Consider the following 106,907-nt stretch of genomic DNA (forward strand, 5'->3'; position numbering starts at 1 on the left):
CACAACTGCATGTTGGCAACAAGATGCATCGTGCGTGTTCTCCCTGTTTTGTGCTTCTCCATCTCGTTGGCGGTATTCCAGAAATAGACGTTGGAGTGGTTAGAGATCCATGATGCAGAGCCTAGTAACCCCCAGATTGTCAATCAAAGACAGTGCACGCTTTCTGGAAGCTCTCGAAGCAGACATCTGAATGAGACTGAGGTACTTCAGCAGGATTCCCCGGCATCAGCTCACCCCTGATGCATGAGCAACATGTACTTACTATCTTATGCCCAAATTTTGGGAATAATGAACTGATGATAAGAGCAGGGGCAAGATTCAGATGGAAATAAGTCTGGACAGGTTAGCCAGGCTCACCATGAAGAGCCTTGAATGCCTGACTCAGCAGCAAGGACCATCTCGTGAGAAAGAATTGGAGATCCACGGAGGATTTTCCAAAGCAGAACAGGCATGGGTGTGAGAACACACTCTCTGGGGACAGTATGGTGGACATGTGTGGATCTGCTCTGCTATTTAGATCTTAGGCTATTTGCAAATTATGCTTTCTGTTAGTGTTTTCAGGCAAGAGCTGCTGAGTGAAGACCCCAGTTTTCCTTTTAAGGAACATGGACAAAAATATGGAAGCAAAAGAGTAAGACATGCAATATTTGTTTAATTTATGAAATATGAAGAAAAAGGGAAGATGAAAGTACATCATCTGAAAAGCTGGAGGATGTGAGAATTCAAACAGCAGACATACAGACAGACAGATAGCAGGATGGTGGAGTAAGAGTTCCTGCTGTCATGACCCCAGATCGTCGAAGTAGACAACCAGAGTCAGAGATGGCCATTCCCAGTCTCTGTAGTGGCCCCAGGTCCACACCGATGATCTCCAACCTGGTTCAGATTACCAGGAATGACAGGTCCTGACTCATTCGAACCAGTTTTTAATAGCTAACCACACAGTCCATGACACTGAAGTGGCTGTTCAGAGAGCCAGCTTCTTACCTGGGACGTGGCTCATTGTCTGATCAGACTCAGGGGAGTCTCCACAGGTAGATAGTGATCCTGTTTTGAGGGACCTCAGTGCCATCATGGGACTAGGCACTGTGTCAGATCCAAGGTGACTTTGGATGATGCTCAGGATCTAGTGTAGACTATGGCTGTTCCATCCCACTTCAGCCCCATCTCACTAAGGTGTCTGCAGACTAGGTGCAGGTTACAGAGAGAAATGTGTTCTTTACCAGGAACAACACGTGGACCCTGAGTCGACAGACTAGCATCATGGAGAACACCACCAGTGCTCCAGATGGTGGTTTCCATCCTGAACAAAACCTTCAACATCACCATGTTGTTTACCACCTTAGAGATGTCATGGGATTCTTTCCCTTCCTTTATTTATAGGCTTAAACATAACTTTGCCTCCTTAAATAATACACGCTTCTTTTTTGCACTTATGTATATAATGGAATAACTCTACACACCTGGTTCTCAAAATTTCCCTTGTTTTTTTTTTTTTTTTTCAGTTTAGTTCCAAAGTGATTTATATGATTGCTTGGTATTTTAATTTGTGCTTTTTTTGGCCATAAAATAGTCCATTACATACACGTAACACAAACATTCATTAATTGTAATTCTATTTGTATGGCTTTGTCTACACAGAGCAATAGCCTTGTCAATATTCTCCTGCAGGAGTCACCATGCATATGTGCCCAGTTTCCTCTAGGGTGTGGAGTTATGGGCCAGAGCTGTGTCCCTTCCTTCCACCAGGGGATTCTGATCTACTCCTCAAATTGCTTGTAGCAACTTACACTTCTACCAGTAATGTACCGGCAGTCTAAGTGCATAGTATTTTCTCCAACTTTGGATTTTGCCCCTGTGTTCTCTTGCCTCTCCTGTGCATGCAGGAGGATTTTGGCATCACAATTTCTCTGAAACTGTGGCATCACACTGAGGTGGGAAGTACCAGGACCTTTAAAATAGAAGGAAGCACACGTGCACGTCGTGCTCACCAGTGAGGTGTGCCTGCAGCTGGATCCCACTCACTTGTGAAAGGTGCTGTATCCATGACTCCCACCTGGGCACACGGTGCATTCATGCGGCTCCTTGATGTTGGCCATGACGGGAGTGTTTACACCAAAGAAATGGGCAAATGCCACGAGTCGCAACATTTTAAAAAAACCACTTATATCTTGGAGTCAGTGTAGTAGCTCACCACCAGGCTTCACTTCAAACACCCCTGAGCTCCCTCAAACTGATGGTATTTCTGGAAAACTCTACCAGGTGTCATCAGATGAGGAGAGAAGACCTCCACGATTCCAGAGAGGGTTTAGGGCAAGGGTTTGGATTCATGTGTTCCAAAGTGGACCTGATTTTCACCCATCTATTTACTTATGAAAACAGATCTTGTGTTTTGGGCTGAAGGGATGGAGGTGCACATCAGGGAATGAGAAAATGGCGAGTAAAGGGAAATGTATCCCATGAAAGTGGACCAGAGCTGCTGCTGTAGGAAGGTATGAACCCAACCCTGCCGTGTGGGACGAACCCTCAAGTCACAGGGATGAGGAAAGACGGGGGGCAGTCAAGGATGTCCAACAATGGCAGGAGGGAAAGCACCACAGTTCATGGGGGACGAGTCCTGGACTGAGAACAGCCCAGACATTTCCTGGCATCTAAACCATGTTTCCCCTGGATGTTCTCAGCAGGCAGATCAGCCAGCATGAGCTGCAGGCTTTCTTCCAGACCCCCTTGGGCAGATTAGATTGATGTCCAAAGGTCTGCCAGAGGGAATGGTGGGTTGGCTCCCCCTTGTGTTTAGCTCCTGGCTGCACCTGGGGTCCTTGCCTGGCTGTGCTGAGCCTCGAGTAGCAGAATCCCGAGGACCACCAGGATCAAGGCAGCCACGCCCATTCGGATCAGATTCTCCACCGTGTAATCCCTGCAATCTGAGGCTAAGAATGAGGACAGAGAGGGTGCAGAGGTCAGTGTGGACCCAAATGAGCCCGGATGCCGGATGTCGACCCAGGACACCCGCCTCCCCCTGACAGGACACCCCCTCCATCCCAGCCCCATCACTGAGACATTCTTCTACTTACCACTGCTGGGGTCTGAATTGTTTTGGGGTGGGCTCACGGTGTCAGCTGTTCCTGCAGGGAAGATGGAAGCAGATGGAAGGACCTGGAGACCCCCGTCCAGCCTGCCCTCTGCTCTGTGTTCTATATCCCTCAACCTGTCACTATGTAGTTTTTGTACAGTTCCTGAACTAACCCTTCTCTGCACTAGCAGGGGTTCCTCTGCTCTCCTCACTGGATTCCTTCAGCCTCCTTGTTTTCCTTGATTTCAGACTTGACTTCTGAGTCATTCTGGGTAGATTCTGACTGTGCCCCAGGAGCTCAGGATTGCAGAGAAAAATGGGCTCCCCACACAGAAATCATCATGTCCTTGTATGTTCTCTGTTCAGTCTGGGACACAAACCTCCTGTGCTCATGTCCCTGCAGACGAGAGTTCCCACTCATTCAGTAGCTGAGGACCCAGCGTCCATGGACGAGGGGATGTGTCAGGAGCACAGAGGGGCCAATGTCTGGGGCAGGGTCCCCTTCGCTCCATATCAACCAGCTCCCATTCTTCAGGGTCTGCATTTTAATCTGTACCTAGAGTATTCATCCTTGGATATGTTCATTAATTCATTCTTCATATAGTTAGAAATACCTGCAGTGGTAGATACATAGAGAGATGATAGATGATAGCTAGATAAATAGATAGAGAGATAGATCGATCGATCTGTATACACATATCTACATCTAACACATTAATATGTATCTCCTAAAGATGTTCAGTCATTGGGTCATATGAACATCATTATTCCTTGCTTGCAGTGTGGATCTAGACAGGAAGACCAGTTACAAACATGTGAAAAGCTATGGGATGAAGATTATGGGCATGAGGATGAATGGCTTCAGATAGATATACATGGATTACACATATATGTGCTTTACACTCATAGATTATATGTATGGATTTTTATAACCATGTCTATTTGTATAATAGCAGATATAATATAAATACATAATCAAGTGTATATGTATGGATATCTATCTACATCTTCCTGTGTAGAGAGAGAGACAGACGCAGAGAGAGGTACAGTCTGTCTGTTCCTCAACAGGAGGGCACTCGAGTCTGTGGCGTGTGGGGGTGGGCAGGGGACAGGAGGGTCTGGACTCAGGCTTTGGGGAATTGGAGGCAGGTCAGGGACACGTGCCCAGGAGGAGTCTCCATCCTCATCTCACTGTTTGGGGACAAACTCTAGAAATCAGGTGAGGTTTCAAGTAGGGATAGTTAATCGTTTTATTTGCACTGAAAAGACAACCTCTGTCCCCACTATATCACAGGCCAGACCTGAGGAAGTCCCTACGTGTGGATTTCAAACCTCCAGGAAAGGAGAGAGTCGGTGGAATTTACTATGGAGGGAACACACAAACTAGGAAATCGTTAACATCTCAACCTAGTTTTCAGATGAAAAGAAAATAGTAAAAAAAAGGAAAAACAAAATATGGACCAATCCTAATTATCAAGATTCATACAAATGGTCAAAGTAATATTAGCTTATACAATTCAGAAAATACTAGTGAACAGTAAACGTTATGCAGTTGGGTTAACACCCAAATGTTTGAAACCAGGAAGCCTTTGTAAAGAGCCTCATGTGGCTAAAAATCAAAGAGAAAACATAGTTGTTCAGGAGACGTACATCTTTCAGGAAAAGATCACATTTTTAATGAAACCCTAATAAAGCAGGAAAATGGATTGAAACGGATAGGTCAGCGGTGCTTTCAATATAAAAATAGATTTTTAATGAACTTGCTTTAAAATAAATTTGGGGTATAAATCAAGCTGTTTCCCTGACGTGAATCTTGTGACCATTTTCTCCGTCCTTTGAAGTGAGAAACACAGGTGTGCATTTTGGAAACGAGAAAGTGAAATTTCCATGTGTAATTTCGAGCAGCGCATTGAGAAATAGTTGAAAGGAAAAGAGTGTAGTGAGTTCACAGCACATAAAAATATGCCCACACCCATAGCTCTCTCAGGCGTAGGGAACTATTATTCGGACAACTGACATATATGGTATTAAAGTAGCTAAGAAGTTCATAGAACAGGCTGCAAACTGACACCACTTCTACGGAAAACGTTGAAAGGCTGTGAAGTTCATGCAAGTGATGAATCGCTGACTTCTACGCAGGAAATAAGTAAATAAATGGGACTCGTTGAAAATGTGCTAAGACTCGGTAGTGCCCAGAAGTTCTTCCCCACAAGGAATGTGTGAATCGGATGTGACCCGATGCACACAGAAGGATGACTTGTTTCTGAGGCTGCATCCCTGTCACCTGAGTTCCCTTTGTCACCATATCTGCAGGTGCTGCTCTAGAAGGTGTGAGAAGCAGGCGCAGGGACCTGGACAAGCGTCCACACCCAATGCCCAGGGGACAGCAGCTGCACGTGGGCACACGGTGCAGCGTCCCTGGGGACTCCCGTGAGCCGGGCACGGCCCCTCCTCAGTCTCAGGTGTGCACTGAGGGGCATGGAGGCCCCCAGGTGAGCACAGGGGGCAGCAGAGTGGCGCCTGCAGGCGGGGAGGCTTCTCTCTAGGAGAGTGTCCCGTGGGGCTGACACCACGGCTCCGATTCTGATATGGAGGGGACAGGTGAGTGGGAGGCCTCTGTCTACTCACGATCGTCCTCACTCCCCCACCCCTCATGCAGCCCCCTACTCCTTACCTCTGCTGGGACTGCAGCATAGGGCAGCCCCGGTGGGTCTTTCCAGTCTCCCCTGGGATGGACCCTCCTCCGTGGAGCCCCCGTGACGCCCACATTTGCTACCGTGTCAGGCTTTCCTGAAACGTGCATCTTGAGCTGACAGAGCTCATAAAGGTCAGGTTCAGGGGCCCCTCACCTGAGACCAGGAGCTCCAGGGGGTCACTGGGCTGGGACAACAGGTAGGGGGAGGCGCTGGATGAGCCGTAGCACCTGTAGGTCCCCCCGTGGGCTGAGGTCACAGGACTCATGGAGAATTCAGCCTGGTGCTGCCCAGCTCGGCGCTTTGATCTAAGACGCAGGGGGGGATCGGCTGCCCCCTCCTTGGACAGAAGGAAAGTGTCCTCAGAGCTCCATGACTGACACAGCAGGGTCACATTCTCTCCTGAGGTCACCGTGGGTCCCGGCTGCACTGAGAGGGAGGGTGTGTAGGGGAGCTGTCCTAGAGAGAGGAAGGGCAGGTGAGGGGCTGTCCAGCCCTTGCTCTGAACTGAGACTGTCTGTCCTCTGAGTCTCTCCCTTCCCCGTCCCCTGTCTCTCTCCCTCCCTGGGGACCCCACACCCCTGGTCCCACCACCACCACCTGGGCCCCCCTGGCAGGACCTGTGCAGAGTCTGGGGTCCTGACTGACCCCGTCGCATCTCACCTGCGACCAGGATGTCCAGGGGGTCACTGGGGGCCGACCACTCGGAGGAGAGCTTGCGTCCACCATAGCATGCGTACCGGCCCCCGTGGGAGGGTCTCACAGGGCCCAGGTAGAAGTCTGCCCCAGAGAGCCCAGCCTGGGGCTGTCGGCCAAGAAGCTGGGGAGGGTCCCGTGCGCCCTCCTTGGACAGAGCGAATCTGTCGTAGCCGACATCAGAGCGACACTGGAGGGTCAGGCTCTGTCCAGAGGTCACGACAGGGCCCTGCTGGGTCAGGAGGGAGGGCTTCCCCAATGCACCTGGGAGAGACCAGCCGTGGATTGCAGGGGCTGATGCTCTCCAAACCTCCCTTCTCCCATCCTGACCCCCGTCTCACTGTCCATCACCCTCTGTGACTCTGACCTGTGAGCTCCTGTTGTCCCCTCACCCCACCCTCTCATCTGGGGCTCCCCTGGGAGCGGAGCCCCCATAACCTGTCTGGTGCCTCAAAACAGGGATGGGGCAACAATCAGACTCCCTCACCTGAGACCAGCAGCTCCAGGGGGTCACTGGGGTCCGACCACACCTGAGGGTTGTTGTTGTAATAACCATAGCATCTGAACGTCCACCTGGGGCTGGGGGTCACGGGGCCCACAGGGAACAGGGCCTGGGACCCCCCACTGGGGGCTCGCTGGGAGTCCAGGGTCCAGGAGGTCTGGTGTTCTCCTTCCCTCATCAGGACGAACCTGTCGAGTCCCAACCGTGAGCCACACTGGAAGGTCACGTTCCCTCCTGAGGTCACGACAGGGCTGGGCAGGGCTGAGAGGCTGGGTTTGCCATGCGATCCTAGGAGAGGAGGAGGGGACGGTGTTAAATGGGGCTCAGATCCCCCACATTATCCCCAGGGCTGGGCTGTGAGAGGGAGACACCCTGAGAGCAGACCCCCTTCCTGAGGGCACAGCCTGGGGCTGGGACCCTGAGTGGGCTCGCACCTGTCACCACCAGCTCCAGGGAGTCACTGAGCTCTGACCAGCCAGTGGAACTGCGATAGTTACAGAGATACCGTCCTGCCTCTACATGTGTCATGTGTTTGATGGAGAGCTTGGCCTTGTCCTTGGGCTCCAGCGGCTTCTGACCGTCCCAGGTCACTGAGTTTCCCTCTTTGTGCAGGCGGTACTCCTGGGCCTCTAGGCTCCCCTGACACCAGATGGTCACAGGGGTCCCCCGGGGGATCACAGAGCCTGGCTCAGCCCAGATGGTGGGTTTGGGGAGGGTCCCTGGAAGGAAACAGAGGCTGGGACACAAGACCTTCCCCACCCCCAGGTCCCAGCTCTGCCCCAAACCCCCAGACATCCCCCTCTGTCAGCCCAGAACTGCTGTTCTCCATCCCCTCTGCCTGGTGGGTGACCCCTGTCCCCAGTGAGGAGGTGGGACTGGGACCCCTGGGGACAGACTCACCTGCCTGCACTCGGGTCCTGGGGCCCACACTCAGCCCTGGAAGAGAGTTCCTGTGAGAGGTTTGCCCCGAATCCTGAGCAGAACCCCTCCTCCCGTGAGCCTCCTGAGTCTGGGGTCTCAGACAGACCAGGGCCTGGCTGTGGGGCGGGTCCCTCCCAGAATAGGGCATCCTCTCCCCTCCTCAGATCTCACCGAGACAGAGCAGGGCCGTCAGGGTGGGGGTCATGGCGTCTGCTCTCTCTGGTTTCGGCTGTGCAGACGGAGGGAGCAAGGCGCCCACAGGACGACAGACACACAGGGTGTGGCCACGCGGAGGCCGTTCCTGTCCGTCACGGGGTTGTCACGTCAGCAGCCCCACAGGAAGGAGAACAGCCCCTCCCCAGGACCTAGCCTGGCTCTGGTGTCCATGATGGTGCAGCAAGTGGACCCCGAGGCTTCCTGAGATGCCCCATCCAGGTGAGGAGACCAGGCATGTCCTTCCCTCCCAGAGCCTCCCCCATGGGTCTCCTTCATCCTCAGCACATCCCTGGGGTCCTCACCGTGGACGGGGTCCCCAGGCCCAGAGATGCTGCAGGGGGTGGGGGTTCCTGCTGTGCGGGGGAGCTCATGTCAACACAGACCCACATGTGCCGTCTCTGCTCGGCTCAGGTCGAGGTCATGGTGGCAATGGCCCCATAGGAGAAATACAGGCAAATAGGGAAGGAAACACAACCCCTCTCCTGGCCCCAGATATGGGCTCTCTTTCTATCACAACCTGCATGAACTTCTCTATTTTGCTCTGGCATTGTCCACCGCCCCCTTTCCTGGGAACATCCCCCGTGAGTCTCTCCTGGCTCCTCGGTGCCCCTTGTTCCTGGGGCAGAGCCGTCCTCCCTGTTTTGGGTCCTGCCTGTAACCTGTAGGGGACATGGTAGATCAAAGTCCTGATTTGTTGGGGGAAAACTGATCTTTATCAAAACATTTTTCTACCACCCATTACCTATGTGAATTGAGCAGTAATGTTTGTTGTAATCAGATATTTCCCCCCATTTTTATTTTTTACTTTTTTGGAGAGAGAGAGAATGTGCACGGGTGGGGAAGGGGGTAGGGCAGAGGGAGAGAGTTCAGCCCTGGAAGAGAGTTCCTGTGAGAGGTTTGCCCCGAATCCTGAGCAGAACCCCTCCTCCCATGAGCCTCCTGAGTCTGGGGTCTCTGACAGACCAGGGCCTGGCTGTGGGGCGGGTCCCTCCCAGAAATAGGGCGTCCTCTCCCCTCCTCAGATCTCACCGAGACAGAGCAGGGCCGTCAGGGTGGGGGTCATGGCTCTATGCTCAGCCCAGCATGAGCTGGATGTGGAGCTTGATGTCTCAACCCCAAGATCATGACCTGAGCTGAAAGCAAGAGTCCGACGCTCAACCTACTGAGCCACCCAGGCACCCCATTTCCCCCCTCTTAAAAGTTATTTTACATCTAAGTCTATGTGGGAGACTAAAGTATAATGTTCCTTTCCATCTAGGACAGAACTGGACGGTATGAAATGCAGAACCTCATGCATATGTCCTTAGCGGATGATGCTCAAGGTCAGAGAGACTGATTTCCCGTAAATGCCTGATTTTACAGAAAAGGGAAACCCATCCCTTGACCAAGGGGCATCCACCGAGAGCTCCTCCCCAGACTCAAGCTGGAAAGTCGCTGCTTGGTCTCTAGCTGAACTCCCTACCCCTTGTCCTCCTCCCCAGACTCCCAGCCTGCCCCAAACCCTCAACAGACTCCAGTAGATTGCGTGCTACAGTTTTCACATCCTGAAGTACAGTTCCTCCACTATTCCCAAACACACTCCGTTTTTGGTAATTCGGGCTTGCCTCGGTTTACCTCTTTTATTTAGGTTGACACCATAAAAGTCTGTGGGACTTGTAGTGATGTCCCATATTTCATTACTGATGCTGGTGTCTTTTCTCTATTTCTTGTCGAGTGTTGCTAGGACTTTACACATTCTGGGAATACTCGATAATAAATGTTCGTGGCTTTATTAATGTTAGGGGACTGGATGCTTATGTTCTTCCCCCCAATTCATATGCTGAGGCCTTCACCCCCTGCCTGGCTGTATTTGGAAGTGGGGCGTCTAAGGAAGTAATTAGGATTGAATGAGGTTGTAAGGGTGGCCCTCAGAAGAAGAGACACCAGGGAGGGGCGCCTGGGTGGCTCAGTTGGTTAAGCGACTGCCTTCGGCTCAGGTCATGATCCTGGAGTCCCAGGATCGAGTCCCGCATTGGGCTCCCTGCTCGGCAGGGAGTCTGCTTCTCCCTCTCCCGCTCCCCGCTCTTGTGCTCTCTCTCTCACTCTCTCTCAAATAAATAAAATCTTAAAAAAAAAAAAAAGAAGAAGAGACACCAGGGAGCTCATGCGTGTCTCTCTCCACGCGCTCACACCAAGGAAAGGCTGTCTGCAACCCCGGGGTGGGGGGAACCCCCGCCAGACACCAGCCCTGTTGGCACCTCATGGAGACTTCTGTAGTCTGTGATGTTCGTCAGAGATGCCGGAGCAGAGGATTGCAGACTTTGCTGCCCGAACCAATACCTAAGACACGGGAGAGGCGGGAGGAGTTTGCAGATGCCAAATGGAAGATGCTGTGGGTGGGTGGGAAGATTCTACAGGAATGGGAAGGCAGGCTTCTTTGTCTGCAAAAGGTGTGCTGTTTTTCAAGGAAAGGGAAGGACGATGACCCCAAAGGCAATTCAGAGATCGTCAGGGCTGGCCCCTTGGTTTCAGAGTTTGGGCTACTGGCTCGGTTTCCCCTGGGCAGGCTCTGCTCGAAGCCTTGGGAGTGGGACCCTCACAGAGAGAAGGGCCCTGCAGCCCTGCTGAGCCATGGAGGTGGCGCCCCAGAGGGCCTGGCATGCAGGGAGTCGAGCCCAAGAGGATTATTCCGGAGCCTTAAGATCTGTGCAAGTTGCCTTGCTCGATTTTGAACGTGGTCACCTCTGTCTTCTTTCTATCGTTCCCTCTGGGGATGGGCACGTCACTCATCCGGGTCACGGGCTCACCACACCTGCACAGGAATTCTGCCTTGGAAGGTGTTTACCCCGAACCTTGCCCACGTCTGACTTACAGGATAATTTAGATGTGACTCTGGATTTTAGATTGATCGTTGATGCTGGAATGAATGTAGATTTGGGGCGGCGGGGAGGACTGTAGGGATGGGATGAGTGTACTTTGTGTAGGAAAAGGACATGAATCTCGGGGCTCAGGGCGGAATGATGTGGACTGTTTACGCACCCCCCCCCCCCCGCTGAATTCATGTTGAAGCCTTAACCCCCCAGTGTGTTTGGAGATGGGGCCTCTAAGGAGTAATGATCATGAGATCATTGGGTGGTGCCCTGATCAAATAGGGCACTGACCCTATAAGAGACAGCAGAGATCTCTCTGCCCTGCTCACACGCCCACACGGAGGAAAAGCCACGTGAGCAGCCATCCATCAGCTGTGGGGAGAGCCCTCCAAGGACACCAACCTGTCGGCACCTTGGGCTTGGGCTTGGGCCTCCAGAACTGTGAAGAAATAAGTTTCTGTTGTTTAAGCGCCGCCCCCCCCCGCCCCCCGCAGTCCATGGTATCTTGTTATGGCAGCCCAAGCTCACACAGTTGATTTTTATCTCTTTCATTCTTTATGATCAATATATGTTATCATTTTCACCCAGTGCCGTGGGATGAATTTTGCTGTTCTTTTTCTGACTCCTGTAGATGCTGCCTCGACTGCTGATTTTCAGGCTCTCTTCTCTTTGTAATAATTTCATTCATAATTTTCCCATTTGATCTTGGCATCTGGCATTTACATGACCATGTAAATAAAAATCTGTGTTGATGTAGAATATTTGCATTGTCATTTAAGTAAAAAAAAAAGTCTTATCTTCATTTGTGGTTTGCTTCTCTTACCTGCCGGTTTTTTGTTGTTGTTGTTAGAAATGGAGCTGATATTTATCTTTATCTGCAGAATTAAGTAATTTCTTTTTTTTTTTTAAAGATTTTATTTATTTATTTGAGAGAGAGAGAATGAGAGACAGAGAGCATGAGAGGGAGGAGGGTCAGAGGGAGAAGCAGACTCCCTGCCGAGCAGGGAGCCCAATGCGGGACTCGATCCAGGGACTCCAGGATCATGACCTGAGCAGAAGGCAGTTGCTTAACCAACTGAGCCACCCAGGCGCCCTGCAGAATTAAGTGATTTCTAAAGCTCCAGGATATCCTGCTTGCTTACAAAAGGTCCCCAGGCCTGGGGGCATTAGCTGAGTGTCCACGGGGCTGGGGGGCAGCCCCAGGGCCTCCTGGGGTCTCTGCAATCCCCCTTCCATGGGGTGTGAGGTCTGGGTCTTTCCCGGGCTAGTGGACGGCCAGAGCAGCATACATACTGGGCTCTGCTGGGGGCTCCGTTGACTGGGAGGAAGGGGGTGCACTCGTCCGCTGTTCAACTGGGCATAGGTCATATCCTGGGGGTCTTCAGATGCTGTGGCCTGGAGGACGGGAGGGTGGGAGTAAAGTGTGTGATGGGTGGGGGAGCCAGGGTGCCGGGAGCAGCAAGGACCCACCTGTCTGTCCTGTCCCCCTTTCTGTCCTTTGTGTCCAGCAATCCCTCCGATGTGGGGAAGGAAGAGGGGCCACCCCCCCTTGAGGTCTGTGTGGTTCCCCCCCGGGGCAGAGTCACCCCCTTGGCAAACTCACTGTCAGGGCTCTGCTGGGGGCGCCAGGGAGGGCGAAACTCCTCCACTTTGTCCCTCTTCACTTACGTGTCTACCCAGAAGCCAGGGTCGCTCTTAAAACCTAAATCGGATCCTGTGGATCCCTGGCTCGGACATGTTTTCACTCGTATTTCTGTCACCCGGTCTAAGACAGAGCCTTGCCAAACATAGATTCCCAATAAGATTTGTCAACTCACTGAATGAATAAATGGGCTAAAGCGGGGGAAACTCGGAGTCGTTAGGATTTGGTTCATCCACTTCATTCGGTACCCATGTACACACAATAAGTGCATGCATAAATATGCACATAGACAGACAGATGGACAGACAAGACGCTTGCCAGGGGGCCAAGAAGAGGACAGATCAGCGCCCTGCCCTGGAGGAATTCATGGCCATGGGGTTGGGAACCGCCCACAAACAAGGAAACACTGATTTGGGGTGGTGGTAAGTGCAGTGGAGAGGCCAGGGGAGAGCCTGCTTCTGTTAAAACAGCTCCTCCACCCTGAGTGTCCCCACAGCTGGCCGGGCACTCTTTCCTCGGGGGGTGGGGGGCTGTCCTGCACGTCATGGGATGGGCGGCAGCACCTCTGGCCCCTCGAGACCATTGGCAACCCCCTCCCAGCTGTGACGAACAATGTGTCTCTGGACGGTTTGGGGAAGCACTGAACATCGAGGGAGAGACAGCTCTTCTGGGGAGACTGGAGACTTGGCACATGGCATGGGACATTGGAATGCCCAGTGGACGGACAAGAAGAAACAGCTCACAGGTGCTTGGGTATCTGAGGCTGGTGCTCAGGCACCAGGCTAGAAATAATTGTGGAATTATGAGCATAGAGATGGTCCAGCTGTACCTGGGATTAAAGAAACATGACAAATAAAATACAGAGTTGTCTCATGGTGAGGTCAACACGATGGCTGGGTGAGCTTCCTGCGGGACTAGGAGCCGAATGACAATCATTACACCTAAGGCACGTTATTGTGTAGTTCCATTGCATCTAAATCCACACAACCAGAGGGAAGAGAGTAAGTGGAGAAAAGGCCAGGCTGAGGGTCTCTGTTCATGGCCAGACCATTCTATAGGGTGCCTTTGTGTGAATAAGAAAAGGCACACTGCTCAGACGCCACCAGTAGGGTCTTAAACCCCACAGTCTTTATTGTGCAGTGCACAAACTGTACAACTGTCCCTGGCAGCACCACCATTACGAGACCTGGACAACCAACAGTTCAAAGATCCCAAATAAGGGGACCAAGAAGGAGGAGCCCATGTGGGTATCAGAATAACCCAAGAAGGTGTCCCAGCAGCCTACATGTATCACCTTTCAAGAGGAAGGGTGAGGTCAGATGCCGCTGAGCTGAGGAATAGGAAGATGGAGAAGCAGCCCATACATTTAACTAATTAACAAGGCTGTGCTGGGTGCCCTGGACAGGAGCAGGGGCTCATCTGACTGTCCATCTGTATGTCTTCCTCAGGCTGGGACTCTCTCACCTCAGCATCTGGAGAACGAGAACATTCTATATCACGCCCAAATGCCAAAACCCTGCAGTCCCACATGCCCCTTCCACCCTCAGATGGGGAGACTGAGGCCCAGCAAGGGGCAGGGATGTGCCTGGGATCACATAGATGTGGCAGTTTTCATGAGAAGCCCAGAACCCGGCCCAAGCACTCCTCCTGGTCTCCCACCAGGACCCTCCTTTTTACTCTGATTCTCCTCCTGGACAGGAGCCATGGAGCTGGAGCTGAGGGGAGGAAAAAGAGGGGCATTAGGCAGCCGTGAAGGAACTATAGGCAGAGGTGGTAGGTTGGGGAAGGGTCTTTGGGGAGAAATTGCCTTTTCTGCAGGGTTCTGGTGTCAACTTCAGGATGTTAGTCACCTGCACGAAGTGAGAAATTAGCTTCTAAACGACCCCAGAACCTGGCCCCCAGGGCCACGTTAGGATCTCAGAGGATCTGAGGCCCGACAAGGTGATACACCCATCCTCCTTGATTTGGAATGCAGGGCAAACGACTAAACTCTAACACACAAAACGTGCATGGATGATTTAAATATATATTTTTAAATAAAACTGGAAGAATGTCTTTAAAAATCTATGTCCATTATTAAATCTCTTCATTCTGAATGATTTTATAATTATTATTTTTTTTACAGAAAATATTTATAAGAACTGTATTTGATTCCTGCATCACCTTGACCTACATTTCTGCTCTGGTAACATTTTACCAAAGAGAGATAGAGATGCAAGTGGATTTGGAGATATAGGCACGAGTGTTGCAGGGGAGGGGAGAAAGAAAGGGGAGGTCCGTTACAAATGCATCTATATGCACACCCATAAACGTATGCATGCACATAGACAGAAACAGAGATAGACTGACAGACAGATAATAGGTAGATAGGTAGGTAGGTCTTTTTCTGATATAATGCCCCCTCTGTCCTCAATACACCAGTGTGTGCCTCCCACAAGCACGAACTCTCGTCTACATGACCCCAGAACTCCCAATCAGGAGATCTTCACTGATGCAACACTTGGACCAAACCCACACTCCCGGTTCCTGTCTTACCAACTGCCAAACAGCGTCTTTTATTTTCTTTCTGGTTCTACCCAGTGTCTACTTATGGATACCCTGGAAAGGGTGTTGACAAGGCTGTGATCACCTCCCTCGATATCAGGAGCCCAGGATATCCACCTGTCCTATCCCTGGTGCTGGGTACTCCGAATGCCCGGTCAAGTAGGTGTCTGCCGTGGTGAGGTTTCCCGTGGTGAGGTCCTCAATCCTCCCTTAGAATTTGATTGTTTCCCGTGGTGAGGTCCTCAATCCTCCCTTAGAATCTGATTGGTATTTGGAGACAGATATTTGAGTATTCGTCCAATACCATGACCGTCCTCAAGTACACCATAGTTATTGTTACGATGCACGGACGACCCTCCCTGAGTCATCCACCATCATGGCAGCTAACTCATAACAGTCTCCAATCTCTTCATTGCTCATCATTCTGCATTGATTCGTTGGCATTCTACTCTAAAGCATGCCCTTTCCCCCGGTGCATTAGTTAATTTACTCTATAAACTAACGGATTTCTGCTTTAGTCAATGCATTGTAATTCCATACTTGGATGCTCAGCTCATTCTACATCTTTCCAAAGGGAGTTCCTTTCAGCTGGCTCCTTGTTATTCTGACTTGTCTCCATCATTCTTGGTGAGTTTTTGCACTTTCTGGCACATTAAGATGCTCCAGCATCCTATATTAGTTCACCTGTCCCAATCTGGAATAAAGAATTTCTCTGATGAACCCTAATTCCTTGTACTAGAGGATAGGAGTTAAAAACCAAGATCTGGATGATTGTCGTGCCGTCACCGTGTCTAGATTTTATTGATGGATGTACCTGGGACACGTGTGTTTGTACATCTATGCACAGACACACCTACGACTGTGTCATGTCCATCGATGTATATGTATACATTTTAATGAGGTCACCCTGGCACTTCCAATTCCAGTAGAACAGCTCAGAGTTTATTCTAGCCAACTGCCTTTGCACATTTATAGATCCCTTTAGACCTTGAGTAACTTGGCTCCCTTTATGCCCCCATATTTACATATTGGCTCAAAGCAACTAATCTCCCAACCACCGCCACATCCTCCCGCACTCACCACTGTGCCTACTCCCCACTGCTCTGGGCTGCAGGGGGATAACGACCCCTCCCATGACCCCCCCTCCACGTCACGGGCACGGCTCCTCAGGCGTTGGGTACACCCCTGCTACCCACCCTCATAACTGTACTTTGTGGGGATTCCAGCCTGTCCCAAGAAGGCTGTGATGGAAAGAGCTTCCGAGAAATTTTTTATTGTTTAATTTGGAGGGTTTTCAAAAACTGAGCATTTCTTTCTGTTTGGTGCCATATTTTGGTGGTGCTCTAAGAAGCCACTTCCTATCTTCAGAGTTAGGTCTCACTTCTCAGGTAGACCAGAGCTCCCATCTTCTACTTACCTGACATGAAGCTTTTTTTCTGGTGCTGGTGTTGGATAAGGAGGAAGAGGAGAAGGAAGAGCAGGACGAGGAAGATCACAGGGACCTGGATCAAAATTCTCTGGTACTTGTGACCTTGGACACAAGTGATATCATGAATGAACCAATGATGTCAGTTAACTGAGCACCTACTGTGTGTAGACCCATGCTGGGGTCTGTGCATTCATCACCTGTAATCCCCGTAATAATCACGCACCAGGGGAATGCCACCCCCCCTTCACCCATTTCACAGATAAGGAAACCAAGGCTCAGAGAGATCAATCAGGTGCCCCAGGTCACCGGGCCAGGAAGTGGGTGGCAGGGCTGGGATTTGAACCCAGGACTGTGGGTTCCCTGTGCTCTCCTCACACTACCCACCCTAGTGGACACCTGCTTCAGGCTCTGGGCTCCTACCTTGATTGGAACGGCCCGTTCTGTTGTCCCCATGTGCCCTGCCCTCCTGTAGCTGGAGCTAAATGCACCTCCTATTGTCAGAGGTTTTGGGGTGCCCAGAACTATCCCTGTGTGGGACGGACTCCGTGCCTTCCCCACTCCCCAAGTCCAGCCACGACCCGTTCTGTGCCCTGCAGACCCCACACTTGCACGTGGGGTCTGACTGCACTTTTCAGCGAGCACATCAGGGAAGGGGCCGTGAGGATCCTGTGCACTCGGTGGGTCCGTCCCACGGAGGGCTCTCATTTCCAGGATCTCACCTAAACCTCTCAGCAAACCCATGAGGGAGACCATGGGAGACATGCTTCATAGGCAGTGAAAGGACTCGTCTGAGGTCCCACAGCCCAGAAGTGGCAGATCTGGGATTTACATCCCACGGAGTCCGACCGTCAAAGCCTTGCTTATTTCTGTTTGATTCTGATTTCTTTCCACCAGGGCTGTCTGGATACAGCCAGGCTGATCCCTGCAGGATGGACAGAGGAGCCCTGGGGATGTCACCAACGTCACTGCTCTGCCCTTCCCTGCATCCTACAGCCCTCACTGCCCACCTTCCCATTCTGCAGACCTAAGGCAGCATCCCTGTAGGGTCAGAACGGACATGTCCTTGAGATCTGAGCCAGGATTCTCCCCCACCACAAATGGAGAAACCGAGACCCCGATCGATGGAAAGGGACCCACCTCAAATCACAGACACTGCCCCTCAATGGACCCCACCAGGTACATCGTAAACCCAGGACAGGGAGGTGAGGCCATGGGGCTGCCGTGCTCCTCACTTCAGCCTGGCTACTCTTCCCTCAGTATCCCCCTCTGCCATGACTACCCCATCCCTCATCTGCTAGCCTCAGAGCCCCTGGAGCTTTCCCCCTGGCATCTCTGCTGGACTCTCAGCCCCCAGGGACACAAGATTGTTTCTAAGTATCTCGGGGGGAGTTAGATCCCCTGAGAGGCTCTCAGACTCCCGGGGATGGTCTGTACTCTGAGTTAAGAGGTCCCAGGAATGCATCAGTTGTGGAGTTGGGACCTGTGTGTGGGGGGGGCTGAAGCCCCCAGAGGGTCCTGGGAAAGAGACAAGAGGAGGGTGGAGGGCTGGAGCTTCCCATAGAGACCCCCTCTAGGCTCAGACCCTTCTGGTATATCTGCCCTGGGGCCCTGAAGACCCTTCTGCATATACCTGGAGCTTTGAGTGATGGGCGTGTGGGAAGGGGCAAGCCTGGGGGGACAGTGTGGTCCTCCATTCCTTGGAGGGGTGGATGCCCCTCTGGATGACCCTCCCTGGAGCACCCTCATTCCCATCCTATATTGTGGGTCTTCCAGACAGGGTCAGGAGTTGACCACAGGACCACAGAGGGGACAGGGCTGGGTTCCTCACCTGAGACCACCAGCTCCAGGGGGTCACTGGGGTGCGACCATATCTGGGGGGTGTTGTTGTAATAACCATAGCATCTGCACGTCCACCTGGGGCTGGGGTTCACGGGGCCCACAGGGAACAGGGCCTGGGACCCCCCACTGGGGGCTCGCTGGGAGACCAGTGTGCAGGACGGCTGGCGTTCTCCTTCCTTCATCAGAACAAACCTGTCAAATCCGAACCATGAGCCACACTGGAGGGTCACATTCTCTCCTGAGGTCACGACAGGGCTGGGTAGGGCTAAGAGCTGGGGTTTGTCCTGTCATCCTAGGAGAGGAGGAGGGGACGGTGTTAAATGGGGCTCAGATCCCCCACATTATCCCCAGGGCTGGGCTGTGAGAGGGAGACACCCTGAGAGCAGACCCCCTTCCTGAGGGCACAGCCTGGGGCTGGGACCCTGAGTGGGCTCGCACCTGTCACCACCAGCTCCAGGGGGTCACTGTACTCGGACCAGCCAGTGGGACTGCGATAGTTACAGAGATATCGTCCTGCATCTACATCTGTCATGTATTTGATGGAGAACTTAGCCTTGTCCTTGGGCTCCAGTGGCTTCTGACTGTCCCAGGTCACCGAGTTTCCCTCTTTTTGCAGGTGGTACTCCTGGGCCTCCAGGCTCCCCTGACACCAGATGGTCACAGGGGTCCCCCGGGGGATCACAGAGCCTGGCTCAGCCCAGATGGTGGGTTTGGGGAGGGTCCCTGGAAGGAAACGGAGGCTGGGACACAAGACCTTCCCCACCCCCAGGTCCCAGCTCTGCCCCAAACCCCCAGACGTCCCCCTCTGTCAGCCTGGAATGCTGTTCTCCATCCCCTCTGCCTGGAGGGTGACCCCTGTCCCCAGTGAGGAGGTGGGACTGGGACCCCTGGGGACAGACTCACCTGCCTGCACTCGGGTCCTGGGGCCCACACTCAGCCCTGGAAGAGAGTTCCTGTGAGAGGTTTGCCCCGAATCCTGAGCAGAACCCCTCCTCCCGTGAGCCTCCTGAGTCTGGGGTCTCTGACAGACCAGGGCCTGGCTGTGGGGCGGGTCCCTCCCAGAATAGGGCGTCCCCTCCCCTCCTCAGATCTCACCGAGACAGAGCAGGGCCGTCAGGGTGGGGGTCATGGCGTCTCCTCTCTCTGGTTCCAGCTGTGCAGACGGAGGGAGCAAGGCACCCACAGGACGGACAGACACACAGGGTGTGGCCACGCGGAGGCCGTTCCTGTCCGTCACGGGGTTGTCACGTCAGCAGCCCCACAGGAAGGGAACAGCCCCTCCCCAGGACCTAGCCTGGCTCTGGTGTCCATGATGGTGCAGCAAGTGGACCCCGAGGCTTCCTGAGATGCCCCATCCAGGTGAGGAGACCAGGCATGTCCTTCCCTCCCAGAGCCTCCTCCCTGGGTCTCCTTCATCCTCAGCACATCCCTGGGGTCCTCACTGTGGATGGGGTCCCCAAGCCCTGGAAATGCCACAGTGGACATGGGTTCCTGCCACTATTTGGAGCTTATGTCAGGACAGACACACGTGTGACAAATCTGCTCAGCCCAGGTTGAAATCACAGTGGCAATGAGCCCAGGGGGGAAAACAGGCAAATACGGAAGGGAGCACAGCCCTTCTCCTGGCTCCAGAGCATGGCCTTTCTTTCTATCACAACCTCTATGGTCTTCTCTATTTTCCTGTGATACCGTCCACACCCCCTCCCCCTTCCTGGGAACATCCCTGTGTGTCTCTCCTGGCTCCTCGGTGCCCCTTGTTCCTCGGACGGAGCTGTCTTCCCCACCTTGGGGTTCTGCCTGTAAGCTGTAGGGGACATTTATTTCAGCTAGAGCTCTGATTGTGAAGGGAAAGTTAACTTTTATCTAAATATTCATCTATTATCCATTGCCTTGTGGCCCAGGGTGGTAACATCCTGTCTTCAAGCCTGTTTCCTTATTTAGGTCTTGTTGTCCTGAACCTCACTCCTCAGGGTAGTTGTGGGATTCAGTGGTTCCCAGTTCATGGGAGGGGATCCATCACTGTTAGTTTCCAGAGCAGGTTAAGAGGGGTTTGGTACATGGGAGGATTATGGGGTCAGACTCAACTTATGTGGATGTTTGTTGCATCCAGTCAAGACCCCTCACATGCCCCTCATACCAAGAGGTGCTACTTGCCACATTTCTGAGATGTGTAGAAACAGTCATATGCAGGAACCGAGAAATGAAAGTTCCCCAAATAGTCATGGAACCACAAGAAAGAACAGAGAACAAAGCTGAGCAGCTGCCAATTCCCAGGACCGTCAGTGGGTCATCGAGTAGAGGCTTCCACCCATGTGGACACAGAGAGGGACCCCAGGGTCCTCACAGGGAGGCAGGGGACAGGGCTGCAGGTGAAGGCTGGAAACTGCGGTGCTCCCCAATGTGTGTTTGTGGACAAGCACAGGGGTTTTTCCACTCCCTGACTCAGGCCACCTCCCCTATGTGTGTGTAAAACAGATTCACGGCAGCTTTTCTCTTCCGTGAGTGACTGTGAGCTTGAGGCTGCACTGGACCCGTCCCTGCTTAACACAACCCTGAACAGATGCGACATTTGAGAGAGTGGACACCGCAGAGCAGAAGCTGCAATTATCTCTTGCGGTCAGCCCGACTCCCAGAACAGCCCCGGGAGAAACCCTTCTTGTACGAACAAGTGTGTGGGAGGAGAGTGTCCACTAAGAATGGACATCAGAGAGTGATCCTAACAATGGTAAACAGTGCTGTGGATAATAAGCTACTGATGAATAGGAATTATCCTATACAAGGAAGTAGAATGGATAAAAAAATATGAGAATAAAATTAAGCATATTTAACTATCTGAAAAAATAAAAGGAGGGGCGCCTGGGTGGCTCAGTCGGTTAAGCGACTGCCTTCCGCTCAGGTCATGATCCTGGAGTCCCGGGATCGAGTCCCGCATCGGGCTCCCTGCTCAGCGGGGAGTCTGCTTCTCCCTCTGACCCTCCTCCCTCTCATGCTCTCTGTCTCTCATTCTCTCTCTCTCTCAAATAAATAAATAAAATCTTAAAAAAAAATAAAAATAAAAAAATAAAAGGAGATAATGAATTTTTGATGCAAGAATATGGATTATGTTATGGAAGAATAGGCAATTCTTGAAACAATTAAGAAATTTTAGAGATGAAAAATCCAATAAAATCAATACATTCAAAAAATTCTTTCCATGAAGGACAAGACAAAGCTGAAGAGCCATTTATAAAACTGGAATGCAGTATTGAGGGGTTTTCCAGAAGGCAGCATAGAGAGACCAGCCGTGGAAATTCGAGATGCTTGGGGAACAGAATGAGGATGTGTTGTAAGTGCCAGAAGGACAGAAACGAGGATGATGTCTGCAACATTGTAATTGAACATTTTATAGAGACCGGGAAACACCCACCAAGTGTTAAGGTGCATATATTTAGAAATGACATGTGTATCCTGACCCTTCGTTGTAAATGAAGGAAATGGAGATGCATTTGAGACAGTAAGAGGAATTTTGCCAAGTCACCCCTCTGCCCGGGGTGGGGGGCATAGTTGGGGGAGGGCTGAACTAGCCCAAATGGAATGGGAGAACAGTGAGGGGTGCCCGGCCTCCCCAGCTCTGTGGGTCTGCTGGAGACACCCAGAGTATTGAAGCAGGACCTCCAGACAGGGGGAGCAGGAGATGGGGAAAGAGGCAGATAAGAATATCCAAGGGATTAAACAGATGTGGTTCCCATTGACTGCATTCAGGACCCCAGCAGGAAGCCTGTCTCTGAGCTGTTGGGAGATCTGAACCCCCAACACCCCCAGCCCCAGCCCAAGGGTGCTCTCCACTCCCCAAGTGTGAAAACCCACACCTCATTCCATGCTGTGGCCAGGTTCAGAAAACAAACTGGGGTCTGTGAGCAACAGAGAAACCACAGACTTGTAGCAAAACAAAGAGAGATTCCAGCAGCCAGCCTGGTGGGTTTCAAGGACCAGAAAGGAAGTACAAGTTTACGAATTTTGTGCATCCTTGCAAAGTTGGAAAAAGTATCACACATAAGCAGGACCAATGAAAAAACATCTCCCACATGAAGGCAGCTACTAAAGATTTGTGGAGTGACCGCCACTTCAAATGCTAAAACAGCCACGGGAAACTCCAAGGATCACGAGGAATCAAGGAATCAAGGACACATGTCATCAGCAAAAATGAGGACAGCCGTCCCGTAACTGAACTCAGACTTGGAATTTCGCCATGTAGCTGACCAAGATTTCAAAATAGCTGCACTGACGAAACTCATCGAGTTACGAGAAAAGAAGAACAATACGTGAACCAAAAGAGAAATTTAACAAAGGGATAGAAATCGTACAAAAGAGTCAAATGGAAATTGTGGACTCGAGGAATTCAGTTAATGAGTAAAATTAATAGAAGGCACGGGACAGCATCTACCGCAGAACAGAATGATTAGAGTTCCAGAAAAAGGAGAGATAGAGAGAGAAGGAGTGGAAAGCTTATGTAAAGAAATGATAACCGAGAACTCCCTAAGCCCAGGGAGATACTTGGACATCCAAATTCAAGACTAATTAACACACTGAAAGGAAAAGATGCTGGTAAGAATGATCTGTCTGGGAAATTGTTCTGGAGTTATGAAGGACAGATAAAAACTTTGGTCTCTTTATTTATTTATTTATTTATTTATTTATTTATTTATTTGGTAGTGTCTTCATCTGATTTTGGGGTATCATTATCAGGATAACATGTAGAGTCTTCCTCTGACTTTGACATCAGGATAACACTGGCCTGGAAGAACAAGTTTGAGAATGTACCCCCCCTCCACCCCACTTCCACTTTTTGGGCAGAGTTTGAGAATGATTGGCATTCATTCCTCTTTGGATGTTCAATAGAATTTGCCAGTGAAGCCATCTGGTGTCCTGGGATTTTCTGTGTTGACGGGTCTTTGATGACCCGTTGAGTCTCCTTGCTTATTATCGGTTTGTTCAGATTTTCTATTTCTTCCTAATTTAGTCGTGGTAGGTTCTGTGTTGCTGGGAGTTGATCGGTTTCCTCCAGGTTGTGTCATCTGTGGGCATGGAGTTGTTGGTAGTAGTTCCTTATGATTCTACGTATTTCTATGGTGTCAGTTGTAATGCCTCTTTCTGTCCCGATTTTATTCAAGTTTTCTCTCGTTTTTCTTCTTAGGTGGTCTAGCTAAACATTTGTCAATTTGGCTTATCTTTTCAAACAACAAACTCTTAGATTCATTGATCTTTTCTTTTTTTTTCAGGGGTGTGTGTCTCTATTTCATTTCTTTCCACTCCCCTTCTTTCCTTCTGCTAACTTTGGGATTAGTGTACTCTTTTTGTTCTTGTCCCTCAAGGTGTAAAGTTAGGCTGTGTAGTTGAGATCTTTCTGATTTCTTTTTTTTTAAATTTTATTTATTTGTGTGACAGAGAGAGAGATAACGAGAGCAAGAACACAAGCAGGGGGAGTGGGAGAGGGAGAAGCAGGCTCCCCGTGGAGCAGGGAGCCCGATGCGGGGCTCAATCCCAGGACCCCTGGGACCATGACCTGAGCCGAAGGCAGATGCTTAACGACTGAGCCACCCAGGCACCTGAGATCTTTCCAATTTCTTAACAGATGCATTCACGACTACAAATTTCCCTCTCTGAAATGCTTCTGCAGCAGGCTATACACAGGTTTTGGTATGTGTCTTTCCATTTTCGTTTGTTTAGAGATATTTTTTGTTTCTGTTACGATTTTTTTTCTTTGATCCGTTTGCTGTTTACGAGTGTTTTGTTTAGTGCCTGTAGCTGCTGGAAGGAACGCAGCCCTGCTGACCGCTTCATGCAGCCAATGGGACCGCGTCAGACTCCTCGGCCAGAGAGCCACACGGGCGTGAATGTGCACTGTTTCCAGCGTGGAGTTTGTGGCCGCTTCTTCCAGGAGCACCAGGAACTGGAAAAGCAGAAAGCGGGGTACAAAGCTCTATAATGGGCTAACTTCCTTCTGAGAAAGGAGTTAAGTAACACGATGTGTCTGCTGACTTATCTTTCCACAGATCGCTTGTTTGCTCTGAAAACCAGAATCTGACAAAAATCGTCACCTACAGTGTGGGAGTGGGGGGGTGAAGGGGACAGAGGAGGTGGCTCCTCCCTGAACGCACCATTTCAGGGGTTTTTAGCGTTTGAAACCGACGAATGTTCTACACACTGCAAAACACACTTAAACCGTAAGACACCGGAAAAGCGCACCCCAATGCTAATATACACAAATAAAAATTAAGATAAGCTTACATCCCATCAACACCAGAGCCACAGGGTAAGTCGGGAAAATATTACATTAATTTCTTAGGAACAGGGGTTTGAAAGATCAGAGATACAAGCGTGACGTAAGCAGCCGGGGCGGAGCTCTGCATCCCACCACCTGCAGCGCCTGGGACATGAAGCCCAGGCCTCCAGAATGTGGCCAGGCAGGGCTTCGGGCACTGGTGCTCCCAGGTTTGGGATGACACGTCGGGCTGAGGTCAGGGTGCTGGAAGGAAAGGTCAGTGCCGGAATCCGTTTCCAGAAGACTGGGAATCAACTGAGAACGGTGTCAGACACCAGGGGTCTGAGGTTCCTCGTCTGCTACGACAAAGCAGGTTTATTAGGCTTATTCAGTTCTGGAGGTCGGAGGCCTGCCGTGGTCTCCGGGGCTCGCAGGAGGGTGTCTGCAGGGCCGACTCCTTCCTGGACGCAGGGCTCCTTCCTCCGTCTTCGGTGGCCAGTGGACCTTCTGTGGGGGTCACTGTGCTGCCAGCCCCCAAACCACCCTCCGTCAACAGGAACTCCCTGAGATAGCTTCTCTCCCCTGTAGCAGGTTCCAGACGATTCCCAGGTGACTCCCAACCAGACACCTGCTCTGGCCTTGCTCCCGTCTGACCTGCCCCATCCCAGAGTCAGAGGCTCCGGTCCCTGCACGGTTGGCTTAGGCCCCCGGCACGGAGTGGCAGGGCCTGCAGGGAGAGTCCTCCCCGGGGACCCACAGGCCTGGATGGAGGCTGACTGAGGCCAACGTGGACCCCGCTGGAGTCTCCACCCGCTGTGCCCCTGCCTTTCCCACTCACCGAGGCCCAGGAAGTGTGTGGGATTGCAGGACATGGCCAGCCTCTGGCGGACTGCACTATCCTCATCCTGGGGTGGCAGGACAGGGCCCTGCGGGTCAGGAAGTGAGCAGGAAGGGCTCCGAGGGCTCCTGTCTGTGGTCTCACAGGAAGGGAGTGGGGGGCACAGGCCCAGCTCTACCTTCCTCTGTTGGATCACAGAGCCTTGATTTCTGGAAGGAGTTCCAGTGAAATACTACATAACCAGTCTGAACCCATGTCCAGATGGAACCCCCCTAGAATCAACTGGTGATTATAGAGCCAGACAGAGAGATGATAGGGAGGTAGAGATAGAGATAGATGATACATGATCAAGTGCATGGATAGTACATGCGTACATCCATACGTGTACATAGACATAAATACAGACATGCTGGGCTGCAGATGATGAATGGGTAGACGCAGAGAGAGAGATGATGGGACTGTGGATAATGGCAGGTGCATTCTTAGGGGGATAAGTAGATACATAACTGGATACAAACGTAGGCACACAAGAGATGATAGATACACACACATAGTTACGCATAGATTCGAGACAGCCAAGTAGAAAGATACATAGTTACAGAGACAGCCACAGACAGATGGTGTGGAGCACAGAAAGGGGAAGTTTCTGGCTAGCTCCTGGTCCTACTAGGCTGACTGTTCTCAAGCTACACATTCCCCAAATGCAAAGGGCAATCATGAAATTCTCTGACAACTTCATGTTATTCTGGGCGGGGGGTGCAGAGACAGGCAGGTCGCACGTTGGAAGAACGCTCAGGCCAGGTCTCCCTCACGCTCTCTAGGGCAGGTGGCGCTCTGCTCAGGTATGATGCTCTTGTCTCTGCACCCCTCTGCATCCTGTGACTCTGGGCCTTGCTCTGCACACTCACCCCTCCCTCCCAGACGGTCAGGTCAGGTTCTCTTGCTAGGGGGCGCTGACGGGGCTGTGGGGGCAGGAGGAGGAGGAAGGACAGGAGGACTTTCATGCTGTCAAACATCCCATTCTGGGGCACCTGGATGGCTCAGTCGGTAGGACATGTGACTCTTGATGTTGGGGTCGTAGTTCACGCCCCACCTTGGCTGTGGAGATTACTTAAAAATAAGATATTTAAAAAAAAAATCCCGGTTCTAATGGAAAGCCCTGAAGTCTACAGATGCAAATCCACTAAGGAAACAATAATGTTTGTGCAAACATTGGTGGGCAAGGCTTCCTGCGCTGTTGGGGCTGCGATGGGGGCTGGTTCTTGTCTGGACCCCCGTGGGGCTCCCTGGTCCATTTATGGCACAGAACACAGGACTGTGACTAAGGGAGGTGGTCCGGAGCCCCATCCCTGATGACGACATGCAGTCATAGCATCGTCTCCTCCCTGTCTGTCCCCCTCACTCCCAGGCCTCTAGCAACTTGGGGCTTTTGCATGTCCTTGATTCTCAAAAGCTTCTCCTATAACTCGGCCGGCCTTTACATTTCAGCGAATCTTATGTTCCTTTCACAGTTTCTACTAGGGCCCAGTTCCTGGGGGGACTGAAAACATCCACTGGATTCTGATATGTCCCATGCACCACCTGCTCACCCTGGGAAGGAAGGCTGAGGACCTGGAAGCGTCCTGGGGCTTCTAAGACCCATACTGACCTCCCGGGAGAAGGAGGCAGGGAAGGGAAAGGCCTGGGCCTTTTAGGATCAGAGCTCAGGGGAGTGGCTAGCTGAGCCATGGACACCAGCTGGGCTCCCAGGCAGAGCTGGAATCCTGGGGTAGGGACTGCCTTGGGGTCCTGGAGTCAGCAAGGCGAGGTCTGATAGGGACAGAGGAGGGGTCTGTGCTGTGCTCTTGGACATGGGGCTCTTCCTAGACCTGGCACACAAGCCCAGAGCAGACCCAGCCCCTGTAGCCACTGTTCTTCCAGGACAAGAGAATCAAGCTCTCTATGCCTGCCGTCCCTCCGGGCATCAAGGCCCATGTGCTCTATGATTCTTGGCCTGAAACCACATGTCTGATGCCCAGACCTCCGTGTTCCCAGCCTCGAAGAAACAGAAGGTCCAGACCCATGGGCTCTGCCATGGACACAACCCAGGAAGCAGCCCTGTGGATTCAGAGGCCTTGTGGCCCCCGCGGAGAGGGTCCCCCACCTACTGCAGGGAACCTGGGGCTCGGGGTCAGGGATGCTCTCCCCAGAAAAGCACTTCTCTTTCTACATGAAAGCAACCATCCTCGATTCCCAAAGAAGCAGGAGGAAAAGGTGGCAATGCTCTGTTGAAACTCATCCCTAGAGAAAGACCCCAACACTGCAAAATGGGTGTTGCCATTGACCGCCTCCCAATCAGTGACTCTTGCTTAGGTGATGTTGCCCAGGCAGGAAGGTGGAACCAGAGGGAGCAGGAGGATACTGAGCAGCTGAGCGGGACCTTGGGGAGAGGGCGGGGGCTCATCAGGACGTGCTGAAAACCACGAGAGGGTGCCGTGGAAGCCCACGCGTGCAAGCATGCCTTTGGTGGATTTCAGTGAAAAAGCAGTTGAAGGAGGGCCTCTAGATGATTGCTCGTGCTGGGAGAGGAAAAAATGCTCAAAAACCGTGGGAGCAATTATAACAATACCACAGGGGTTGCTCTATTTCACCGAAGATAGGTTAGAAGTCACTCGTTAGGAAATTCAAACCTGGAGAAGTTACAGAGTCCACACATAAGTGAACGTACCATCGTGGGTGTGTGTTAGGGGATGTGCGTGTGTGCATGAGTGTGTGTGTGTAACAGCAGGATGTAATGCCGTTCAGCTGAAGAAATAAAATGTCTTTGGGGTGCCTGGGTGGCTCAGTCGTTAAGCATCTGCCTTCGGCTCAGGTCATGGTCCCAGGGTCCTGGGATGGAGCCCCGCATCGGGCTCCCTGCTCGGCGGGAAGACTGCTTCTCCCTCTCTCACTCCCCCTGCTTGTGTTCCCTCTCTCGCTGTGTCTCTCTGTCAAATAAATAAATAAAATATAAAAAAAAAAAAAAAAAGAAAGAAAATGTCTTTGTCCATCAGTGACCTGGTCTCACTCAGGAGCTGCCCTGTCTTAAGCAGGACACACACACACACACACACACACACACACATTTACACGCACACACACAGTCCCTCCCAATCGTTGCAAACACTCCTGCATCTTTTGCTGGTCTCCATGCTCTTTCCCAGGATGGTGTCCCAGGTGGAGGGAGCAGCCGCCTCTCAGCCTCCTGCTGGTCCCTGGGGATGTGGGGTTTGCTCACCAGGTTGCTGGAGGCCCAGCTGATGTCTGTGCCCCCAGGCTACAGGGCCCAGCCCTTCTCTGCTCCCTGGGGCCTGGGGGGACCCTTCTGGTCATCTTGATGTCCCCTTTGTCCCAGGGGTTCAGTGGAAGTGCCAGGACACCCGCTCCTGCCCCCGCTGCCTGGCCCAGGTGGGATCTCTCCTCCCACCATGACGGGCCCACTGGGGCCTCCTGGCATTGTCTCCCTGGGCACACCGGAGGGGAACTGGGCGGAGTCCCAGGGCAAGGTGGACCCGCCCTCTCTGCCTGGCCACACTAAGCCACCAGGCATGCTAAACGTGGCTCATCCTCCAGGTGGCGCTTGGAGGCCGTGGAGCCTCAGGGACATCCGTCCCGTGGGAATGTCCCTGCACCCATGGCCTGAATCTTGACCCCTGTGTCCGTGTTGGAGGGTCAGGAAGGAAAGACTAGTTCACAACGTCTGCTTTTCTGCCCTCTCCCCCCTCCTCTTCCCACCAAGTCCCCAAGATGGAAGAGGTGTGAGCTTTATTTTGCTTTCATTTTTCAATTTCCCCGAAACTGTCAGCTCCCCAGTGACATCATTGCCTGGACTCACAGGACTCCTTTTCACTGGAGCAGGTACCCGACCTGGTCAGCCATTCCTGCTCTGGAAGGGGCAGAAGACTCCGGAGTCCTCTCTCGCCCAATGCCAGGCTCTCCACTCTTCCCTTGCTGAGAGCCTGGCTCAGGTCAGAGGCAAACAAGACAGACGTTAGGGGGAGATACACCATTCTGACTGTGATGGTTATTTAGGGGTCAGCCCGACTGAACTAAGAGATGTCCCCAGAGCCGGGAAAACATTACTTCTTGGTGAGTCGGTGAGCAGGTTTCTGAAAGATTAGCATCTGATTCAGTCACTGAGTGAAGAGGTCCACCTTCCCCATTTGGGTGGGCATCCTCCATCCTCCGAGGGCCCGGATAGAACAGACAGGGGAAGGAGGCCCAATTCCCCCTCTCTCTCTTCTTGAGCTGAGACAACTATCCTCTCTGGCCCTGGAAATCGTAGCGCCTGGTTCTTGGGCCTGAGGACTGGGGCTGAATTATACCAGCAGCCTCCTGGGCTCCAGATGGCAGAGAGCTGGTGGTGGGACTTCTGGCTTCCATAACCTGAGAGAGAGCTGATTCCTAGAATAAATATATATTTAAATATATATAAAAGTACATTTATATATTATGTATACATATTATATATAAATGTATTTATATATTATATATACATATTATGTATGCCTTATGTCTATATACATATTATATATAAATGTATTTTATATATATTTATATACAATCTTTATAACAGAATCTTTTGGTTCTGTTTATCTGGAGAACCCTGACTAATATACTAACTGTTGAAAAATAATAAAGAGAGAGAGAGAATGTGTCCCTGCATGAAAAAGAGAAATTCAGTACAGGACGTAATGAAGAAAAACAAAGATGCAGAGTAGAGGGTAACAACCAGAGGAAGAACTTTGAGTACGAATAGAAATTAACCTTGAGTACGAATGGGAAATCAAAGCTCAGTACAAACTGAAATTGTGTTTAAAAACCAGGCACCCACCCTCTCTGAGCCGTGACAGACCCTCCCAGCTGGTGAGATGCAGCCTGTCCTGAGGTCCCCGAGTGGAGCTGACAGTCTGCAGTCTACAGCCCCTGTCACTTAGGGCTGGCCGACCTCGGGCAAGTTAATTAATGATCAGTCCCTAGTTTCTTCAAGAGCAAGAGGAGTGGAGAAAAGAATAGGACATGCTCTGGAGGGTTCATATGAATATTAAACTGTGTCAGGGTTGGGGCACCTGGCTGGCTTAGTCTGTGGAGCATGTGACTCTTTTTTTTTTTTTAATTTATTTGACAGAGAGAGAGAGAGACAGCGAGAGAGGGAACACAAGCAGGGGGAGTGGGAGAGGGAGAAGCAGGCTTCCCGCGGAACAGGGAGCCCGATGCGGGCCTTGATCCCAGGACCCCGGGATCATGACCTGAGCCGAAGGCAGATGCTTAATGACTGAGCCACCCAGGCGCCCCGCATGTGACTCTCGATCTCGGGGTCTGAGCCCCATGCTGGGTGTTGAGATGACTTAAAAATAAAATCTTTTAAAAAAGTGTTAATAATGGGCGCCTGGGTGGCTCAGATGGTTAAGCGTCTGCCTTCAGCTCAGGTCATGATCCTGGGGTCCTGGGATCAAGTCCCGCATTGGGCTCCCTGCTCCTTGGGGAGCCTGCTTCTCCCTCTGCCTATCTCTCTCTCTCTGTCTCTCATGAATAAATAAATAAAATCTTTAAAAAAAAAAGTGTTAATACTTGCAAAGAAGTAAAATAGCAATTGCACCATAATAAGTCAGCTGAGTTTAGGTTGAATTTTTCAAAAATATTCTTTTAATATGTAATAAAACTTTTAATACAAGGCCTATAGCAAGCATGCGGGTTTCTTACCTTCCTTATAGCAAAAAAAAAAAAAAATAATAATAATAATAATAATAATAAAAGACATAAAAATCTATCAGAATGAGACACTCAGGCCCCCCTAGCAGTTGTCAGGGTAAGGTTCCATTTTAATGTGAGTGGGGTCCTCGAGGCTGACCCCACAAGCCAGGTAGAGATACAACACGTCCCACCCCACAGGGGGCTCGAGGCTCTCCTGGCAGGCGTCTTGGGCACCCCACAGCCTCTGGTGGCATAGCTGGTCCCGATGTGGGGACGTAGTTGTGCAGATCCCACGTGTTTGCTGTGGAGGCAGCATGCAGCTGCCTCATCTACAGAACTTGTAGCAATCAGCAACAGTGCTAAGCAATCGAGTGGGCAATTGTGGACAGAAGCCTAATCTGTGTGCGGAGACATTAAGAAGTAACAGGGGCCCTGAGGAAGGGAGGAGAGGATCCCGTTCAAATAACAGAGCCATGAGGCCCGCCCACGTGGTCAGGTCCTGGGGGGTCAGGGAGAGAGGCATGGAATTTGGACACCGTGTGATGTGAAATAGAAGATGGAGAACGGATCCAGGGAAATATGGCGACCTGCTTTCTGCACACCACAAGGCAGGGGGCTCTCAGGAAACAGCCCCCAAGATACCCACACCCCGTCCCCATCAGAATATGTGTGATTAGGGGAGCATAACAGCTCATGTGTGATGGAAGTTAACCTCCCGCACGAGCAAACAGGTGAACGTGATCCCAACTCAGCAGTAGGGTGATTTAAAAATCCTGTGTATTCGTAGGAACTGTGAGGGACAGTCAGGGCACAGAGCAACCACACTATTGAAAGATTGTTAGAGTTCTCAGGAGGAGGGGCACACCGCACCACGCAGGGCTCCAGGGGCAGTCAGCGGGGCGGGGGTGGGGGGGGTGCGGTGGGGCAAGCGGAGCTTTTGGTGTGGTTTCTACAGGAAGAATGAGCAAGCCAGGGCGAGCAGGCTCAGGACTGGCTGGACTCCACAATTTCAGTGGGCTCTCTAGTGGAAAAGATGACCCTGTTGTCTGTTCCGTGGCTCTGGGGTGATGAGGGCACATGGAGAGAGCGGCCCAGAGTGTGAGAGCCTCGTAAGGGAGGTGGTTGGGGGTGTGGGCTCTTGATCAGCTGGTGAGTGTTTGAAAAGTGCACCCCCAGGAAGAGGATTTTGCTCAGGAGAGGGGGTCAGTGAGGAAGGTTGGAAGTCAACGCAGTGACTAAGGTCGTGTCCAGCACATGCATCTAGGACAGATGTCAAGTTTATAGACGCCTGAAAGGTGGCTAATACGAGGGGTGGAGCAGGTTCTGCTCCACAGAGTCATTCTGGGCGCACAGAAATTAGACCGTCAAAACATCCAGCATTTTACAGACCAGTGGGAGGCAGCCCGTTCGCATGTTGCCTTACACGTTACCTTACCTCACGTGGCAAACGGTGTCTTATTGGTGTCAGCGAGTTAAGGATTTGGAGAGGGGAGATGATCCTGGATTGTCCGGCGGTCCCAGTGTAAGCACGAGGGTCTTTATAAGAGGGAGGCAAGGGGCGCCTGGGTGGCTCAGTCGTTAAGCGTCTGCCTTCAGCTCAGGTCATGGTCCCAGGGTCCTGGGATCGAGCCCCGCATCAGGCTCCCTACTCAGCGGGAAGCCTGCTTCTCCCTCTCCCTCTCCCCCTGCCTGTGTTCCCTCTCTCGCTGTGTGTCTCTCTGTCAAATAAATAAATAAAATCTTAAAAAAAAAAAAAAAAGAGGGAGTCAAGAGAGTCAGAGGAAGGGGAAGGAGGCGTCACAGAAGCAGGAATCCTAACCAGAGCAGGTTTTAAAGATGCCACAGGGCTCCCTGAGGATGGAGGAAGGGCCACGGACCGAGGGATGCAGGAGCCTCTAGAAGCTGGAAAAGGTCACCAAATGGATTCTCCGCTCGAGCCTCCAGAAGAAACGCGGCTCTACGGACACCTTGCTTTTAGGCCCGGAGAAACTGATTTCAGACTTCGGACAAGCAGAACCGTAAGATAACAAACTGTGTTGTCGGAAGCCACGGAGGGTGTGGTGATTCGTTACAGCAGCCGTGAGAAACCGATACCCTCACTTTACATGGAGGAGTTGCTGCAACCCCGTTAGGAAGAACGACGCCCAAGCCCAAACTTGAAGGGCGTTAGCTGGGTGAGGGAGTGAAGGTCAGAGGAAGGACAAGCTCTTGGAGCTGGATGGTGCTGTTGTGTTTGGAGAATGCATGGCGTCCAGTGTGGATGAGCCCGGAGTAGGGATGGGAAATGCGAGGCTGCCGTGTTCCGCGGCGTGGACTGAAAGCCTCAGGGTCCCTGAGGCTTTGCCTCAGTGCTCTGTGCAGTCACAGCCTCACCAACTCCCTCGTATGGTCCATATATCTGTCCATTAGTGCGTGTGCATGTGCGTATTCATTTGTATAGTTTGTGTGCACGTGTGTGCGTGGGTATATTTGTGGACATGTGCATGTATGTGTGTGCATTTGTGGACGGGTGTGTGTGTGGAGGGTAGGGTCGTACCATCTGCTCGTTTACTCGGGCACACGTCTCCTCAGCATTGCCCTCATTCCTCCCTGGGACACTCAGTTCAGAAAACACCAATGCATTCTTTGTCTTGTTTCCTGCTCTGAGCTTTGAGCAGAGACTGGGACCAAGCTCCCCGTGCAGGGCTACTGCAGGGCGGGCCTGTGAAAACTTTTACTGATGAACAAAGAGAAGCATAATCCAGAAAACGGCGTCTCAGCTATCAGCTGCCCACGTATAGTCCAGGTTCAAGGTCAACTTTGGAACTCTGGAAGGCCTTTAGAGTCAGCTGAGTGGACAATTAAATCAGAGCCTCTGGGGGCAGTTAGGGATACACGGGACACATCTGGAGTCACCTGTGTGACTGGGAGACCATAGCTGGGTCTCTGGAAACAGCCAAGTGACTATAGCGGAGTCTCTGGAAACTGCCAGGAGTCTGGAGTCTGTAGCTGGGTGTTTGGAAATAAGGGCTACACGTTCTCTCCAAGGACCTAGTGGATTTTAGGAGGGACCGCATGGTTCATGCATCTCCTAGATGTTGACTAGGGGTCTCCTGACGCCAGTTCTTGCCTCCAGGAAATCTGACTGCATGGCTTTCCAGAAAGGGACGATTCCATCCGGAAGCCCTCCAAATGGCCACTTCATGCATCTGCGGGAATGGCTTCCTGTGTGTCTAGGAGTGGAGGCCAGCTGGGCCTGGAGTCAGTGTCTGGCAAGGGCCGCATATGTGCTGGACTCAGCCGTGGGCTCCATGGACCGCGGGGACGCGGCTTGGGCCGTCCTCTGTGTGAGGATCCGGTGGTCCAGCTCAGCATATGTCACGTCCGGGGGGCCTCCTGCAGTAGGGGTCTGAGAGAGAGAGACCCAGGTGAGTCAGGGTGGCTGAAGAGAGGGTAGGGGACTGTGGGAAGGGGAGGCTAGCAGCCAGCCTGCAGGTGACCCCCGTGATCCCACCTGCTGGAGTCACCACTGTGTGTAGTTCCCTCCCACTTAGGATCAGGGCTGGCCTGGGTGACCAGTAGACTATGGCAGAGTGAGGGCATAACGTGGCTTCTGGCCCTCCCTCTCTGTGGCCTCCCTCTGGGGGAGGCCAGCTGCCATGGAGAAGCCCAGGAGGAACTGAGCGTCCTGCCAACAGTCGTGGCGGGGGGTGGAGCGCCATCCTAGAAGTGGTCCACATCTTCACAGCCACCTCCAGAAAGACCCTGAGCCAGAACCACCCCGCTAATCTGCTTCCAAACTGCCGAGCAAAGAAACGGAGATCATTTCATCAAGCTGCATCTGTTAATGCAGCAATTGGTAATGGGTACAAGGACTTACTGGGGTGTGAAGCATTTCCCCGTCCTTTTCAGGAAGTCTGTCGACTGTGGCCAGATCTGGAGGGGAGAAGACAAGGGGTCAGGTCTCTGAGGTGGGTCTTGGAAGGCAAGTTTGCCTGAAAACTCACAGCCTCAGGTTTTAAACTTGCACGGCATCGGGAACATCCTAGAATGTTCCCAAACGTTCCCCCCTCCCTGGCCTGTCCCTCCTTTTACCTGGTGTCCTCTCTAGGATGTCAACGGCCGGGCTAACCCTGAGGGGAAAGAACAGTGAGCACTGGGGGCCCCCCTGAAGGCAGAGGACTGGGAGGGGGCCCGGGGTCAGTCTCAGGAACCTCACCTCTCCTGGGGCCTCTGCTCTTCACCTTTGCTGCTGGGGGGCACTGAGGACAGTCAGGGGTGTGAATTAAGAAGAGAGTCCTTGGGGCGCCTGGGTGGCTCAGATGGTTAAGCGTCTGCCTTCGGCTTAGGTCATGGTCCCAGGGTCCTGGGGTCGAGCCCCGCATCGGGCTCCCTGCTCCGCAGGAAGCCTGCTTCTCCCTCCTCCACTCCCCCTGCTTGTGTTCCCTCTCTCGCTGTGTCTCTCTCTGTCATATTAAAAAAAAAAAAAAAGAGAGAGCCCTTCTTCCCAGCACCCCCACCCTCTCCCTGAGACCTACTGTGTTTTTTCTGGTGCTGATAATAGAGGAAGATGAGGACCAGGAGGAGGACACAAAGGAACAAGGCCACAGAGATCCCAATGAGGATAGAAACATGCCCTGTTGACAGGCCTGGGGGAACAGGGAAGATGGAAGCAGATTACCAGGGATGTGCATTTATTGGTCACCAACTGCATACCGTGTGTATGCTGGGTGCTGGGCATGCACACACCTAGGTATAAAAACTCTGCAATGCATAGTAGTCCTGTGACATGGGAAGCATTATTACAAGACCAGGGTCCTGAGTGCCGAAGTCCTCTGTCCACAGGGCATCAGCAGAGCTGGAATAGGACCAACCCCAAAGCCCATTCTTTCCCCTTCCCCAAGAAGCACACCCTGCTCCTCTGTCCCCCTCACTCACCGGGACTGTTACTGTCCTCCCAGTGCATCTGTGGGTCTCCTGGGAAGGAGGAATTGAGCGCACGGTCAGAGGCCTGAGCTGGACAGAGAAGGAACCCTGAGCCCGACTCCCCCCGCCCGGCAAAGGGGGCTCCTCCAGAACAGACCCGTGGAACTTTCTGTGAGGATGGAGATGCCCTATCATGCTGTCCAGTATGATAACCTCACTGGATGATTTCCATTGAAATGCAAGTTAAATAAATTTAAAAGTCAGATCCTCAGCTGCACTGGCCATGTTTCCTGAGCTCAGGGGCCACGCCTGGCTAATGACAGCATGCGGGATGGCCAGACACACAGCGAGCCCTTCCTGCAGGAGGCTCTGTGGGTCAGTGCTGCCCTCCGCCCTCCCCTTGCTCAGCTCCTTCTGCATTCCCACCCCACGCGCAAAATCCCCATCGCTGATGTCTTCTGTTTCTCACAGCAGCCCCCCAGTGGGGGCGAATCTCCCTTCTGTGAGCGCAGAAGCCAAGACTCCACGTCCTCCTGTCGCCTCCTGAAGCCTCACGGCTGAAGCCAGTCATTCCAGCACGGCTTGGCCCTGGGTTCTGCGCACGTACTGCGCGTCCATTTCACAGGTGGTCAAACCGAGTCCTGCCGGGCTCCTCCGCACGCAAGGTGGAGCCCCCACGTCGCCTCGTCCGGACAGTGCCCCCTCCCTCCCGCCGCCCCGGAGGCTGAGTCCTCAATGTCCTTTAAGAAAGGCAGAAAACGGGCAGCTGGGTGGCTCAGTTGGTTAAGCGACTGCCTTCGGCTCAGGTCATGATCCTGGAGTCCCTGGATCGAGTCCCGCATCGGGCTCCCTGCTTGGCAGGGAGCCTGCTTCTCCCTCTGACCCTCCCCACTCTCATGTGCTCTCTCTCTCATTCTCTCTCTGTCAAATAAATAAATAAAATCTTAAAAAAGAACAAAACAGGGACGCCTGGGTGGCTCAGTCGGTTAAGCGGCTGCCTTCGGCCCAGGTCATGATCCCAGGGTCCTGGGATTGAGTCCCACATCGGGCTCCTTGCTCAGCGGGGAACCTGCTTCTCCCTCTCTCTCCCTCTGCTTGTGCTCTCTCTGTCAAATAAATAAAATCTTTAAAAAAAAAAAAAAAAGAACAAAACAGAACAAAAAAAAAACATTAAAAAAAAAAAAAGAAAGGCAGAAAACTTCACCTACAGAACTTCCTTCCCTCAACACCTTGTCTTTGGTCCATGACGCAGGACCCCACCGCTGTAATATATAATAAATATAAATATACGTTTTTAAGTTCTGTGTTTTAACTTATATACGTATAATTTAATTCACGTAAATAATTTTAATGATATATCACTTAAGATTACTTGTAATGCATAAGCTAGATATCTCAATTGTATCTCAATTATACATATTTACTATTATAAGGTATGTATTTACATATATGAATTATAGCAATACATGACACATAATACAATGTATCACATTATATACTATACAATATTGTATGCTATATCCATATGTAATAATATATTAATATATTTTATTATGTTAATTATAGTACTGTGTATTTAATATACGATGTAAATATACATTCTAAAATATTTATAGATCTGAAATTTTGTAAGTTAATGTTGATATATATAAATGCATTCTATTTAAACATATACAAATATATATAAACATTTCTATTCCTCATTCTAATTAATTTTCCCGTTAACGTTTGGGAGCTCAGGGACCCTTTCTCCCCATTCCCCGTGTGCATCCAGCGCTCAGTGGGTGGGTGTCTGGTGCATACAAAGAAAGGGTGAGAAGAAAGGGTCAGTATTAGTAAGACCAGCACTTTTTCAGGCCGTGGCATTCAGCAGGCAGTGACCCGACCGCCGTGCCCTGTGCAAACCAACTCCTGCGTCCCCTGCGCCCCAGGGTCAGGACATCTGTCGCCCCTTTTGCGCGCGAGGAAACTGGGGCGCGCACAGTTTTGGTCCGCGGGCACAGAGCTCTGAGGCAGGACTGGAATCTCTACCCTGATGCCGGCAGGAAGGCTGTGGGGTTTCTGCTCTGAACTTCAGTCTTCGCAACAAGAGATGGGGGAGGGGGTGAGAGGCAGGGGGCATGCCTGTGCGCCCCCCACCCAGCGGGGTCAGGATTCTCTGAGAGGGGCTGTCTTCCTCTAAGTGACCTAATGCCACCGTTGGGACATAACCATCAATAGCCCCGTTCTCTCCCGTAGTTTGGAAGACTGTCAGTCTCTCTGTCCCTCTGGACCTCTGTCCCTTGCAGAGCTGCCACGAGTAGGACCCTGCCCACAAGGGGGTGGCCACAGCCTGAGTTCTGCCCCTCCCTCCCCCTGGCTGGTTCCACCCTTCAGAGCCTTGTGCCTTTGGGCATGAAACTTGCATCGCTTTGCACATTAAAGGAGTGGGGGGCTCTCCGAAGGTCAGAGGAGTGCCTCCCACATCCAGCCGCTGCTAGCTTTGACCGTTTTCACAGCACCTGGTACAGAGGTAGATCAACCAGTGAGTGTCCTTGCGCTCTGCATGTGGCAGCCCCTCACTGTGGTTTTACCAGTCCCTGATCCAAGCCAGAGCCCCCCAGCTCCCCAGCACAGAGCGCCCCCAGCAATGCCCCCAGGCTGAGGTCTGTTACTCACCAGCTGAGGAGTAGGTGTGTGTGGGGGAGTGGGGTGTCTCTGTGACCAGGACAGAAGCACTGATGCTCGGGCGAGTCCCCCAGGGTCTGTCCCACTCAGCCTGGTGCATCTGTGCGTTGAGCACCCATGGGAACCCTGAGCACCCACGGGAACCCTGAGCATCCATCAGAAGACCGCATCCGGCCATCACCCCGTCCCAGAGAAACCTGAGGGCAGAGCAGAGGCATCCTCACCTGTCACCTCCAGCTGCAGTGACTCACTGCGTTTAGACCAGGTGACACCATTATGATAGAGGCAACGATAGAGCCCAGCAGCGTCTTCACTCGCCGCGGGGATGAGGAATCTGGCCTGCGTCTCGTGCTGTGGGTTCTGTGCATCTGGGTGTAGGGCATGTCCCTCCTTCTCCAGGCGGAATGTCTCAGCCTCAGTGGGTCCCTGGCACACGATGGTCACGGGCTGCCCCTGGGGGATCACAGAGCCCGGCTCCGCCCAGATGGAGGGTCTGGGCAGGACCCCTAGGAGGGAAGCGGAGGGGGCGCTCAGAGGCCACTTGTGAGAAAGTCACCATACCACACGATTCATCCCTGTTAGATGCTCAATTCATTTTTAGGCAGACTTGCAGAGCTATGCAATGGTCACCACCCCTTTGGAACATTTCCGTCCTCCTCCCCCAAGGGACCCCCCCACCCCTGCCAGGCCCATTCTAGGTGGGTGTGAATTCTCCTCACTGCAGTTTTTCTCCCCCTTGACATAGGACCCCGGGACTCGGCCACATCTTGGGCTTTCCTCAGGGTGACAGGGAGATGTCAGAGCAGGCTGGGCGCCCAGACATGTCTGCTGCGGAGTGTGGCCTCTCTCGCTGCCCATGGCCACTTTCTGGGGGGACAGAGGGGGCTGGGACAGAAACAGTCGATGAGGGTGACGTGTCATTTGTGGGGACAAGGGAAACAGGAGTCTGGAGTTGTAGGAATGACTGTGGCCTGGCTAGCCCCGGCTGGGGGCGGGGGGCAGTCTGCAAAGCCCCAGGGGAAGTCCAGCGGGGGGTGTGGTGGACCACCAGCTCATCTGGTCCCACAGACCTCAGTGGATGAGGTTTCCTGTCTCCAAAGCAAGTCCTCTGTGGGTCACCCGTCTCTGGGTTTGCTCTGTACTTTCTACCTGCATCTCAGCCTCATCTCTATTTCCTTGTTGTTAAGGTTCTTGAAAACCCCCATCTGCCTCAGCTAGGCTGGTGGCGGAGGAAGAGAGGGTCTGTATCCCTGAAACAGGAAGACGACATCAGTTACAAAATCCCTCATGGAGGCAGGAGCTAGGAGAGATTATGTGCTCATTTGCCTGCTCTCTCTTTCCTTCCTTCCTTCCTTCTTTCCTCCCTCTCTCCCTCCTCCTTTCTTTTCTTCTTTCTCTCTTTCTTTCTTTCCTCCTTCCTTCCTCCTTCCCTCCTTCCTTCCTCATTTCTACTATATCTTAGTACTATCTATCCACGTACAGATGCCCTCCACGTGCCACTGGTCTTACAAACCTGAGAAACACCCCCATGATCCCTGCCCTCTCGAGGCTGAAAGTATGGAGGGAGGACAGATACTGATCAAACACTTGTCCGAGTCCACAGGTACAAACTGTGATGCGTGCCCTTGGGGTGAGTGTGGGAATCTAGGGGTCCTCGGGGAGGCTGGAGGGAAGAGGCATCTGAGCTGAGAGCAGAGGGTCCGGGGTGAATCACCCACGCTGAGCAGAGAGGGGTGGCCAGGGCATCTGACACAGAGAAGTCAGCATGTGAGGAGGTCCGGAGTTGAGGGGGAAATGGTGTGTTTGAGAAAGAAGGAGGGCTGAGGTATCTGGAGGTGAGTGAGCCGGACAGCGTGAGGACAGGACAGATCCAGACCAAAGAGCGGTGCGTGGATCTCATGCGATCTGAACAGAAATGGTGAAAGGGCTCTAAAAAGCTACTATTTTGCCCGGAAAAAATATGAAAAATAAATTTCAAAAATGTAAGTGAAATTTTAAAACTATCATTTAAAATTATATCACTAGGTGATGTGTATTGAGCGTAAAGAAGTTGGGATCAAGGATGGCGTCTGGAACTCTGCCCTTGGCAACTGTCATGTTCTCTGCCCAGGGGGTGCTGGGGGCGGGGTCTGGGCTTGTGTGGGAGAGCCTTGGGTTCAGCCTAATCCTGTGGGGTTTCCATTGTCTGGGGGGCTGTTGGGAGCGCAGGTGGAGAATGGAGAGAGACCTGGGAGGGTCATACATTTGGGATGGTTTGCAATTCGGGGTAAATTTCAGGGGCTCCTCCCAGGCCCTCCCAGGGTCAGCACCACTCTGGGGTACAGAGGGGATGGGGGGAGACTCACCTTTCTGTGCTTGGAGCACTTGGCCCAGGCAGAGCGCTGGAAGAGAAGATCTGGTAAGAGAGATGCCCATCCCTGGTTTCCTCAGGGGCTGCTCCAGTCCTTCTTGCTCTGAAATAGTCTCGAGACAAGCCCCCGGCCCCCTCTTCCGAATAGATGCTTCTCCCCCGCCAACCCCTCTGGAGTCTGAAATCGTCCCCATACCCAGGAGCCCATTTTTAGGACGGAACTTGCACGGTCTGACTAGGTCTGGGGCAAGAGCTGAGGGTTCTGATCCACATCGCTCTCCGAGCGTCCCGAAGTCTTCTGGACTGGGGTCAGGACTGGGAAGGGAAGCAGGCCCCCTCCCCAAGTCTCCTGCCCACCCCCTCTGTCCCTCAAACCCTTTGTCTCCATTCCAGGACTCACCAAGGGCCAGGAAGGCGGCCAAATGGGGAGACATGCCCAGACCCTTGCAGCCTGCACACCCCTGCAGCCGACGGGTGAAAAGACAGAGCCTGCAACTGACAAGGGACAGGATGTGTCAGCTGGGGCACATCATGGGGTTTCGACATCCGCAGTCTCCCACAAAGGGGAAGAATGTGCTCTTGTCCTTCCCACTCTTCTCACTAATGAGAGTGAGGAAGTTGCCTTCCAAAACATGCTTGGATGAGGCTGAACTCACGCCCAGATGAACGCCTGAGGTAAGAACCTGATTGTCAACCTCTGGGATAAGGCAGGACATGGATCTGTGCAACAAACTGACTTGGTAACACAAAGTAACCATCTGTTCTTGGGCAAGACGTCATGCCACTTCACGCCAACATTTCCTCATATTTAAAATGGGAAGCCTAAAATCCTCCTCCAAGTCTTTATTTTTTTAAATTTTTTAAAAAAGATTTAATTTATTTATCGGGGCGGGGGGCAGGCAGGAGGAGAAGCAGACTCCCCACTGAACAAAGAGCCCAGTGCGGGACTCGATCCCAGGACCCTGGGATATGCCCTGAGCCGAAGGCAGGTGCTTAATGACCGAGCCACCCAGGCGAACCTCCTCCAAGTCTTTAATATTATGATATTCATTAAATTCTGTCAGGTGTTGGAAACTTTAAAAACATCCTGCTAGCATGAGTTCTCTTCCCATTTTCCCCCCAGTGCCGTTGGAACCAGGGAAAGGTAGGGTGCCCCTGAGCACATGCAAAATCCTAAAGGGGTGGGATGGTCAGGAGGCAGACCTCAGGCTTGGGGCCAGGTGGGGCTTGCAGTCGCGTGCTGAAATAAAGAGCAGAATCAGGGTGGGGAACACACTTATGCACCACGGAGCCCAGCAGGACAGGGGTCCCACCAAAGATTCTCGTGTCCACTGCCCTGACGGCAGGAAGAGCCACTTCTCCAAGGTGTGGCCGCAGTAGACACTGATGGTGGCCAAACATCAGTCACGGCTCCCTAGTTCCCTTACTAACAGGAACCTAGAGCTGTTAGAGTGGCTGTGTTCGAAGCTTGGGGCTGGGGGTGGGTGTGGACTGAAGTCTGGGTTAAGGCAATCTAGCAATCCCGTTTGCAGTAATTGGTCCAGAGTGGGGCACGTGACCAGGTCTGGCCAATGAGGCTGAAAGCAGGATATACTGCTGTATCTGGGACTCCTATTTCTCCCTTAATATTGGAGGGTCTCATGGGACCTCTGCCCTCTTTACTCCTGTCCTTCCCTGGGAAGTGTAGCATGATGATGTGATAGATGGAGCTGCAGCAGCCACCTCACAGCCATGAGGCAACAGGCTTGAACACAACAGCAGAAACAGCTGGGGTGGACAGACACGAGGTCTAGGATCCGTAGAAGGTCCCTGTGTTGCTAAACCAACCCTAGGACCACCTCTCCCTGGAATTCTTTTTTTTTTTTTTAAGATTTTTTTTTTTAATTTTTATTTATTTGAGACAGAGAGAATGAGAGAGAGAGAGAGAGCACATGAGAGGGGGGAGGGTCAGAGGCAGAAGCAGGCTCCCTGCCGAGCAGGGAGCCCGATGCGGGACTCGATCCAGGGACTCCAGGATCATGACCTGAGCCGAAGGCAGTCGCTTAACCAACTGAGCCACCCAGGCGCCCCTCTCCCTGGAATTCTTAATAAGTAAACAATAAATAACCCTAGATTTTCCTGTCAAAACGTCAGACTAAGTCTATGGACTTGCACTCCATCTTAAATACAATTAATTATGTCTAAAAACCTAAAACTGCTTACTACAAGATCTTAAGAATCTTCTTCAGTGCCTTAAAGAAATGAAAAGTATGTGAAGGCTATGTAGCCAGAAATTAAAGGAAGTTGGGATTCCCCAGAGTCAAGCTGGATGCTGAACCCAGCTCTCATTTTGACGGTGACGAGTTAAGTCTTATCTCCGTGGCCTTGCAGACCATGGGGCTAAGGGCTAAAGCCCAGAGGTCTCCCTGGTCAAGGTGTCTGGGGACACTCTCCCTTTGTTAAGCCAGAGTCCAGAAGCTTCCATTTTATCGTAAGAGTGAACTGAAATTATTCACCCATTTCTGAGGGCTGCCAAGAATACGTGTTTTTAAACAGGAAGCCAAACATAGTTGCTCCTGAAAAATGACTAACACCAGCCAGTCTTCTGAATCTGCAACTTCCTGATCTTACTCTCTGTGTGTGTTCACCCTGTGATCTCTCTGCCTCTCGGTCTGTCTTTCTCTCGCCCTCCCACTTCCTTCCCCCTCAGTATCTCTACCTCTTCTTTCTCTGCTTCTCGTTTCTGGTGGCTGTGTGTCCCCGTGCCTCACAGCATCGCTCCTTGTCCCTGTCCATCAGGTCCCCGCACCCCCAAACTGTGCTAATAGAAGGGGCTGACTCCCAACACACCCAAGGCCCAGATTGCTGATCTCCCCGGTGACTCCAGGTCCCCGTAGACACCATCCCAGCTTTGTAGGGGGATCAGGGGGCACCCAGCCCAGGAGCCTTCATTGCCTGCTTTTTGTGGCCTCGGGCTTGCTCACTGGCCATGTGGCCTCGTCCCCTGTTCTGCTTCTCAGCCCTTGTCCACTTGGGTGATGCCTCCCATGCATGAAATTCTCCACCCCCCCTCTTTTCGTGTAGTCTTTATTAGTGATTTTTCATCAGCTTTATTTAGGCATAATTTACATACAACACACCCCATCCATGAATACGTGCAATTCAATGAGCTCTGGCCACTGTGAAATCGCCATCCTCGTGAAGATTTCCATCGTAGCCAAAAGATTCCTCGTGTCCCCTTTGCCCTCCCAGCAACCACTGATCTCTCTTTTCTTTCTTTCTTTTTTTTTTTTTTTTACTTTTTGGAAAACATTTATTTGTTCGGTAACATTTTTTAAACAAACCTCTTACCCCGGAATAATGTTAGATTCACAGAGAACTTGCAGAGACCCAGAGAGTTCCGCTATGCCCTTCATCCAGTCTCCCCAACATCCATACTTTATGTAACTGCACTACATCTGTCAAAACCAAGCAATTAACATTGATACAGTAATTAAATAAACTGTGGGGGACTGTGGTCCCCATCTGTTGGTGATAAATAGCTTTTCCTTGCCTGAAATGTCTTTTTCTCACCTCTGGTGCTGAAGGGCATTCTCCTGTTCTGGAATTGTAGGTTGGCTAGGTTGGCAGCCCTTCTCTTCCAACACTCGTAGAGACTGCATCCCGGTGCTACTGATGCTGGTCAATTCACTTTTCTTTTCTTTTCTTTTTTCTTTCTTTCTTTCTTTCTTTCTTTCTTTCTTTCTTTCTTTCTTTCTTTCTTTCTTTCTTTCTTTCTTCTTTCTTTCTTTCCTTCGTTCCTTCGTTCATTCCTTCCTTTCTTTTTCTGTGGTTTTATTTTCTTATACTTTATTTTTTTAATTTAAAATCAATTTAATTAACATAGTGTATTATTAGTTTCAGAGGTAGAATGTAGTGATTCATCAGTTGTATATAACACCCAGTGTCCATTCTATCACGTGCCCTCCTTAATGCCTGTCCCCTAGTTACCCCATCCCCCATCCACTTCTCCTCCAGTGACCCTCAGTTTGTTCTTTATTGTCAAGAGTCTCTATGCTTTGCCTCACTCTCTATTCTTATCTTATTCTATTTTCCTTTCTTTTTCCTGTGTTCATCTGGTTTTTTTTCTTAAATTCCACACATGAATGAAATCATATGGTATTTGTCTTTCTCTGACTTATTTCGCTCAGTATAATACCCTCTAGTTCCATCCACATCATTGCAAAATGGCAAGATTTCATTCTTTCTGATGGCTGAGTACTATTCCATTGTATATATGGACCACATCTTCTTTTTTTTTTTTTTGAAGATTTTATTTATTTGACAGAGAGAGACACAGCGAGAGAGGGAACACAAGCAGGGGGAGTGGGAGAGGGAGAAGCAGGCTTCCCGCTGAGCAGGGAGCCCGATGCGGGGCTCGATCCCAGGACCCTGGGATCATGACCTGAGCCGAAGGCAGACGCTTAACAACTGAGCCACCCAGGCGCCCCTGGACCACATCTTCTTTATCCATTTGTCTGCTGAAGGGCATCTCGGCTCCTTCCACAGTTTGGCTATTGCGGACATTGCGGCTATGAACATTGGGATGCAGGTGCCCCTTTGAATCACTACATTTGTATCCTTTGGATAAATACCTAGTGACGTCGGTCATTTTGTTGTGAATGAACCCTAAATCCTATTGTTGCTCTTTTGCAGTCAAATGCAAAAAAAAACTGAGCTATACCCCCATATTGTTGCTCTTTTGAAAGTAAAGTGCCCTTTTCTCTTTCACTGCTTTTGAGAGTCTGTCTTTGTGTTTCAGCACTTTTACTATGATGTGTCTCAGGGTGCGTGTATGTTTACTCTTACTGAGGTACAACGGACAAAAGTGCACACACTGAATGCACAGCTTGATGAATCTCCACGAATGGAGCGGTCTCATGTCACCACCACCCTGATCAGAAACAGAGCTTTGCATGGATTCAATTTGCTTGTTTGGGTTCTTTACACAGATGTGAATATACAGTCCCTTTGTGTGTATCTGGCTCCTTTTACTCAACCAGATGTTGGTAAGATTTACTCATAATGACATGTGAAATTGTAGACCATCAATTCTTGTTGCTCTAGAATATTCTGTTGTGTGAATAACCACGATGTATTTATCCATTAAGCATTAAGGGGGAATTTATTTAGTTTCTCATCTAGGATGGATTATATTGCTCTGAATATATTAATACATGTCTATTGATGAGCATATAGGTGCATGTCAGTTTGTATAAACCTAGGAGTGTTAATTGCTGTGTTTTGGGCTGTGCAGGCATTCGCCTTTAGCAGGTACGGCCAACATTTTTGAAGGTGATTGTATCAATTTATACTTGGTGCATTTGAGTGCCCTGGTTACTGTTACTCACCAGCTGTTGAGGTTTTTACATCTTCTATGAGATCTTCCTGTGGTTTTGGCTTGCACTTCTTTGATGACTGATGCTGCCGGGAACATTTTCATATGGTTTTGGTCATTTGGATATTTATTTGTGTGAAATGTCCATGTGAGTCCTTTTCTCATTTCCTCATTTAAAAAAAACTGGGTTGGGGGCACCTGGGTGGCTCAGTCGGTTAAGCGACTGCCTTCGGCTCAGGTCATGATCCTGGAGTCCCGGGATCGAGTCCCGCATCGGGCTCCCTGCTCGGCAGGGAGTCTGCTTCTCCCTCTGACCCTCCCCCCTCTCATGCTCTCTCTCTATCATTCTTTCTCTCTCAATAAATAAATAAAAATCTTAAAAAATAATAAAATAAAAAAATAAAAAAATTGGGTTGACTCTCTTTCTCGAGTAAACGGTAAGAAGCTTTCTATTTTTCTTGTTACGCACACTAGTGCTTTGTCAGATATGTTCATTGTGAATACCTATGCCCGCTCTAATTAAGGCTTCACCCTCTTATTGGCGTGTTTTGAAGAATGCAATTTCTTGCAAACATGGTTGCAAGGGAGACCGTCTCCCAACGACAGTACTCCTCTGTAGAGGAAAAAAGGCACACTTTCCTGGTGAGCAACCAGATACCTCTGCCTCGTGTGGGAAGTAACTCAAAGAAGAAATACGTGTGAGTCTGTACAACCAAGGAATGGGTTATTATAACCCCTCCAACCTATGCACCATCTGGGGTGACTGACTCCTTAAGATGTAAGAGGTATGGGCCACATTGGGGTTCTGAGTAACATCACGGAGGCACAAAAATCAACATGCATCTTAGCTAACCTGAAGAGAGTTGTCACAACCAACTAGAAGAGAGAGAGAGGTAGCCATGTGAACGGGGGTCAGTTTCCCGTTCCCTCGGTTCTTGACTTTGGGCTTGGAGGGCTCCACGTGGCCCATTCATTTCCCTTTCTGTCTGAAGATGAGGAGCAGGACCCAGGACTGGGTGACCTCTGGGTATGTGTCCCACCAGAAATCGCCAGCTGTGGCCATTTTTCTGTACTCCCAGCCATGAAGACGTGATGAGCAGAGCGTGGCGGTCAGAGACCATTGTGTGGTTTTCTTACCCAGTGTTTCACAGAAAGGTCATCCACAAGACCCAGTTCCTCTTTCCCTTGACTGGCAGGATGGGAGAGAGCTTTTCTCATCCACACCCATGCCCTCCTTGAACATTATCTCAGACTCAAACATGAAATCCAGATTGGGAACCCTGGCCCTGGGGTTTGGGGAAGGATTCCGAGCACTGACTTGGGTGTTAGACGTAAGTGTCTCACATAGAGTCCAGTACCTCAGGGCGCCTGGGTGGCTCAGTTGGTTAAGCATCTGCCTTAGGCTCAGGTCATGATCCTGGGGTCCTGGGATCGAGTCCCGCATGGGGCTCCCTGCTCAGCGGGGAGCCTGCTTCTCCCTCTCCCTCTGCTGCTCCCCCTGCTTGTGCTATTTCTCTCATTCTCTCCCTCTCTCTCAAATAAATAAAGAAAATCTTAAAAAAAAAAAAAAGAACCTCATGCAAGTCACCTCCCCAAGGAACTGTCATTGATGTGATTTGGTGAATTTCCTTTTTTCCCCAACCAATACCGATTTATTGGGTACCTATTAAGGGCCTACACCTGTGCCAAAAATTTGAGATACACAAACCGATGGAGCTCATGGTCTGTTGAGGAAGACACCTATTGAACTGTTCAAAAAAGTCTGTCATTGCCATGGTGACATGTAACCAGTAGTAACCTTAGATTTTTTTTAAAAAACAAATCAACCTCAAAAATAAGAGTAGTTCATGGCAATGGAATGTCTCTTGCTCACTCAGGTATGGGTGTCTCAGGTTGGCACTTGGAGCTCCTCCATGGGGCAACTTATGCTCCCAGGATTCTTCTACCGTTTGGCTCCAGCACCTTCCAAGACCTTGGAGTACTCTGTCACCAGAGAGGAGCAGGAGAGAGAGAGTAAAAATGGTGCATCCATTTCCTTTAAAAAAATAATAGGAGAGTCTGGTCAGAGGGCAGAGCTTCTGTGAGAGAGTCAGGAAACAATTTTGCCAGCTCAGATAAATTGCAGCAATTCCAGAAAAGCCAGGGATGGGAGGACTAGGAGGAAAACAGTGGGGACTGAATGTGTAGGGCTTTCTAACAGGCCATCTAAAGATTTGGGATTTTGTCTTTAAGATTACGGGTAAGGTGTGAAACAGAAGTCTGGCATAATCAGAGTTTTGTCTGAAATAGTCACTGTGAACCATTCATGGAGATAGAACCTGGGGAGGCAGTAAAAATCACAGCGAACATTTTCTTTCATGCCAGATGCTCTTGTGAGTCTTGAATATGGATAGTTGACTTAATCATCACCATGACTCAGGGAAGGAGTTTCCATTATTAGACCCATTTTATAGATGAGAACACTGAGGCTTGGAGGGTTAATTAATTTGATTAGTGTATCTAAAATCTGTATACACCCCCCAAAATAAATAATCCAGTCAAGAAATGGGCAAAAGACATGAGCAGACATTTCTCCAAAGAAGATACCCAAATGGCCAATAGGCACATGTAAAAGTGCTCAACATCACTCGGCATCAGGGAAATACAAATCAAACAATGAGATATCACTTCACACCAGTCAGAGTGGCTAAAATTAACAACACTGGAAACAACAGCTGTTGGCGAGGATGTGGAGAAAGGGGAACCCTTGGGCACCTGGGTGGCTCAGTTGGTTAAGAAAGGGGAACCCTCTAACACTGTTGGTTGAAATGCAAGCTGATGCAGCCACTCCAGAAAACAGTATGGAGGTTGCCCAAGAAATTAAAAATAGAGCTACCCTATGACCCAGCAATTGCACTACTAGGTATTTACCCCAAAGATACAGATGTAGTGAAAAGAAGGGCCATATACACCCCAATGTTCATAGCAGCAATGTCCACAATAGCCAAACTGTGGAAAGAGCCCAGATGTCCATTGACAGATGAATGGATAAAGAAGATGTGGTATAAATATACAGTGGAATATTACTCAGCCATCAGAAAGAACGAAATCTTACATTTGCAATGACGTGGATGGAACTAGAGGGTATTATGTTCAGCAAAATAAGTCAGTCAGAGGAAGACAATTATCTATGATTTCATTCATATGTGGAATTTAAGAAACAAAACAGTTGCACATAGGGGAAGGGGGAAAAAAGAGAGAGAGGGAAGGAAATCGTAAGAGACTCAATGACAGAACAAACTGAGGGACGATGGAGGGATGTGGGTGGGGGATGGGCTGGATGGGGAATGGGCATTAAGGAGGGCACTTGTGATGAGCCCTGGGTGTTGTATGTAAGTGGTGAATCACTGAATTCTGCTCCTGAAACCAATATTGCCCTGTATGTTAACTAACTGGAGTTTAAATAAAAGCTTGAAATTAAAGAAAAAAAAGAAAAAAAAGAATTTTATTAGCGTGTTCTTCGAGTAAGAGGTAGACCTGGATTCCAACCCTGTGCAGACTCTATGTTCTCACCTAGCATTGCTATGCTATGTTTAACAGTAATGTAATAAATTATATATTACATTTATTAAAGGAAACAAAAGCTGTGTGGATAGACCAGTTAGGAAGCTCTCGACCTCCAAAAGAGAGATGAATTGCTCGGATTTATTTAAATGCATGGACTTAAGACAGGGAGGTAGTCCCCAAAGAAAGGCTGATGGAAGCCTTGGTTTCCAGAAATGTCTGACTAGGTTGTTTTGAACTAAATTTTCCACTGTAAAGAAAAATAAATAAAACAAAACAAAATAAAATAAAAACATGTGTTTGCAGGCCTTGGAGAGCTTCTAAGCAGGGAGAATTGATGATTCCAAGATGTGAAAGGGAAGGAAGCCAAGAGAGGGGGAGTTATTGTTTGGGGGTAGTTTTACATGGACGGTTTGCTGATTCTGAAAAGAAAAAGCAGTACGTGCGAGGCTGAAACGCTGAAGGAACATTTGGCAGTCTAATTAAACAACATCTCAAATGGGAACGTCAAGCAGAGGGCCCACCGTGGTTGATGGATGCTGTAAACATCCCAGGCTCTGGGTTGGGACCTGAGGGGATGAAGGTTGACAGGATGTTAGTGAGACCTCAGCAGGGCAGAAACCCAGTTTCAAACCAAGGCACCTGCTCCCCAGCCCATCTCCCTGCCAGAAGCAAAACTAAATCTTTCCTGGGGAACTTTCACCATAGAGTGGCAAACCTGCACATCATTTCTGGCATGTATAATCAAAAACAAGAACGTATCGTGAGGTCAAGATGAGGCCAGAAAACTCAGAGGAAAGAGATGTAATACATACAGACCACACTGGATTTTGAGTAACTGTAATTTACGGTGTCAAACAAACAAATGGCAAGCACTAGAGAATACAAATGCAAATAAGTGAAAATTCTAGAATTTTGAAACCTGTAGCTACTGAAATTGTGAACTCAGCCGATGAGGTTAACAGCAAACTGGACTCCGTGGGAAAAGAGAAATAGTGAGCTGAAATGTGGTCAGAAGATAGGACCCAGGTGGAGGCATGGAGAAGTTGAAGAATAAAGATTCAGGAAAGGACATGGGACAAGTATGGTGAGACAGTCTAACATTTGGCCAGAGTCAAGGGTGCACCCCCAGGTTCCAGAGCCAGGAGGAGGCTGTCAGGTGAGATCCTGGTCTGGCTCCTTTGACAGGGAAGGTCCAAGCCAGGTGCCACCAGCTCCTAGAACCAGCTCCAGACTGGAAGCGTGAGGATAACGTCTAGGGATTCACACAGGGGTGTCCTAGGGGCAGGGCTGAGGCAGCTCACCTGAGAATGTGGGCTTCGTCTCCCCACGCACTGTGTTTTTATGAAATCCAGAATCCTCCACTCCTCAACCCAGCAATCCCATTGCTGGGCATGCATCCTAAGGAAATGAAAACAGGGCATCAAAGAGATATCTGCACCCCCATGTTCACTGAAGCATTATCTACAACAGCCGAGACACGGAGACAACCTAAGTGTCCGTCAACTGATGAATGGATGAATACGATGTGGTAAATACATACTATGGATAAATATTCATCCACGGAAGGAAGGAAATCCTGCCATACCTTACACTTATACAATGTTATATGTCAAATATAACATATATATGGCAGTTAAAGCCAATGTAGGAGTCTGATCCCACAGAGTAAAACATGCTGATAATAAAATACAATTTTCCCCTCAGTCAGATGTGCAGGAATCTGCACCCTTGGTCTCTCTCTTGGTTTACTGTTCTTGTTGCATCTCCTTCTGCTCCCCCTCTGGCCAATTCTGCTCCCGCCACACGGACATCTTTGCCATGCCTAGAACGCCTCAAGCATGCATCTGCCCCAGGACCTTTGCACTTGCCACTGTCTCTGCCTGGAATGTTCTTCCTCCAGAGATGCACACGGCTCACCCCTTTTCCTCTTGTGGTCTTTCTCCAATGTTCCCTTCTCATTTATACCTTTTCAGACCATCCTATCTAAAATTGCAACAACCCCCACCCTGATTTCATATCATCTGTTGCCACTTTCCTCTCATCTTTGGCATGTATTATTAACCTGTTTTAAATTTTACATGACTATTATTTCCTGTCTGTCTCCCCTAAAATGTATCCTTATATTAATTTCTAGTGTTTTTTTTACTGCATTGTTTTCTTTTTCTTTCTTTCTTTCTTTCTTTCTTTCTTTCTTTCTTTCTTTCTTTCTTTCTTTCTTTCTTTCTTTCCTGCTGTGTCCCTGCACCTAGAAGAGTACCTAGCATATAGTAGACATTCAACAAGTACTTTTGAACGATGATGAATAAATAGACGATAGGAAGGATGAGGAAGCATTTAGTGCGTGTTGAATACGATTCCAGAGACCACATTTCAGTGTTTGAGTCCTGGCTCTGCAACTTTGAGCGGATCAGTTAATCTCTTCGTGCTGCTGCTGATCCCACAGCAGCTGTGTCATTTTGCATTCCCGCCAACACCACACAAGTGTTCCAACTCCTCCTCATCTCCGCCAACACTTGCTATTCTCTGTTTTTTTTTTTTTTTTAGTAGCCATCCTAATGAGTGTGAAGCAGTTTTTATCCCCTTTTTAAGTCTGTTTCAAAATATCAAAATGTTGGATGAGAGTCCTCCCCGATGAGTTCATCTTGCTGTCTTTTGATGGTGTTAGGTGGTGCGATGATTTGGAGGTGGGTTTCTTCTCCAGGTTGCTCCTGTGACTGGATCCCCACCGACACAGGGAGATAGGCATATGGGGACTTTGTGTCTCCCATGTTTCAAAGAGGTGCTAGAATCCAAGGAATGGACTGGGTTCTTCATCAGCGTGAGACCACCCCCCTGGGGCCGCATGGAATTAACATGTATCTTGTCCTCCCTCTTGTGGCTGCAGTGAAGAAATTCCCTTCGAAGTCAAAGAAATGAATTTTTTTCATTCAGTGAGTATTTGCTGATCCTGTACTGGGATCCTTTACTGAGACTCTTGAGATCCACCAGACGAACAGACAAGGACCCCTGCCCTCAGGGAGCTTGTATTTTTGCAGAGGGAGACAGACCATGCACCACGGACAGTAGTAATTTCGTGGTCTACCAGAAGGTGAAGAGTGATTTGGAAAATGAGAAAGTGGAGGGGAGGTCCAAGGTATCTAGAGTGCCTGGGGGGCAGCGGCGGGCCTCAGTGTTACTACGGAGGCCAGGGAAGGCATGAGGACATGGCATGTGAGCGACAGTTGGAGCGGGAGGTGAAGCTGGTCAGCTGGGGGACCACAGCTCCAAGCGAGCGGAGGGGCCAGCTGGAGCAAAGCCTGCAGTGGACGCGTGTGGGGCTCATGCAAAGATGGCCAGGGGGAGCAGTGTGGCTGGTGTCGAGGGAAGGGTGGGGAGAGGAAAGCACAGGGGTTAACCCAGAGAGGTAATGCTGAGTCACTGCAGTTAACCCAAGTGAAGTGGGAATGACATTTATGGCGCCAAATGGAGCGCGCTTGCATCAGGGATTCCCTCTCGGATCTCTGCTGCAAAGCTGAGCCCTTCTCCCAGCAGGGGACGTGTCATCCCTCCAGCCTGCAAAGGTCCTCTGCTGTTCCCCTTTCTCTTGCTAGGAGGCAGGACTCCACCCTCCTGCTCCAGACCTGTATCTGGCTGACGCCTGGATGCCTGTCTCAGAAGCCTCCTCACATTCAAAGTGTCCAGGGGGTTGTACTAAAAATGGAGTTTGTGGGATGGTGACCCCAGAGTTGTGCAGTGCACAAGCTTCCCAGCTGTACAGGAAGCCTCGATGTCTTCCCTCCACAGTCCCATCAAGTTCTGTGTTGGCTATGCCATTTCTCTGGGTGATAGAGTGTCTTAATCTCTCTCCTCCCAACGGCCTGTAAGCTCTTTGAGGACAAGATAGAGTCAGAATTCCATCCATGTCCCTGGTACCCAGGAAAGGGACTGAAATACTTGAGGCCTCAACAGCACTCTACATAATAAAATGAGCAAATTGGGCAATTACGATTGGATTTCTGCAACAGGCCAGATATCATGGCAGTGTTCTAGGAATTGGCCATAATTATGCAGAGTCACCGAAGGATGTGAATTCGCTGGAACGAGCTAGGAAATCATGGCATTGTCTTAGGGACCAGCTGGGTAATTGCACACGGAGCTCCCAGAGCCAGCTGGGTAATTACAGTAGAGTCCCTGGAATCCACTGGATAATTACCACGGAGTCACGGAATCAGCAGTAATAATAGAAGAGTCCCAAGTACAGACATCAGGGAAGGTCTGGAGACATCTTTGAGTGTCACAACTTGGGAGAGAGGAATCTCCTGGAACCTAGCAGGTGGAGGCCAGGGATGCTGCTAATAAGCGAAGCATCCTGAGATGCGCAGGGTGGCTCCCCACAGCAGAGAATCACCCAGTCCGGTCTTCGTTTGGGCTGCTGTAACAAGAATACCACATACGGGAGAATTTAAACCACAAACATTTATTTCTCACAGTTCTAGGGACTGGGAAGCCTGAAATCAGGGTGCCCGTGGGGTTGGGTTCTAGTGAGACACCTCTTCCTGATTTCTTCACATGGTGCAGGGAAAACAGCCCCTCACCAGACACCGAATTGCTGGCGCCTTGATCTTGGACTTCCAGCCTCCAGAACTGAGGAATACATGTCCGCTGTTCATAAGCCACCTGGTGTATGGTATTTTGTTCTAGCAACCCGACAGACTACGACAGTGGCCAGTGAATGACAGTCCTGTGAACACACTGAGCCCTTATGGCAGGTTAGTGACCCCACCCATTCCAAGTCCTGGTTTACAAGCAACAGAAAATGACTGGCTGGTTTTGGCAGAGAAGGAATATATTGCCGTGATGTTGGGTAGCTCATGGAATCTCAGGTAGAACTAAAGAGTCAAGCCCCCCAAAATGGGCAGGAAACAAAGGGGCAAAGCATCCTGGCCTTAACTCCCTCGAGAGCAAGCTATCACCGCGTTGAGACTCCATGGTGGGTCGAGCCCAGAACCCATGCCCCTTACCTACCTGTGAGGCTGTGATTTATAATAAGAAATATGTATTTGGTCTTCACCCAGTTCCTGACACAGAGGTCCTAAAACCCTCCAAATGTCCTATGGGAGAACAATAAAAACGTCTTTTGTTATGTGAATAAGTGACTTTGGGAAAACCCCGAAGATGGTTGGAGGTAGAGTCAATCACCAGTGGCCAGTGAGTTCATCAAGCACAGCCACATAATGAAGCCTCCCTTAAAAGACCAAAAGGACAGGGCTTGGGGAGTTTCTGGGTTGGCCAACACCTGGAGATGCAGGGAGAGGGCATGCAAGCTCCATGCACTTTCCTGGTACCTGGCCGCGAGCATCTCTTCCATCTGGCTGTTGCTGAGTTGTATCCTTGTATAACAAACTGGTGATCGGGTAAGTAAAATGCTGTTCTGAGCTCTGTGAACTGCTCTTGCAAATTAGTCAAATCCAAGGAGGGGGGCTTGGGAACCTCTGATCTATATAGCAGACGCCCAGGTGACGATGAGGACTTGGATTGGCCTCTGGGGGGAGGGGCAGTCCTGTGGGACGGAGTCGTCACCTGCGGGATCTGACCGGGCCTCCCGGTAGATGATGTCAGAATTGAGTTGAACTGTAGGACGTCAGCTGGTGTCGGAGAGTTGCTTGGTGGTGTGGAAAAGAATCTCAGAGGGTGGGGACAGCAAGCACCCGGGCTTCCCCGGAGGGAGGCAGAACACACTTCCCACTAGGACTGGGATTGACAGACACTTCTTTCCATGTAGGAAACGGTCCCTATGCAGAGAGCCAAAAATGGCAAATGTGCTCTGCATCACGGTGCATACCAATCAAGGTGATTCCTTAAATAAAACCTCTCTTCCCACACACTTTCTGCCATGTGCCCAAAGCTTTCCGTGACTGAAAGACATTGAGAAACCTGCGAGTGAGACAATTCGTATAGGTGGGGCGTTTTCCTCCGACATTTTGCCATGAGAAATGTTCAAACATACAGAAGAGTTGAAAGCATTTTTACGTGAATACCCGCATACGCAGCACCTAGCTTCAGCCGCTAACAAATTCCTCCACCTAGCTGTCCACCAGCCCGTCTTGGGTGTCTTGGGTGGATTTCAAAGGAAGTTGTGGACATTGGTACACTTCAGCCTGGACACTTACGCAAGCGCCTCCTTACCTAGAGTGCAAGCTTTGCCTGGAGTTCCTTTCTTTTTCTTTTGTGTTAAGGTTTGCATACAATGAAATGAAATGCACAGATCTTGAATATACTAGCGCTGAATTTTGACATATTAGATACCCAAACCCTATCAAGATATAGAATATAGCCATTGTCCCGGGAAAACGGGGTTTGCCAGGGGCTGGGGGAGAAGGGACCGGAGCTGGTGTTTCAAGGGGACAGTTTCAGTTTTAGAAGGTGAAAAAGTTCTGTGGTTGGATGGAAGTGGTGGTCGTTCCACAATGAGTGCATTTGATGCCACGAACACTTAAAATGGTTAAAATGGTAAATTTTATGGTACGTACATTTTACCACAATTTAAAAATTAAAAATTAAAAACAGCCTTATGCAAACCAAGAAACAGACTTTGAACTACACAGAACAAACGGATGGTGACCAGAGGGGAGGTGGGTGGGGGTGTGGGGGAAACAGGTGATGGGGAGGAAGGAGGGCATCAGTCGTGATGAGCACCGGGAGCTGGGTGGAAGTGTTGAGTCACTGTGTTGTCCACCTGAAACAAGTATAATAACGCTGTATGTTAACTAACTGGAATTTAAATAAAACCTTTTAAAAATCTAGCCTTATGAAGTGGGGATTATTTTTTGTTTGTTTTGTTTCTATTTCAAATTCTTATTTAAATTCTAGTTAGTTAATATACGGTGCAATATTGGTTTCTGGAATAGAATTCAGTGATTCATCCCTTACACACAACACCCGGTGCTCATCCCAACAAGTGCCCTCCTTAATGCCCATCCCCCATCCAGCCCATCCCCCCGCCCACCTCCCTCCATCAGCCCTCAGTTTGTCTCTATTGTTAAGAGTCTCTTATGGTTTGTTTCCCTCTCTGTTTTTGTTTTTTTTTTTTAAGATTTTATTTATTTATTTGAGAGAGAGAGAATGAGAGAGAGCGCACATAAGAGAGGGGAGGGTCAGAGGGAGAAGCAGACTCCCTGCCGAGCAGGGAGCCCGATGCGGGACTTGATCCAGGGACTCCAGGATCATGACCTGAGCCGAAGGCAGTTGCTTAACCAACTGAGCCACCCAGGCGCCCTCCCTCTCTGTTTTTTTCCCCCTCTTCCTTTATGTTCAGCTGTTTTGTTTCTTAAATTCCACATGAGTGACATCATATGGTGTTTGTCTTTCTCGGACTGAATTATTTTGCTTAGTGTAACACCCTCTAGGTCCATCTACATTGTTGCAAATGGCAAGACTTCGTCCTTTTTGATGGCTGAGTAATATTCCATTGTATATATACATAACATTTTCTTTATCTGGAAGTGGGGATCATTAGCCTCATTTTGCTGCTAAGGAAAAAAAATCAAGGTCAGATCAGGGGTGTGTTTTCCATGGAGTCACAGATCTACACGGGGAGGGAGTCAGGATTCGAACTCATGTCTGTGTCCTCCAGGCTCATCCAACTTTCCTTCTCCATCCTCTTTGGCCAACATCCTAGGTAGTTGTAACAATAACAGCAGGATGATAGTGGTCGTGGTGTTTGTGGCCGTGAAAATAAAAATGATAAAGAAAATGCATTCTAGGGCGCCTGGGTGGCTCAGTTGGTTAAGCGACTGCCTTCGGCTCAGGTCATGATCCTGGAGTCCCAGGATCGAGTCCCGCATCGGGCTCCCTGCTCGGCAGGGAGTCTGCTTCTCCCTCTGACCCTCCCCCCTCTCATGTGCTCTCTCTCATTCTCTCTCTCAAATAAATAAATAAAATATTTTTTAAAAAAAAGAAAAAGAAAAAAAGAAAATGCATTCTACCCACACAATGGACAGTAAGTTGTAAACAGGAAGAAGGACTGAAACCTGTTTCGCTGTGGGTGCACCTCAAAACAGGATGCTAAAAATGGTTACTTTACGTTTTGTGAATTTCACCTCGTTAAGAAAAATAAGAGCTATCGTCTCCGGAAGTCCCTGGACTTATGAGGTGAGAACGGTCATCTGCATTTTTGGCAGTGGGTATTCTTAGTCCCGGGGTCACAAAGCTGGTAAGCGGCAGATCTGAGACCTGAGACCTGGCTGTCTGTCTGTCTGTCTCCCTTTAAAACTTGCCCCGTGGGGGCAGAGGAGGGCTGTGTGGCGAATTCAAAGTTTCCGCTTCCTCCACCAAACCAGCTCTGACTCCATTTCTCTGCTCAGTCCCATGAGCAAGGTTTCCTGCCTGGCAGGACTGTGTTGCAGCCCCTGCCCCACAAAAGACAGCAAATTCAAAGCAGGGAGAGCAAAAGAAAGGAAAAAGAGGGGAGAGAGAGAGAGAGAGAGAGAGAGTCCTCGAGTGCTTCTCTGCCTGCAAGCGCAGTTGAGGCGTACCTGCCCGGTGTCGCTCGGAAGGGATTGCAGGAGTCGTGGGTTATGCTGCCTTTTCTTGAGCTGGTGGCCAATCCCTGTCCCTCCCTGCCTGTCATGCTATAAAGAAAATGGTTTCATTTGGGCACACCTCCTGGAGCTCGGCGCATCCGCAGCGTCTGGGCCTGCACACCTGTCCTCGTGCCGGAGGCTGGAAGTCCAAGATCAAGGCGTTGCTACCGCTGATGTGTCTCCTTGGCTTGTAGACTGCAGTTGTCAGACTGCCATTCGTAACAAGAAATATGCATGCGGTCTTCACCTAAAGCCCCTGCTATTTCCCGAGGGACAAGAGCCACGAAGGTAATCGTTGCTGTGAAGAAGTGACGTCTGGATGGCTCCGCAGGGCAGAGGAGGGAGCTGGAGATGGGTTCCATTCCCCCAACAGACCCTGGGCACCCCTCCCACTTGCTTGTCCCTGGGTCACGTCCTTTTATAATAAACTGGTATAATGTTCCTCGGAGTTGTGTGAGCCACTCTAACAAATCAGTTGAACCAGGGGAGGGGGGTGCAGGAACCCAGGTCTACAGCCTGTGGGTAGATTGGAATCTGAGCTGTGGGTGGGGGGCGTCTTGTGGGACTGAGCCCCTAACCTGTGGGATCTGATGCTATGTCCACGTAGATAGTGTCGGAATTGACTTGACTTGGAAGATACCCAGCTGGTTGGTGGTGTGGGGGGAAACACATCAGAACTGCTGTCAGGGGGCGCCTGGGTGGCTCAGTCCGTTAAGCATCTGCCTTCGGCTCAGGTCATGATCCCGGGGTCCTGGGATCGAGCCCCGCATCGGGCTCCCTGCTCAGCGGGAAGCCTGCTTCTCCCTCTCCCACTCCCCTTGCTTCTCCCTCTCTCACTCCCTCTGCTTGTGTTCCCTCTCTCGCTGTCAAATAAATAAATAAAATCTTAAAAAAAAAAAAAGAACTGCTGTCAGAATCCGAGCCACCTCCTCCCCGTGTCCTCACGCGGTCTTCCCTCTGTTCCCTTTCTGTGTCTTAATCTCCTCTTCTTAGAAGGGCATCAGTCACATCGGATTAGGACCCACCATGTGACCTCATTTAATGGAATTACCTCTTCAAAGACCCCGTCTCCAAATGCAGTCACTTCTGAGGCACTGGGGGGTTAGGACTGCAGACAAGAAGGTAGGGGGGACCCAGAGCAGCCTGGCACATGGTGTGTACTACCTCTCACCGTGAGGAATAAACCCAGCGTGTGCGACTCCAGGTGCGTTTTTGGTGGTCAGTGAGCAGCAGGAATAATTTGACTCTGAGGAAGGGAAGCAGAAATTCTTAGTGGGCAGAAGAAAAGGGGCGGAGGCTTCCCAAGGACTCAAAGAGGAGACTGGACAAAGTGAGGCCATGCCCCCCTCCCCACGCTTGTCAGCTCAGGCCTCCCCCAGGAGACAGGGAATGACTTTGGAAACCGGATGGATGTTTTAGTATTGAGTTCGGCTGGACTATTGACCCCCTGAAATTGGGACAGTTGGAAAACCCCAAAATGGCAAGAAAATCTGGAAGATCTGCTCCAGATATAGCCCTGGGGGAGGAAGAGGAGACTCAGACAGATGGTGTGTGAAGGCAGGGTGAGAAAGAATAAAGCTGTTTCCTGTTCACACCAGTGAGCCCAGACTTTTTTTTTTTTTTTTACTATCCTATCATTTTTTTTTTTTAATTTGGATTTTTTTTTAAGTAAAATTTTTATTTTAGATTAGTTTTAAGTTTACAGAAAAGTCGCAAGCCTGGTACAGAGAGTTCCCATATACCCTTCACCCGGTTTCCCCTGCAGTTACGTCTTGAATGGCTACAGTATGTTTGTCTCAGCTGATGAACCAATGTCAAGGTATTATTGTTAACAAACATCCACATTGTATCAGGATCTCCTTAGTTTTTTACCAAGTGTCCTTCTGAGCCCCTATCCCATCCAGGGGAACACATTATATTTGTCACCATGTCACTTCATGCTCCTCTGGGCTCTGACAGTTTCTCAGACTTTTCTAGTTCTTGATGAACTTGACAGTTTTGAGGAGCACCGGGTGGGTATTTTGTAGAATGTGCCTCAACTGAGGATTGACAGATGTTTTTCCCATAATTAGACGAGGGTCATGGGGAAGAAAACCACAGGGATAAGTACCGTTTTCAACACACCATATGGTGGGCATAATCAACATGCTAATGCTGGTCCTAATCCCTGGGAGGCAGTGTTGGTGAGGTTTCTCCATTACAAAGTTAGTCTCTTCCCCCAATTTTCATGCTATTCCATTTAGAAGGAAGCCATCATGCTCAGCCCAACCCAAAAAGTAGGGAGTTCTGTGCTCCATTTCCTTGAGGGTAGAATATCAACATAAATTATTTGGAACTCTTCTGCATGGGGCACTTGTCTATTTTCTCCCACTCATCACATTTATGACTTTATCCAATCACTTATTTATATCATTTTGGATCTATCGATATTTATTTCATGTTTGGGTTATAATCCAATACTACTTGATCTCTTCTGTCGCTCTAGTTATAGTCCTGCTCTTCTCAATATTTTGTAATGCAAATTTTCAAACATAAAAAAGTTGAAAAAACATTCCAGTGGGGGAAAAAACCCAAAGAATCCAATTATAAGATGGGCAAAGACGCTGAACAGACATCTTTCCAAAGAAGACATACAGACAGCCAATGGCTTCATGAAAAGACACACAACCTCACTCATCATAAGAGAAATGCAAATCAAAATCACAGTGAGATATCACCTCACACCTGTCAGAATGGCTCCTATCAAAACAGCCAAGAGACAACAAGTGTTGTTGGTGGGGATGTGGAGAAAAAGGAATCCCCCTGCACTGTTTGTGGGAATGCAAACTGGTGTAGCCACTGAGGAGAACAGTATGGAGGCTCCTCAAAAAATGAAACAGAAATGCCCATAATCCAGCAAATCCACCTTAGGTATTTATTGGAGGAGCACAAAACCACTAACTCAGAGAAATCCTGCCATTTGTGACAACATGGATGGACCTTGAGGGCATTATGGTAAATGAGATAAGTCAGATAGAAAAAGATAAATACTGTATGATCTTACTCATGTATAGAATCAAAACAAAACAAAAAAACCCCAAACACATAGATACAGAGAACAGATTGGGGGTTCCCCGGGGTGGGGGAGGGAGGAAAGGGGTGAAAGCTGCAGTTATAAGATGTATAAGTGCTGGGAATCTAAGTACAGCATGTGACTAGAATTAACTACCATATTGTATAGTTGAAAGTTGTTGAGAGAGATTTCGCCACACACACATACAAAATGTGACTACGTGAGGTCACGGATATGTTAATTGACCTTACCGTTTTGTAATATAGGCATGTATCAAATCGTTACGCTATATACCTTAAACCTACTCAGTGTTCTCTATCAATTATATCCCGGTACAGCTGGACAAAATGAGGAATATTACAGTGAATACCCAGATATTTGCCACCTAGATTCTACCATTAATATTTTATTACATATCTGTCCCTCCATCGATCCATCTTATTTTCTTTTTTGATCCATTTCAAAGGGAACTGAAGACCCACTACACTCCCCCACCCCGCCCAATTCCCCAATACTCGAGCATGCATAGGATTAGCTAGAGTTCTTATTTTCTTTCGAGGTAAAATTTGCAGTGAGATGCACAAATCTTAAGTGTAGCACAAATGCAGATCCCTGTGAAACCCAAACCCTAATCAAAATACAGAATGATGCCCTCACTCCAGCACCTTCCCAGTCAGCCCTGTCCCCGCCTTCCCAGCGGTAACCCTTGCTCTGATTACTGTTGATACCATAAATTAGCTTTTTTGTCTGTTCTAGAACACCATCCAAATGGACTCATACAATATATACTCAACCACTTTGTTAAGCTGGTGAGTATCCCTGAGTTTGAGCCCTGAGGAGTACATGCTGAACTCTTTAGCCAGGACCTGCTCTGGTCTTCCATCAAGAGAGGTAGGTCAGGAGGCCTTCCTGGAAGAGGTGTCATTGCTGCCTCTCTCTGGCTTCCTTCCTGCCTCTCCGGGCTGCTCCTCCGCAGCCTCTTTGTGGGTCCCTTCCTCCGCTTGCTGGTGCTGCTGAGCATCTGGCTAGACCAGAGCTTATGAATCAGCCAGCTCCAACCCACAGACAGGTTTTATTTGGCCCACACAGTATATTTTTTTTTTTTGTATTTGAATTCGTTTTAACATTTAAGAGCTGAGGGATTTTGCTTTTAAAAATATCCAGATTTCTGTCTTCTCCTGGAAATTTGAAACATCTGGCAATGCTGCGTCCCTCTTCCCATATGGCAATCATTGGCTGAAACTAGAGAGGAAAAACCACGTTCTCTGAGCCCTACTCCACTGGGGGGTTCTCAGGCACTCCAGCCCTGAATTAACAGCTATAGAGCTTGAGATGGCATTGCAGTGGTATTCAGCCAAAAACCCTAGAAATGCTCAGGGACTACCCTGGGAAAACCATTTATCTTTCCCATGAGAAACAGACTCAGAGCAAGGGCAGGAGAAGGTCAAAGAGAACAAATTTCTATCAGACAGCATCTCAGCTCTCCCATGGACTGGGATGGATGCCTTGGGCTTAATCAGGGAAGGCCAGAAGCAATGTCCTAAAGAATGCAGACCTTCTGGGACCCAAACTGTATGTGAGGGAGACAGAGATGGACACAAGAAAAGGAGCCAGAGGGAGAAAGGGAGATTCAGTCACCAAACCTTTTTCTGAAGGGGAGTGAAAGGGAGTGGTGTGTGCCTGTCTGTGTGTATATGTCTGTCTGTTCATGCATGCACACATGCTGTGAGGAGGGGTGCAGGAGTAAAACACTGAGTGCCCCCCCCTCCACTGCCCCGGGAAGCCAATATAGTCTACTTCTACTTAGTAAGAATTACTCCTTTTCTAACACCAACCCAGATTGTTCTCTGGCATTCAAGATTAGTGTTTTTCAGATTGCAGGTTAAGACCCATTACCCAGTCATGAAAAACTTAGGTTGTGACCAGATTTTTATTTCCGAAATAGAATAAGCATAGAAGATGAGAGCATTGTGCTTATTGGAGGTCAGTTTTGTTCATGAAACGTTTCACTTCAGATGTGTGTGTGCATGTGTGTGTGCACCAGATCACATTGTAAAATGTATTTCTCAGTGTGGTTGAAGTCCCACACCCTCAAATATCCATATTGGGGAGGGTGGACATAAGGCCAGATGGTGGGAGACTTGAAAGCAGGACTAAGAGGGTTTGTTTGACCTGATCCCATGGCTCTTTTTTTTTTTTTTAAAGATTTTATTTCTTTATTTGACAGAGAGAGAGACACAGAAAGGGAACACAAGCAGGGGGAGTGGGAGAGGGAGAAGCAGGCTTCCCGTAGAGCAGGGAGCCCGATGCGGGGCTCGATCCCAGGACCCCGGGACCATGACCTGAGCCGAAGGCAGACGCTTAACGACTGAGCCACCCAGGTGCCCCTGATCCCATGGCTCTTGAGTCACTGAGTCACAACGACCACCTCACCCCACCCACAGATACATGAGCCCAGCTACACACATTATGGAATTTGGAATTCTTCTCCCCCTTAGCAAGTCCTGCTCGTTCTGCAAACATTGGCTGCAGACATGATGTGGAAGATTATCCAACAAGGGCTTTTAGGACAGGCTAATCTCACCTCTTTCCCCTCATTTTACAGATAGGGAAGCAGAGACTCTGAGATGGGAAGTCACTTGCCTGGGGTCACTTAGCACAACTCATGGCTTCTCATCTCAGGAAATTTGTCATCTCCAGGCCCCATGCATCCCATCTAGTTGGGGACAGTGGAGGACATGACTCCAGCCACTGGAGTTGGAATTGGAGATGGGCTGGAGAAGACTAGGGTAGAGAGGATGAGAGAGAGAAGGAGAGAGAGAGAGGGAGTGTGTGTGTGTGTGTGTGTGTGTGTGGTGAGGACAGCTATCCTCACTCTTCCGTGTCTCCATCCAGATACTCCCTCCAGTATCACACCACCATCATCATCACTCTCATTCCTATCAGCACCACCATCATCACCATAACCATCATCACCACCATCACCACCATCACCATCACCATCATCACCATCGCCATCACCACCACCATCATCACCATCACCACCATCATCACCACCACCATCATCACCACCACCATAACCACCATCATCACCATCACCATCACCACCATCATCACCACCACCATCATCACCACCATCATCACCATCATCACAACCATCATCACCATCATCACCATTATCACCACCATCACCACCACCACCATCACCATCATCATCCTCATCATCACCACCATCACCACCATCACTACCATCACCATCACCATCATCATCCTCACCATCATCCTCACCATCACCACCAACATCATCTCCATCATCATCACCATCACCACCATCATCACCACCCCATCATCACCACCATCATCACCATCACCACCATCACCATCATCTCCATCATCATCATCATCATCATCACCATCATCACAACCATCATCACCACCATCACCACCACCACCATCACCATCATCATCACCACCATCATCACCATCACCACCATCACCATCATCTCCATCATCATCACCGCCCCATCATCACCACCATCATCACCATCACCACCATCACCATCATCTCCATCATCATCATCATCATCACCATCATGACCATCCCCATCATGACCATTACCACCACTATCATTATTTTTCTTCTAGCAATGGGTTGGGCAACTACCTATCCTCAGCCCTTTCTTACCAATCTGGGGCACAATATTGGGATGAGAAAGGTGGAGTACTAACCTCCCCTTTTTCCTCCTGCCCATCTCAGTCCTTCCAGAGGAGGCCAGGGTGTGGGGACCCCAGGTGGCAAAGTCTAGCCTAGCTCCACAAGGGTGGGAAGGATCCCTGGGTCGGATTCCTGGGAACCTTAGTTTTAGCTCCCACAGTGACTGCCCGGGTGGTGATGTCAAAGTATCTGGGTCCCCTCCAAGGGTCTCTACTTCCCCACATATCAGGTGGCATCATTGGGTTCCTGTGAGACTCATTATAGGCCGCGGCTGGAAAAATACTCTGTAAACTGTAAAGTGAATGGCAAGGGGAAGGGGGACCCTTATGTACACTGAAGTAATCCTTAAAAAGTTTGGAGAGGTTCTTAAAAACATGGCAGGCATTCTTATAAAGATGGTAGGGGTCCCTAGATAGATGAGCGGGGTTCTTCTTGGGGCAGGAAGGGTCCTTAAGCAGATGTGAGGGGTCCTTAACACTGGCATACAGGCGTACATTCTGGAATGGTCTGCACACCTAGGAAGGTTTGTGTATAGAAGCTGTGTTCTTATGCAGATTTTAAAAGGTGGGGCTTTTACCCAAATGACAGCCTTTACAGAGGAGAGTACCCTTACACACAGAAGTGAGGGGTTTTTTTATTGATGCAACTGACCGTTATTTGTAAGATGCTGTGCAAATACTTAGTGACTTTTGCACAGACATAAAGGATCTTCCTAGAGATAAAGGGATCCTTTGCTGCTGTGGGGTGATAGCACAATATGAGCGGCCTCATTTGGACAGGGATGTCGCTGGACAGCGTGGGACCTGCGCCGGCCGCAGGTGGGAGCCGGCACTGAGGGGCGGAGCGCTGGGGCCCCGCTCACGGCGCCGCAGTCCCCCCGGCAGCCACCAGGGGCAGCACCGTCCCCGTCTGGCCCGCGCCTCCCTCCTCCTCCCCCAGTCTCCGCCCCCCACCCTCTCCCTCCCCCTGCTCCTCTCCCCTGAGCCCCGCCAGACCCCGCTCCGCCCGCGCCCCGCTCCACTGCCGAGGCTCCCGCAGCCCCGGCGTCGGCCCCGCTGCGCCCTCCCCGGGGGCTATGGGGGCGCCCCCGGGCTACCGACCCTCGGCTTGGGTGCATCTGCTCCACCAGCTGCCCCGCGCCGACTTCCAGCTCCGCCCGGTACCCAGCGGGTTCGCGCCCCAAGAGCAAGAATACCAGCAGGTGGGAGCGGGTGCGGGGTCCTGGGGGCGGGGGCGGAGGTGGGGGAGGCAGAGCTTAGGGGTCGTGAGGGAGAAGGGGGCTGGGTGACAGATTCCTGTGTTCTCCGGGGGTGGGGGCCGGGCCCGGACTTTGGGGTATCTGAAAGAGGAGGAGCAGCGGGCTCCCATACCTGGAGGTTCCCCTGGGACAGGGGCTGGGAGACCAGAGCCCTGGTTCCTTAAATAAAGGAGAGTCAGGGGCCTGGACCCCTTAGTCCCAGAGGAGGGAAGGGACCGGGGAACCTTGGATTCCAGGGTCTCTGAGAACTGCCCGGGAAGCTAGCCTCCAGGGTCACCAGGGCGATAGGTCCACTCTCCGTGTCCTAAAAGATGCCCCCTCCCCTGATAGAATCAGGGCCGTCCAGTTAAGGTGAGACAGGAACTGATAATGGTGGAGAGGAAGAAGGCTGGGGTGCCCTGGTTTAGGACGGGATTGAGTCCCGAAATGGGGAAGGGGCATGAGGGATTTAGGGCCAGGGCTGGGTAAACGAGGTGGAGGTGCTGTAAGAGGAAGCTTCCAGCCAGTCCCCAGTCCCAAGACAGAAGGGGTGGTCAGGGTGCTCGGGGTGGGGGGAATGAGATTCCATTTGGGGACCAGAGGATGACAGAAATGGGTCCGGAGGGTGGGGCTGGGGTGGGAACCTTACAGAAGCGGGGGTCCCTGGGGAAGGGGGCCCAGCCCGGGTCAGCTCCAACAGGGGTGAAGGAACTGTCCCCTGACCCAGTTTAATTCAAGTCCTTGACTTTGAGATTAATGAGGAGCGAGGCTTGGCTGAGCCGCGGAAGGGTGGGGGAGTGTGTGCGTTGGGGGGGGGGGGGTGCCTGGGAATCCTGTGGAGCCCTTGGATGTGTCCTGGGCCCTGCCTATAGGGTCTAGGCCCCTGGGATCTGTGCTAAGGAGCTCCTGGGATAAAGGGCTGGGGATTGGAGAGCTTAGGAGGTGTGTGTGTGTGTGTAGGGGGGGTCCCAGAAAAGCAGAGAGGGGGATGTGTGCTGTATTCTGAGCTATTTGGGTCATGGCTGTGCCAGCCGGGAGCAGCTCCTCCCTGCCTACTCCACGCCGCCCTCTCCCCACCAAACAGGGACGGCCATCCCCTCGCCCACAGCCTCTCGTGTCCACAGTCACGACCTCCAGTGCTGGCCGCTGACGCCTGCTCAGGGCAGAGGAAACCTCCCCACACAGCCATGCACCCGTTGCTGGCCCCAGTCACTGCCCGAGGCACTGGGAGAGGCTCACTCCGCCCCTCCCAACAGGCCGGGTGACAGCACTGGGACGGGCGCGAAGTCACACGGCCCAGGAGGGGACACTGTCCCCCAGGAAGATGACCGCTCTGGGCACAACTGGAAAAAGTCAGGCATGGGGTGACACCGGGCTGGGAGACACACTCACACCCCCCCCACACTCACGTGTATACACACCCACAGTCACATCCATGCACAAACACGGACACACATTCCCCTCCTCACACACTCACACACCCCCCACACTCACACATATATACACACACTCACACAATTACACAATTCCTGCTCTCACTCACTCACACATTCACTCACCCCAAGCTCACTTGCATACACACTCTCAACACTCACATTCTTACTCTCACGTACTCAGACACAAATTCACACATATATACACATATATTCACTCATATATGACATACACATGTTCACATTCAAGCACACTCACAACTTTCTCACACACACACACACACACACCACGAGAGACCACTCAGACTCAAAGAATCATGCCCAGAAACACACAAATGCTAACAGATCACTTTCACACCTGCAGACCTAGGTGCTCCCACAGAGACACTCATTCTCTCTCTCTCTCTCTCTCTCTCTCTCTCTCACACACACACACACACACACACACACTCCACACCCCACTGCAAGGCAAAGGCAGAGACACACGGTGGTTTCCAGGAAAGAGCGTTAGTGAGTCTGGAGGGGTGATTCCGTTCCTGATGTTGCCCCTTACCTGCTGGGTGGCCCAAGGTAACCCCCTGCCCCATTCTGGGCACCCCCTGTAAAGCCCTGCCTGGTGGAGAGCCCCGTTGTCCTGCGAGGCTTTTCCAACTGCACATACCTGTTCTCTCCCTGCCTCTGTCCTCCCAGCCTTTGGTTCTGCCACCATCTGTCTCTGTGTCTCCTTTCTCTGCATCTCTGCTTTTCCACTCTTCTCTCTCTATCTCTCTGTGCCTCCCTGTCTCCAAGTCTCCATCCCCGAGTCTTGCACACACACCCTGTCATGGAGGCTGTCACGCCCCCCACCCCGTGAGTCCCTGGGTAACAGACTCACGCTGCAGTGGGTGTGCAGAGCTCAGCAGCAGGGGAGTGAGTGAGCAGTGAGAGGGGAGGACCGGCAAGGAGGAGGAAGAGGAAGCCTTCACACCCATCTCCAGGAACAGGCACCCCTGTCCACCCCCTGATCCCACCCAGTTCCGGATGCAGGTCTCAGAAGGTCCTGGGAGACGCTCTATTCCAACTGCCTGGTTAGGATGAGGAGGAGACAGTCTCAGAGAGGGAAGGCCCCAGCCGAGGGCCACACCCAGAGCAGAACTGGAACCCAAGATTTGGGCCTCTCAGTAGGAAGCTCCCTCCAGTGACCCAGCCAGCCCCAAACCGCCGAGCCCCAGCGGCCAGCCTGGGAGGGGCTGGGGACCCCATCTTTCCCCACAAACCTGAAACCCACAGGCTGGGCTTGGCCCCCCATTCTAGCCAGGCCTGCCTTCCACCTCCACCGAAGTCCCGGATCCAGGACCTCCAGCCACGCAGGGAGGGAGCAGCGAGCTCCTCTGAGGCCTCATGTCTCCCCCTTCCCCAGGCCCTGTTGCTGGTGGTGGCCTTGGCAGGCCTGGGCTTGGGCCTGAGCCTCATTTTCATTGCTGTCTACCTCATCCGCTTTTGCTGCTGCCGGCCCCCAGAGCCCCCCGGAGCCAAGAGCCCCCCACCCGGGGGAGGCTGTGTCACCTGGAGCTGCATTGCTGCCCTTCTCGTCGGCTGGTAATGGGGCCCCAGGGTGGGTGGGGAGTGGGGACAGGGCTCCCCACCATCTCGGTCAGCCTTCCTGGGGGTGTCCTAGAAGCCCACCTCAGCCTTGCAGCAGGGAGGACTGCTCCCATTTCATGGATGGACAAACTGACTTTCAAGAGGAGTGACTTCCCAAGGGCAGCCAGGCCTGCAGGAGCGGGTAGGGGTTAAGAGTGGCTTTGTCCCCGAAGAGCTGTGTGGCTAGGGGAATGATGTAATCTCCCCAGGATTCAGTTTCCACATCTCTGAAACGGACGTTACATACAGTAACACCCACCTCCTAGTTACGGCAGGATTAAATGAGAGAACGTACAGTGCCTGGATCACAGTCGCACTCGGTGAACAGTAACGGGTGATGTCATACATTAAATCATTCATTCATTCATTCACTCATTCCACAACTATTTCTTGCGGATCTGCTATGTGCCAGGAGATGCTGAACGGGCCAGACGAGGTTCTTGCCCTCGTGGAGCTGATGTTCTCGTCAAGGAGACAGACAGCCCAGTAATATTTACAGTCCAGGAGGCCAGACCTGAGCTGGTCTAACTCCTTCCCACAGTAACCCTGGGCAAGTGTCAGGGAGAGGGAGAGAGAAAGCGACTTTTCAAGGCCCCTTCGCCCAAGTGGCGGAGTGGAGACCCGCAAGCCCCTCTCAGGGCCCGGGTCGTGGTGGTGGGGTTCTTCTGCGGCCCGTCCCCCTACCCCGGGGGGGGGGGGGCGGGAGAGAGGGGAGGAGCACTTGAGGACACACCCTTACACCGTTTACCAAGAGCCAGCTCTAAGCACAGCCCTCCCGGCAGGCCACCCCCACAGATCGGGCCGCCTGGATCCGAGAGAGACCCGCCCCGGATCCGGGGGAGTGGCGGGCTGGGCCCTACCCACTGCCTCACAGCGGGGAGCCGCACAGCGTGTTTGGGGGTGTCTGTGGGGCAGGAGGCCTGGGCGTCCTGTCTCCAAACTGCTTCCTCTTCGGGCTCTCCGGACTGGGGGTGGACGGGGGTGGTGGACAAAGACCCCGTGGGGGAGACACAGGCCGGCCCCCAGCGGCCTGGGAACAAGAGCAGCTTTGTCCCACTGTGAACAATGGGCGGGGGCGCCGGGGCGGGCGTGGGATCCCACGGCTGGGGGTGGGGCCCGTGGCCCGGGCTGGGAACTGTGAGGGCGTCCGGCTCTCTCCGCCGGGTCGGAGGGACACACTGGGGGGGGGGGGAGGGGCCCGCATTCAGACCCCACAATGGAGCTCTGTGTGCCGGCCGCGGAGGGGCGGGGGCGCAGGCTTCTGGCCCATCGGCCCACATTCCCTTGCTTCGCTCTCAGCTGGCCAGACGCTTGGGTCCCGGGCGCGGGGGGAGGCGGGGAGCTCCAGGCTCGGGGCCCCCCGCCCCGGGAGATGATGACTGGGGGGCCAGCACTCCTGGGAAGCCCCAGGAGGCGGGGAGGGGATGGCGGCGCCCTGAAGGGACAGGTGCTTGAGGAAAGGAGGGAGGGCTGGGTGTGGGGCCGGCAATCCTGGGGGGAGGGCTTCTCCTGGGGCTGGGCGTGACAGGGGTTCCGCTCCAGTGAGGTGCGGGTTAAATCTGCTCCCCCCCCGCCCCGCCCCTCCACCCACCCTTAGCATCACAATGACGTCCCGGGGTGGGGGAGGGGGCTTCCCGTTACCTTGGCAACCGGTGGGGGCCATGCTGGAGACGTTCCTTTCCCACGACGGGCTGGACCGCTGGGGTGGGGGGTGGGAGACGGAATCGGGTGTGTGAGGAGGTGGGGGGACGCGGCCCCAGGGTCCCGGGACGGACTGTGATTTCCCGTCCCTCCCCTTCTCAGCGCCGGCATTGGCATCGGTTTCTATGGCAACAGCGAGACCAGCGATGGGGTGTCCCAGCTCAGCTCAGCATTGCTGCATGCCAACCATACGCTCAGCGCCATAGACCACCTGGTGAGGGGCCAGGCACCGGCCAGACCCCAGACCCCAGACCCACACCCAGACTGGTTCCCCATACCCGGACAAAGGGCCACCTCCCAGAGAAACGGGACCGAAACTCAGAGCCAAGACCCCACGCCTGAGATTTGGGACCCCAGCCTCAGACTCAGACCTCAGACCGTACACCCCACCTCCAGCCCTGACTGCAACCGGGACCTTGCACATGGCCCCCTCAGACCCTCAACCCAGATCTGAAACATGGGGCTCAAATCTAGACCCCAATTCACTTAGTCTCAGCCCTGAACCCCTGCCCTCAGGTCAGATCCAGGCCCTCAGACCTGATCTGTGGCCTAAACGAAAGCTCAGGGACCTCAGTGCTGAGACCCAGGACTCTGCCAAGAGGTCTCACTCCCATCCCTAGGCCCAGGGTCCCAGACCCAGAGCTGAGACCCAGGCTGACCTCAGACCTCAAATGTCATGTCCATTGCAGACCCTGGACCATGGAATTGAGACTCAGGACCCCAGACCCAGGCAGGCAGGTGCCAACTTCAGACTCAAAAACTCAGGCATAATTCTAGTTTTGGTGCCTTAATCTTACCTGGGACCCAAGCCACTGACCACCCAGAGCTCCTGATGGGAGGCCACAGACCTGTACCTCATTCCACAGATGTCCTAGCCCCCAGATCTCAGACACCTGCCACTCCTACTTCACCCCACACCCTTGGACCCAACCCCGGCCTCCCCAGACAATGCCCTCCTCTGACCCCAGATTGCCCCCTGCACGCAGGTGTTGGAGACGGTGGAGAGGCTAGGTGAGGCCGTGAGGACAGAGCTGACCACTCTGGAGGAGGTGCTGGTGCAGCGCCCGGAGCTGGTGGCTGCTGCCCGGGGGGCTCGGGGGCAGGCGGAGGCGGTGGCCCAGCAGCTCCAGGCGCTGGCCTTCTGGCGGGGAGTGCCCTTGAGTCCCCTGCAGGTGGCCGAAGACGTGTCCTTTGTGGAGGAGTACAGGTGGGTGACTGCTCGTCCTTACCCCGGGTGGCAGGGGTTCTCACCCTGGGTGACTGTGCCTCCTGGGGACATTGGGCAACGTCTGGGGACATGTTTGGTTGTCGTAACTGGGGGAGGGGGAGCTACTCGCACCTGGTAGGTGGGGGACCAGAGATGCATCCTGCAATGCACAGGACGGCCCCTGCAGCAAAGGATGACCTGTCCCGAGTGTCACAGTGCCCGGGCTGAGTAACCCTGCCACGGAGGTGGACCCCACGGCCTGCTCACATCTTCGCATTCATCCACTCACTCACTCACTCACCCCTCAGTCATCCATCTGACACGTGCATCCACTCAACAGATCCTGATTTAGCACCTTCTGGTGACAGAGAGGGGTGCCCCAGTGGTTAGGAACATGAGCTCTAAGGCCAGATGGCCACTCCGTGACCCTGTGACAAGTTACCAGTTCCGTGCCTTGGTGTCCCGATCTGTAAAGTGGGAACGATGGGTAGTGCTCCCCTCATTGGATTGTTGAGGATCAGATGAGTGCTTATCCGTATGTGCTTACAACAGTGATGGGCACACACTATACAGATGTGTGGAAAATGTAAGTTTTTATGAGACAGGGCAATGAACAAAACAGACGGCAACTCCTGCCCATCTTCCAGTAAGGGGCCCAAGAAGGAGCAAACACTTGTGAGGTGGTGGGTGGTAAGAGCTTTGGAGAAAAGTGAAGCAAGGGAGGGGGATGGGCTGGGGACAGTGACTGGCAGTTTGCACGTGCAGTGGGCGTGTGTGGGCGTCGGGGGCGGGGGTCTGGGGAGGCCGCACCGAGAAGGTGATATGTGAGGGAGGAACAGGTTATGCGGATATCTGGGGCAGGCACCCTTGCCAAGAGCCAATATGATGAAGTCCTCATTGCTTCGGCTGAGGAATTATGTCTCCTGTTTATCTGACACCTTCTGAGGGCCCTGCCCAGGCACCGGGGCAGAGGCAGGACTCCGTCTCTTGCCTCCTGGCTTCTGTGCTCCTGGGTGGAGGCCCATCAGGGCTGAAGCAGTCCATGATAAGGACACCCCCGCGGGGCCTCAGACAGGCCTGGGTCCCAGGGAGTCCGGGTTCTGCACTGTGGCTAAGCCACGTGCCAGGCTTCAGCCCCCCTCTAGGGGCCCCAGGTAGTCGTGCAGGCAGACTCACCCCGAACAAGGAAACGTCTCTGGATGTACCAATATGAGTGCCTGGGCCTCGGGAGTCCTCCCCCAGCTAAGGTGGCCAGTTTCCTGCAAGGTTACTGGGGCCCCTGGAGGGAGAGCTTCCTGGCCAAGTTCCTGGAGGCCCAGAGCAGGTGCTCACAGCGGCTTAGGGCAGAAGGGTCGGCTGCTCCTGACGGAAGCGAGAGAGTGAAGCTGGGGTGTGCGGCGGGGACGCTGGGAGCAAAAGCCTGCAGGTCTCCCGGAGCCACGCGGCCCAGCTCCCCCTTGGGAAAGGAGGGTCCTCTTGCCACTCCGGCGCCCCAGCCTCACAGGGCTGTGTGGGGACCACGGCCAGTGCTGCTATTTATGGAGCATTCACGCCATGCCAGCCCTCCGAGCAGAGTGAATCAATCATTAATACTTAACTAGCATGTGAAGTTCCCTGCACGTTCAAGCTCCTATTTCAGGGTGTCCGTGTGCCCGGTACCCTTCTAAGTTTGTGCTCCTTAGCCTCACAACACCCTCTCGGAGCAGGTGCTGCTGATCTCCCCCACGTTACAGGCGGGGAAACCAAGGCACAGGAGGCAAAGCTCCTGAGACAAGGTTGCGTGCAGGTAGGAAGTGGAGAGCCTGGCCGAGCCCCACGTTGTGCAGTAGGACACTCGGCCCACGCCCGGGAACCACCCGCTTCACTCGGCAGGGTGCCGTGGCGGGTGGGGCTCCAGGGGGCCAAGCGCTCATGCCCGGTGACAGGGCCTGTGCACCGTCCAGCCGGGGTGGGGTTCCAGGCGCCCAGACCCTGGCACCTGAGCTCTGACCGGCTGCAGTGGCCCGCCTCCCAGTGCACCCATTTCACGAGGAGCTGGCTGTGGCCTGGGGACCAGGGCATGAGCGTGGGGGTGCCGTCCCCCTCTGCCACCCTGGCCTGGGAGCCTGGGTACGGAGGGCTGGATTTGCTGCTCAGTGTCACCCTGTCCCTTCTCCAGGTGGCTGGCCTATGTCCTTCTACTGCTCCTGGAGCTGCTGGTCTGCCTCTTCACCCTCCTGGGCCTAGCAAAGCAGAGCAAGTGGCTGGTGATCGTGTGAGTCTGGGTGCCCTCGGGGCAGGCTCACGGCCCAGCACAAGGGGACCTCTTTCCATCCCACAGCACTCTTGCAACAGGGACCACTGTCCTTGCCCGGTTCATGCTCTCATTCCCTTGTCCCATAGACTTCCATGGAGGTCCTGGGCTGGGTCAGCACATACAGAGACACCAGGCCTAGCGCAGGACGGGCTGGGCAGACCCGGAAACACAGGCCCTGAGGCGTGGGAAGGACTCCAAAATCCTAGGGGAAAAAAAAATTATATATATATATATATAATGATTGCCCTGAGGATGGGGTGATTACTGACTTCTACTGAGGGCTGTGCACACACAACCCCGTGAAGGAGGGGCCCGTCAGGCACCTGACTTGCAGAGGCAGAAGGTGACCACATCTGAGGCTGCGTGACCGTTACGTGGCTCACGGGAATCTCAAGACCACACCCTTATTTAACGGCTCATTCTGTGTGGCCAGCCCTCTTCTGGAACCCTCACACTGACCCTGTGAGGGTATGCTTTCCTTTTCCCCATTTAACCCAGGGGCAGATGGGGGCTCAGAGAGGTTGGGCCACTTGCCCCGGGCCACACAGCCAGGAAGTGCTGGAGCTGGTTTTCGACTCAGGCCAGCCCATCCCAGTTAGAGGGGCCCTTGAATCCTCCCTGCCTCTGGGGGCCCTGCTGGTGCTCCCCAGTCTCCATACCCACCCTGGGTGAGAAGTCCTGCTGTCCCATGCAGGCTCCCCCTGAGGTTTAGAGATGGTGACCACCCTCCAGTGCTGACCCTTGCCCCTAGACCCCATCCCCAGAGAAAAACCAGGCTGCAGTTCTAGCCCTGGCAGTGCCCATGCCTTGGAGGAGGAGTGTGGGCAGAGCAGGAGGTGACCAAGCTGTGCTCAAACCTGAGAGGCATGCCTGGGAACTACTGGGCTCCTGCGGATTCAAAGCGAGGAAGCAGAGCCCGGAAGTGGGCAGTAGCTCTCCCAGAATCCCAGAGCAAGGCGGGGGCATCGCTGGGCTGGCATCTGGGCTGCTGGCTTGCCAGCCCAGGGCCCTTCTCAGCATCCTCCCCCTCACTCCCAGGCAGGGACCAGATGTTCAGTTCAATGTCAACAATCACAGGTCTACGACCTGCAGCCCCATCCTCCCCCTGTCCCCCCTAATTCTGATCCTCCAGGCTCCAGAGGTTGGTGGGGAAGGGGGAGGGGCTGTGATGGGATTTGGGGCGGGGGAAGGGAAAAGGTGAGGCAGGTAAATGAAAAACCCCAGAACCCCAAACCAATCCCCTCCCCTTTTATAGGATGACAGTGATGAGTCTCCTGGTTCTTGTCCTGAGCTGGGGCTCCATGGGCCTGGAGGCAGCTACAGCTGTGGTGAGTAATGGAGGCTGGGCCCCTGGGCCCTGGGGCAGGTCCTAAGGGGAAGGACTTGGGGCCAGGAACACAGGTTCTGAGGTCTAGAAGCTAGAGACCTGGACACTAGGGAGGAGGGGCCTGGGGGTCTGGACTCCTGGGTCTGAGGGCCTGGACTCCTGGGTCAGGGGGAGGAGGGGGCTGGGGGCCTGGACTCCTGGGTCTGGGGGAGGAGGGGACTGGGGTCTGGACTCCTGGGTCTGAGGGAGGAGGGGTTGGGGGTCTGGACTTCTGGGCCTGAGGGAGGAGGGACTGGGGTCTGACTCCTGGGTCTGAGGGAGGAGGGGCTGGGGGCCTGGACTCCGGGGCCTGAGGGAGGAGGGGCTGGGGGTCTGGACTCCGGGGCCTGAGGGAGGAGGGGCTGGGGGTCTGGACTCCTGGGCCTGAGGGAGGAGGGGCTGGGGGTCTGGACTCCTGGGTCTGAGGGCCTGGACTCCTGGGTCAGGGGGAGGAGGGGGCTGGGGGCCTGGGCTCCTGGGTCTGGGGGAGGAGGGGGCTGGGGGTCTGGACTCCTGGGTCTGAGGGAGGAGGGGCTGGAGGTCTGGACTCCTGGGTCTGGGGGAGGAGGGGCTGGGGGTCTGGACTCCTGGGTCTGGGGGAGGAGGGCCTGTGGGATCGGACTCCTGGGTCTGAGGAAGGAGGGGCTGGGAGCCTGGACTCCTGACTCCCCAGGGATGATCAGGAAAGGGGTTGGGGGGCAGGTGAGCCAGACACTGAGTTCTGTGGGTGTGTGGAATTAGAGCAGTTTCTGCTCTGAGCCCCTCTTCCTAATGCCTCTCTCAGGGCCTCAGTGACTTCTGCTCCAGTCCTGACACCTACATCCTGAACCTGACCCAGGAGGAGACTGGGCTCAGCTCAGGTGACCCCACCAACCCCCTGCAGGCCCTGCATCCTCAGGCCTCTCTGCCCAGTCCTGCCTGGGGTCTGGTGGTGGGGGGCGGTGCTCGGTCTCAGAAGCTCTCAGCACCTCTCCTGGTGGCACGGGAAAGAGACAGGGATACAGATGCTGGATTCAGGAGAGAGCAGTTGGGAGACAGGGTTGGGCGTCCCTCCCCCAGAATGGGAAGATTTGGCCACTTGGGAGAAATGCTGCACAATTTAGTCAAGGGCAGGAGGGCAGGACGGTAGCCTGTCCCTGAATGTCGGGTCGCTGGGACCACAGGAGGCCCCCGGGCTGGGGAGGGGCCCCTGGCCCTGAGGGTGGGGAGGCAGCGCCCTGCTCCTTCCCACCTCCCCGCGGGGAGGCTCCGGGGACCCAGGCTCATGGGCTCCCCCTCTTTCCCTCCCATTTCAGACATCCTGAACTATTACTTCCTCTGCAATCAGGCGGTCTCCAACCCCTTTCAACAGGTTAGGGGTGCAGGCAAGGGAGCCGGGTGGAGGAGGGCGGGCTGGGGCCTGGACTGTGGGTCCTTGGGGAGGCTGCGGGCGCCGGAGGCCCTCAGTCCTGTGTCCCCGGGGAAGAGAGTGGTCTGGGGGCGGCCACTACCCGGTCCTCCTCCCCCTGTCTTCCCGCAGAGGCTGACTCTGTCGCAGCGAGCTCTGGCCAACATCCACTCCCAGCTGCAGGGCCTCGAGCGGGAAGCTGTCCCCCAGTTCCCTTCTGCGCAGGTCGGCCGCCCGGCGCTCCCCCCACAGCCCCGAGTCCAAGGGGAAGGGCGGCCTGTGGGCGGGGCCCGCGGCCTGTGGGCGGGGCCCGCCGAGAGGGGCGGAGCCCGGGCCAGCCCGGCCCCGCAGGAGCAGGTGGGATAACGCTCGCTCCCGCGCAGAAGCCTCTGCTGTCCTTGGAGGAGACGCTGAATGTGACAGAAGGAGACTTCCACCAGTTGGTGGCGCTGCTGCACTGTCGCGGGCTGCACAAGGTGCGCCCTGTCCCCCGTCCAGATTCTTCCAGGGAGCCCGAAAAATCCTTACGTTCCTCCCTTACCTATCCACCCACCCCATCCGTGCATCTGTCGTCCGCCTCCCCTCCCTCCACCGCCACCCCTCCCCGTCCCCCTCCCCGTCTCTCCCCTGGAGCCCCTGCAGCCTCGGGAATGCCGGAGCTAGACAGCGTGGGCTCCTGTCCTAGCTCCCGACCCAGACAAGTCACTAAGTACTCCGTGCCTCAGCGTCCTCCGTTATAAATGAACCGGGATCGCAGGGGGCAGTAGCTGTAAGGTCCACACTGAAGCAGCAGGCTGGGCAGGGCCGCCCGGAGAAAGCATGCCCGGCGTCCCGCAGACTCGTCCAACCTTGGCTCTGCTGCGGCTGTGTGGCCACCGGCAGGGGAGAGCCCCGAGTCCCCGTCCCTGTCACCCGTGAAATGACGGAGAGGATACCTGCTTTGCCGGGCGGGACCACAGTCTGTTAGGGTGACTCACCTGCGCCTGGCTTTACTAGGTGCAGCACAGGCGGGATGCACCTGCGCCCTTGTTAGCCATGCTGCTTTCATGACCCCTTCTTACAGAGGACGTGCAGAGGGCCGGGTCTCCCCACTGGCCCGGCACACCCCCTCTCCCTCTGTGAGCCTCCACCGCCAGGCAGTCACTCAGGGTCATCCCTTTGCTTCCTCACCCCACCCCCATCCCAAGGGCCCCCTGCCGCTCAGGCCTAGTCTTCTGCCCTGGAGGAGCGCACATGCCTCCTCCCCCCTCTTGTCTGTCCCCCCACGGGCTCTCCAACAGGGCTGCCAGATTTAGCAAACAACAAATACCTCTTCGCTGTAGGTAGGTCTCCCGCCATATTGGGGACATGTCTGTACTAAATATTTTTTTGTTGCTGGGCTTCTGAAATTCAAATCTATGCGGGCATCCTTAGTGATCGCATCCCTTCCATGGCTGCCACTGTCCCCAGAGCTTCTCAGATTGGCACTCTAGGAAGGGGGCAGTGGTGGTGGGGGGGGCAAGGAATCAATACTCAGAATTGCTGAATACCTGACCTGCAGAACCCTAGAAGGCAACCCTGCTCTTTTATTCAATGGCAAACTGAGGCCCACAAATTTCTCTGTGGTCCAGGCCAACACTGCGCTGGATCGCACTTCCCAAGGTTCCCTGTGGACAGAGGGGAGGGAGGGAGGGGGGAAGGTGAGTCAGAGTCTCACCCTCTACTCTGTGCACCCCATGACTCCAGGCCTCAGTTTCCCCTCTCTGGGCTTTAGGGTCCCCACATGTTACAATCAGGATTGAGGGACATCAGGGATAAAGTGGCAGGAGGGGGCCTCTGGAGCCTGACAGATCTGGCTCTAATCCCACCTCTGCCCTTTCCAGGCTTTGTGACTCTGGGCAAGTGGCTTGCCCTCTCTGGGTTTCAACTTTCTGCCACGGCAAAAGGCAGCAGTGTGAGGGGGCCCGATCTCTGCCTTGTAGGACCAGGAGGGGGATGAAAGGACATTGTCTAGGTGCCTGATGCAGTAAAAAGAGAACGCCCCATTGCGCTGACGGGCCCCTCGCTCGGGCTTCACTGGCTCAGTACCAGACACCGCTGCCCCCCGCCCAGGGGCTCAAGCCAGAAACCTAGGATCATCCCTTTTGCCGTCTGTCCTTACCTTCCACAACCACTCCCCAGGAAAGCTCTGCCGGCCCTTCCTCCGAAGCCCATCTGGACTCTGAGTGTGGCTCCCTCCACCATTGCTGCTACCCTGGTCACCCTCCTCCCCTCCCGCCCAGTGGCCGCAGAGCATTTTTCCTGCCCTCCTGCTGCCCCCCCATCTGTCCTCCCACAACAGCTAGCAGCTGGGTGAGCCTCTATCACACAATCCGATCAAGTTCTTTCTCCACTAAAGCCTCCAGTGACTCCCCTGCATGTGGATTAAAGCCTAGCTCCTGGCCTCATCTGCGAGGGCCCGGGCTGGTCCCAGCCTCAGCCCCTTGCACCCCGTCCCTGCTCGGGCCACAGCAGCCCCCAGACGGCTCCTGGGCCTCGAGCCCACTGTTCCTTCATGCTGTCGGGGCCCGGTCCTGCCCTCTGGTCCCCTCTCGGCTTACGGTCATCTGAAATGACCTTCTGGAGCCTCGTAACTCACGTAGCCCTGGGAGTGGGAGCCACACCTGCACAGAGCAGGCCCTTGGCTAATCTGTGGGATGAATGATGGCCGGGCATTCAGGAAATGGCTCAGCTCATTTCCAGGGATGCCGGGAGGGGCTGCCAGCATTTACTGAGCGTGCATTATGCGCAAGGTATAATTCCAAGTCAGGGGTTCTTCCAAGCATTATTCTAAGTGTTGTTGTAAGCCAGAGATTTTGCCCCCGGGGGGCATTTGGCAATGGTTGTCACAGCCAGGGTGGGGGTGCTCGTGGCACGTAGTGGGCAGAGCCCAGGGATGCTGCTCAACATCCTACAGTGCACGGGACGCCCCACGACGGAGAATCATCGGGCTCATGGTGTCGGAACCCCTGCACTGGACCAAGGCTGAGCCGGTGTGGTGGCTGGAGGTGGGGTGGAGGGGAGGCCAAGATTTGGGTTTACACCTGCACGTGTAATGATGACTGTGCCTGGAGCACCTCCTGTGTGCTCATACGGAGGCACGGAGATGTTGAGTGACTTGTCCAGCATGGCACAGCCGGCTGTGTGGGGTTGAGGGGGCGTGCCCGCTGACACACCGCCCCCCCCGCCCCCCCCGCCCCCCCAGGATTACGGCGCTGCCCTGCGGGGCTTGTGTGAGGATGCCCTGGAAGGCCTGCTCTTCCTGCTGCTCTTCTCCCTCCTGTCTGCGGGGGCCCTAGCCACCACCCTCTGCAGCCTGCCGCGTGCCTGGGCCCTCTTCCCGCCCAGGTCAGGAGGGGAGGGCGGCGTGGTCCTGGGGGGAGGCGGTGCGGGCTGGACCCCTGGGCCGCTGTTGGGGCAGCAGCCTCCTGACAGGTCCCCCATCCGGCTTCTCTGCCACTCCCATCGCCCCCCAGTGACGACTATGACGACGCAGATGATGATGACCCTTTCAACCCTCAGGTACCGTACTCGCTGGTCTGAGGGAGGAGGCCAGGGGCCTGTGATACAAAGCCAGATCCCCTCCATACCCCCTCCCCGATCTCCCCAATCTCCCCTGCAGGAATCCAAGCGCTTCGTGCAGTGGCAGTCATCTATCTGAGCCCCTCCTCCGTGCCAGACTGGAGCCTGAGCCCCCACCCCGGTGAGCTTCCAGAGCGGCACCCTGGCTCCCCCCGCGGCCAGCCCCTGCTCGCCTCTCCCTCGCTCCGGGCAGGGGGGTGGCCCTGCCACCTGCATCCGGCGCCCTGTGTCTGCCTCTCTCTGCAGTTCCTTCCCTGGCTGCCAGAGAAGACCCCACTAACCCAGCCTGACTGGGCTCTCACCTCTAACAGCACCTCTGGACACGGACACCCCCACGGGCTGCCTCCCTGCCCTGCCTCCTCTCCCACGCGCCCTTGCCTGGGGAGCCAGCCAGGGGGCAGGCCGGGCCCTGGGGCTGGCAGGGAGGGGCGGCCAGCTAGCCCCGCAACCCCTCACCCCTGGCCACCAGGCCCATCCTCGAAGGGACACGAGTGTCCTCGTCCCTGCCAGGCCCCAGGGGGCTTAGGGCCGTCATCTCAAGTTGCGGCACTAACTCGGGAATGGGTTGATTTGAAATAAAAGGGAAAACTTTATTTTACAAGCAGCTGGGTCCTTATTTGTCTCCTCCCTGCTCTGGCCTCCTGGTTGGGGCCAGGGAGACCCCTCCACTGCCGCCTCCTGGCTGCCAGGCATTTCCAAGGACATTGGGTTTTTGTTTTGTTGTTTTTAAAATAATAATGACTTTTTTGCCTGATTCTAAAAGTAGGACACATGTCCTGACCTAGGAAGAGATCAGACAAGCCAGGAATAGATCTCAGTGTGTGTTTGTGTGTGTGTGACACAGAAGACAGACGTCAAGTCAGAGTGAAAGGCCGTGTGGTTTTAAAGCTCTGCGGACACCATTGGTCTCTGCCTGGAAGAAGACGTTCTACAGACGAGACAGGTGAAGATCTACCGTAGACAAAGGAAGGAGCACACGTATCGCACAGAGTAAGTAGGAGACTCTTGTGTGGGGTGTACCTTGGCCGGGAAGGGAGCACTTCCAGCAAGATACCCCAAAGCTGGCAAGGAGAAGGTAATTTATTTGACAAATTGTGGAACTAAGAACAATAACGTAAAGCCAGAAGGCAAATTGGTAGTCTAGGGAAAAACTGTTTTCACACCTATGGCTGAGGAATGTGTTTTTATTACTACATAAACATAATCGACAAAGCTTCCATACACTAAGAAAAGGACCACTTAACTTGAAAATAAGCGATTATGACACACATTTGATGAAGCGCAAACCCCAACAGCAGGGAACAGACAATGGGGTGTTCAAAGCCTGACAACTAGGAAGTGCAATCTGAAACGAGGAGGAATGCTTTCCTTCCCCGCCCCCCGCGCCACGACACAGTGAGAACAGTGCTGGAACCGCCGCTGGCCAGGCTGGGCTCTGGAGGACGCTGGGGCGCGCAGCTCCCGATGCTGTGATGACAGTCTGCTCATGTGTGACCCTCTGGCCAGGCTGTTATACTCTGGGGAAGATGAAGCAGAGGCATCGGAATCTCAGGATGTCTATCAAGGGCTGTGGACAGGCTGAACTCTGAGCTGAAGGCCACGGAGAGAGGCCGAGTCCCATAAATCACCGCACTGCAGGGCTCTCCGGAACACAACAGCTCTTGGGTTCGGGATTTTAGGGACTGCCTAGGAAAGGAGAGGTGAGCTGGGGGTGACAGACGGTGGCAGCACAGTGGACAAATGCAGGGGAGGCCGCGATTAAGGGCCCTGCCTGCCACTCACCACCAGATGGCCGTGGGCAGTCATGTGACCTGTGGGAGCTCCGCCGATTCACCCCCTGGCGGGGGCACGTAAGACAGCTCCCCAGGCCCTCCTCTGAGATTCTCCTAGACCACAAGTCTCCCTCAACTCGCCGGGCAGCAAAAACAGACTACTCCCCCCACCTGGTGTGAATGCTCACGCTCCCCCCTCCAGAAACACTGATGGGGTCACTTCCAAGCGCCACCGGAGTAGTGCAGGTACTGTGCACGAGGGTTTCGGGTCAGGCTTGGTGGCCTGCAGTGCCAGATGTCAGGCCCTCGAGGGGGGCCTGCCACTGGGGAGCTGCTCTTGGGCTTCCTAATCGTCTCTGTCTTCGGCACTGCAAGTAATGTTCAAGGAAGTTTTCTGTGTGGAATGGCCTGAAGCTGGGATGGAAAAATCGACCGCGGTTTCCAGTGAGGGGCTCTGGGGGCCAAGTGTTGACTCAATTTCTCCTTTCGACTAGCTGGGCTGCCGGACCCTGGGCCACCGGACCCTGGGCCGGCCCGCAGCTATTCTGGCTGTGCTGATCTCAAACACTGCCCTCTAGCAACCCTGAGTCCTCGTCTACAAGCTGAAGCTGCTGTGTTGGGATATTCCAAAAGCACCCTGAGATTCAGGCTACCTGATTTCCCGCCAACAGGCCCGGCAGTGATCTTTTTTAAATGAAAGGACAGAAAAAGATCCACTGTGCTAACTAACAAAATGATACTCAGTCATCAATACAAAAGTTTCTAACAGTTTTAGAAGTTTTTAATGTGGAAGAAAATCGCTTCTGAAATACTATTCTACCACCTACAATGACTGCACAGAGCGGTTCCTGAGCTGGGCGGGACCATGTCATCTGTCAGGAGCCTGGATGGAAACACATGGCACACTGCTGCCCACCAGGTCCACATTCCCTAGCCTGGCCCCAGTGCACTTCCAGTGGCTGCCACCTGCCCAGACCTATCCCTTCAGCCCGGGACCCTCACCTGCCCACCTGTACGCACCTATCCGCTCGGCCCCGGACCCCCACCTGCTCTCCTGTACGCACCTATCCGCTCGGCCCCGGACCCCCACCTGCCCTCCTGTACGCACCTATCCGCTCGGCCCCGGACCCCCACCTGCCCTCCTGTACGCACCTATCCGCTCGGCCCCGGACCCCCACCTGCCCTCCTGTACGCACCTATCCGCTCGGCCCCGGACCCCCACCTGCCCTCCTGTACGCACCTATCCGCTCGGCCCCGGACCCCCACCTGCCCTCCTGTACGCACCTATCCGCTCGGCCCCGGACCCCCACCTGCCCTCCTGTACGCACCTATCCGCTCGGCCCCGGACCCCCACCTGCCCTCCTGTACGCACCTATCCGCTCGGCCCCGGACCCCCACCTGCCCTCCTGTACGCACCTATCCCTTCAGCCCGGGACCCCCACCTGCCCTCCTGTACGCACCTATCCGCTCGGCCCCGGACCCCCACCTGCCCTCCTGTACGCACCTATCCGCTCGGCCCCGGACCCCCACCTGCCCTCCTGTACGCACCTATCCGCTCGGCCCCGGACCCCCACCTGCCCTCCTGTACGCACCTATCCGCTCGGCCCCGGACGCCCACCTGCCCTCCTGTACGCACCTATCCGCTCGGCCCCGGACCCCCACCTGCCCTCCTGTACGCACCTATCCGCTCGGCCCCGGACCCCCACCTGCCCTCCTGTACGCACCTATCCGCTCGGCCCCGGACCCCCACCTGCCCTCCTGTACGCACCTATCCGCTCGGCCCCGGACCCCCACCTGCCCTCCTGTACGCACCTATCCGCTCGGCCCCGGACCCCCACCTGCCCTCCTGTACGCATCTATCCGCTCGGCCCCGGACCCCCACCTGCCCTCCTGTACGCACCTATCCGCTCGGCCCCGGACCCCCACCTGCCCTCCTGTACGCACCTATCCCTTCAGCCCGGGACCCCCACCTGCCCTCCTGTACGCACCTATCCGCTCGGCCCCGGACCCCCACCTGCCCTCCTGTACGCACCTATCCGCTCGGCCCCGGACCCCCACCTGCCCTCCTGTACGCACCTATCCGCTCGGCCCCGGACCCCCACCTGCCCTCCTGTACGCACCTATCCGCTCGGCCCCGGACCCCCACCTGCCCTCCTGTACGCACCTATCCGCTCGGCCCCGGACCCCCACCTGCCCTCCTGTACGCACCTATCCGCTCGGCCCCGGACCCCCACCTGCCCTCCTGTACGCACCTATCCGCTCGGCCCCGGACCCCCACCTGCCCTCCTGTACGCACCTATCCGCTCGGCCCCGGACCCCCACCTGCCCACCTGTACACACCTATCCGCTCAACTCCGGACCCCGCAACGTCCACTCCACCGCAGCCATCTGCCCCAGCCATGGTCCCCCCGTAGTCCCCAGCTCCCCAGGCTCTGCCGGTCGCCCGCCTCCGTGTGTTTGCAGGCGCCGCGTCCTCTGCCACGGGCGCCTCTGCAATTTTATGTACCAGGGAAGCTCCCCTTGCCGGCTGGAGGCTGCGCTCACCCCCTTTCTCCGACTTCACCATGCTCTGCCCTGGGCTTCCACATCGCTGCACAGAGAGAGTCTTACAACCCTCCTCGCGTCAGCCGGTAGCCGGAAGCAACAATGGCTACCACTCACTGAGCCAAAATAGGGCTGCGCGCTCGGGCACAGGGCCGGCGGACTCCGCCGCGTGTCCCCTCGGGGCCACCGTCCCCACCCTGTCTTCCGGCTTGCCTTAAAAGCCCACGCGTCCTTGCGCAAGCGGAGGGCGGGCCCCAGTCAAGCCCGCGGCACCCATTGGCGGTGCGGGGCCGAGGGAGGTGGGGCGAGGTCTCCGCGTGACGTCAGGACGCCACGGTCAGAACGTCGAAGCCCAAGAAAGACAAGAACCAGCCGGTCGCGAGCAGTTCCGCGGCCGTGTCGCTGTCTCCTTGGGCCGCTGCTGACGAGTCCAGGGGGCGGACGGCCGAGGTGGGTGTGGGGGGCGGCGGGCGGGCGGGCGGGGACGGCATCTCCTTCCGGCCCTACGCCCAGCGGGTGCCGAGGCCTGGTGGGCCGTCGCAGCAACGGACGCCGCGCGCGAGCGACGGCTGGGTGTGGCGGGCACGGGCGGCCACTGCGCCTGCGCGCCCTCGCGCCTGCGCCGTCGGCCGGGCTCCCCGCCCCCGCTCTCGGAATCCCCGGGTCCCGAGCGCCCCTGCTCAGCCCCCATTGACCGGGCCGTTCCACCGGGAGGATGGCGTTGCCCCGGCGACGCGCGGCCCCGGAGCCGCGTTCTCCCCGCTGGAGCCGTGGTGTCCACGCGCGGCGCGGCCGGGCGGTGACTCCGGAGCGGGTCGCCGGCGTCCGGACGGGCTCTGCTTCCACCTGGCGCCACTGCCCTCTCGGGGCTCCCGGGACGGCCAGGTGCCCCTCGCGCCGGTGCCCGTGAGGCACGCCCGCTGTCCCCCCGCGCTGTCCCCCGCTCGTCCCCTCCTGCCTCTCCCCGCCCCTTCCCGAGCTCGCGTGTCCGGGGCGTCTTCCAGGCTCGCGTTCCTGTCCGTCCCCTCGCTTGCCTTGGGACCGTCGGGGTCTCCGGCGGGGACGCGCCTCGGAGCCCACCCAGGCTTCTCAGCCCCCCAGGTGTACGCCCCAAGGCAGCCCTCGCTCCTGGCAGGCCCCCCGCCCCACTCGGCGTTTCCGGCAGGTGGTTTGGACGGGGTGAGGCATCTCCAGCGCTCCGTCTCCGGAGCCCCCAGCGCGCGGGGCTTGTTTCTAACCGCAGTGTCCTGAGAGCTTCCCGAGAGCGCGCGTCTTCCCTTCCCGGCTCCCCGTGCGCCCTCGGGGCTTCTCCTCGTTTCGCGGAGTGACTTCTGGAGTTGTTTTCCTTTGGAGTTCTCTCTAGATTCTCTCTTTACCAGCTTTGCTCTGCTTCCTCTCCGGAGCTGTTTTTCCTTCTGGAATGCTTTGTAGCCCTTGCTTGAGGTCCCTCCACCCCCTCCCGCCCTCCGTGCCGGGGTTTCCCTCGGGCCTTCCCTCTTCTCTTAGGGGTTTCAGGTCCTTCTCTTCCCCTTTGGGAGATTCCGTCAGCCTTCCCCGTTTTCAGATCCTTCCTGTTGCACCCAGAGCACTGCAGGGAGGAGAAGGCCTTCCCCTCACACAGAGGCCCTTTTCTTTTATTCCGCCAGTGAGTCCTCTTTCACGGACACTCCTTTTCTGCCTGGCTTCTCATGAGCTCATCTCCTTCTCTCCCCACTTTGTGACTTTTTCTTGCTCCTCTTCGAGTCTCCCTAACTCCTTTTTTTTCTCATAGACAGTGAGAAAGCAGTCTGGCTCCTGAGGTCCACCCCTTATGCCCCAAGGTCCAGATGGCGGCCAACGTGGGTGATCAACGTAGCACAGATTGGTTAGTGTGGCTAGAGGGACAGAGGCCGGAGGGGAGGGCAAGAGGAAGCAGGACCCACTGTTGTCCTCTGGGACGGGAGGTCCCTTAGCGCTCCTTGTGGGTGGAGTGCGGATGAGCTCCTCCTCTGGCCACAAGGACAGAGGGAAGCATTTGGTTGTAATGTGGACAGTCAGGTTTTCCTTCATCTCTGAGCATCTTGTTTTCACGGTACAGTGCTTATTTCTCAAAATTGGGATGACTCATTCCATGAACTGTGATTAAGGCACAGCCTCCAGCACTTTATACTCTCATTTATCAATTTGTTAATATCTTGTTTTTTTCCAAAACAGAGTGATGATAACCTGCTGGCTGGGGAGGGGGGGGGGTGTCAGAATTGACTCATAAACCATTTAGACCTAGTAGGTACCAGGGGCTATGTTAACTTCTTTGGATCCTGGTATTTTCATTTGGTATTTAGCAACTGCTGTGTATCAGGTACTTGGAAAAGTGCCTTAGGTCTCTATCTCTAGTTGGATTTTTCCTCACAGGAAGGCGTGAGACAGAAAACCATTGTCAGCATATTATAGATCAAAATATATCCTAGACTTAAAAATTTAGACTCCAGTAGGTAGTAGGAGGGAGTTTAGGATTCAAGTCCTGGTATGTGCCTGTCTGCATTTTGCCCACTGTGTACAGGGGGAGAAAAGACTGACTCGACGTCCCTTCTTTGCAGGTCTTCTCAGTACAGCATGGTGGCCGGGGCAGGCAGAGAGAACGGCATGGAGGCTCCTATGCGTGAGAACCCAGAGTGGGAGAAGGCCCGCCAGGCTCTGGCCAGCATCAGCAAAGCAGGAGCCGCCGGCAGCTCTGCCAAGGCCAGCAGCAATGGGCCTGTTGCCAGTGCCCAAGTGAGCAGGCACCCAGGACCTGGGTGCCCTGAGTGGGGGTTGCTGGGGAGGGAGACGCTTGGTGTTCTCTGGTATCACAAGGACAGGGTGCCCTGAAGATCTTCTGGGAGCCTCAGACGGGGGGGTCTTGTCCCTGGGAATGGTCCTTGTCCCTGGGAATCCAGCCTGAAGAGGGGATGTGCCCTGGGTCCCTGAGGTGCCCCGAGTCCACGGGTAGAGGCTGTGACTCTTGGAGAGAGGTGGACCCAGTTGTGTCCTCAGCAGTTAGCCACCAGTAATTAGACACATTTGGGGGCCACAGGGTATGTGGGCTCCTGCTACCAGTGCTGACGGCACACGTGTCTCTGCAGTACGTGGCTCAGCGGGGGCCACGGCACCGTGCTGACGGCTCACGTGTCTCTCTGCAGTACGTGGCTCAGGCGGGGGCCACGGCACAGTGCTGACGGCACACGTGTCTCTGCAGTACGTGGCTCAGGCGGGGGCCATGGCACCGTGCTCACGGCACACGTGTCTCTCACCACAGTACGTGGCTCAGCGGGGGCCACGGCACCGTGCTCACAGCACACGTGTCTCTGCAGTATGTGGCTCAGCGGGGGCCACGGCGCTGTGCTGATGGCTCACGTGTCTCTGCAGTACGTGGCTCAGCGGGGGCCACGGCACCGTGTTGACGGCACACGTGTCTCTCACCACAGTACGTGGCTCAGCGGGGCCACGGCACCGTGCGCACGGCACACGTGTCTGTGGTATGTGGCTCAGCGGGGGCCACGGCGCCGTGCTCACGGCACACGTGTCTCCCCCCCCGCAGTACGTGGCTCAGCGGGGCCACGGCACCGTGCTCATGGCACACGTGTCTCTGTGGTACGCCGTGCTCACGGCACACGTGTCTGCGGTACTTGGCTCAGCGGGGCCACGGCACCGTGCACACGGCACACGTGTCTGCGGTACGTGGCTCAGTGGGGGCCATGGCGCCGTGCTCACGGCACACGTGTCTGCGGTACGTGGCTCAGTGGGGGCCATGGCGCCGTGCTCACGGCACACGTGTCTCTCCCCACAGTACGTGGCTCAGCGGGGCCACGGCACCGTGCTCACGGCACACGTGTCTCTGCAGTATGTGGCTCAGCGGGGGCCACGGCACCGTGCTGACGGCACACGTGTCTCTCACCACAGTACGTGGCTCAGCGGGGCCACGGCACCGTGCGCACGGCACACGTGTCTGCGGTACATGGCTCAGCGGGGGCCACGGCGCCGTGCTCACGGCACACACGTCTCCCCCCGCAGTACGTGGCTCAGCGGGGCCACGGCACCGTGCTCACGGCACACGTGTCTCTGCAGTATGTGGCTCAGCGGGGGCCACGGCACCGTGCTGACGGCACACGTGTCTCTCACCACAGTACGTGGCTCAGCGGGGCCACGGCACCGTGCGCACGGCACACGTGTCTGCGGTACATGGCTCAGCGGGGGCCACGGCGCCGTGCTCACGGCACACACGTCTCCCCCCGCAGTACGTGGCTCAGGCGGAGGCCTCGGCCCTGCAGCAGCAGCAGTATTACCAGTGGTACCAGCAGTACAGCTACGCCTACCCGTACAGCTACTACTACCCCATGGTGAGCGCCCGGCCCTGCCGGGACCGGTGGGAGGCGGGTGCTGGGAGTGGGAGCCGGCGGGCGGGTTCCAGCGGCCCGGGGAGGGCTTGAAGACGGCAGTGCAGCTTCCGAAACTGGCCACTAGCACGCTGCCCCCGTGGTCCAGCCGAGAGCCCTTCCCAGGTCCAGGTCCTGCCTTCTCTGCCGCTGGTCACTCCTCTCCCCTGCGACGTCCCCCTCTGCTGTGGCTCCCTTCCCCACTCCCCTGTCTCTCTGCGCCCCCACCTTGCAGAGGGTTCCCAGGTCATGCCTCAGGGAGCCCTTTTCTCTGACCGACGGGACTAGTTAGAGCCGTATTCTGCCGCACCCCGGTTTGCTTTCACGGAGCTTACTGCCTGAGCCGCTCTGTATCTGTCCGCAACTGTGCACGTTTTGAGCGTAGACTTCAGTAGCGCGTGGATTTTCATGTTTTATTTTTGGTTCTGTTGTGGCGTTTAGGAAAGTTGGTGCTCAGTATGACTATTTGTTAAATAGAGAATGGAATTGAAAGAGGTTTTCATTGCATTTTAGTTGTTTTTAACGCAACAGAATTTGGCGCGTTTACACAGTGGAGAGTAATAGAAAGGGGTGGGGGGAAGTGGAGCATCACAGGTTATGTACGGCTCCTGAGCAGGCAGGAGAAGGGGGAGGGGATTGGGCCTCCACCGACCCTCGTTTCTGTGCCTTTGGCAGAGCATGTACCAGAGCTACGGTTCTCCCTCCCAGTATGGCATGGCCAGCTCGTACGGCTCCGCCACACCCCAGCAGCCATCGGCACCCCAGCACCAGGGGGCTCTGAACCAGGTAACGCCCCCAGCCAGCTCTGTGGCACGTTCAAGAGGGGGAATGTAGTGTTTGTGAGTGGGCGGGCAGTGGGGATGCCTGCATTTTTTAAGCTGCCCACTCCCTGGTTTCTCTCCTGCCGAGTGACTCTTGATCTGATAACGAGGAGGGCGAAGCATGGCTTTTGAAACCAGGATGGGTTTAGGACTTGGGCAAGGCCTGGGGGCTCGGTGTTGGGGTGACAGTGGGAGCAGTTTGCAGCATGGCAGCTGTCTTCTGAGTTTTCCCCCAGCACATGCACACATACATGCACCATCACACACGCAGTTTGGCCTTGCACTTAGCGTGCTGTGTGGAGGAGTGTGGAGCTGGTGCAGGGAAGGTGGATAGATCTGGGCTGGGATCCCAGCTTCCCATCAAGTGGTGTCATTACAAGTCACGTGATCTCTCTGCATCTCAGCCAGTCCTGTCAAGTGGGAAGGATCATCACTTCACAGGGCCCCTGAGAACGTGTGTAATCACGTGTGGGTCTCGATTGGCACGCACGATGTGCTCAGACAGTAACCCCGGCTGGGTGCACTGTTGGGGCCGCACTCCCTAGGAGGTGGACGGCAGGGTTTAATGCCCACTGCTGCCGCCCGGCAGCTGGGGGCCATGGGAGAGCAGCTCAGGGTCTGAGCCGGAGTCCTCTGAGCTGTGAAGAGTGTGGGCAGTAACTCTCCGTTCCTCAGGGAGTCGCTCTGAGCGCCCAGGGCAATGAGACGTGGGAGGGTCTCGGTGCGGGGTTGGGAGCTAAGTGATGCCATGATCGTGAGGACAGTGTGAGAGCCAGCACAGGGAGCTCTACTCCTGTCCTCAGCGCCTGCTTCCTCCACCAGCCCCCAGTCCCTGGCATGGAAGAAAGTATGTCCTACCAGGCCCCCCCTCAGCAGCTGCCGGCAGCCCAGCCCCCTCAGCCCTCCAACGCCCCGCATGGGGCTCATACTCTGAACAGCGGCCCCCAGCCTGGAACAGCCCCAGCCACACAGCACAGCCAAGCAGGGCCTGCCTCGGGCCAGGCCTATGGGCCACACACCTACTCCGAGCCTGCCAAGCCCAAGAAGGGCCAACAGCTGTGGAACCGGATGAAGCGTAAGTTGGCGGTAGACTTGGGAAGAAGAGAGGGCGTGGGGGCTGGACCTTACAGAGCCAAGCGTGGGGTGCTTCTGGATATCGTGGTCATCCCTAGGCTTAGGGTGCACCTGCCCTGGAGCCCTTTGCTGGAGCTTGGCGTCTCCCATTCCTGGGGATAGGGCAGCCTGAGGTGGGCCAGGGTAAGGTCTAACCCCAGCTTTTGCGGCTCTCACAGCAGCCCCTGGGACTGGTGGTCTCAAGTTCAACATCCAGAAACGGCCCTTTGCTGTCACCAGCCAGAGCTTCAGCTCCCCCTCAGAGGGCCAGCACAGCAGCTTCGGCCCCCAGCCCAACCCCGAGAAAGCCCAGAACCACAGGTGATGGCCGTCCCGTTGCTCTTGTCCCAGCTCCCTTGCCTGTGCAGTCAGCCTGCACCCCGAGCCTCAGTCTGCTCCTCCAGAATGGGGAGGGGTCCCTCCCTCAGGGTTGCCGTGGACACGAAATGAGGGGGATAAAAGAAGACGCTCGAGTTGTGTCCGGCGCGTGTCTGCTCTGTGAGCAGTAGCGATGACGGGCTTTTCTGCCGGCTGAGTCCCACATCTGCCCTCTCTAGGGGGAGCCTGTCCGGGAAGCCTGACGATTGGCCGCAGGACATGAAGGAGTATGTGGAGCGCTGCTTCACTGCCTGCGAGTCGGAGGAGGACAAGGACCGGACGGAGAAGCTGCTCAAGGAGCTGCTGCAGGCCCGGCTGCAGGACGGTTCGGCCTACACCATTGACTGGAGCCGGGAACCCCTGCCAGGGTTAGTCCAGGCTGGGGATGGGGAGGAGGGCGATTCTGGGTGCTGAAGTGGAGACCTACAGACTTAGGTACCTGAAGCCCCGAGAATGAGCAGGAAGGTTAGCTCCGGCGGGGGGAAAGGCCAGGAGGGTAGAGCAGAGGTCCAGGCGCTGCCTGGGGGTGCAGTCCTGGGGTGGGGTGCAGGCCGTGAAGGCTGGCGAGTGCACAGTATTCAGCTGCGAAGAGCACTCTCTAGACAGAGAAAACGTTGGGTTTGCCTCCCATTTTTGCAGTGTATTAGCTGAGTCGCCTGGGTAAGTTCCTTTCCTGCCTGAGGCTGTGTGTTCCTGGGGCGGCTGGCAGATGTTGGGGATGGTGGGGGCGCTGGGTTGGTGATGCCCTGCCCTGCTATATCCTCAGGCTGACTCGGGAGCCTGTGGCTGAGAGCCCCAAGAAGAAGCGGTGGGAGGCCCCTAGCAGCCTTCATCCTCCCAGGGGGGCAGGCTCAGCGACAAGGGGCGGGGGTGCCCAGTCCCAGCGAGGGACACCAGGGGCTGGGGGTGCTGGCCGAGCCCGGGGCAGCAGCTTCGCCAAGTTTGGCAACCGCAATGTCTTCATGAAGGACAACAGCTCTTCCTCCAGCACGGACTCCCGCTCCCGTTCCTCCTCCCGGTCCCCCACTCGCCACTTCCGCCGCAGGTACAGGGACTGGGGGCTTGGGGTGGGGGGAGGGCGTGGGGGGAGGGGCCGCTTCAGGCCTTACCTCCCTGCTGCTTCTGTGCAGTGACTCCCACTCGGATTCAGACAGTTCTTACTCAGGGAATGAGTGTCACCCTGTGGGTCGCAGGAACCCCCCCGCGAAGGGCCGAGGAGGTCGGGGGGCCCACATGGACCGGGGCCGAGGCAGGGCACAGCGTGGGAAGAGGTGAGACTCTGGGCGGGTGGCCAGGGGGGTGGGGCTGAGATCGGGGCTCTTGGGGAGCGGTGGGAGGGGCAGGCTGTGACATCTGCCTTGTTCACCCCTGACCTCCTTTTTCAGGCATGATCTCGGTCCCACCAAGCGCAGCCGCAAAAAGATGGCCGCACTAGAGTGCGAGGACCCTGAGCGTGAGCTGAAGAAGCAGAAGCGGGCGGCCCGCTTCCAGCACGGACATTCCCGCCGCCTGCGCCTCGAGCCCCTGGTGCTGCAGATGGGCAGCCTGGAGAGCAGTGGTGCTGACCCAGACTGGCAGGAACTTCAGATCGTGGGCACCTGCCCTGACATCACCAAGCACTACCTGCGTCTCACCTGCGCCCCCGACCCATCCACTGTGCGCCCTGTGGCAGTAAGTGCCTGGAATGGGCAGGTCCTCCCTGCAGGGCAGCTGCTAGCACGAGGCCGTGGCAACCACACGGGAAGGATGGCAGAGACTGCACCCGAGGCTGTGGTGTGGTGGCAGGGGCCTGGGAGCTCTGTGAGAGGTGACTTGAGGACAGAACTTGTGTTTTGAAGACTAAGTCCGGGTCGTGTGGCCTCATCGGGAGACTTGCTCTGAGCCTCCATCTCCTCAGGAAGCGGCCTTCCCAGGCCAGCTTGTCTGAGGCGGGGACGATCAGGCTCCCGTGTCCTTTGCTGAGGCCAGCAGCAGCGTGGTTCATGTTCCGTCCCAGGGGACACACTGACGTGGGCAGCTGAGGTCGGGAGTGGTTACTCTTGCCAAATGTGTCGGGTTCTTTTTAAAGTCGGTAGTTAAGTTATGAAACGAGTCTGATGTTGCCGCCTTCATGTTAGAATGCTGAGTTGGGGGAGGTGTAGTGGGTTTTAGCGATGGCTTCACTCACTCTGCTGAAATTTTTCTGAGCCATCGTTTGGTTTCCTTCCCAGGTTTTGAAAAAGTCTCTGTGCATGGTCAAGTCCCACTGGAAAGAGAAGCAAGACTACGCCTTTGCCTGCGAGCAGATGAAGTCGATTCGGCAGGACCTGACGGTGAGGGGGCTGCTGGGAGGGCCTGTGGTGGGAGAGCCCCGCCCTGCGGTGGCCTCACTGCTCTCCTGCCGTTCCAGGTGCAAGGTGTGCGGACGGAGTTCACGGTGGAGGTGTACGAGACGCACGCCCGCATCGCCTTGGAGAAGGTGAGTGCGGTGCTGAGGCCCTTCCGGGTTCTTCCTGGGCTCCCCGTCCCGGCCTCACGGTCTCTCTCTCCGTGCCCCGGGCTCCAGGGCGACCATGAGGAGTTCAACCAGTGCCAGACGCAGCTCAAGTCGCTGTACGCCGAGAACCTGCCAGGCAACGTGGGCGAGTTCACTGCTTACCGCGTCCTCTACTACATCTTCACCAAGAACTCAGGAGGTGAGGGAGGTGCCTGCGGGACGGGGTGGCCCCAGGCCCCCGGGGTTGGGCGGTACTGATCCTCTTCTGTCTCGGGCTGCAGACATCACCACGGAGCTGGCGTACCTGACTCGGGAACTGAAGGCAGACCCCTGTGTGGCTCACGCCTTGGCACTGAGGGCGGCCTGGGCTCTGGGCAACTACCACCGCTTCTTCCGGCTCTACTGTCATGCACCCTGCATGTCTGGGTACCTGGTGGACAAGTTTGCAGACCGGGAGCGCAAAGCTGCCCTCAAGGCGATGATCAAAACGTATGTGAAGCTGGGTTCTCCCCTGCCCCCTCTGCTCTGCCGGCCCCGCCGCTGCCTTCCTTCCCCACTTCCCTCCTCCCTCTGCACACTCGTGGGCTGTCCGGCTTCCAGCTCCCGTGCCCTGGACACTGGTCCTCTGTCCCCATGTCTTCTTTCTACACGTACCCTGCTCCCCAGCCCCTCCCGCTTCCCTTCCCACTGTTGGCCCTCTGTCTCCCTAGGCCTGCCTCTGCATCTCCCTTCTTCCCCAATCTGTCTCACTGCTCCAGGGTTCTCTCTCCACCCCCGAGTCTCTCTTTCTCCTGCTCGCGTCACCCTGGACCCTGGTTTGTTTTCTTGCTCTGGGCTCTTGGTTTCCTCCCTCGGTCTCTGTTCACCTTTCACGGCTCTCCTGACACTGAGTCCCACTCGGTAGAGACAAACTAGGAAAGATGGCTGTGCTCTTGGTAGCTTCTGATCGAACGGGACCAAGACCCCATTCCAACTCGAGCTGCTTTAAGAGGATAGAAAACACGTAGGGAGGCAGGTGTGATGTGGGCACAAGCCAGATCAGGGACTGTGTGTAAAAAGAGTAAGCTCTCTGTACGTTAGTTGTTCCCTGTGTTGCGCGCGCGTGCATGGTGGGCAACTTGTGGTTCTGCCGGGGGTGAGATGCCCCGGGTGACGTAAGGAGGGGTCGGGTGACCTCTTTTGTTGGCACAAGTAGGGGCTGCTGCTGGTGTCCAGTGGGTAGAGGCTAGGGATGCTGCTCAGCCTCCTGCAGGGCCCAGGACGCCCCACAACAGAGAAGCGGCCCCGGTGTCAGTCTTGCCAAGGTTGAGAACCCTCAGTCAGAGGTTGGTAGGTCCAAGGGGCCACATCAGTTAGCTTAGGAGCCACAGGAATGGTGTCGGACTGGGGAGGGACCGTCACACTGAAGTTAGGAAACACACTCCAGGATCCGATTTGGGTCCAGATTTAAGGCAGAGGCTGAGCCAGGGCCGGGGCCGCAGAAGTAGACAAGGATGTGGGACAGAAACATGAAGGCGACAGGATACACAGGACCTGGTTATCTACCTGGGAGAGACAGGGAGGTGGGCTGTCTAAAGGCCCCGTGGGCTGTCCCGGAGTCTGCCCTCCGCAGCGGGATAGCGGCTCCCAAGCTTCTGTGTGGCTCCCAGGGGTGTCGTGTGGGCCGGTCACTGTTGTGGTTAGTTCATATGTGCTGGGTCTTGGTTGGGGCCGCCGCCGTGAAGGTGCCTTGTCGGAGGGGCCTTGGCCTACACTGGCCACCCGCTCTCTTTCCCCCCGTCCTTAGCAGACGGGCCCCTCCCTCCCAGAGCCCCCAGAACAGGTTTTTGCAGGGTGGCCAGGAGGCCAGCTCCCTCGTGGGGAGAAATAGGCTCTCTCGTGCTCCCGTGGATATCCAGAGCTGTGATGGAGCGCGGGCTCGAGGCAGGACTGGGTCACGTCCTTTGTGCGGCATCCTCCCTGTGTGATGCCGGCCAGGTGGCTTTGCCTGTGGAGCTCGGTTCCCTCAGCGTCTGTTTCTAAAGGGTAGGGGGACGCACTTTCTGGGAGAGAATTCAGCAGGTTAACAGCCAGTTGCCAGCACACGCGAGTCTTCTTAGCAACTGCAAGTGACTGTTGCCAGCGTGTAACAGGCGTTGGCTGACCCTGTGCCGGCCATTCCTGAGGCACTTTGACCCAGGCAGGGGGCACAGCCAGGGTGGGTCCCCCAGAGTAGCTGTCAGACCTGCCAACCCATGCCCACCCCCATCCCCTCGGGTCACTCCCTCTGCCTGGCCCCCTGCCCTTGGGCCACAGCGGGCCCTCTTCTGAGGGACTGCTCAGGCCCTTGAGCAGCGGAAGAGCCAGCTGGGCCCTTCCCTCCCATCCCCTCTCCTTGGTCCCCCCGTACAGGTAAGTGAGGGTGAAGGGCGGCACAGCCGGGGCTGGGGCCACCAGCCCCACCCCGGGCCCCCCCAAGCCCTGGAGGTGGGGAGGCTGGGCGGGGAGGGCTAAGAGGTCAGGTAACGTGCTGAGGAAACCCTTTGGGTGCCCTAAGGGGGGGCACCCACTCCCTGCCCGCCGCCCGCCTCATCACATTCTCCTCTTGTCTCCGTAGCTTCCGCCCTGCGCTGCCAGTCTCCTACCTGCAGGCCGAGCTGGCCTTCGAGGGCGAGGCCGCCTGCCGGGCCTTCCTAGAGCCCCTGGGCCTGGCCTACACGGGCCCGGACAACGCCAGCGTCGACTGCCGCCTCAGCCTGGTGCAGCTGTCAGCCTTCTGAGCACCAGCGCGGATGGGGGCGGGGTGGGGGCAGGGCTGCGGCCCCCAGCGCCACCTTGGCCGATTGTGTTTTTGAGCCATGGACTTGGGTTGTAAATTAGTTCGTGGGGAGCGGGCTCCAGGAAGAGCCACCATCCCTGTCCCCGTTTTCGTACCGGGGAGTCTGTACAGAGATTTTTTCTACATTTTTATTTTTTGCCTCAGAGGGACGGGATTGGGGGAGGAGGGGGTGGGACAGCAGAGGGTTGGGGGCGTGGTCTGTAGGCTGCTCTGTGTCCAGCTGGCACCCCCACTAATGCTGTCTCAGTGTTTTCTCTCTCTCTCTCTCGAGCTTGTACTCCGGTACCGACCTGGCACCCTGGCCCATCCCATGCCGGGGGGGCCAGAAGAAGACAGGCCGCTCCGCCCGTGCCCGCCCCGGCGGGGGCACCAGCACGCAGCCCGCCACCCGCCACCCGCCCGCCTCACCACAGACTCTTGTTGCCCAGCCCTCCGGGGCCTCAGTGTTCGGGGCTAGGGGAGCCGTGTAGAGACTGTGCCCCGCCCTCAGCCCCCCACGCCAGAAATGCCGCCGCCAAGCCGCCACCACGTCCACGCCGACACTGCGCACTGAGGACTCCGGAGGCCATCGCGGGACCTCGGCCGGGCCGCCTCGTCCGCAGTTGTATTAAGTTGTCTCCGTGTCCCTCCTCCCTCCACCCCCGTGTTTCTTCTGTTTTTTTTTTCCTTCCCTCCCTCCTCCTCCTGCTTCCCGCCCTTCTTTGGTTCAGCACAGGTAAAACGGTTACCCTCCCTCCCTTGCCTTCATGGATCACCAGCTCACGTCATGTTTCCTTCTCTTTTCTTTTTGTGTGTGTTTATTTAAGTTATTTTTCTTCCTCCCCTTTTTCTTTTTGCCCCCCCCCCTTCTGCCATGTAACTGGAGGATGTGCGATGAGTTGGCAAACAGCTGGACTGTCAGGCTGCTTTTTTTCCAGATGTTCCTCCTTTGCTTCCCTCCCTTCCCTCTCCCCCTCCCTTCTCCTTCCTTCATTCTTTCCTTGGATCACTGAGCACCATTTGGAAGCTTGAGAGAAACCAAAATTAAAGAGAGAGAGAGAGAGAGCACTTTGTCCCTTCCTGCTTGGCCTGGATCTTCCCAGGTTCTTCGGGGTTGAGCGCGGTCTCCTGCAGAGGTCTGGGGGGACCGTCATCCCAGGGGCAGCTCAGCCAGAGGCTGGTAGGTGTCCCCTGCCCTGCCTATGCGGCACAGCCAGACTTCCCCTAGGGTCTGGCTCCCCAGCTCCTGCCTTGGGCTGAACCCAGGCTGCGGGAGGCCGACTTGAGATCCGTGGGGCACCTTGGCTAGGGTGAGGTGGGGGTGTAGCCCCTCCAGGGGCTGTACTACTCTGAGCCCCTCGGCTTCCAGCCTCTGTCTCAGCACTTGGGCCGTATCTTCCAGGGAGGGGGAGGGGGGGGCACAGAGCACATGCTGCCCCAGGAGGAGCAGGCTCCTAAAGCTCAGCTGCCGGGGTGCCTGAAGTCCTGGGGCCAGGAGCGCGCGTCTTAGTGCACCCACTGCGGCGGCTACCTCCCCGGGGCCTGTCAGCCTCAGGAGGGCTAGTGTCAGGTGTAGGGCCCCCGCGGGTACCACGAACGCAGCACACGAGGGTGCGGCTCGAACCAGCTCTTCCTGGGCCTTGGCCACCCCCGCCTGCAGCCCGGGATCAGTCACCATGAGAGCCACAAAGTGCGTGGGGCGGGGCTGGCGGGGCGCCGCGGCCCCGGCTCCAGCCGTCCCTCTGCCTTCCGAGGGCCAGGCGCCGGGACCCCACTCTGCTTCCGTCTCGGGAAAACCTCGAGCGGGGGTTCGTCCCGGCGCTGCCTGTGCCGCCCCACTGTGTGGCTCCGTGGCCCTGCCCGTGGCGGCCGGCTTCAGCACCCTTTCCAGCGCTGTCCACGGGGAAGCCTGGCCTTCGGCCCTGCGCCGCTCCCTGGCCTCCAGCCCGCTTCCGGTGTCAGCGGGAGCGGCGGCGACCCCTCCGCCGTGGGCGTCCTCAGCGCTGCGCGCGCCCCCGCCGCCGCGCGCGTCTGCCCCGTCGTGCGCGTCCTCGCCGCCGCCGCGCGCGCCCCCGCCGCCCAGCGCGTCCTCGCCGCCATGCGCGTCTGCCCCGTCGTGCGCGTCCTCACGTCCGTCACGCGCGTCCCCGCCGCCCAGCGCGTCCAGGATGGTGGGCCCGCGGCCCGCCGCCGAGCCCGAGCCGAAGACGAGGTCGGTGCGCGACGCGCGGTCCCACACGATGCGGCCGCGGAAGCGGAAGTGGCGCACCCGGTGCTGCGGCACGGCCAGGACTCCGGGCCCAAGCGCCGCCAGCGGCTCGTCCCAGCAGAAGGCGCCGAAGGGCTCCTCGCGCACGCCGAGGAAGCGGTCGGCGTAGCCCACCGAGAAGTCGGCCGGGTCGAGGCGCGGGTCCCAGCGGATGCGCTGGATGACGGCGGCGGCCGTGCGCAGCGGCGGCTTCTTGGCCCCGGCCCCGCGCCGAGACGGCGCCGGCGCCCCCGGGTGGGGCTGGCGGCAGCGGGCGCCGAAGCGGCAGCGGCCCTCCAGGAAGAAGCGGCAGGCCGGCGGCGCCGCGGGCTCGGCCGCGGGGGCCGCCGCCATGGGAGCGGGGTGGGGGGGAGCCGCGCCCCGTTCCCGCCGCCCTGGGAGCAGCGCACGCGCGCTCGCGGCGCCTCCGATCACCGGCCTGGCGGGCGGCTCCGTGCGCACGGTGTCCTCGGGGAGCCTGACCGCGCCTGCGCGGCCCATGCGCCTGTGTGGCCCTCCTCGGTCCAAAGGGCCTACGGGCACCGCCCGCGCGGTGACCGACTCCCTCAGTGCCCTCGAGGACCCGGACCCGCCCCACCGCGGGTCCACAAGCTTTACAGGTGCGACCACGCCCTTTTGGGCCGCCCTCGGCTACGCTCCGCGTGTACGGCCCCGCCTCCTCCAGGTTCTTCGCTGGGCTGGCTCCGCCCTTACCTAGGGGTGATCCCGCCCCTCGCCTAAAGGTTGGCACGTGCTGCCCCGCCCTCCCGCCCCTTGTGGGTCGTGCCCTCGGCCGGACAACTGTACCCCAGCAGGGCGCAAACTAGGTAGCCCTGACTTGGGACGCCGCTGCCCCCCTCGGGCCGACACACCTTTCCGAGGGGGGTGTGACTCCCCCACCGGGACCCTGCCTCTTCCCAACCACTTTCCTGCGCGGCCGCTCACAGGGTAAGGGCAGCTCGCCTCGAGGGGTTCACTGGATACGCGGGCCGGAGTCAGGCTCCCGGAGCCACTGCACTGGGCCTCAGGGAGCGAATCTAGCCAGCCCCCTGGAGCGAGTCACGTGGCCCCGGGATCGAGTCGGCGGACCCCCTGCAGCGAGTCAGGCCGGACCCCGGGAGCGTCAGCGGGTCCCCTGCAGCGAGTCAGGCCGAGCCCCTCCCCGGGAGCGAGTCAGGTGGGCCCCCCTAGAGTGCGTCAGTGGGCGCCCGGGAGCAAGTCAGGCCGGGCCCCGGGAGCGTCAGCGGGTCCCCTGCAGCGAGTCAGGCCGAGACCCCCCCCCAGGAGCGAGTCAGGTGGGCCCCCGGGAGCAAGTCAGGCCGGGCCCCGGGATCGAGTCACGTGGACCCCGGGATCGAGTCAGCGGACCCCCTGCAGCGAGTCAGGCCGGACCCCGGGAGCGTCAGCGGGTCCCCTGCAGCGAGTCAGGCCGAGCCCCCCCCCCGGGAGCGAGTGAGGTGGGCCCCCCTAAAGTGAGTCAGTGGGCGCCCGAGAGCAAGTCAGGCCGGGCCCCCGGGATCGAGTCACGTGGACCCCGGGATCGAGTCAGCGGACCCCCTGCAGCGAGTCAGGCCGGACCCCGGGAGCGTCAGCGGGTCCCCTGCAGCGAGTCAGGCCGAGACCCCCCCCGGGAGCGAGTCAGGTGGGCCCCCCTAAAGTGAGTCAGTGGGCCCCCGGGAGCAAGTCAGGCCGGGTCCCCGGGATCGAGTCAGCGGACCCTCTGCAGCGAGTCAGGCCGAGACCCCCCCCGGGAGCGAGTCAGGTGGGCCCCCCTAAAATGAGTCAGTGGGCCCCCGGGATCGAGTCACGTGGACCCCGGGATCGAGTCAGCGGACCCCCTGCAGCGAGTCAGGCCGGACCCCGGGAGCGTCAGCGGGTCCCCTGCAGCGAATCAGGCCGAGACCCCCCCCGGGAGCGAGTTAGGTGGCCCCCCTAGAGTGCGTCAGTGGGCCCCCGGGAGCAAGTCAGGCCGGGCCTTGGGCCAGGTCTGGCAGGCCAGGCGCTCTGTCAAAATTGATGAATGAATGTGGCTGTGAAGCGGCCACGTTGGGACACCGCCCCTGAAAGGGGCACCGTGTAACCACGCCCCCCGCAGTTAAAGGGGCCACATCCCACCACACCAGGCCCACCGTCCGATCTCGACCTTCGTCCAGTCTCTGCGGGGAAAGAGCTACAGGTGATACACACCTGGTCCTTAAAGGCGCCGGGACCCCATCACCGATCCCGCTTGCCCCTCCACCCCGTCTTCCCTTCCCACGTGCAAAGTGAAGAGACAGAACTCGGGGCAAAGACCTTAGCCGTTTATGTGTAAAGAAGTAGGATGCCGGACGGTAAACGCATCGGAAACAGGGGTGCCTACAGGCCGATGACGTCGTCCAGCTCGAGATCCGCGTTGGGGCGGCAGTGGGCCCTGGAGGGCTGTGCCCCGGAGCTGGGGTCCAAATCGGGCTTGGCGGCAGCGGCCCCCGGGCGCTCCGCGTCCATGACGCCCAGCACCGCGTCCAGCATGGAGGGGCCCAAATCCAGGTGGAAGGACAGCAGCGGGTCGGCGGGCGCGGGCGCGCGGAGGGCAGGCGGCGGGGGCTGCGGCACGGCGGGCGGCGGCGCGGAGCGCGGGGCCCCGGCGGGCGGCGCCCGGGGCTCGGGAGGCGGCCCGCCGCCGTGACGGCTCAGGAACGAAGTGTCCCCGAAGGCGTCGCCGCCGCGCCCCACGTGCAGCGTGTGCCGGAAGTCGCCGAGCGGCGCGGAGATGGACAGGGCGCCGCGCTCCGGCCGCTTCTTGGGCTGCGCGGGGCCCAGCTGCTTCAGAACCGGCATCTGCGGGGATGGGGTCGGGGTGGGGACGGGTCAGCGCCGCCTCCGCCCGGGGGGGGCGACCCAGCCCACGTCCCCACCCTGGGCCTAGACAGCGGTTCAGAGGATGCTCTCCCAAACGACAGGACGGCAGATGGTGGCGGGAAACGGCGTCTGCGGAGGCCCTAAGTCACAGACTGCAATTTAGGTCCGCCCGTGACCACCGCGCGCCATGCTGATGCCACTAAGAACTAGTATCACAGTCCTCCTACCGGCCGGGCAACAGGCAACATGCTTCACCAACTCTTCCAAGTGTCTCCTAAGCTTGGCAGAGAAACTGCAGCTTCTCCGAGGCCCCTTCCCTGAAGACAGGGCTGACTTTGTCCACCAAGTGCCTAGGGCCCACCGCACTTCTAGAGGCCCCCCAAAATGTTACAGGGTTTTAACTTATTTTAAAATGTGTGGATTATGTCTGTCTTTGACCAACACAGTCATAAAATATAAATAAATATGTATGCATGCAAGCTTTGCCTAGGGCACACACAAGTCATAATGCAGGTCTGCCTAAAACCTCAAATTCAGGTTCAGGGTGGGCCTGGGCATCTATAGACTTGTACAACATTTAATAATTCGAGTTATTTGCTTTTGAAAGGGACAATATAATGTGGGGTTTTTTTGTTTTTTTGGTTTTTTTGCAAATTTTTCTATTTATTTCTCTAAAAATAGCAAGAGTGGCATAAATTTGAGACTGACAGCTAGTCCCCTATAAACTTGGTGTGCAATTGTCTCATAGCTGCCCTGGCTTCTACGGTAAATACGGTAAATTGCCAACATTTGCCTATATCCTGGAACCTGGCTGTTTTTATGGAACTTCTGGGAAGGACTTTGATGACCTTGTACTTTTGTTTTAACAGTCACTGTTATCATAATAATAAAAAAAAATCTTTCTGTTTGAACTGAAGCCCCACCCTTTCTTTGCCAGCTGTATGATTGGGATAAATTATGTGGTTTCTCTATGTCTGTTTCCTCTCTGTAAAATGGATAAAATAACACTACCTTCCTTGCAGGGCACATAGAAAATCTCAATTAAAGACAACTATATTTGTAATAGTGCCAGCTAATTAGTAGTGCTAGTGCTGGGGGCGGGGGGAGGGGAGGATGTTTCCTCAAATAACTATAGAACAAGATCAAGATTTGATAAAATCCTATGAAAAAGTCAAAGCAGCCAGCACTATTCTTTTAGTAACTAGCACCCTGGGAAATATCACTGATAATGTAGAGAAAAATTAAAGCTAAGAGGATTTAAAATAATTATAGTTGGATGTGTTCTGAGGATCGCCCTTTACCCTATCCCAACACACACACACACACACACACACACACACACTTTATATTTATTTCTCTGGGAAAACCAGTCTTGATTTACCACCTCTGTAGTGTTTCTCAAACTTCTCTGACCTCAGCCTAGATGAATAAATATATTTTAACGGCAACGTGACACACAATCACCTCTCCTCTCCACACCACCCCCCAAGGGAAACAAACATTTTATGAAACAAGACTTACAACATGCTAGGCACTCAGATATTTTCAATTCTAATCTATTTTATTTTTTTTAAATGCTTACCTCTGCTCATTAATAAATCTCAATCCACAGTTTAAAAAAAGAAAAACAAAAACAAAAACAAAAAACAACGCTCTCTCCGTGCTAGCAGTGCCCGGCCTTACTCTGCAGTGAGTTGCAGGTGAAAAGAACACAACTCAGCCAAATGCCTAGGTTTCCATCTGGTTGTGTGTGTGTGTGTGTGTGTGTGTGTGGCTTTGGGCAAGCTACTTAACCTTTTTGACTTCATTTCCTCCTCTCCAAAATGGAACATAGGAATATAGGATGTTCCTGTAACACTTCCTAGTCTCTGCAAGATTGGTCGGATGTTGCCAGTAAAGTCTTGGCAATACCCAGGACACAGCAAAAGTTCAATGGAATGCTCAGTGGCCACCTGGGATCATTCTCCCATGTCCCAGAGAAGGACACACTCAGAGAGGGTATGTGACTTGCCCAAGGTCACAAAGCCAGTTCTGTGGGACCCTGGAGCCTAGACTTAGCACTTCCACTGCCTGCTGCCTCTTGAACTGACCCCTCCCTGACAGCTCTCTGCCACTTGGCTCTTCTCCCTGCCCATACCCTAGTTTGTCCCTCATCCCATCCTTCTGTTGCCCTACCAGGGCACCAACGCCACAATGCCACTGCCATTTTCCAGTGCCTGGCCAAACACACCTGCCATTTCCTTTCCGTGGGACCCTGAACTCACTTCCTCAACCTTAAACCTCAGTTTAGTCCACTGAAAAACGGAGTCAGAATGCCTGTTTGCTAGGGGTACTTGTGAAGTGTAGTCACGATGCTGATGTTGTATGTCCTAAGCACGTATTCTGGGCCAGGTAGGGGACCTAAGTGCGTTACTCAAATAAACAAATTCATTCAATCCTCAGAACGACTCAGCTTTACAGAGGTGGTGGCTGAGGCACAGAGAGGTAGAGTAAGTTGCCCTGGGTCACACAGCAATAAATGTTGGGGGCTGGTTTTGGAAACCAGGCAGAGTCTAAACCTGATGAGAGTCTAAAGATGATATCCTATTGTTCATAGCCCCCTTGGATAGGGTGGGTGGGTGTGCATCCCCATGGAAACAATGTTTCCATATCCAGGGATTTCCTACACCCCTGACCATGTTTGTTTGCGTTTCTTTCCTTTTTTCCATCCCAGACAGAGAATAATGAGTTAGAAATCGTTTCTGAGTGCGGCCTCTTCTTGCCAGCTCTGAGGGCCTCGGGCAAGTCACTCCACTTCGGAGTGACTCGAACGTCAGGGTCCTCTTAAATAGAGGGCTCTAACCTCCCTCTAGCAGAGTTGTTGCAATGAGGTCATGCTAGGAAAAAACCCCCTCAGCCGGCCAGGGCTCCTACAGAGGGGCTGTTGTTAGTGACAAACGCCCAAGGGGCAGAGCGTGCAGGAGCGAGGGCGGGACCCCGAGGGGCCCTAGCCCTGCGACTCGAGGCTCGGCGGAGCCGCGCTCCTCCTGCCTCCCTCCGCCCCAGCTGCGGGAGCGGAGGGCACAGCTGGTTCACCTCTGTCCTCTCCGGCCCCAGCCCCGCCAAGACGGAAATAACCGCCCGCTCCACACCCGGCCCGACCGGTTCTCGGCTCTGGGGGGAGGCGGCGAGGTGGGCGGAGCGGGGCCCGGGAGGGGGAGACCCCCGCCCGTGGGCTCGCCGCACTTCCTCGGGCCACGTGGCTGCCTCCCGGACTTGAGCGCCCGCGGTCCCTTTGCCCGTCTGTCCCGCGTCCCTCCGGACCTGACCCGGGACCCCGGGGCCCGGCTCCCCGCGGCCCCTTACCTCTTGGTCCTCGCTGAGTGGGGCAGGCGCGCTCTCAGGCTTAGACTGGGGGACCCCCCCCTCCTTGGTTCGGAGCCCACCTCCGCCTCCGAGGCCTTCTTCCTTCTTCCTCCGGGCGGTTCTCACCTGGCAAAGGAAGTATCATGCGGAACCTGGAGGGGGGTCCAGGACCCAGGCGCCCGGGTCGACAGTGCCGCCTCCTCAGGACATTCCCCCCCTCCCCCCCTCAGGTCCCAGGAGTCCTGCCTCCTACCTTTCTTACTGTTCAGACCCAGGAGTCAGAGGTTCCCAAGACCCCCTCCCTCAGGCCCTGGGGTCCAGGCCTCAGACCCAGGAGCCCGGGCCCCACCCCTGGCAGGTCCTGGCATCGGGTCTCTTCTTTACCTGCACCGGGGACCGAAGTGTCAGCCCCTCTCGGGGGCCATGGTAGGAACCCAAACGGGCCGCGGAGTCACCGACCAGGCCAGCTCAGTCCGTCTGGGGCAGAGAGGGTTAAGGCGCAGGCCCCTCCCAAGCCTTCCTTATCCCCCAAAAGTTTGCCTCTAGGATTTAAAGGACTCGAAAGCAGCGGTGGAAAAGCTGAGGCCTCCGGGCAGAGTGTGGGGGCGGGACGAGGCCCGGACTGGGTGTGCACAGAGGACACGCAGAAGGGGTGGGGGATGGCCAGGGCGCGCCCCCCAGCCCGGCCCCTCCCCCTGCCCAGCTTGGAATTTCCTGAAGCTGGGGAAGTCTGGTTGTTTAGAAGAGTAATTTCTTCCAGATTGCAGCGGTTGGAGGAGAGAGAGAGAGAGAATGTGTGTGTGTAGAGGGAGGACGGGTGAGAGGAAGGGAGAGGGACAGAGGGAGACAGAGTGTAGGAGAGAGAATGAAACAGACTGGGTCCCTGAGTCCGCAGGAGGATGGAGGTAGTCTTCAAGGGGCAGCTCTGACCCTGCTTTGGAGAGTTTCCTGGATGACTATCCCTGCCTGGAGCTGCTCATAGGAAGG

The 106,907-nt window shown here is 54.6% G+C and overlaps 7 protein-coding genes and 1 long non-coding RNA gene across 16 annotated transcripts; 2 read left to right on the plus strand and 6 right to left on the minus strand.

Annotated features, from left to right (window-relative positions):
• Positions 1–632: 632 nt before the first annotated feature.
• On the minus strand, positions 633–8,181 carry LOC123842063 (leukocyte immunoglobulin-like receptor subfamily A member 6). The gene is made up of 8 exons (XM_064580168.1): positions 8,057–8,181; positions 7,865–7,900; positions 7,399–7,683; positions 6,950–7,252; positions 6,430–6,726; positions 5,923–6,225; positions 3,075–3,125; positions 633–2,930 (listed from the first exon to the last, which is right to left on the minus strand). The coding sequence occupies exons 1-8, from the start codon at positions 8,088–8,090 to the stop codon at positions 2,794–2,796; spliced, it is 1,446 nt and encodes a 481-aa protein (XP_064436238.1). The 5' UTR covers positions 8,091–8,181; the 3' UTR covers positions 633–2,793.
• Positions 8,182–11,890: 3,709 nt separating this feature from the next.
• LILRA5 (leukocyte immunoglobulin like receptor A5) lies at positions 11,891–19,590 on the minus strand. Its single transcript, XM_064580169.1, is given in 9 exon segments — positions 11,891–12,345; positions 13,887–14,064; positions 14,270–14,307; positions 14,400–14,442; positions 16,554–16,667; positions 18,394–18,696; positions 18,843–19,127; positions 19,308–19,343; positions 19,500–19,590. Coding segments are annotated over 8 exon segments (951 nt in total). The 5' UTR covers positions 19,534–19,590; the 3' UTR covers positions 11,891–12,345; positions 13,887–13,966.
• Positions 19,591–32,462: 12,872 nt separating this feature from the next.
• LAIR1 (leukocyte associated immunoglobulin like receptor 1) lies at positions 32,463–41,645 on the minus strand. The gene is made up of 9 exons (XM_045892276.3): positions 41,518–41,645; positions 41,113–41,148; positions 38,992–39,273; positions 36,113–36,151; positions 35,713–35,823; positions 35,394–35,436; positions 35,270–35,307; positions 35,055–35,110; positions 32,463–34,583 (listed from the first exon to the last, which is right to left on the minus strand). The coding sequence occupies exons 1-9, from the start codon at positions 41,549–41,551 to the stop codon at positions 34,437–34,439; spliced, it is 786 nt and encodes a 261-aa protein (XP_045748232.1). The 5' UTR covers positions 41,552–41,645; the 3' UTR covers positions 32,463–34,436.
• A 24,690-nt stretch (positions 41,646–66,335) lies between these two features.
• Positions 66,336–81,775, plus strand: TTYH1 (tweety family member 1). Its single transcript, XM_054511651.2, has 14 exons — positions 66,336–66,548; positions 69,417–69,595; positions 71,444–71,555; positions 72,328–72,548; positions 74,707–74,802; positions 76,100–76,172; positions 76,995–77,070; positions 77,506–77,561; positions 77,730–77,822; positions 77,981–78,073; positions 80,821–80,963; positions 81,092–81,137; positions 81,238–81,318; positions 81,444–81,775. The coding sequence occupies exons 1-13, from the start codon at positions 66,423–66,425 to the stop codon at positions 81,274–81,276; spliced, it is 1,353 nt and encodes a 450-aa protein (XP_054367626.1). The 5' UTR covers positions 66,336–66,422; the 3' UTR covers positions 81,277–81,318; positions 81,444–81,775.
• Positions 81,776–82,367: 592 nt separating this feature from the next.
• On the minus strand, positions 82,368–85,720 carry LOC135362836 (uncharacterized). 4 transcript variants are annotated; one of them, XR_010408177.1, is made up of 2 exons: positions 85,310–85,720; positions 82,368–82,879 (listed from the first exon to the last, which is right to left on the minus strand). It is a non-coding gene; the product is annotated as an uncharacterized LOC135362836 (long non-coding RNA). The 4 variants fall into 4 exon arrangements; XR_010408176.1 differs by having other exon boundaries at positions 82,368–82,883; XR_010408179.1 differs by having other exon boundaries at positions 85,300–85,720.
• An 85-nt stretch (positions 85,721–85,805) lies between these two features.
• LENG8 (leukocyte receptor cluster member 8) lies at positions 85,806–98,554 on the plus strand. Of its 6 annotated transcripts, XM_064581126.1 has the most exons (16): positions 85,806–85,963; positions 87,285–87,377; positions 88,090–88,264; positions 89,767–89,868; positions 90,580–90,690; positions 91,548–91,800; positions 92,018–92,159; positions 92,396–92,584; positions 92,983–93,261; positions 93,347–93,487; positions 93,602–93,887; positions 94,427–94,528; positions 94,606–94,674; positions 94,762–94,891; positions 94,974–95,181; positions 97,289–98,554. In XM_064581126.1, exons 2-16 carry the CDS (start codon positions 87,340–87,342, stop codon positions 97,449–97,451), a joined length of 2,388 nt encoding a protein of 795 aa, XP_064437196.1. In that variant the 5' UTR covers positions 85,806–85,963; positions 87,285–87,339; the 3' UTR covers positions 97,452–98,554. The 6 variants fall into 6 exon arrangements, with proteins under 6 accessions (XP_064437196.1, XP_064437191.1, XP_064437195.1 ...); XM_064581121.1 differs by having other exon boundaries at positions 94,974–97,431; XM_064581125.1 differs by having other exon boundaries at positions 93,410–93,487; positions 94,974–97,431.
• On the minus strand, positions 98,307–100,440 carry LENG9 (leukocyte receptor cluster member 9). Its single transcript, XM_045890479.3, has one exon. It carries the CDS (start codon positions 100,236–100,238, stop codon positions 98,640–98,642), a length of 1,599 nt encoding a protein of 532 aa, XP_045746435.3. The 5' UTR covers positions 100,239–100,440; the 3' UTR covers positions 98,307–98,639.
• A 1,583-nt stretch (positions 100,441–102,023) lies between these two features.
• Positions 102,024–106,630, minus strand: CDC42EP5 (CDC42 effector protein 5). The gene is made up of 3 exons (XM_045892302.3): positions 106,305–106,630; positions 105,921–106,046; positions 102,024–102,554 (listed from the first exon to the last, which is right to left on the minus strand). Exon 3 carries the CDS (start codon positions 102,552–102,554, stop codon positions 102,093–102,095), a length of 462 nt encoding a protein of 153 aa, XP_045748258.1. The 5' UTR covers positions 105,921–106,046; positions 106,305–106,630; the 3' UTR covers positions 102,024–102,092.
• Between the last annotated feature and the right edge of the window lie 277 nt (positions 106,631–106,907).

Source organism: Mirounga angustirostris, unplaced genomic scaffold, assembly GCF_029215605.1.
Source record: "Mirounga angustirostris isolate CCGP_5_RB_7025 unplaced genomic scaffold, mMirAng1.0.hap1 SCAF_16, whole genome shotgun sequence".
Lineage (NCBI taxonomy): Eukaryota > Metazoa > Chordata > Mammalia > Carnivora > Phocidae > Mirounga > Mirounga angustirostris.

Excerpts from the sequence above, each read along its gene's own strand:
- LOC123842063 (XM_064580168.1), bottom strand. The coding sequence starts at position 8,090 with ATGACCCCCACCCTGACGGCCCTGCTCTGTCTCG. Across the intron at positions 7,684-7,864 it reads CAGGACCCGAGTGCAGGCAG|GGACCCTCCCCAAACCCACC; the intron begins GTGAGTCTGTCC and ends GTTTCCTTCCAG. Across the intron at positions 6,727-6,949 it reads CCTGGAGCTGCTGGTCTCAG|GTGCATTGGGGAAGCCCTCC; the intron begins GTGAGGGAGTCT and ends GGTCTCTCCCAG.
- LAIR1 (XM_045892276.3), bottom strand. The coding sequence starts at position 41,551 with ATGTCTCCCCATTTGGCCGCCTTCCTGGCCCTTG. Across the intron at positions 39,274-41,112 it reads AGTGCTCCAAGCACAGAAAG|GGGTCCTGCCCAGACCCTCC; the intron begins GTGAGTCTCCCC and ends CTTCCCTCCTAG. Across the intron at positions 35,308-35,393 it reads GAGCAGAGGCCCCAGGAGAG|GGTTAGCCCGGCCGTTGACA; the intron begins GTGAGGTTCCTG and ends CTTTCCCCTCAG.
- TTYH1 (XM_054511651.2), top strand. The coding sequence starts at position 66,423 with ATGGGGGCGCCCCCGGGCTACCGACCCTCGGCTTGGGTGCATCTGCTC. Across the intron at positions 69,596-71,443 it reads GCTGCCCTTCTCGTCGGCTG|CGCCGGCATTGGCATCGGTT; the intron begins GTAATGGGGCCC and ends TCCCCTTCTCAG. Across the intron at positions 74,803-76,099 it reads AGCAAGTGGCTGGTGATCGT|GATGACAGTGATGAGTCTCC; the intron begins GTGAGTCTGGGT and ends CCCCTTTTATAG.
- LENG8 (XM_064581121.1), top strand. The coding sequence starts at position 87,340 with ATGGCGGCCAACGTGGGTGATCAACGTAGCACAGATTG. Across the intron at positions 88,265-89,766 it reads GGCCTGTTGCCAGTGCCCAA|TACGTGGCTCAGGCGGAGGC; the intron begins GTGAGCAGGCAC and ends CTCCCCCCGCAG. Across the intron at positions 94,675-94,761 it reads CCCGCATCGCCTTGGAGAAG|GGCGACCATGAGGAGTTCAA; the intron begins GTGAGTGCGGTG and ends CCCGGGCTCCAG.
- LENG9 (XM_045890479.3), bottom strand. The coding sequence starts at position 100,238 with ATGGGCCGCGCAGGCGCGGTCAGGCTCCCCGAGGACACCGTGCGCACG.
- CDC42EP5 (XM_045892302.3), bottom strand. The coding sequence starts at position 102,554 with ATGCCGGTTCTGAAGCAGCTGGGCCCCGCGCAGCCCAAGAAGCGGCCG.